A 144179-nucleotide genomic window follows, 5' to 3' on the forward strand; every position below is an offset into this window, starting at 1 on the left:
TGAGTTAGGAGAATTAAAAATCAAACTAAAATTGTACTCAATGACATCGATAAAGCCATGCACACAAAAGTCATCTATAAGGGTAGTGCAACAGATCCTATTGCATGCAAAGTTATGAGAAAACCAGGGCGAAATCCAAACACATTTTACTTTTCTCAAGGTCTCATTCCTCTGGAAATCACATCTGTCCAAGTCGGGATGCATCCTTTTGCTGCACACTGTCCGGCGGATATCAACATCAAGTCTGTATTTCAGTCCTTTAACTACCTGGAAAAAGCAGTTGCCATATCACTAAACAGTGCACAGAAAGGACAATGTGGAAAGAACAGAGGAAGCTTATTATATACTTGAGGCCAGGGACAGATTTTTTTTTTCCAAAGGGCAGTATGATAGATCTATTAGTGCCTGTAATGTGGATACTCAAACCCACTGTTATCTCTGTTCAAAGGTTGTGTAAGAAGTGGGTGGGTGGGAAATCCTGTAAAACCTGTTTGACAGTGATATGTTTGACCATAGACTACACTGGGATAAAAGAAATTAGGGTGTTCGCCATGGACAATGATGGTTTAGCCTAGTGATGCAGCTAGGAGGCCCCCAAAAGACCACCAGGCAGGTGATGGAGGCAGCAGCAAACAGGCTTGGAATGGGTCAGCAGCATCATCCATCTTCTTTAAGAGAGAGAGAGAGAGAGAGAGAGAGAGAGAGAGAGAGAGAGAGAGAGAGAGAGAGTCAGGGCAGTAAGGCAGACACATACATGGTTACACTCATTTTATTCTTATTTTAAAAAAATATATTATTCTTTACTACAACAAAATAGTGCTTATTCCCAAGTAAACATGTTTAGCATCAGGGCAGCAAAAGCAATCTCCATTTTATGCCTGTAGTTGTGATGGTGCTATGATTAAAGTAAGTTTGAACTGTGAAACTGCACATGGCCAGAGTATTTATTTTTCTTTACCATGACGTAAATGCGCAGATTCACATTTCAAGGCACATGATGCAGCCGCCCATTCGTCGCAGCACCGGGTTTTTAACATAATAATGTGCATATTTGTAGTTGTGATTTACCGTGACTTTTGTATCAACAAAAGTTTGCACAGCATTAGAGTTATGTGTTCTTGGGGGAGTTAAATCGCATTTTGACATGTGGGCGTAACTTTGTGGGCAGGACAAAGTGATTGGTCGATTTCCCGCCTTCCCACCTATCATGTCCTCTGGCTGCCTCATTCCTTCCCGCCATTTTCATGTTGAATTATATGAATCTGCGGAGGTCCGCAGATGGAGCTTTTAAAATGAAAACAAAGAGGGGGGAATGGGCAGCGAGAGGGAGGAGACGTGTTCAGTCCCCCTCTAGCATCCTCCTCTGCTGCCTTGTTCCTTTCCACCCTCAGTTTTCATCTTGTATGAATCTGCGGAGCTCCGAAGATAAAATTTATAGCTTCGCTCGTTTATACTCCATAGCATCATATGTGCGCATGTGCACATGAATAACTGCACTACAAAAATAAATCAGGAGATAAATCACTGTTGCTGCTGCAGTGTGATGCTCTTTGCGTAGATTTGAATCAATGAAAAATGGAGGTTTATATTCAATGAGGAGCAATCCCGTTGTCGTATAGACGGGGGCTGGCAAACAGGGATTTGTTTTCGTTAACAAGTCAGGACTGTAGAAGCAGTTGTGAAGAAGCATGGAATGGCAGTGTGAGGAGGCCAAGAGAAATGGGAATTGTGAACTGAAATATTATACATGACTATCTAAACACGCACATAATAAGACTGCAATAAGGCCGGTAAGTCCAGGGTCTAAATTACCTAACCACATCACTATCATACCACCTTTAATTTTCTGGAAAACTATCGTCTGTCTGCAGCCAGATATTACAAAGCTTTGGAACAAACTTCCAGTTTCACATTTGGCTGAAGCGATTCCTGTAGAAATGTGTGGCTTCCACACGGGCTGTTTAGCCATAAACAGAGCTGCAGCAACAGCTGAATCAAAATGTAAACAATGTCTTAATTTGCCATTCTGGACATCAGAAGACCTAGAATAATACAACCGGAGATTTCGTTCTGGTATATGTACTGATCTAGTTCCCCACTTGCGAGTTCTTAATGTATGTTAACATGATTTTTATCTTTATATTCCAATTGTGATCATTATTTTAATTTTACTTTATATTATCCATTTTTAACCTATTTAACGTATTTATTTTAGCTTATCTTTTTACTTGTTTTTATTATGTCGAATTGTGATGGCTTATCACTTTTCGCAATAAAGATTTCATTCATTAATTTCAATACAACTGGAGGTTGCAATATGAGCTGTCGTCGTGGGAATGTACCATCTTGCATTGGCACAAAAAAAGAGCAGTTGATGCTTTGCTTATTTTGTCAGTAAAGATTATTTACTGCACACTTTGTTGCTATAACATCTAGACAGTTCTTACCTGTAACGTAGCTTTGTTTATGTGAGATTCTTTGAATAGAAATATGTCATTTGAACTGTTGTTGTATCTGTAAACACCAAATCTGGCAGCTTTCCGAACCCCTGGGTCATTGGTCTTGACAGAGATAGGAAATCCAGGTTTAATAACTGAACCAGACAACTGTCTATTTGTACCTGTACAAGGATAACAATTTACAAATGGAATTGTTAAAAACTTTGGCTTGTGAAGAAATGTGCTACATCACACGTTTATTTCCTTGAGTAGAAGTCACTTCTTTATAGTGTTCCCACGTGACTCTTGTTATTTCTATAGAGAGAGGTTTAGGAGCAGTGTGATCTGGGATTGGGATGCCATAAGTCCCACCCACCCATTCAAGTCTACCACACTTTCTCTCAGCTCCACCCACCCAAAGGTCTTTCTCTTTGCTCCACCCAAGCTCCATAGAAGCCTCTATTAGCCACAATATCCAGAAAGGAAGTTCAAAGGCAGTATACCTCCACAAATATAAGGTGCCAGAAATAAATTACAGGAATATGCCCTCCTTGTAAGCTTCCTAGAGGCATGTGGCTGGTCAGGGTTTGGAACAGAGGATCAAACTAGAAATCACATTAAATGCATCTTTGACTTGAACGTGCAGGTTTTGTTTTTCTGCACTAATCAGGGATTTCTTCCCAAAGTAAATAACTGCTTCAGAGGAGGGATTTTCCTCAGGAGAACTGGCAGAATAGGAAAGGATTAAATTTCCCCTGTAGTATTTGCTGCAGTCACAGTAATTATTAATCCCCCAGCTGGTGCTGTTTGCAATTTTTAAAACCTGCATGTTAAATATAGAACGTTTCTACATTAAGGGAAATCGCATTGTTAACCCAGGGCTTTTGTACTTCCTGGCTCTTTGGCGTGATTGAATTGAATACTTCCCCTCCATTTAGATCCATTGAGTTCTATAGAGACAATGCCATCTAGTGGTGGATAATCCTGCTGTTTCCTGGCTATGACCACTTTAAAAGTGGTGTTTTTTTTAACCCCGGGTTTCCGGAGGATTCAGCAAGAGACATCCTGGGTGTTGACATCATGAAATTGATCTGAAATCTTCTGTGAGTGGCTAATCACAAGCGTGCAATAAATTGCTCATTTAGAGGAGCCTGTAGGGTTGGGTAGCCAGATTTATGCTGAATCAACTGTGCTGGCGGAAGTGAGCTATTCTGTCCCCTCCTTCCCACAGCAGCCCCTTCATCCCCCTGAAAACACTATTGAGTCAGGAGACCTTGCAGAATGGGGAGAGCTGTAGTGGAGGGGATCCCCAAAAATCGGGTGGGGGGACCTTCCACGAGCAGAACCATTTCTCTTGCAGATAGTACTTTCGTCTTGTGGGAGGTAGATCCTGGATCAAACCTACAGTTTTGTCCTGAATGCTGACTAGACGAAGACAAGTGATGCCAAAATAAGTAGAAATCAGAGGTGAAATCGGACATATTAACTTCAGAGCGCTAATCTGACTGAATATTTTTCAGCTGCAACATAAATTTTACAGAATGCAAACAAGTGCAGCTGGAAGACAACTGGCTTGCCCAAAGCGAAATACTCACAAGGGGGAGGTGGGTCTAAGCTCTAAAAGATCAACCAAACCAAGATTTCCCATCAGTTAACTCCCCCAAATATTTCCCCCCCAAATCCTGTCAAAATTAATTTCTGCCCCTAGATTCTCTCTTCATAAAGTGCACCTCCCCATACTCCCCCAATTAAAAGAAAAGAAATGGCCAACTTCAGTTGTACCTAAGACCACTCTCTTCTTTAGACAGTGGTTTAGGGACCAGAAATATATTTTGTCCTATAGTCTGAACCCTCATGGGTGGTCAAGGTATATCACAAAGTTGGTGCCACTTACCAGTAAGTGCTTAATGTTTATGGAGCTCATGCTTTGACATGCTCAGCATATTACAAACAATTCCAAAGAGCAATGCAGCATCCAGGTAGGGAATGTTCCTTTCACTCCTACTTTTGAAAACCAGCTTGTTTCTCTTATTAATGATGTCGTGGAGCAAATTTCACCACAATATCATTAACATTTAGTCTAGCCCAGTCTTCCCCAAATAGATGTGTTGGGCTGCCCTAGCTAGCTGAGAGCCAGACAAAATTGTTTTATGAGAGTGCTGGCTAGCTTGCCATTGCTTTGAAATAGTCCTGCTACAAATGTCACTTATTGCCTGTCTATAGTGCTAAATTTACCAAACAGATTAGACAGCCGGCTGCTTGGTGAATTTAGAATGAACCAGTAGCTTCTTCCTGTCTTGCACAATTGCACATTCTGTTGTTTAATGTCATTCTGAAAAAGCCCAGCACTGTTGAAATTGCAAATTTGCATATAGCTTGAAATGGCAATGCCTTTAAACAATGTGTCAGATGTAACCTGACTTGTACAACCTGGGCAACCACGCAGCAGCCCATAAAGTCCTGGACTCCTGATTACATACATCGTTAAAAAGCAACGGTCTAGCTAAATTCATGGTACAAAAGGAATGCACTCGTTGACACTTAAACACTATGGCCTGGTTCATACATTCCTATTCATCAGTTGATGGCGAAAAGTAGCTAGGTCAAGGCTAGAGAAGTCATGTGATGCACATGCAAGTCTGAACCAGTCCCAAGGAATACTCCCACATAACTCACACTCTGCATTTCATTTTCGATTTCTCATGCTTTTACTGCCCTACAGGCATAGGCGTGTGCAAGGGCTGTGCAGGGTTTGCCCAGACACACCCTGATATCTCAAGCAATAATATCACTCTGTCGGAAGTCGTATTTCAAAGAGGCCAGGAAGAGGGCCCCCCGAAGGATAATATTGCCTCATAAGTTGTTCCTCCAGCCAGTGTCACCACAAAGCCCTCCCAATGCAGGGGCTTGAGGTGTGTCTCCTCATTCCCTCCCGTCTCCCCTGCAACGGCTGCCCCCGGTCAGGCAAGCTGAACACCGAGTAGGGCATCAGTGTCTATGGTGTTTAATAAATGAATAAAAATAATGTCCCATAGGATTGAGTACTCAATAAATGCTCACCTTTAAAAAAAAATCCCCTGGGTGCACATCCTAATGAAATGTGCTACGCATGCCTATGCCTACAAATACTGAAACGGTTGTGTAACCTCAAGCTAGTACAAATAGCAAGCCGGGACAGACAGAGTTGAAACAGAGCGGAGAGAGTTGGGCCTAATATTTCTTTTTATCTACATGATTGTACGGCAACCAGATAAATGAGAAATTTAAAAATTCTGGATTGTTGTGAATGAACCAGCATGCGATTTCCCAGTTTGATTGCTTTTACTTGGCTCCTCCTGCTAACTGAAGACTAAACAACACTCTGTCCCTGGGTTGTTTATCATGAGGACAAGCCAGAGGGGAGACAAGCCAGAGTTCTAGGTTCGGATATCATGATTAAATAAATAAATAAATAAAAAACTGGGTTGCCGAGCCTCACCTGGGCTGTTATTGTGTGTGAATCAGACCACTCGGTATGCGATGGAAGTGGTTTGAACACTTCTCTGCCCTGAGAACAAAATTCTTTGTCATGCTGTGAGTTCATGTTCAAACCACTTCCCGTAGAACCCCTTAGAATGTATGTACGTATGTCTTCACTCATAATGGCTGTTGGGAGACAATTGTCTTACCAGCTGCTGATACATGTTCTTCTCCTTCTTTGCAAATCTTAAATTCCAAATTCTAAATGGCATAGTGGGCCGTGCTTCAATTGTCAAACATCACCCGTTTGGTGGACATCTCACTCTAAGTATTAACATAAAATCAGCATATGCTGATTTAATTTTTTGTGAGCCGCCCAGAGAGCTTCAGCTATTGGGTGGTATATAAATGAAATACATTTATATACATACATACATACTTTAGTGTCGCTTCCCACAGAAAAAAAAAATACCTGCATATTTATTTTAAATATGCCCTTTTAACATCTAAAACAATACCAATGCCAAATCTTATTTTTAATTCCCCTCAACGCCTTCACTACTCTAAACAGAGACCGCAATGGAAAGAGATATCAATTCATCTAGCAGCAGGCAATTTTCGAGCCTGACACATTTGCTTTTTGTGTTCATTCTCATCCGAATAAAGAGAAAATCGGAAAACGTTTTCTGTTCTGCTCCTGCACTTTTAAGAGCAGCCTGAGAGAGTTATTTAACAGGTGAAGCTTTTCCTTGCATGGAGATATGGTGGGAAGAGGCTCCATCCTTTCAACTTCTATGTCTAGGGGTGCAAATGAAGGCAGAAGAACAGAGGTGGTAAGTAGGCTAACCATATGAAAAGGAGGACAGGGCTCCTGTATCTTTAACAGTTGTATTGAAAAGGGAATTTCTGCAGGTGTCATTTGTATATATGGAGAACCTGGTGAAATTTCCTCTTCATCACAATAGTTAAAGTTGCAGGTGCCCTGCCCTCTTTTAAATCTGGTTACTCTAGTATAGCTCCTGCAGCTTTAACTGTTGTGATGAAGAGGGAATTTCACCAGGTTCTCCATATATACAAATGACACCTGCTGAAATTCCCTTTTCTACGCAACTGTTAAAGATACAGGAGCCCTGTCCTCCTTTCCATAGGGTCACCCTAGGTAAGAACAGGTGTTCTAATGCTGTTTTCAAAGAAAACACTTGCAAAACCCAAGTTTATTTATTTATTTATATTTATTTATTTAGAGTATTTTTATCCCGCACCTCAGCCAAAAGGCTCTCGGAGCGGCTTACAATGTATCAATAAAGAAGACAGTCCCTACCCTCAGGCTTACATTCCAAAAAAAAGACATGACACACAAGGAAAAGTGGATGGGGAGGGAAGAGGGAGAAAATAAAAAGAAATTAAGGAGACTGTTTAGGCTGGTGGGAAGGCCCTGCTCCGTCCTCTCATCTCCCAATAGAGGGGCAAACCAACAGCTCCTTCTTCCCCACAAGGTGAAGATGTTAGCCCTGTGAGGGGGGGGGTCCAACTGAGCAGGCTGTGATGGTGCCTGCCTGCTCCAGTCTCCCTCGCATCTTCTTCCCCACAAGGTGAAGATGGCAGTTAGCCCTGGGGAGGGGGGTCCAATTGAAGCAGGCTCTGATGGTCCCTGCCTGCTCCAGTCTCTCTCGTATCTAACCTAACTTTTACCTGGAAATCTTGCAATAGCCTCTCTTTCATAAAGGAACTACAGTACTTCAATTCTTGAAGTTAAAACACAACATGCCAAACAACATCCTGGACTTCATAAAAACAAAAGTATTGCTGACGCCTGAACTTGCTTAACTCACACATATGCAAATACTGTAGAAGACTACTAAAGTTGGTTCCTGATCTTACCAGTTGAAGTCCTGGCCACATCGCATAGAAGCAGAGAGCAAAAAATTGTCACTTTCCATCCAAAGAACATTGTGGCTACTTTACTGCAAAAGAGCAAAGCACTTGCTTCGTACACCCTACAGAGGAAGTGGGGTCACCACTGCTTGATCAGGAAATCTCATTGGTCAGGAAGAGCATATATCAAAAGAAAATCTAGCATTTATGTCCTGTTCTGTTTATTTATCCTTGCAAAATCTATGTTCTTAAAAAGCTTATATCTGAATGATGGTGGATTAACGTTGAGTACAAAGCATTGAGTACAAGTGAAAGACTTTGCATGCTCCCACCCACCCCTGGCACCCAATTCTAAAACATTGAAAGACTTCTCTGAAGGGTTAAAGCTTCATCACACCAGCGATTTGCCGTACATTCACCACACGTGGCATGCGAATTTTCATTGCGATACTTACATGACGTTGTCCCTGTCCTGAAGTCATTGCGCCTCTTCCCCCGCTTTATCCGTTCTTTTTGGTAGCAGGGAAAGTCTGTTTTCCCCCTCAATGTGAAATAAAAGCGCTCCTCAGGTATTGTTGTTCAGCGGATCATCTGATTATTGGTTGTGGGCATGTGTGGAGGGGTAGCCTCGCTGATGGCGGAGGGCGGTCTTGTTGATGGAAGCAGGGGGCGGGATTGCTGCCTACTCCTCAGCCCTCCTGTTTTTGTCCCTCCCTATTCCTCGAAACAGCCTGCCGTGCAATCTCCCCGTCTTTCTGTCTGGTGTGCCCTGTCAGTATTCCCTTGTGGGTGTCCCTTTCCACGTGGCAGTAGCCAGTGAGAACCACCATTCTGTGAAACAGCCCACCCAGCTGACCTCCCAGACTTCCTGGCACAAGATTCCATTTAATAAAAAGGTCCCCTTTATACCTGAGGCGTTGTGCGTTGTTTACCCACACATGCACACTTGCGCAGTTTCAGCTGGCCGTGATTGCACACTATTATTATATTTATATCAGGAGAAATTACAAATAAAAATAAATTAAACTACTGGTTTCTGGCCACCAGGAGCAAGTTTGCGCAGGTCAAATCCTGGAAGGGGGGCACGTCCATCACAGCGCAAACAATATGTCCTTGCCTGCAAGCAACCAATGAACAGAAGGGGGGAGGACAAGGGAGAATGCGGGGCGGCCGCAATAGCGGCAGAGAAAAGAAATGAGAGGCGATTCTGCTGGAATAGCCTTGATGCAAACCTGCAATAGTGAAATCTACCATAAAGCATATTTGACAGATGGCTATCCAGCTGCCTCTTGAATGACTCTAGTGTGGGAGAGCCCACGACCTCCCTAGGTAATTGGTCGTATTGCTGTAACAGTCAGGATTATTTTTTTTTCTGATGTCCAGCCGGAATCTGGCTTCCTGTAACTTGAGCCCATTATTCCGTGTCCTGCACTCTGGGGGTATCAAGAAGAGATCCTGGCCTTCATTTGTATTCATTTCCTCAATGAAAGGAATAGACTAGAGCAGCGTGGGCAACCTGTGGCCCTCCTGATGCTTTGGCCTACAAATTCTTTCATTCCTAACCAGTATCGCCAATGACAAGGGGTGATGGGAGTTAAGACACAACATCTGGAAGGCCACAGGTAGCCCACTCTTGGAGCAGAACTGGTTCCCATACACGAGAAGCGCGTTAAAAGTGAACCAACATTATAGACAAGCACAAGTCAGCTGGGACAAGCGCAGCCCAACAGGGGGCGCCATTACCCTTTCCAAACAGCTTGCTGTGAGACCCATCCTGTTGAATCACTCTTTCATACTAGGCTTGGGAGCAACACAGACATTGAAGTATGTAATAAAGAGCTGTTCACTTGCGCGTTTCAGGTGCCCCACACATGAAATTCAGCCGAAGCTCTCTGGGCAGCTCACAAACTATAAAACAACAGTATAAAACCATAATATAAAAGACGAAGGTGAAAGAAGAAAGTGAAAAAGCTGGGTTGCAGTTAAACCTCAAAAAAACCAAGATTATGGCAACCAGCTTGATTGATAACTGGCAAATAGAGGGAGAAAACGTGGAGGCAGTGACAGACTTTGTATTTCTGGGCGCAAAGATTACTGCAGACGCTGACTGCAGCCAGGCAATCAGAAGACGTTTACTTCTTGGGAGGAGAGCAATGACAAATCTTGATAAAATAGTTAAGAGCAGAGACACCACACTGACAACAAAGGTCCGCATAGTTAAAGCAATGGTATTCCCCGTAGTAACCTATGGCTGCGAGAGCTGGACCATAAGGAAAGCTGAGCGAAGGAAGATAGAAGCTTTTGAACGGTGGTGTTGGAGGAAAATTCTGAGAGTGCCTTGGACTGCAAGAAGATCAAACCAGTCCATACTCCAGGAAATCAAGCCAGACTGCTCACTTGAGGGAATGGTGTTAAAGGCAAAACTGAAGTACTTTGGCCACATAATGAGAAGACAGGATACCCTGGAGAAGAGGCTGATGCTAGGGAAAGTGGAAGGCAAAAGGAAGAGGGGCCGACCAAGGGCAAGATGGATGGAGGATATTCTGGAGGAGATAGACTTGACCTTGGGGGAGCTAGGGGTGGCAACGGCCGACAGAAAGCTCTGGCGTGGGCTGGTCCATGAAGTCACGAAGAGTCGGAAACGACTGAACGAATAAACAACAAAAAATTAATACCTAGGTGTATTAAGATTTAACACTTTTTCACAGCCACACATCCAAATCAAATCGCATCCTAATGCCTGTTCCAGATCATGCACTGTTTGGCATACCAAACATGCATCCTGTCCTAGGCATTGTCTTCATGGAGGTTTTCCTGCAGCTTGGGTACATTGTCAGGACAGATGACATCGTGGCCAGCGTGCACCTAACTAGCCGCTTCTGCTTCAAAAAGTCACAATATCACAGAGTCGTTTTACTGCATTCCTGGTGCATCTGAATCTACACCACCTATGGTTCTCCCCACCCTTAGAATGTCAAACATTGCTCTGTGATATAGAGTAAACTCAAGTGAAAAAGTTTGCAACCCCAAGGCAAACTCTCTGGAGTTTAGCAGCATGTTAATTCTTTATCTAGGGTTGCCAACTCCCCCCGCCTCAGCAGACCTCTTGTGCCTTTAATAATACTGTTGTTGCTTTTTAAATGTTTTATGCTTTTGTTTAGTTATCTATATTAAATTTTTACAAGCTTTACCTTGAGGAAGCTTTGCCTCAAAAGATGATATAAAGTAATTAAATTAAAACAAATTAACAGCTATCTGGCAGGCAGAAATTAAGTTAGTGGAGCTTTTACCTGCATGAAATAGGTGGGAAATACTTTGCTTTCGAATTACCATAGCTGTTAAACACAGCAGGGTGAACAGAAATGAGGTGGTAATGCCAGGGCCAGTGCTAGACTATTTTGCACCCTAGGCAGGTGAGCTGCTTTCACCCACCCACCCCCACCGCAGCGTACCTGGGCGCGGGGTGCCATCTCGCCCGCCCAGCCGAAGTGAAGCCAGGACACTGGGGCGGGGGGGGGGCGGGGGGCGGCTTTGGAATGGCACACCCGGCCGGAAGCCGCTCTGGGAGAACAACTTCCGGGCGCGCCGTTCCAAAGCCGCCCGCCCACCCACCTACCCCAGCATTCTGGCTTCGCTTCAGTGCCCACCCAGCCGAAGTGAAGCCAGGATGCTGGAGTGGGGGGTGGGCGTGGCTTCGCTTTGGCTGGGTGGGCGCCCAGCCGAAGTGAAGCCAGGAACAGCGCGCCCGGAAGCCGCCCTCTCAGAGCTGCTGTGGGAGAGCGGCTTCCGGGTGCGGCATTCGGTGCCCCCTTACTTTGGCGCTCTAGGCGGCCGCCTGAGTGGCCTCTATGGTAGCACTGGCCCTGGGTAATGCCATCTATATCTGAAATGATAAGAAAACAAGTCATCCCTGAGTTTCGTTTCCACTAGGAGCAGGTGGACCTAATTACTCTTATAGCCAATTAAGATATATTTGCAAAGGTCTGTTTCAGGTATGGAGGCTATTTATGGCTAGTAAACTCTAGAGACTTTGGGTATATTTTTCCAGCCTGGAACAATTAAACACTGCAAAGGAAGCAATAGCCAGCAAGCTCATTGTTTGTCTTTGTATAAAAGGATTTGGAAGCTCTGGAGGGGAATCTTTTTGTGATTTTTTTGCTCGTCTCAAACTCTTAAGTATTCAAAGAAGTTCACATGAATTCCTGTGTTGCATTGGAGTCCATTAAGTTCAACAAAGGAGCTGCAGTAAAGTGGCCAGGTGTACCCTTTAAGTACATCAATATTGCCCTTCACATTGCAGTGCTGTAGTAAAGGTGTGGATGGCGGAGAACTACACCTGGATACAATTTGTCTGTCTGTTCAACATAGGGTGGCCATTTATGTATTGACAAAGAAGAAGAAATGCATTACCAAAAAAAGATGGCAGAAGAAAGCACAGGACTGCATAACATTTGCACATGCCAATGCATATGTACAGATCCAAATGTAGAAATAATCACTATAATTTAAATAGAAGTACAACGCACCTGAACATAGGAGCAGGTTGCACAAATAATTCCTCATGGGTAAATGCAGCAACACATGACTGAAACCATAGGATATTCCATAGTTTATAGCAAATATTTATCTCTGGTCCTGCCCCAGTTCTTTAAGTGTGTGTGTGTGCTGATGTCTTCAGCCCCAAGGGAAGAAGAGACAGGCACCATAGTAATATGGATTATGTTTGCACCATCTAAAGTAAAATGTGCTTCTAAAACCCGCTCTGTGAATATTCAGGGTGATTATGAGGCTTGATCTTTGGGGTCCCTCAATAACTGTTCTGCTGCGTTAAGTCAGCCCTATTAAGAGCTGGCCCAATGCCTTACTTAAAGCCTAGAGCTGGCAGTAAACAAGGGAGGTTTTATGTGGCTTTGTCCTTCCGAAGCCATCTTTATTCTACAAAGAACATGGAACAATTTCTTTGCTATCAGCGCTTTCTTAGTTAAAGAGCATTGTTTCATAGAATATTTTGTAAGTAGGTTGAGGACATTACCACCCAGCCACCCCAGTATCACCAACCCGTCAGAGAAGGGCTCCTACCCAAGGCTTCAAATAGCCTGAGCAGAAACCCTGCAGGCCTTGTAGAGGAAGGAGTAGTTTTAGGATGGGGAAAGTGATTTTTTTTTCTTTCCCACCCCCACTCTGGCCATTTTGTTGTGCAATAAAGTGCTAGAGGGCTTGCAGCCCAGAATATTATTTTATCGCTACGTTGTGTGTGGCAGCAGGGAGGGTGGGGAAAGAAGTCCTCTGGAGAGCAGGAAAGGTTGTCCTATCCCTTCGTGCCTCATGAATATCCCTGTATAATGCGGTATGGGGTGTGTTTAAACTCTGCAGTATATATCCCTCCAATCCTTACCCTTCCTCCAGGATAGACATTCACTAAGCCATAGGCTTGAGCAAGCTAACTTTTTCCCTTCCCACCTCCATTCCACTCTCCTCTCCCCTTTCAACAGATACCCTAATTTTCATATCTCAGCTGTTGCCAACCATAAACCTACTAGTAGATTTGCACATTTCGCTTGAGTTCTGGTTCCTTTATAGTGCAATCCTATATGTTGTTTCCTCTGACTGAAGGTTCTTACCCAGTGAATGTTCAAGATCACCTGCCTGCAATAAGAGTGCTAGGTGTGATCTGATGAAGATATGAAACAGCTATACATTTCTGGAGTAACTGCTATACTGTTGTGTACACCAACTTTACCGTTTGGCATTTATCATTGTATTTCTATATTCACACCATTGTGTCAAATATATTTATTATGTGTCACAATAGTTATTTTGTGTATGATTGATTCCTTTGTTCTGGTTCGTGATGGCCTTATAGGCCCTTTCCAACTCTTACTATTCTATGATTCTTCTCCTTTTTCTTGGTTTTTGGTATAGGATTGTAGCCAATTCTTTAAAAGAGCTTTAAGGTTTTGGGTTCAGAATGCTTGCTAAAACAATTCCTATTTGCCCTTGCTTATTTTAGGTTGTCCAACCGTTCTTTTGGTAAACATGGTATGTGTGTATCTTGTGACACTTTAAAACAGAGCTGCAGCACAATCCTATGTATGTCTATTCAGAAGTAAGCTCCACTGAGATCAATCAAACTTACTCTGAGGTAAATGTGCATAGGATGCAGCCTGAAAACAAAGAGAGGATGAAAAAAAGACAGGAGAAAAAGAATTGTAGAAATAGAATAGCAAGGTAATTGTGGGATATTTAACCATATTTAAAGACAATAAGTACAGTAAAAGTAGTGCTCCTCTACTTCAGTCCCAATCAAATAATTACAACAGTGTAGTACAGCTTATTTGTTAATTTAAAAAATACAGTTTACTTCAGTTTTCATTTATTTTGTTTGTTAGATGAATGAAAAAAAAAGTCCTTTATTACTGTATATTCAATCAATTTTTACCTTAAAAAAAATTCCCTGGCCGAACCACCTAATGAAATGTGATGCACACACCTATGCAACCCTATGGGTGCTAGACATTGTCCACCCACCCCCGAGGTTGGAGAAAGCGCTCCAACCTCAGAAGAGAAGTTGAAGATCTGACCCACTCTTCCCTGCTCTCACCGCCAGTCTGGAAAGAACGCCAGCTAGCCTCCAAGGTCAGAAAACCAAAGCACTGTTGCTAAGCAAGCTAAAAAGCCCATCGAGCAAAATCTGCAGGACAGGAGGACACGGAGCGCAAAGATGTTGGGCCTCACTCAATAGGTTTGCAACCTTAGAATTCTTAACAAAATAATACTTCTAAATAGACAGTGTGGTGTAGTGGCTAAAGTGTCAGACTGGGAGTCGGGAGATCCGGGTTCTAGTCCCCACTCAGCCACGGAAACCCACTGGGTGACTTTGGGCCAGTCACACTCTCAGCCCAACCCACAGGGTTGTTGTTGTGAGGATAAAGTGGAGAGGAGGATTATGTACACCGCCTTGGGTTCCTTGGAGGAAAAAAGGCAGGAAATAAAAGCAATAAAAGTAAATAAATAAATAGAATGATTATTCTTTTCTTAAGAAAAGACTACGTATCTTCAGATTTGAAGCACAGGGCAGAGAACAAGGGAGCCAAACATTAGTATCAGTTCCTTAAACTAAATGGAGTATGTTTAAGGAACTAAATGGAGTAAATGGAGTATGTTGCTGTTGTCAAGCGGATGGTGGAGAAATTAATTTGGTCTTCATTTTAAACCAAAATTCTGTGAGCTTCTACAAATTTTGCAATGGAGTTCTCCATTCAAAAAAGTGAACAAAAATTCATATATTGGGGGAAAGTATGCCCACAAATGTATATCTTAGTGAAAATAACTTTCAAAACAGATTATGCTAGGGAGGCATGCTTGCAAAGATGTGAATATTAGCCAAAACTGCACACAATTTGTGTGTATTAGGAGAAATGTGCACAAAAATGTGTATGCATTTTTGTGCAAACTTTTTTTATAAAAGTTCTTAAATGGATGTGGAAATGTGAAAACCCAAATTTAAGAAAGGAGAACTGTTCACAGATGCTCTTTTCTTGCTTTTTAGTTTTACTTCCAGCCCAGTTGACGATGGTCAGCAACTGTAAGCCAAATCTCTATTTCTTCTCCACAGAGCTTTCCCCCCCCACCACCTAAGGGGTGAAGCTGGAGAAAGTTGCCAAAGCCGTTTCAGAAACAGAGATCGTTCCCCCCAATATAAGAATGCACACTTTTCCATGCTGAAATGGATACTGCAGTCACCATGCAATAAAGTAAAAAAGACATAATACAACGCTGTAAAATACGGGACTATAGAGGCAGAAATCGTGGAAGGGCTACTTCTGGATGAGTGCAGAGCACGCTGCGCTCCTGAGCCAGACGTTGTGGAGATTAGCCCACTTGGATATACTGCTGGAATTATACTTAAGAACATAAGAAGAGCCCTGCTGGATCAGACCAAGGGTCCATCTAGTCCAGCACTCTGTTCACCCAGTGGCCAACCAGCCATCGGCCAAGGATGAATAAGCGGGACATGGTGCAACAGCACCCTCCCGCCCATGTTCCCCTGCAACTGGGGCACACAGGCTTACTGCCTTGAATACTGGAGATAGCACACAAGCATCAGGGCTAGTAGCCATGGATAGCCTTCGCCTCCAGGAATTTATCCAACCCCCTTTTAAAGCCATCCAAATTGGTGGCCATCACTACATCTTGTGGTAGTGAGTTCCATAATTTAACTATGCGCTGTGTGAAGAAGTCCTTCCTTTTATCTGTTCTGGATCTCCCACCAATCAGCTTCATGGGATGACCCCATTGGGTTCCAGTATTTTGAGAGAGGGAGAAAAATGTCTCCCTATCCATATTCTCCATACCATGCATAATTTTGTACACCTCTATCACGTCTCCTCTTGGCCTCCTTTTCTCCAAGCTAAACAATCCCAGTTGATGTAACCTTCCCTCATAGAGGTGGTGCTCCAGCCCCTTAAACATTTTAGTTGCCCTTTTCTGCACCTTTTCCAGCTCTATAATACCCTATTTTCATTGCTGTACAATTCTCGCTTTGCTTGCAAGGCCAGTCCCCAACCAATTTGCATCCAGAATTATTACCCCTCAACTGGTTGCTGTCTCAGAAGGCATAAAAATATGCTTCCGTCATGCTTTGCATATCTCCACTACTGATAAGGGAGGAACCCTTCTTTATTTGTAACCTCCCTATTCTCACTAAGTATGAGAACCCCATATATATTCCATGACACAATGCTGAAGGCTCTTTTCTGCCTGCTCTTCCCGTACTGATTCACTCTGAAATAGGCTGCTCTGTGCCCTGGCTTCTGATGCATCATCCACAATTAGCATATATTCCAATTGTCCTCACTTTGCCAGCCCACTCACAGATTTAATTTTAGAGGCCCAGGAAAGGAGACTAAAATCTGGAGAACTCTACTGTACATGTGTACACACTAACAATGTTTTTTTAAAAAAAGAAGTATCCACCAAAGGCAAAATAGGGACAAGACAGAGACCATGATTTCAGGAACAGATATTATAGAATCATAGAATAGCAGAGTTGAAAGGGTCCTACAAGGCCATCAAGTCCAACCCCCTGCTCAATGCAGGAATCCACCCTAAAGCATCCCTGACAAATGGTTGTCCAGCTGCCTCTTGAATGCCTCTAGTGTGGGAGAGCCCACAACCTCCCTAGGTAACTGATTCCATTGTCGTACTGCTCTAACAGTCAGGAAGTTTTCCCTGATGTCCAGCTGGAATTTGGCTTCCTTTAACTTGAGCCCGTTATTCCATGTCCTGCACTCTGGGAGGATTGAGAAGAGATCCTGGCCCTCCTCTGTGTGACAACCTTTTAAGTATTTGAAGAGTGCTCTCATGTCTCCCCTTAGACAATACTCTACTTAGAAACAATACATGAGTGATGTAAGTTACAATTCTATCACCCTTACCACTGAACTCAATGCGACTTACTTCAGAGTAGACACATATCGGAGCACTGCACTGATAAATTTGTCTTATTAGATTACTATTTGTCATAATAGTATTATTTTAATGGCACAAGTTGTGGAAAGGTGGCTGGGTGTACATTTTGCGCGAGCCTTATGTGGTGTGGTTGGCTAGGTGTGTATTTGTGTGTCTTCTGTATGGGTATGGTGGGCGAAGTGTGTGTTTGTGGACTACAATGCTGGCTGGTGGGACAGAGGACAGGTCACCAGAGATGCAGCAGTCTTCTGAATCCACAGCACCCCATACCACCAGCCCTGGATTAACCTTTAAGCAATATAAGCACGCGTTTAGAACACCAAGGGAATGGAGGCACCACCCAAATTGAAAAATATGCTCTCGAGATCACATAACTTCAGTAGAGATAATATCAGATCTTATTTTATCTTATAATCTTTTGGTGGGTGATTAAAATCATTTTCAATAAATTTTTGCATTTGCATTTTTCCCTTATAATAGTTTTATTAAAAAATGCATAAAACAGTGATGAAAATTTGTGTTTTTTTTCTGTTGCCCTAGTTATAAGTAATTGGCTTATATTGCTTGCTGCTGTTTAGTGTTAAATAAATATAACAAAAAGTTTATATTTAATATATTTGTGTGTTCTGGCATGGGGGATGGCCTTGAAGAAAACAGAGTTTTTAAAGTCTTACTTCACCTTCAGCACTTAGGCCGTTGCTAGATGAGGGTTTAGCCCGGTGCGAGGCCCGGGCTCCCTGCTGCGCGTGCAAATGACGCACAGGGGATCCCGGGGTCAGGCTGGGCTAAACCCTCCCTTGACCCAGAACATCAACACCCAACGGATACCTGGCAGAGACTTTCAAACTCTGTGAACAACCGAGAGCTCTGCCAAAAGCAACCAGGTACTGAACATTCATCAAGTAGAGATTGACAGAGAGCAGACCTCGCTAGAGCTCACTTGAAGATACTTTCATGGAACATCTCTGGATGGAAGGGAAAAGTGGCAGATCCTTCCTTCTTAAAATTTATAAAAAAGCATGATATAATTTTGCTGCAAGAGACATGGGCCATGGATGTTATTGCGTTGGACGGCTTTGCAGCATATCTACTAGATGCAGAACTAAGCAAAAAAGGGGGTCGGCCTAAAGGGGGTCTCTTACTTTTGGTAAATTTAAGTATTGAAGCGAAGTTTATCACTCTTGATCCTCTCCCTGGGCTTGCAAACGCCCTGATTGTAAAAGCTAAGTGGGCAAGTTTATTTATTATAAATGTGTATCTTCCCCCTCAGCGTCAAAAGAAATTGGTAAAGGAAACCTGGAGCAGATTAGAAGAATATATGTCAACTAATATTGCTCTGTATCCTGAAGCCTCCATTTTAATGGCAGGCGATTTAAATGCTAGAACGGGACAAAGTGAGGAGGCTATATATTCGTATTTTCATATACCCCCGCCTATAAGCGAAGAGATTTTAAAATTCCCAGTTAGACACTCCAAAGACAAGGGATGCAACTTCGCGGGGTTATGCCTCATGCAAGTGCTAAATAGGCTAGATTTGTATATTGTTAATGGGAGGGCGCATGGTGACAAAAATGGAGAATTTACTTTTCTATCAGGCTTAGGAGCTTCTACAATTGACTATTTCATTGTTTCCTCTGATCTATTTCGGGCAGTGACCAAGTGTGTAGTGAAAAGATGCATAGAAAGTGATCACCTACCCCTGGTCCTATTTTTAAACTATGGCAACCAAAGAATCCATGCAGAACAAAACCTCATGCAAATCGGGGACTTTGAAATAAGAGCTTCCCGTGTTAGATGGACATCTAGGCTTGAGAAAGAGATGAAGGAATTACTATACTCTGAAATCTCTCTAAATTATCGTAACACACTGTTAACAGCAAACTCTGTGGACTCCATGCATGAAGCCTATAAGGGTTTGATCTTGACCCTTCAAAACCTTTTAACGCAAAAGCCCCCACCAAAACCATCTTTCTCCCAGTGTACTTCTAAGCGTTGGTTTGATAAGGAATGTGTAATTATGAAAAAATCCTTGGTCAAAAAGTACAAAGAATATAGGGAAATGAATTTGACAGCAATTCCCCATGAATGGTTTGAGCTAAAAAGGGGATATAAAAAACTAATAAAGGCAAAAAAGGCCAAAGCACAAAGGGAGGCATGGAGTGACTTAATAACAGCATCCAGGGAAAAGGATACAACCACTTTCTGGAGGCTGGTTGCAAGGGGATATCCAAATGCTCCTATAAACATTGAGTCCCATATCCCCCCCGACATCTGGGAGCACCACTTTTACAATCTAGTGGGAGCTCACCAGTCCTGCCGTCAGATTAAGCAGATACATATTAATAATTTTCCAGAATGGCCACCCGTATCTGTCCTGGAAATAAAGTGCCTTATAAACAGACTCAAAGTGGGTAAAGCCCCGGGCAGTGATAACCTCCCACCGGAAATATTTAAATCTAACATAAACTGGTGGGCACCTGCGCTAGCAGCCCTTTTTACAAATATTGACCAATCAGCACGAATTCCAGATGACTGGGGCTTGGCTACCATTATCCCAATTTACAAAAAAGGGAGAAGAGAAGACCCTGGGAATTATAGACCTATTAGCCTCCTAAGTGTTATAAGCAAGTTGTATGCTAGCCATTTACTGGAAAAGTTGAGTGATTGGCTGGAACAGGAAAATATAATAAAGAGTGAACAGGCTGGGTTTAGGGGTGGGCGCTCCACGGCAGATCAGGGACTTATTCTTCAGCATTTAGTAGGCAAATACTCAACTCCCCCGGGGGGTGCACTTTATACTGCCTTTATTGATTTTAGATCTGCATTCGATCTGATATCTAGGGACAGACTGTGGGAAAAGTTAGAGGGTACTAACATTGACCGTCGACTGCTGATTCTTATTCGCAGTCTATATGAAAACACTAGGCTCCAGGTGAGATGTAACAGTGCTGGTCTTATGTCCCGGTCTATCACTACCACGATGGGTGTGAAACAGGGCTGTGTATTAGCTCCCACTCTGTTTAATTTTTACATTAATTCCCTGGTAGAATGTCTAGCGGAGCAAAGAGCACAACCACCTAGTATATCAAATAGACCCTTATCGATTTTGCTCTATGCGGACGATGCGGTACTGTTGTCATTGACCAAGTCAGGTTTGAGGAGATTGCTGAGGGCCTTGAAGAGTTACTGTGAAAGTGAACTACTGCAGATCAATTATGATAAAACATTCTCATAAGAGCTTTAACTTCACTTCTCTTGTTCTGCAGTTTAGCTATCTGAGAAACAAAGCATGCTTGGAGCGTAATAAAAGCAAATAGCATATAGCAAATAACTTCTCTGTAAGAAAACTTCTTTTTCTCTGTGTACTGAGAAACTTCTTAGATTAGTTATCAAAGAGCTGTAGAAGTTGTGTATGTAATGCACTTGGAGTAGCAAATAGACGAAAAAACATACCTTTCTTCTGGGTTTGGATAGTCAAATAAGGTCTTTTTGTCTACATATGATTGGACAATGGATTCATTTAGGAAAGGTATTTTCCACTTATGAAAACACTTTTAATGAAATACACAGAATTCTATGTCTTAGATATAAGTTCAAACTCTAGCTGGTTTTGGTGACAATACAAATGCTTTCATGTATATCTATAAGCAATTACTCTTTGGATGGTCTTTTGTTCAGGTAACTTGGCAGGGAAACACTCTGATTCATTCGGGCTCACTATCACTTAGGAGTCTCACTGATTGTTAGGGTAAACAGGTGGTATATGAACTGGTGCTTGAGTAGTCACAAGTGTTTGAAGAACGTTTGCAGGTGGTGTTTCTGGTAATGTAACTAAGACATACTCTCACCTGATATGACTATAGAACACTTCTGTCAACTTAAAAAGTTATAGAATACTTATGTGATTCTACTTTAGGTTACAATGCAAGGGCATGTACTCTGAAAATTAACACACATTTCATTTTCACAATTTAAAAAACTACAGAAATTAAAAACACACATGAGAGTAAATGTACACAAAGTTGTTGCAATGGCGTTGTTCTTAGCTGTCTTCTTGCTGAACGGCGCATAGCCCGCGTTGTGAGGATTATTATGCCTCGTTATCTCAGTAATATTTCTGATCTGAGATTATAAGGACAGCGATGCTGATTGACTAGATGTCGTTCCATGGAGGGGGGCTCCTGCTCTGTTTGGCTTCTGCACACTCTCTCCACTGGACACCTGTCCTTGGTGCTTGCAGGGGGCTTTCCAGCTTCCTCCTGGCAGATTGCTACGTCCTTTAACCTCTTGATCAGATCTGGACAACTCTCAGTCTCCAGTACAGATGGGTCATCTGGATCACTCTCATGGCATCCAAGGTTCAGCTTTTCACATGTGCTGCTTGGATTTTTAGGTTTGGGCCAACAGTCTGTGTAGGCTTAGAACACAACAGATTATTTCTTCACTGGTGGAGACAGTCTCACAGCCATAGACTCTCTAAACACTTTCTATATTTGTTGGACAGTCAAATACTTGCCAGTTGTTATGCTTCTACTCATGTGCTAGAACAATCACAGTGGTCAGTCAGGAACAAGGGTCCAAACTCTTGCTTACAGCTTATGGCTTCTGTTGTCTTAGTTTGGCAGCAGGCAGCAGACCTGTGAAAAACTGTTCTTGCCAAAAGTTAATTATGCAATAGTCTTTGATCTGTTCACCATGTGACAGCAAGGCTGTATATGCATTAGCCTGCTCACTTGATTTGAGCTGATGAATTTCTTCTCTAGGTCTGGTGCTGCGAAGAACCTGTGAAGAAACTTTCTTGCACACTCATTAGTTTGGGGTTTCTTATCAAGCAATTTCATGGTTTCAATTGTGAATTACTCTGTCTTCTATTCGGTCTATTTCTAAGAGGCATTAATACTCAGGGAAGAAATAAGACTAGTTCCCTAGATTCAAGGTGGTACTAAAGATGTGGAATTCCATTCTAATTCTTAGCAAGGTAGCTAAGGTAACTGCTTCTCTCTTTAGACATTTTACATTAGACTCTGCAGTCGCAGGCTATTGCAGGCCTTATAGGAAATGCATTTCACTAAAGGTGTATGCAACAATCAGGTAGCATTTAAATCTCTCTATAGCCTTAGTAAATTCAATGAAACCAACTTGCAACTTTAGGTTTTCTTAATGTTTTTAAAAAATCTATACATGTTACACAATTCTTATCTAAGTCTCAGGGTGCAATTGGCTTAGCATCATAAGATATCCATACTTTATTTTTCAACTTCCCCATCTTTTCTTTGACAGAAAAGTTAAGTTCTTACATCAAAACAGGGTGGGCACAGACAAAACAGCCCATTTACACATTTCCTTGACAGATTCCCGTTCTCCTGATCCAGCAACAACGTTCATTACACAGAGAATCAACTAACTTTAAAGATCATAATTGCAAAAAGTGGTGGGGTGGGGGGTCCACACCACCACACAAAATAGTAATAGCAATGATCCATTGCTAATGAGGATACAGAGAAAGCACGCCTGCGAAGCTGAGTGTGCAGAGGATGGGATAATAAGTAATTATAATATTCTCAAAGCCACACAGAAAAGCAGGCTTTGGAACCCAGAAGCAAGTTCTGAGAGCATCCACAACCCCCCCCCTCATTTGCATGCCCACCTCTTGGCTCGCCGCTCTGACCATGTTACTCCGCTTCTGAAATCTCTTCATTGGCTTCCAATTCACTTCAGAATCCAATATAAACTTCTCCTGTTAACCTTCAAAGCTTTTCACGGTCTAGCTCCTTCCTATCTCTCCTCTCTCATCTCACACTATTGACCCGCTCGTGCTCTTCGCTCCTCTGATGCCATGTTTCTCGCCTGCCCAAGGGCCTCTACTTCCCTTGCTCGGCTCCGTCCATTTTCTTCTGCTGCCCCTTACGCCTGGAACGCTCTTCCAGAACATCTGAGATCCACAAGTTCAATCGCAGCTTTTAAAGCTCAACTAAAAACTTTTCTTTTTCCTAAAGCTTTTAAAACTTGATGTTGTGCAGACTTTATACTGTTAGTTTTACCCTACCCTGTGCCTGCTTACCCTACCCTGTGCCTGTTTGCATTCTCTTCCCCTCCTTATTGTTTCATTATGATTTTATTAGAATGTAAGCCTATGCGGCAGAGTCTTGCTATTTACTGTTTTACTCTGTACAGCACCATGTACATTGATGGTGCTATATAAATAAATAATAATAATAATAATAATAATAATAATAATAATAATAATAATAATAATAACCTTTCCATAAACTCTGTCCCCAGCTGGCCCTGAGCTCTTAATCTACCACAACACTCTCACCTAGCCCTCACTCTTCTTCTGTCCTTCCCTGCACAATGGCATTCCAGCTTGAGGAAACTTTTTATTACAGAAATTCTTCTGTGTGCAATGCTCCTTGGCCATAATTTAGTTCACTGGTGGGTAAAATGTGCTTTCTTTTGATTTATGCATTCTGAAGGTACACTACCCCACCCAACCTCACTTTCTTTGCAGCAAATTAGGAACTGGTGGGGAATCCAAACCGGCTGGTCACTCAACTCTCGTGCACCAATTATGCGTTATTTCAAAGAGTCATGTCATCCTGGAAAATGAAGTGTGGCTGTTTAAAAAACTGTGTTTACCTCACCATCTATTTTTGTGAATTCTGGGAACATTTTAAGATGAGTAATTCTCCTTCTCGAATTTCAACTGTAGCAAAAGCCTGCTTTTTTTGAAAGAAAATAGAACTGCATTAAGCATTTGGAACGGAACACACAATCCACATTGCTGTCCTCTGGGGAAAATATGGCGCAGCTGATCTGGGATTCTCCTATGTACTGCCAAGAAGTCCTCAGGCTACTTTATAGCAAAATACCCTAAAATAACAATTGGTTTTAAAATCCTTCAACCAGAGGCCTCCCATGTAAGGGCCTCAGGAGCATTTGGGAGCTGCTATCGGACTAAGAAGTGGGCATCACTCTCAGAGGTGCCATGTGTAAGAATGGGTATCTCCAAATAGAGGCAATATATGTGTTTCCTACAAATTCACAATAGCAGTTTGATCCCAGAAGGTCTTGCTATTTTATTGTTTTACTCTGTACAGCACCATGTACATTGATGGCGCTGTATAAATAATAATAATAATAATAATAATAATAATAATATAATCCCCTAGCCATGGGTCCTATGCATTCTTGAATCACTCACACAGAAGTCGCTGTAAATTTCAACTGGCTCAAAGTGTTATCAGTCAACAAGTCTAGCCTGCTAGTGAACTGCCCAGCAGTATAAAACTGTAATAAATAAATTTTAATGAACAATGACACTAATCTTTACCTAAAAGCCTATTATGGAAAATGCACAAAGCCATACCTACCTGCAAGATCATTGCTTAAAGCAGCCTTCCTCAACCTGGGGCGCTCCAGATGTGTTGGACTGCATCTCCCAGAATGCCCCAGCCAGCTGGCTGGGGCATTCTGGGAGTTGTAGTCCAATACATCTGGAGCGCCCCAGGTTGAGGAAGGCTGGCTTAAAGGAAGCGTATGTACAAAACCAGCACTGAATTCTGCAGCACCTTAAGGATTAACAGGTTTACTCTAGCATAAACGATAATGTGGACTAGATTTCACTTTAGATGCAAGTTCTCTTCAGTTGGCAGGTGTATACATACATAAATATATAGAGAGGAAAAGGGTAAACAGTGGGGAGGAATTTCTATAAAATGCAAAAAGTCCAGTATGTGACAATTCTATGTAAAGCTTAGGATAAGCAAACTGACCATTCACAACAGCATTAATTGGTCCTAGCTTTGCTATGTTAATTAAAACCTGCAGCTGGAGAAGAAACCATTGTCTCAATCCAGACCTAAATGAATAGAATAAACTTTTTAGGTAAGTTATAATTCAGCTGTTTCACACTAGAGTCTTCCTTTGCAATTCCTGTTAGTATCAGTGTCCTGGGAGACTAAAATGTTCTCTCACTGGTTTGTAAATGTTGCTATTTTTTTAATGTTTTATTATCTTGTGCAGAAGGGCATTGTTGGCGGATAGCATACAGCACATTGTGGGATAGGCAGGTGAATGAACTCCGGATATCATGTCCTGTAATCAAAACAGGTCACATGACAGAGACACAAACACAAAGACCATATTGCTCAATTTGCACTTCCTCCTTCTCCCAGAACTGCAGAGTTGAGAGTTTCTGTTTTGACATTTTATTTTAGGATAAGTTAAAGCTGACTGCCTAAGAGCTTCAACTGGTCTAAACTTCCTCCAGTACAATGGCCTTTGCTGCACTGGAGTCACCATGTTCCACTTGTGCAAGGGGAAGTGGTTCCGATCCCATCTGCAGGATGGGCTTGCACCATTAATTCTGACACAGGCATACATCACAATTCCCTCTAATGGTGAATTTGGGTGGTTGAGTGCCGATCAGTTTGGAAGGAAAACAGGGCCACACAAAAATAAAACAGAGGTTTCTACATATTTAGGGGACTCTCTGTGTATACAGAAGCACATACCTTTCAAAATAAAAATGCACATACCTTTCATGTAAAAGCCCAAAAAACATACTGACAAAAATCTGAGAGCCTCCAAGGCTTGCAGAATATTGAGGTGTCAACTGGGAGAGGGAGAAGGAAATTGGAGGCAGTGGGAGGAAGAAGGAATTGGCCCATAACACTTTAAAGTCAGCTACCTGGAGTGGGGCACTGGGGTTTAGGGGGGGAGGAAACTCCCCCCCTGTGCCATGTAGAGATTATGCAGGAGGCGCCAGGAATACAATGCAATATTTTGTTGCAGGTCCCATTTGTACTTCTGAATTCAAAGTGCTGTGGGCAAAGAATGGAGCCTAGAATGCTAGATTAGTTGGACCTTTTGTCTGATAAGAACATAAGAAGAGCCCTGATGCTGGATCAGACCAAGGGTCCATCTAGTCCAGCACTCTGTTCACACAGTGGCCAAGCAGCTGTTGGCCAGGGACCAACAAGGCAGGACATGGTACAACAGCACCCTCCCACCCATGTTCCCCAGCAACTGGGGCACACAGGCTTATTGCCTCGAATACTGGAGATAGCACCCAACCATCAAGGCTAGTAGCCATTGATAGCCTTTGCCTCCAGGAATTTATCCAACCCCCTTTTAAAGCCATCCAAACTGGTGGCTATCACTTATGTTCTTAGTTTGGCCAAAGAAGGAGGTTCTTTGGGATTCCTACGAAGCCAGTTTGAATTTTTATTACAATAAATTAACGAACAAAATCAATAAGGTATCTACTCATGAGAATGCAAAAATGCCATCAAATATAAAGTTTGAAAAGAAAAGGTTATGTTCCATAAGGATATAGAAGGAAATGGGCAATTTCAAGTAACTATAGAAGACTATAGAAGATGTCTATTTCCATTCAAAAGCATTTTGTTTCTTGTAGGCCCTACAGCATAGGGCGATACATGAACATTCGATCTGCAGTATTTAAATTATAATAACTGAGATGTAGAATGGAAGGGTGGGCTGAGTTGGTGCCACTTCTGAATTCTGGTGGAGGGGATCATATTTTTGAAGGCCCCTATTTTTAAAAGCGCATTGCCTGTAGAAAACTAGCAGACCAGGGAGAAAGATTGGGCATAGTCTTCTCACTAATGTGGTAGTTTATTACAAGCAGAGAGCGCTTTTTTTTTTACTTAGGATAGCATTCAAAAATATTACAGGCACCTTCCGTAGGAAAAGTAAACATTTCACGGCCTCAGGGTGCAATCCTAAGCAGGTCTACTCAGAAGTTAGTGCCGTTGAGTTCTCAGGAAAGTGGGCATGGAATTGCAGGCCCGAGGTTACCCACCTCATTCCGCCCAGTTTGTACATCAGCTCTCATGCACGCATGCCAGCAAGCAAGGCGCCGGTTGCCGCTCCAGGCGGCCAACAAGGAGGGCGCGTGGGGCAAATCGCCGCCCGGCCGCCCGCGTCCTGGTACCTAAGGCAGGCAAGGGCCACGCGCCCAGCTCCGTTGCGCCTCAAAGCGCGAAACCTGGGCTACCGCTTTGAGCGCGGGCTTGTGAGGGGGCTCCAGCTTGGGGTTGCCCACCCTACCTCCGGCAGGAGGAGCTGAGCAGCAGCCACAGGGGGAAGGAGGAGCCCCGGCCTGACATCACAATTCCCCTCCCTCCCCTTCCCCGGCGGCAGCTGGTGAGCGCCTCCGCGCGTTGCCAGCGCTCCCGCAGCTTGCCCGGCCCGCCGCCCAAGAGCGCAGCGAGGATGCGCCCTCCGCCGCCCCGCTCGGCGCACTGAACCTCGGCGCAGGATGAAGGAGCTGCCCGGCGCCTCGCTGCAGAAGGCTTGCCGCCTCCTCGTGTGCTTCTGCGTCCTCCACCTCTTGGCCGTGGTCTTCTACTACCTGGCGGGCAGCACGCTCAGCTTCCAGGGGAGCCCGGAGCCGCCGCCCCGAAGCCTGGCGCCCTCCCGGCGGGAGCCCGCGACGCGGCCGGCTGACCTCTCCAAGCCCGACGTCGACTGCCCCGACCCCTCCCCTTTGCTGGGTAAGCGCCTGACTCCGCCGGCCTCCCGCGCTCCACGCCGTCTCCAAGCGGCCGGTGCGCTCCGGCGTGCGCCCTGGTTGCCTGCGCCTTCCCCATCGCCAGTGTCCCTGGACCCCACGCGGTGGCCCGGATCCCCCCCGACCCCCTTGCCGCCCTGAGCCCCGGCGTTCCTGTCGCCCTCCTCTGCCTCCCTCCTCCTCGCTCCGGTGCCCACTTTCTTCCTCCACCCTTTCCTCTTCCTGTCTCCCCCGCCAGCCCGTCTTGCTCTCGAAAGCCGCTAACCCAAGCAGGGCACCCCCGGCCCCTCCTCGAGTCGTTTCCTTTCGCCTCCACTTTCTCTGACTTCCCAGCTCTTCCTTTGTATAAAACGTAGCGGGACTCTTTCCAATGATCGACACGGGCAGCGCGCGTTTCTTCGACGGACTTGGGGGCGGATTTCCACGCAGGCGTCAGATCAAATACCTCTTTCCGTTTTCTGTTCCTTGCGATATAGAAAGGGGAAATGCGCAGATTCTACTTGCAAACGCACCAATCCTACGCACATTTAGTTGGAAGAGGGATCCGCTGAACAAAGTGGGTTTTCTTCTGAGTAAACGTGCACAGGATCGGTCTGCAGAGTTGCTAGCCCACTGCGCACTTTCCTGGGAGTAAACCCCATTGAGTTCGGCTGGATCCTGTCTGCAATCCTGGGAGGTAGTCCCATTGAGCTAAATGGGGCTTACATCTAAGTAGACAGGTAGAGGAGTGTATTGTTTTTAGTAAAAGTGTTCTTCCTTTTCTATTACAACCACCTCCTTTCTAGCGCAAAAGTTCCCCCAACCCTTTTCCGGAGTGGTTTTTATAGTTGTAAATCTGAATAACTAAAGTGCTTTTGACAATGTAGTATAAAGGAGAGGAATTACATGTGCCACGTTGCTGAAGAGGCCCTTGGCAACCTTTTCTTCACATGCATATACTTGCTCTTTCAAACCCAAGGGGTGTGTGTGATGAGTCCTGAGTTGCCCTTTTTGAGTTTTTCATAAGGAGGACTTTCATCAACAGCCATAGAACACTGTGAACAAGAGGTGAAGAGTTTATGCATTTTTATATTTTGAATCTATTCCGTGAGAGAATCTTTATGGCAAAAGGGCCAAAACTGGTCTGGAGTATGGGATATTGCCACAATAGTGTGCACTATCGTAATATTCTCCTGCACTCATACAGGACTGCAGGCCAAGCACCCCCACGACATGTGACAATTGAAATCTACCCTTTGTTATTTATGCATTTAGCTTTTGTGCATTTTCTTTCATTGCACCATTGTGGACATTAAAAAAAAAGTTTGCTTGACTTTCCTTAGAAGCCAAAGAACTCCTTAAGGGCAGATGACTTGCACTACCTCAGTGGACTTTTTTGTTTGAATGTAGGAAAGTTTTGAAGGAAAAACGTCTAAAAGTTACCTTGGTTGCTGGAATTAGAGATTCTTAGATATATATCAAGCAGTTATTGTACTTTTAAAGCTTGTTCCATTCTAGTATCTTTAAGATCTACACTGTTTCTCTTTTATTGTCTTCTATTTCACCTTTTCTCTTGTTATTGTGTATATGTCCATAGTTTTTCCCTTCAGCCAATAGTTTTTAAAGTTCTCAAATGTCATCTATGTGGAAATACATTTTTCAGAATTTTCCTTGAAATTGGTTTCCCATCAGAGTATTTACCTATATTGATTTCTTTCTTAAAGCGTAATCCCATACATGCCTACTCAGAAGGAAGTCCCATTGAATTCAATGAGACTTACTCTCAGGGAAGTAGCTATAGGATTGCAGCCTTAGAGATACTACTTTATCTCTCCATATTCTTAATATTCCATTAATAGATACAGTGTAACGGCAGTGTCATTGGGATAGATCGTCTGTAAAAAAAAAAAAAAAAATTAAGAAGAAATTATATACTTAAAAAAAAAGTCCTGTCTAGCTCCCATGTCATATCACAATCTGTTCTGGCATGTCTTGTCAGATTGGGACTACATGTTGCTTGCAAATGTATGTAACAAAATTTTGGCTGCTTTTTGTAGGGGACAGTGCAGCACTCTTAGTACTTTCCTGCTCATTATTTTCCTGTCCTTACTTCTTCTCCTTAGTCACTTCTCCCCCCCCCCCCCCCAAGTTAGAAAAAAGCTTGGAGATGAATTTTTAGGGGAAAAGAAATGGGCGTCAGCTCTCTTCCGGAGATTTTTCCCTAGTAGAAGTAGTTGACAGAGTTTTGTTCCACATTTCTGCAAGCCTTTTCACTATCCAAGGACCAAGGAGAAGAAACCAAATGCTGCAGTTGTGGCTTTTAAAACTTTTCTTGAATCGGACACCCCACCCCTGTTGCTGTGGGATTTTATGCTTCTACTCTTTTATTTGTTGAAACCTGATTTTATTCTTTCAATTGTGTGTGTGTGTGTGTGTATGTGTGTTTTGTCAGCCACTCTGGGAGAAGCAGTGGTACGGCACTTATTCAGCTGCTAGAGATTTTGGATAGTTGTTTATACGTATCCTCTTTGTTTATTTTATTCCCTATTCTGTTATTTTTGTTCGGTCCTTCTTTCTACTACTACTAATCAAGCATCAAGGAAAGTACTTATTACATGCATCTTCTGGTCTTCTTTTTAGAAATGTACGTTGTACTCTTTTCGGTGCCAGGTAAAGACCTCATTATTTTCCTAGGCATTTTAGTTTTCTGTTTCTGTTGTTTTAAATCTGTTATGACATTTTAAATCTCTGCGTTGCTGCTAGGTTTTATTTTGGTTTTACTTTTACACTGTAGATGTAAACTTTTACATTTTACATTGTATTTTATGCTGTATTTTGTGGTTTTAATGTGAACTGCACAGAGAGCTTTGGCTATTGGGCGGTATTGAAATGTAATAAATAAATAAATAAATAGAACTCAGACTGCAATTCTGTACCCATTCACTGAACTCATTTCTTCTGAGAAGACATGCATAGGCTTGCACAGGGCCGGTGCCAGGCTTTTTTGCGCCCTAGGCAAGGTGAGCTGCTTTCACACACCCCACACCGTATCCCCCCCACCCCAGGTAGATAGAGACAGGTTACCTGTCCCTTGACTGAAGTCCTCCTGGCTTGGCGGGACGCTGCAGTGGGGTGGGCGGGCAGCTCCAATTCTATCCGTTCGCCGCCCCCCCCCCCCCAGCATCCCGGCTTGTCTTTGGCTGGGAGCCCCTAGCCGAAACCAAGCCAGGAAGCTGGGAGAGGGCAGTCAGACGGCTCCACGTTCTGACTTTCGGCACGCGCCAGAAGTCAGAACGTGGAGCTGTTCCTTCCCCCTGCCCCGCATCCCAGCTTGTGTGGCTGGGAGCCCTCAGCCGAAGCCAAGCCGGGAAGCTGGGGGAGGGCAGTCAAACGGCTCCATGTTCTGACGTCCGGTGCACGCCGGAAGTCAGAACGTGGAGCCATTCCTTCCCTGCCCCCCGTGTCCCGGGTTGGCTTCGGCTGCTGGGTGGGCGCCCAGCTGAAGCCAAGCCAGGGACGCTGGGGAGCAGGGCGGAAGGCTGGGAGGGCGACTTCCGGGGGCGCTTACCTTGGCGCTCTAGGCGGCCGTCTAACTGGCCTCTATGGAAGCGCCAGCCCTGGGCTTGCACTGTCAGAGTGATGGTGTTACTAGTGGTTGCTGATGGCTCTCCAGCACTTACTGGGTCCATGCCCATTTCAACAGTGCGGAAGCATTGGGTGTTTCCAGTCTATACTTCAGGAAGTTTTTTTCCCCCTTACAGCAGTTCTCTAAAGAATAAATTCTAGAGATTGTCATGAATAAAAGGGGACCATAGCTCAGTGGTGCAGCTAGGGTCCACATACAACTATTCAGAGAGTATCAGGTGATGTGTATCTGGGGCCTTACTTCTCATGTTTAAAACATTTTTAGTTTGGGGGTGGCTGGACACAGGCATGTACATGGTTATAGATACACATCTTATTAGGAGTTTTAAATACATTTTGTAAACTGCCCTGGTACCATAACTTCAAAGGTAATATAGAAATATCTAAATTTCATTTTATTATTTTGCTTTAAATATATATTGTACTTCTTTACAACAAAATAGTATATATTCCCAACTAAATGTGTTTCGCATCAGGGAAGCAGAAGCAAACTCGACTTTATTCCTGTAGACATGATAGCACTATGATTTAAGTGACTCTAAAATGCAAAACTGCAGATGGGGTTGGACTTGATGGCCTTATAGGCCCCTTCCAACTCTACTATTCTATGATTCATGCTCAATATGTGTGTGCGTGTGTGTGTATCAGGGATGGCATATAGAGTTTTTTTTGTTTGGTTTTGTCTTTGCTCTAAGATTCCAGGAATGTAGAAGCAATTGTAAAGCATGGATTGATGTAGGGTGGGGAGGAGAGAAATGTTGTGTGTTTCAGAATGGAAGATCTCCCTCTCTACAAGACCATTAAGTCCAAGAGTCTAAAATAACTCAGCTGCACCACTGTCAGTGGTGGAAGACATGCTTTGCATGCAGAAGGTCCTAGGCTGAATAATCCCTGGTATCCCCAGTTAAACGGCCTCGGATAGCAGGCCTGGGAAATATCTTTTCCTGTAGCCTTGAAGAGCTGCTGCCAGGAAGTTTAAGCCATATTAGACTAGATGGTCTGATGGTATAAAGCAGCTTCATATTTTATATAAGAAGGTAAAGATGACGTCCAAACTGAATATAGCAAAAATAGCATTATGACATTAATCTTTCCCATTTCTTTTTGTGTAAAGAAAATGTTGTACACTTAGTCCCTATATACTTAGCTTTCGTCGTTTAAATCCTTGAGTCAACAATAACAACAAAAAACGCTTTCAAGATCAGTGCTTCTGCCTCCAGCATTTATGGTGCTATGACCCGTGAAATTTGATTTTGATTTTCATTTGATTTCTTTGAAGTTGGAACAACTTATCTCTTGCCCAAGAAACGCTCTGTACCAAATACCTTGCTGCACAAAATACCAGGAACAGTGTATGGAGGATTGCTCCATTTATTGGTAGCTTATGCCCCCATTCCTTCATCTTTATACCCGTTTACTAGTTTCTGTTACCTTAGTGTGAGAGAACGTTCGGAAATAGCAATAAACTAGGGGAAACTGCAACAAAATATTGCAGTGCGTCCTCACCCTATAATAGAATTACTCCTCTTGAGGGTGGCAGCCAGGCATGTCCTTTTTCCAGGATGCTGTAGGCTGTGAGGGACTTAAGCTAGCCAGTTCACTCTACCAACATTCTGTGTCTCCTGGCGACCACTGACCACGCTCAGTCTTCACTGGGCTCTTTTGCTTGTTTGTCCCCCCGCCTCACCGCCACATCACTTGACTTCTGCCTACCTGGAAATTCCTTGGACTATGTAGAAGCAACTATCTTTTTTATAAGTGGCACTGTTTACTTCCAAATTGATAGGTACTCGACCCCCTGAGTTCGCTGTTAGTATAGACAAGTGGGATTCAAAGCAAAACGTTGCAGTGTGGAGTGCTCCTGATCGGTGTCCAAGCCAGCCATGCCTTCTTCTAGGGCACTCCATTCCAAATCCCCTCCCATTTTCCATCTCTTTCCATCAAGACACTCTGAATTTTATGGCTGTTGAGCATGCTCAGTCCTCATTGGCATGGTCAGAAGGCACACGAGGCAGCCACCTTGCTGAAGCTAAGCAGTTTTGGGTCTAGCCAGTGCTTGGAGGGGAGACCACCTAGGAACCACATGTAGCCATCTTGAGATCCAAAATGGAAGAAAGGTGGGCTATAAATATAATAAATAATAACTCAGATTGTATTGGGGGGGTTGTTTTGGGTTTTTTGCTCTTTTAGATCCCCCTCCCATTTTTCCTACTGCAAACCCTAGATTTTCCCTCAGCATGTTGATGATGATGATGATGATGATAATGATGATAATAATAATAATAATAATAATAATAATAATAATAATAATAATATATTTCTTACCCATCTCCCCGATTGGATCGAGGCAGGGAACAACAGCAATCATAAAATACAAAAAAAAAAAATATGCCTCCCTTTTGTTTTTCATTAACTCAGTTTGGACTACTTAGTCATAATAACTCAGCATCTGAGATCGATGTCTATCTACGTATAATATGAATGATAAATGCGTGCAGTGTACAGCTTATAGACCTCATTCAATTGCATACAATGAAATCCAGTGAAGTCTTGCTTGATTTACTTCTTTTTCATGCCATGCTGGTATGGGCATCCTAACCTTGCAAACATGCAGCTGGCTGAAGGATGAAGTTGTGTGCAGTTGCCATGTATGGAATTAAATGTCTACCCACAATTACCTTAGTTGTGTCTCTTTTATTCCATGTGGAAACTAGTGACTTCGCTCTTTGTCTTTTTGAGAGGCTGCAAGAAGTTCTTCTTTGTTTTCTGATACGTTTCTGATCTCTGCTTTAAATATGCGACAGCCGTGTTCACTTTTCCCGTATAACTTCCAGTCAGTTTGGTTCCCCCTTCCTGCCCTTCTCATCATTTGATGACATGACCAAAAGAGCCTTCCAGGTGTTTTGGATTTTAATTTCCATTGGCCTGATGAGAAATTCTGGGAGTTGTAGTCCAAAACATCTGGAAGGCACCCAATTGTAGATCACTGGATTAGACCAAGAACAACCTTCTCCAGCATTCTGTTTCCCAGAACAGGAAGGCAGATGACTCTGGCAGGGCGTGAGATCATAGAATCATAGAATAGCAGAGTTGGAAGGGGCCTACAAGGCCATCGAGTCCAACCCCCTGCTCAATGCAGGAATCCACCCTAAAGCATCCTTGACAGATGGTTGTCCAGCTGCCTCTTGAATGCCTCTAGTGTGGGAGAGGCCACAACCTCCCTAGATAACTGGTTCCATTGTCGTACTGCTCTAACAGTCAGGAAGTTTTTCCTGATGTCCAGCCGGAATCTGGCTTCCTGTAACTTCAGCCCGTTATTCCGTGTCCTGCACTCTGGGAGGATCGAGAAGGGATCCTGGCCCTCCTCTGTGTGACAACCTTTCAAGTATTTGAAGAGTGCTATCATGTCTCCCCTAAATCTTCTCTTCTCCAGGCTAAACATGCCCAGTTGTTTCAGTCTGGGCTGTTCCCTGTTGTTCATCTTCAGAGGTATACTGCCTCTGTTCATGGATGTTCTATTTAACTAGCACAGCTAATAGCCGGTGTTAGTCTCATCCTCCACAAATCAGTCTAAGCCATTAAAAAAAAAGCCATCTAAGCCACATCCCTGCCACGTCTTGTTAAGGAATTGACTGAACTAGCTGTCCAATGAAACTTAAAAGTTCTGGTTTCAAAGGTGATACACCTCCGAGGTTTCAGTACTGTATTACTTTTGTGTGTGTATCCAGTCTGTTTATGATGTAGTTTTTAGAGCTGTTACATTTCAGAAACAAATATTTGTGTTGTGGAGGTTATGAAGAAATATCCAGTGGTAAGGTTGGGCATTTGAGGGGTCAAAAATATTTGATCAATTGACCATTAAAATAATTAATGTATTTTATTTAATGTATTTTGGAGTGTGATCTTATGCATGTCCACTAAGAACTAAGCCTCACTGAGTTCAGTGAGACTTACTCCTGCATAATTATGCATAGGATTGCAGCATTACCATGAAGTCTTTTGCATGTGTACTCAAAAGTAAGTCCCATCAATTTCAATGATGTTTACACGAAAGTAAGTGGGCATAGGGAGTAGCATAAGTAGACCTGCATAGAATTGTTCTGCTAAACATCAACACACCTGATAGTTACCTAGCTTGTTTTTATTCAGGGTCTGACTTTCATGACAGGATATTATAACAAAAATAAAACAGTGTCATTAAAGCAAAGAAATAAACCCACAGTCAGTTTTTAAATGCCCTTGTGCTAAGGATGCAGCCAGTCAATTCTTCAAGCTGCCTTGGAATATTGGACCACAGTTCATTGACAATATTTGATCAGTTGACCAGTTTGCCAAAATTTCCGTACACTGTCAGTTGCTATGTTTACTAGCTTTATGACATCTGCTATGTCATAAAGCTAGTTGGCTCAATGTTGCAGGATGGGGACTTGCTATGCTTTGTTATATCAGGCCTGTTTGTTTCAAAGGACCTTAAAACACCACTGTTGAAATTATTCATTTTTAAGGCAGTGTAAGTTTCTGTGCCTCTTAGCGATCTGTGTAAACTGCTTGTCCCTTGTTGGTGAGTTGTTGCTAGTTGAGCCTGATAGCATTGTAACTGAAATACAGCCCTGGAACTTGTTGTTTTGACCTTGTGTTATTGGAGAGACTAAATATAGCTGTTGACTGATAAGCACACACAGTATGGAAATTTAGGCAGAGACTGCGTGGGCCTGTACGCCATGTGTCCCACCAAGCCAAGCACAGCCCACAATTTGTGAACTGGGGATTGCCAAGGTTTGCCCTCCCCTTGCTGTGGCCTCTTTCTAGCAACGGCTGTTCAGAGGCACGATGCTTCCAAACTTGGGGAGGTCCCACCTTGCTATTGTGGCCATTAGCCATTGGTAGACCAGTCCTCTACGAACGTGGGTCACCCTCTGTTAAAACTATTGTGTGCCATCGTCACAACTTGTGGTAGCAAATTCCATAAATTAATTATGCAGCGTTATGTGAAGGAGAATGCTGGCTGAGGAGTGCTGGAAGTTGTAGGACTTTTTTTTTCTGACTAGGGCAGCATGCTTAATATATTTATTGGTAACCGATTTCTGCACTCTGATGAACTCTGACTGCACTGTGCTTCACTTTCCTACATTTATATGCCCTTTAGTTAGATGCATTTTTTGTAGTGACCATAACCAATGTTGGTTTTATAGGGTTATTCCTTCTGTATATTGTTCTTGGGAAATGACAGGGGAGGGTGTGGCATTGGGAGTTGGACTAGCTAGTTGAAGGGAAGAGTGGTGAGACATTGAACCTCATCCATGATTTGATTGTGCATAAAAAGGCTGACTTGTGGTGTGTCACCAAGACCTGGGCGGTTGACCTGGATGGCATTGGCCTGCTCTAGCTCTGTCCATCTGGGTGCATAGTCCACCACCATTATTGGCTGGAGGGCTGTGTGTACATGTGGCAGGTGTTGCTTTTATCAAAAAGGAATCCATCTCCTTCATCAGGAGACCAATCAGCTCAAGTACCTGATGTTGGGCCAGAGTAAGGATTCTGCTGGTGTATTGACCACCCTGCTGTCCAGCGGTATCTCTGGCTCAAGTTGACTAAGGTGGTTTCTGCTGTGGTGTTGGCAAACCCCAGTACAATAGTTCTGGGGACTTTAGCATTCATGTGGAGGCTCTTTTAGGGGGACTGGCTCAGGACTTCATGGCTGCCCTGATAGCCTGAATGCTCTTGGGGAATTTCTGGTTGACATGGCTGGTGCTCCTGTCAAAAGCTCTGGTCTCTATGGAATGAGCTATTGACACGATCATTCCCCAATGTCATCATCTCCAGCACCATCAAGTCCTGCCAGCCCCGTGGTTACTGGGGTACTGTGGGCTGTGAAATAGACTGCACAATGAGAACATAGATGGCATAAAATCTCACGATGAATATGACCAAGCACAAGTGAGAGCACAGTGTTTTGCCTACTTTGTGACAGTGGCAGCAGCGATGCAGTCATATTCTTTACTTCTCTTGCATCCTCGAGAAGTCATCCAGGAATGCTTTGCCGGTTGGTGAATTGGCTGTTAAAATCTGGCCCTACTGTGGTAGCAGTGGACCCCTTGGAGACCCGTTGTAACAAACTTCCAAGGCACTTTGAGAACAAAGTTGTTCATAAAGTTGTTGATACAGCTCCTGTGGATATGTGCAGAACACCATCTAGTCCAGCTTTATGGGATCAATTTCACTTGATCCTCACCCTCAGTTGCGGCCTGAGAACAAAGTGCTCGAAGGGTGTCCCAAACCACCTGCGTTCTTGTTCTTTGCCATTGCTAATATCACCTTTTGGGACAAGGTCTTAGAGAAGGCGGTAGAAGCTCAAACTCAAGCGCTTTTTGCTGATGTGGGCAGGGGAGCGTTCAGACCTCTGCTCTAGTTGGGGAATCTGTAATTAGTAGGATACACACCTACAAAGTTTCCCATGTCTCTGCTTACCAGTTTTTCAAGACTCATGGCCTTGGGCATTTGGTTACAAATGAAACCATATTTATAAGATGAGTAAAATTCCTGTTGTGAAACACTTGAGGCTGTTGACCATATGCCTCTTTGGTGATGCCAGGAAGTCTCCTTGATGTAGGAAACCCCTGCTTCTTGTTTTTCCTGTCCCGATACTTCTCAGTGCTCTGTATCGTGACTGATTCTAAGCTGAACTTGATTTGTAGATTATTAATTTGCCCCAGCTGGACGTGAGTAATTATCCCTGCTGAGAGGGGGTGTCCTTTGCCCTTGGGCAGAGTGGGCTTCTGTTCAGTATTCAGTCCGGTGAAAAACCAGAGTGTGTATAAAACAGGGCAACATATACTGCAACTGCTAAGATGGTTCTGCCCCCCCCCCCCAAATCCAGCTTTGAAAGCTAGGTTCTAGACATAATAAAGGAGTGGGAGTCTTGCTTTGGGAAGTGGGCTGGTGGCGGACTGAATGCAGAATGGGATGAGCTTGAAGAAGAGCGAAAACAGCTTAAAGGAGCAATCCTATATGCATATTTAGACAGAAAAGAGCCCTAAACTCCCAGCTTGGCTGTCTGGGGTATATTGAGGGTTGTAGGACTTCCTTTTCTGTCTAAACATGCATAGAAGTGTGCCCTAAACACCCAAAGATGATGGTTCTATTACGGAAGTGGAAGGGTGAAAAATAGCAAAATAAAGAAGAACTGGTCTTTACATGGAGGGATAGTGTTGGGGAGAGAAGTGAGTACCCTTGCCCTAGTTTTTTGAGAACCATATATGTGTTCTGTGTATTTGCATTCCTTTTTTTTTTTTAGTAGTGGAAAAAAATTAAAAATGTAAAAAACAGTTGCATAACTATTGCAGGAAGAAGTGTATTGCGTAGCTCTGGTAACTACTTCATTGCTGGTTGTTCTTGATTTATATAGCACCGTCAGTGTACTATAGAAAGTGAACTAAATTAATTAGGAAAAAGAGGTGGATCCCTGCCCCAAGGAGCAAGATATTTAGTGTTTGTACTGTATCATGTATTATTTTAATCATACTTGGTCACCACCCTTGTATTTGCAAGGATGAAGGGGTGGTTTAAAATGTTTTCACTATACAATCACGGCTGGTCTCACCTTGGTTTTATCAGGAGGGTGGATAAAAATCAATGATTTTTTTTTATTTAAATCTGATTTTTTTTAATAAAATGCTTTTTGAGGAAAAATCTATCTAAAGATAGTTTTCTATTTAAGCTACATTATAGTCCAAAGGTTATTCATCATGAAATAAGGATTAGTTTTTAATTATGTAGTATGAGGCTGTTTAAATTTTTTAGTAAATGAATTCCATTAATCCATTCACAATGCCATGCTCTTCCAGAGGTTTCTGCAAGATTATTTTTCTCCTTCCAATAAAGTACAGCAGAAAAGTTGTCCAATTATGAATGATTAACCTATTAAACTGGAGATATTTCACCTTGCAATAATTTCAGAATTATCTATCTACGATGTGTTTCTAATAGTATAACCAAATCAGTGTTTTTTTGATATAACTGTAAAACTAATCTGAAAAGTTGCTATTCTAAAAATGAAACCTTCATCTGGTTGTAAAGATTAAGATTATATCAGCAAGAATGAGTCTTTGATAACTCTGAGTTGTGTAAAATATAGCAAGGAAGAGTGAACTTTTTTGGGGGGGAGTTACATGATTAAATCGAGTCTTTTTGAGTAGTGAATTAAATCGTGATTTAAATCATGATTGATTTAAATCAAATCCACCCTGTATATCAGCATATGAAGATATGGGGAAACCAAAAAAAGGGAGGATTGGGTCTCCCAAATATAAAATTATACTATGTAGCAAATAGGTTAAGACATATTGTAGAAGCAATTATAGGAGTAGGAGATTTAGATTGGATGGAGGATAAAATTACTTGTAATGTAGAGATGAGTTTGGAAAATGTTTTTTTTAAGGAAGGAGGGAGAAAGTGGGTTGAAAGTATAGATAATCCACTCCTGAGGTCTCAATGGGAAATTTGGAGTAAATAAAGGGAAGCTGCTTCCGAGCAACTTTCCCTTGTCACCGGTAATAATGTTAAAGAATTTCCCAGAGGAACTGAAGGGTAGATTAAGTAAAATATTAAAAGAGAAAAATAAAATGAAATTAAAGGATTGGTTGAGAGATATAAACACAAGAGAAGATATGGAAGAGCTGTTAAAGGAGAAAAAATTATCTTGGTTAGAGTATAGGCAATTAGAACAGTGGAATAAAAAGTGGATTAAAGAAAATAGAGTTTGTAGAGAAATGATGAAGTTTGAGGAGTTAATAGTTAAAAAGGAAAAGGTAAAGGAGGAAGTTTAGTTTTAAAAGGGTTAATGAGCGAAATATATAAAATATTGTTAGAAAAAGGGCTAATGGATAGTTCAGGAAAAATGGTATGGGAGACAGATTTGAAGGTACAAATAGGGCGACAGAGCTGGGAGGGACTGTGGAAACAAAGAGTGTTGAGAAGTATGTCAGTGAGAATAAAAGAGAATTACTATAAAATTTTGTGGAGGTGATACCTAACCCCGATTAGATTGAATAAGATAAATAATCAGCATTCAGCAAATTGTTGGAGAGGTTGTGGGGAAAAAGGAACGTATTTACATATGTGGTGGGAATGCAAATATGTACAAAGATTATGGAAGATGGTGTTTTTTGAAATTGAAGAAATAGTGGGAATGAAAATAGAACAAACACCAAAAATTGCATTACTGTCACTATTTGAAGATTTAAAATGTGGAAAAGAAATTAAAGAATTGATATCGAGTTTGCTGACAGCAGCACGATTGATGGTAGCTAGGAACTGGAAGATTCAGGGGGAATATTCTATTGAAGAATGGTATAGAGAAGTTTGGGATATAGCTATTAATGATAAATTGACTTGTAATATTAAGTGGAAGAAAGGTATAACTAAAATAAATGAGTTTGAAGGAATTTGGAAACAGTTCCTAATATTTGTGTTTTCTAAGGGAAGTGGGAAACCGCCAGCGGAAGAAAGCATGAGATTTTGGAAGCAGGAATAGATCCCGAGGTGGGGGGTGCACTTATATGTTAAGAATGATTATATTGTATGATAGGATAGGTTATAGATAATATTTACTCAATATATACGTATTCAACATTTATTCAAAATGTATGTAGTATGTTGTGTTGTTTTCTTTTTTGTAAGATGTTTTAATTTGTAAAAAAAAAAATTTTTTTTAAAAAGAAGATATGGGGAAAGACTCTTGGGCAGACAAGATAAGAAGATTATCTCTGAGCTGGGCTTTTTGCAAACATACCTTCTAGCAAGGGGGTACGATAAGGCCAGGGAGGAGATCTTTAGAAGGTTAAAGATGGATGTTGACATCCAGACAGCAATGGCCATCGTTGCTAGGAGTCATTCCAACATGATCTATAAAAGTATTATTACCTTCCCAGGGAAGGTCTCCCATACTTAAATTCTGTCACCTCATATGAACTGAGATGGCTTATGACTTGGTGTAGACTGAATTCACTCCATCTGATGGAGGTCCCACCACAGTGTAAAAGCAGATTGCCCAGCCGGCTGTCTTAAGTCAGAGGACATGGTACACTTCCTAGCAGAGTGCCCATTGTACGCAGAGCTGAGGAAACAATATCTTGAGCCCTTAATTGTTCCCCAACTTTGTGCCTTCCAGATGGATTACAAATTGCAGCGTTCCCAATCAGCCTGAGTGGCTGGGAGTTGTGGGCTAACAGACCTGGAGGGCACCAGCTTGGGGAAGCTGATATAAAAGAATGGGGATACTGCATTGCAACCTCTTCCATTATGAAGATGGGAGCAAGAAACTGCTTTGTTATAATTAAATTTGTTGATAGATTCTATTGCTAGAGGCTTGAATCAGGATGAAATTCATATCTTCCATTTCTCTCCACCTCCATTTCCCTCCATTTGTATGTTTCTTAAAGAAGAATTGCAAAAAATAATAATATTAAAACACAAAACACTAATGGTAAAGCCACATTGTGATGGCAAATGTAATATCTTTCTCAAAAGTGATCTCGCTTTGCTAGATTTTTCCTCAAGAACTTGAAGACTGAACGCCATCTCTCTCTCTCTGGAAAGACAAACAAATGCTAATTTGTTAACACAGCCAGAGTTATCGTTCTTGGGTTAAGAGCAACTGACTGATAAAGCTAACATGCTTTAGTATATGTAAACTGTTCTTCATTTAAATTTTTGTTAGAATATTTGTGCCTGAAGAAATGAAATTAAAAGGCTCCAGATCTTTAAATGCTTAGAGATGATCCCAATATATTCATAGTACTTCATTTGGAAAACAAGAGTACAGAGACTTATACCTGCTTTTAAACTGTTAGCCTGTGCTGTAACTAGTCATTTCTGTGTTAGAGTTTGGATGACCTTGAATGAGCCTTTCACACACAGCCGCTTCACTCCTTCCTTCATGGTGGAAGCGAATAAATAAGGAAATCTTTTATTAAACTATAACTTACTGTTTCATCTGAACTGGGAAACTATGGTTAATAACTTTGGAACAAACCAGGATATTAAATCATGATTTGCAGTTGGTTTAATATCTTGGCCTGTCCCAGAGTTGATAACCGTAGCTTCTTGATTCAGACAAAAGCCTTCCCCAACCTGATAACCTTGTGATGTTTTGGACCAACTCCCATTATCTCTGACCATTGGCCATGCTGGAAGGAAGGGGGAAAAGCCATGCTGTGACTGGAGCTAATGGGAACGTAGTGCAAAACATCTGGAGAGCCCCAGGTTGCAATGGTTGGTTCAAACATGTGAAGGGACTATGTGTACGGTCAAAAGGGCCATTCATATCTCTGCTTATTTAGTCAAGATATGATTGTCTGATCAAAGAACTGGCATCCAGGTAATTGAGAATAGCTGTGAATCATAAGAACATAAGAAGTGCCTTGCTGGATCAGACCAAAGGTCCATCGTCCAGCGCTCTGTTCATAGTGGCCAAGCTGCCATCAGCCAGGAATGAACAAGCAGGACATGGTGCAACAGCACACTCCCACCAGTGAGGGAGGAAGCAGCAGCCAGGCACCTCTCCACCATGCCTGGGTCCAGCTCCAGCTGAGAGTCCCCTCCCTCCTGCTGTCACCTGTAACTGCTGAACTTTTCAACTAAGATTGACTTGAATTTGCTTTCCTTTTCCCCCTCCTCCTCCTCCCTCCCAATCCCCTTTCCTTTTGTGTCATGTCTTTTAAATTGTAAGCCTGTGGGCAGGGACTGTCAAGAAATACTTTTGTAAGCCGCTGTGAGAGCCTTTTTTGGCTGAATGGCGGCATAAAAATCCTTAAAATAAATAATAAATAAAATGTTCCCCAGCAACTGGTGCACACAGGCTTATTGCCTCAAATACTGGAGATAGCACCCAACCATTAGGGCTAGTAGCCAATAATAGCCTTTGCCTCAAGGAATTTATCCAACCCCCTTTTGAAGCCATCCGGATTGGTGGCCCATCACTACATCTTGTGGTAGTGAGTTCCATAATTTAACTCTGCGCTGTGTGAAGAAGTACTTCCTTTTATTTGTCCTGGATCTCCCACCAATTAGTTTCATGGGATGACCCCGGGTTTTAGTATTTTGAGAGGGAGAATCTTTAAGGATACTTTTCCTCTGATTTTCTTCATCAGCATTTAATGGCTGAATGTACTTTATTGCATCTGGTTTTTCTGTTTCCAGATGAAGAGAAAGTGCTGGGGATTGCTCCATGATATGGAGAGACTGCTACTCTACACATGCTCAAATGCAATATCCTCCTTTATTCCTACACTTGTTTACTCTTGTGTTGAAAATGGCTACTAGAGATTTGTCATGGTGAACTCTAGTATCAATTTTAAATCCTGTAGTACAGCCATCATTTTATGTATTGGGACCAGGACCACCCAAAAAGTATGCTCCATGTCTTAAAAATCTTCTGTTTTAGCAGCTTGTTGCTCTTTTGTTACATTTGACCTAAATTAACAACTACTCGAACCTCTTTTGTCACAACTTTACTCTCTGCTTTGATGTGTGACACACTTTGTAGGCCGTCCCGTTCAATGGAGGAAATTCCAGCAAAGCTTTTCGTGTATCGTTTTACATTTAGCTTTGTTAGCTTGGATTGTGGATCAGCTTTTAGATAAAACCAACGAGCTTCTCTCTGTCTCTTTCCCCTTTCCCTTTTAAATATCATGGTCAATTTATAGCTTTTCCCTTTGTGAAACGCATTATAAAAAATATAGATTATTACAAATGAAGACTTCATTGCTGGAATTACCACTGGAAATTTGATTAGTGACGCTGGAGTCTCCCTTCACTGTTGGTGCTTAATTTGGAGCTAAACCGTCACCGGAAAATTTAGCAGTAGCTCTCCTTCCCCCTCCCCTGGGAAAACATCACAATGGTATGTGTAATTTTGATCCTCCTGGTCAGAAATAGTTGGGTAGAGCCCCCCTTTCAGATTTCACAACCTCCAGGATCCCTTCCCCAGCATTAAGGAATATGAAGTAATCATCACCAGGTGGGGGAAATCAAGGAACAGCAGTAGTTGAATCCCATGTCAAGCAGGTGGTGTTTGAGAAGTATGGAACAGAAGTACTTTACTACCAAAGTTAATGGTTGGTGCATGAGTGCAAAAGTGATACTTGTATTGGAGTTGTGGTCAAATTAGTTTTTCAAAGATGTTTCACTCTGACCTGAGTCAATGATGAAGTTATTGCAATGTTATGTTTTTTGTGAACAAATGTGGATGGTGTGCAGCAAGTACTAGTTTCTCCAGAAAGTAATAGATGCATGATCTTTTGACTCTAAAGATGTTTTACACCCTGGTCATTAGTACAACACATGATAGGCCTTAGCTAGACCTAAGGTTTATCCCGGGATCGTCCCGGGGTCATCCCTGTTCATGTAAATGACACACAGGATATCCCAGGAGCAGGCAGGGACGACCCTGGGATAAACCTTAGGTCTAGCTAAGGCCGAAGAAAGTAGTGATTTCGCTAGGATTTGCTTCCACGTAGTGACCGAGATCTGGCATCCTGAATGTTCATGGGGATTTCCAGTCCTGGTTATGGCATGTGATGCTCTCGCTATGACAGATGTGTTAATTGTCTTGCTATTTACTGTTTTACTCTGTACAGCACCATGTACATTGATGGTGCTATATAAATAAATAATAATAATAATAATAATAATAATTGGCTTACCAAGTGCCAGCATTCTGTGAATCCAATTTTCAGAGTTCGCAGTGAGGAAGCCCCACTTGCTCACATGTTACTACTTTGCTAGATTATGGCCAACATGTATTAAACTGAGCTGATAATGGGCAGGGCCACCCACTGATTTTAACTTAAAGGGATCTAAATGCACATCCTGAGGATTATGCCAGGGAGTGGCTTGTGGTTACGCCTCATTCCTGTTTGCTTATTCAGGCAAGTGTCAATCGCACACTTCACAGGGAAATGTTTGTGTGATTATGGCCTTCAGACTTTGCTTCTGTAATGTTCCACACTTCTGTGAGTTTGTCCTCTTGCACCGCTTTACTGGTTGGCACATCAGCCTCCCAGGACGCTTTACTGGTTGGCACATCAGCCTCCCAGGACACCTATCACAGCATGGTGGACGAAGAAATTTCAAAGCGAGATTAGGAGCAAGAAACTGTTTAGTTAGAATTAAATTTGTTGATGGATTCTATTGCTAGAGGCTTGAATCAGGATAATGGATTTTTATTATACTACATGCGTTAATTGGCTAGTATCAGCAATACCTGCTCTGTAAATTGTTGCTGCATTTATTTTCCTTTTGACCTCATTGTATAGGATCCCTTCCCTTCTCCCTACCATATGTACAAAAGTCTGAAACTTTCTATAACAAGTGAGCCATGAAAGCTTATGCCATCATCAAGTTGTTAGTCTTTGAAGTGCCACAAGACTCTTAAGTTATTTTGCCCATATTTATGTACTTGTGTTAGCACCTGACTATGTATTAAGAGGAAAATGTGGAGTTCTCAGCCCCACATTTCTTCTTGTAACACTAGTGGGACTTTTTGTCATTTGCATGGGAGAGTCGGCAGAAAGGGGGGTACCTAATCCTACCTTTGCCTGCCGTTCTGTCCAGCAAATGCTCTACCAGGGACTCCAAAACAGGAAGTGAGCCCAGTTTGGTGTGGGGAGATGAATATGAAGGGGGGAATCTGCAGGTTCAGAAGAGCTGAAGTGTCCCTCCTCCTCCTCATCTTCCCCTGTAAGTACATTCATCTCAACATTTCACATTATCCTGACAAATGTGGGCCCTTATTTTGACCCTTAGAGGAGCAGGAAAGTAGAGTTGATGGCAAATATTTTGCAGTTCATCTGAGTTTAACTGAATTTATTTTGCGATAAATTAAAATGAGAGTTTTTAATTAAAATAGTGGCTAATGTTGCCAAAAAGAATGAAATAAGGGGTATTGAATTATTCAGGGGGGATTTTCCTTTCTTTTCTCCAAATAATAGCTATGTGAACAGGCGATGTAGGCAAAAGGCTTCTCTCCCCACCCCGCCAAATCAACTAGGCTTGCTTTTAAAAGAACAAATCCCCTTGGATTACATATATTTGATTACCATGACCTTTAAACTAAAACTCAATAGCCCCACTGAGCAGTGTGACTTGTTTAATGACATGATGATTCTGTAGTAAAGGTAGCATTCTTTAACACAGGGTCTGAGACAACTTCAGTGCATAATGGGGTCCAGGGAAGTCAGAGAATGTTCTAGAATAAACCCAGCCTTTTTCTGATATAAATACTATTCTATGTAAACAGCAAAATTATGGCTATTTAAAATAAGAGACTCTGTTTTAGCAATTAGGTATGAAATTGGGAGGGAAGGGGAAGTCCTAATATCAACGTGCTCCATGACTTCTTGGAAAATGGGGGGGAACCCAGTCAGTTTTTCAGTTGTGAACCTAATATAAGAATGGAGAACCTCCTTTAGATCTCCATGAATCAGTTATATCTGTGCAATAGTGTGTTTGGCTCCAGTATTAGCCATCCTTAGAGTAGATTTATTGAAAACAATTGGACTAACTTAAGTCCCAGTAAATTCAATGGGTCTACTTTAAGTATAGCTATGACTGGAGCCAAACAGCTATCTGTAACAAAATCTTAAAGACTAACACTTTTATTATGGCATCAGCTTTTGTGGACACTGTCCACTCCTGCAGATGCTACAGATAGTAGGTTCTGAGAGATCTCAGTTGCAGATATTACTTTCTACCTAGAAATAGCAGGGTGAGAAGTGGAAATCTGAGAGAGATTCCCTCTTATACCAGCTTCAGAAATCAACATTTAGCCAGGACATGAAAGAAGGCATGGTATGGAGAATGTGGACAGGGAGATATTTTTCTCCCTCTCAAAATACTAGAACCCAGGATCATCCCATGAAACTGATTGGTGGGAGATCCAGGACAAATAAAAGGAAGTACTTCTTCACACAGGACATATTTAAATTATGGAACTCACTACCACAAGATGTAGTGATGGCCACCAATCTGGATGGCTTCAAAGGGGGTTGGATGAATTCCTGGAGGCAAAGGCTATCCATGGCTACTAGCCCTGATGGTTGTGTGCTATCTCCAGTATTCGAGGCAATAAGCCTGTGTGCACCAGTTGCTGGGGAACATGGGTGGGAGGGTGCTGTTGCACCATGTCCCGCTTATTCATCCCTGGCCGATGGCTGGTTGGCCGCAGTGTGAACAGAGTGCTGGACTAGATGGACCCTTGGTCTGATCCAGCATCAGGGCTCTTCTTACGTTCTTAAGCAATGAACTCCCTGTTGGATAGCAATAAATGTGATTAGTGCCAATTTAGACATAACGTGCTTCTTGAAGGTTATATTATTTATAAACCCTTTTGTTCACTATACCAGTGAACTAGCAGAATAGCAGCGGTTCTTAACTATGAAAGTCAGCAAAGACCAAATTAACTTCAAGACAGAGTCTGTTTTGTTTGGTACAAAAATAAAGTATTTTACTGATAGAAAATAACACAGTTTATGGCAATACAAATTTACACCAACATACTCACACACTTGGTCATACAGATTACAGCAGGGCTCACAGCAGTAGAGAGGGAATATTTTAATCTGGTTACAAAGCTCCAAAACTCTCTTTATATACACTTCCCTGAACAAATGATGAAACCACTAATTGGCAATGGCAAGACAATTAGACTTTTGCATCATCCCAATAATTCAATAAAGTCCACCTGCAAACTTGACCTTTAAGCTGATTGACTGATGCTGAGTCTTCAGTTTCTTCCAGGATTTGCAGGCTTGTACAAAGATATGGAAATCACAAAAAACCAGTCCTAATTCAGGACTCCAACACCCCTTCTTTTTTGGGTTTTCCACTATTTCACCACGTTACAACATTTGTACAGTTAATCACATTTTTAGCCCTCCCTGAAACCTAACGTTTCACAAATCTCCCAATGTTTGATGGCTCCTAACGGTTTTGTAAAGACGTCTGCCAACTTATTCTGGGACTCACAGTAGACTATGTGTTTTAAACTTTAACAGTCACTGGCTTCACCACTGGGACCTTAAAGTCCTTTATTGCTGGATCAGTCAAGTAACTTTACCACTCACCAGCACCATACTTAGCCTTTTTGTAAATCGCCACACAACTCTTGCTTCTTGGAACTTCCATGATTTTGGCTTACTTCCAAACATCAACATTCCAACGTTGCTTTTCTATCATTTGCACAGCCAATGCCAATTTGAATCAAAATAGCACAAAAATTCTCATCTGACCTCTGCAGAAAAATTTCTCCAGTGCTCCAAGGTTCGAGATACCTTAAGATTCCCTTAGACACTCCAGGCTGAATTTGTTTTACTACATAGAATAAGCACAAAGAGTAAAGCATATGATTTCACAGTAGAGAAAATGACGTTAAAGTCCCTCCCTATCCTGACTAAATTCCTTGGCAACTAGTTTCTAAGAAACTCTGTTTACAAGCGGCTTGCTGTTAAAAAACTTCTCCTCAGTGGCAAGTTAAAGACTTCTGTCCCGGAGGCAAAACAACTTCTCCTCCAAAAACCTTGTTGACTCGAAGACTAAGAATTAGGCTCACAGCTCATATTTCAAGCATGTATTCCAAGCCTATTGTCTTTGAGACCTGCGGGGGATATGCACCTCCTCCTCCTCCTCCTGTTGCTCTCTGTCTTCTGGCTCGGTCTGAGTTGCTACAGGCGTTTGCCTGCTAGAAGAATCTAAATCTAGTAAAACTGACGGATTATCTCTTGAAGAAATATCTCCTTCTCCACCTTGGCTCCTGTCCAGGATAAACAAACCGTTTTTTAAACTGGCAGTCCCCTTCAGTTCTCCATGCCTGGAAATAAAACATTTCCCCTCCTCAAAGGAGACAGAGAACTTTTTCTCCATTAGATTTGACACACCTAAAAGAGAATGACTTAAGTTGGGAACAAAAATAGCATTAGCAAAGCTTTCGTTAAGGACAGGAATATGGCAAATTCCTTCTCCCTTCACTTCCTGCTTTGAGCCGTCAGCAAGGAAAATAAATCTGTTAGACGTGACTCTGAAGTCCAGGAAGCTTTCCATTCTAGTAGAAATAACGGAATTACAAGCTGAGTCTATCAGCCAAATAGGTGAGCTTCCGTTTCCTTCCTCCTTCGACATCTTGCTCACTCCGGCTGTAACGAGCTGTGCTGACTTCTTTGAACAAGAAGCATTTTTCCAGCGATGCTCAGAAACTTTCTCAGGTTGTAATCTCACTTTACAGTCAATATTCTTATGTCCAATTTTGCCACATTTCCAGTCAAACAATTGTTTTTTGTGGCTTGTGCTTTTTAGAAACTGAATAAGCAGATTCAGTCTCCTCCTTTTTCACAGTCCCGGTCTTAACCCCTTCAGAACCAGACCATTGTTGAAATGAGTCTGCCTTGCCGTTTGAGCTCACGGCTTCTCTCTTGGAATGTCTTTTCTGTTGTTCTTCTAATAATTTTCCGCACACATAATTCAGGGTTAAATTACGGACGGTCACTCCCTCTAGGGTAGTCACCAACACGTCCCAAGACGTTGGTAAGCTAGACAAAATAATATAAGACTTCATTTCTTCTGAAAGAGTCAAGCCAGCCGATGCTAAACTTTGGAATATTTCTCTCAGCTCCTGCAAATGTTTGCCAATATCTCCAGATTCTTTTAGCATCGTCCTATACATTCTGCGTGTTAAATTTATTCGAGAACCTGCTGTATCTCTTACATATACTTCACGCAATTTTGTCCAGATCACATGAACAGCATCCTCTCTATTAACATAGAATAGCTGATCATTCCTCATACAGAGGATTATGTTGGTTTTTGCTTTCTCTGCATTTCGATTCCACTCTCTCAAATCAGCTGCACTTAAATCTTCATCGGGTGGGTCTGTAACCACTTCCCACAGCCCTTGGTTTCTTAAACTCATTTCAATCTTAAATGACCAAGTAATATAATTTGTGTCTGTGAGTTGTTCCATTTGTGTATTCATTCCTATTTGAAGTGCCATAACTGCTAATTGGTTGTTTTTTCAACCCTTTTGTTATTTGAATTTCCTTTTTGGGAACTGACCGGCTTAACAACCTCAGAATCCCTTTTCAAATTCAAAAATAGCCTTCTATCAGACACCGTGTGACTTTGCAAGACAAAAAGCTTTACAAAAAAGCCTCTTCCTTTGTCTAAATCCCAACGTTCTTTAGAAAAAGCAACGCTCCAGGGCAATTAGTCAACGCACGGCTTCTCTGTCTTATCAGGTCCTACTGTTTCTCTGTTAAGAACTAGAATTATGTCCAGACTGTTACTGGGTTTCTGGGTTACTGGGCCCATAACCTCTTGAAGGTTATATTATTTATAAACCCTTTTGTTCACTATACCAGTGAACTAGCAGAATAGCAGCGGTTCTTAACTATGAAAGTCAGCAAAGACCAAATTAACTTCAAGACAGAGTCTGTTTTGTTTGGTACAAAAATAAAGTATTTTACTGATAGAAAATAACACAGTTTATGGCAATACAAATTTACACCAACATACTCACACACTTGGTCATACAGATTACAGCAGGGCTCACAGCAGTAGAGAGGGAATATTTTAATCTGGTTACAAAGCTCCAAAACTCTCTTTATATACACTTCCCTGAACAAATGATGAAACCACTAATTGGCAATGGCAAGACAATTAGACTTTTGCATCATCCCAATAATTCAATAAAGTCCACCTGCAAACTTGACCTTTAAGCTGATTGACTGATGCTGAGTCTTCAGTTTCTTCCAGGTTTTGCAGGCTTGTACAAAGATATGGAAATCACAAAAAACCAGTCCTAATTCAGGACTCCAACAGTGCTGGCATGGTGAAAGCAAACTGCAGAAGGAAGTGAAAAACTTGCATGGGAAAAGAGAAGGGGCTGGGAATTTGTGAACTCAATTCCCCAACCATGATTAGATTAGGAATGTTACATCTTCCCCAGGTTGGCTGGCTTGCTTATATATTTTATATACTTAGAAGTCCGTTTCCTAAGAGGATTATTCAAACTGACATATAATAAAATACTAAATCAACCATTAGAGGACAATAACAAAACAAACAAAATGGAACTGTGAAGTAAGATAACAAAAATAAAAAACGTGAAAATAAAATCCAGCAGGAAAGCTCTCTGGCAAGCACATCATCAGAGATATAAGAGAACATCCAACACCTTGCCAAATTCACAGAGCCTGAATAACATCTGGAAGGATTTGTGGAAACTGTTTCCTTCTGTTGGTTATTAGTAACAGGCATAAGAAGATGATGTGAGCATTTTTACATTAGATTTGGGTTGAGGGGGGAGTTTTCTGTTCTTGTATGTCAGGTCTCAACCCAGTGTCCTCCAAATATGTTGGACTATAACTATGTATGTTGTTGTAATTTATGCATGCTACAGATGTGTAACCTGCCACAGGCTCTTGAATAGGCCGGGTTAATGGTTCTAATTAATAATTATATGGATAGCTTCATTGCCAGTTGTTCACTTCCAGCCACTGAATGTGGACAAAAAGCCGTATGAATAAGAGAAGGATATTCATATCTGGAAGTTTGTTCCTGGTATTTTCGTAATGCCTGAGTGCTTGATGCTGCAAATCAAACAGTCTTTTAGTGTATGTTCTATGTACCTCAGCCATGATTACTATGATTCATAATGCAGTCAGTGACCCTGTACAGACAATATGCTAAGCCACAGTGATTAATCATTTTAAACTAAACATTGTGGCATAGCATGTGATGTGAACCATGACTTAGTGTGTTGTGTGAACCATTCCTAACCACGGTGGCTACATAACCATGGTTTAAGCATGCTCGCTAACCGTTTGCTGCAAAAGGGTTAGTGGCCTAACCAGGGTTTAGCATGTGAACTTAACAGGCCCAATGAGAGTTCTGTACTATATGTGGGGAAAGTAAATTTATATTTTGTTCCTGGCAGAGAACACAGTTACTGAAAGTCTGTCATGACCCATCTGAGTTTATCAACAAGCCAATATTTTACTGGTCCAACTTGTAAAACCTTGTTCTGTCAGATAATCAGGACTTGAGTCTGAAAAACCAATTAAGCTGCAATCCACTTACCTAGGAGTAAGTCCCATTGACCTCAGGGGAGCATAGATATGAGTACCACCAAATCAAGGGACCCACAATTGTAGCAAAAAGCAGATGAAACTCAGCATAAGAATATGTTTTATATACTAATATGTAGATATATGTACACCAAACTAAATTTGCCGTGGCAAGTGAAAGCACAAAGTCTCAAGTAGGACCATTCATGTCTTGAAAGCACAACTGAGTGTGGTAACAGCCAGTACAATTAAATGCAAGAAAGTCTATGTAACAAGGATAGACAGAACATAAATCTCTGTGCTGCAAACACAGAGTCTCAAATGAAAATATGCAATTAGCTATGTTCAGGAATGTGAAATGGTGTTCCATCTACCATACAGAAATGAGTACAGGTCAAAAATGTGTCATTTTAACAAATAATAATGATAGTCAATGTAAGTAATTTATGTCTACCTCACAAGTATAATTACAATTTTAAAATGTCTATTAGTGATAATGGTTAACAATAGGAAATATGCTCATACAAGAATGGATTCAGTTCATAAATAACACTTTTGAATAAATGGTAATAATAGCGAACTAATAGTAAGATATCGGACGACAACTCCAGAATTGAATGCTATTTCTCTGCTTCATCAGGAGAATGAGACTATGGCTTATGTGTAATTATAGACACCATACCCAGTTCTGAAGGAACAAGATAAGAAGGCAAAGATAACTTTCATTAAAACCCTAATGCAAATATTATTAATAAAAGTGCTTTTACTGCCCTGCTCCATGGCCTTTATCTAATATACATAATTTAAAAATAGCAAGAAAAGGGCCAGAAGCCAGGGCTTAATGTGGACCATGCCAAGTTCATGTTCAAATTCTCTATGTGTGCTGCAAAGTAAGTATCAAACCTTATCTGTGTTTCTATGCACCATCCTCTGAGGGCCCCCAGTTTGTCTGTCTGTCTGCATAGAGTGCTTGAGCAATCAAATTGCACCCAAAGCAGTGATGTGGCACGGTGGAGTCTGGGTGGAAGGAAGCAACAACAGAGCAATAGAACATGCAGAGATGATGGCAGTCTTCTCTACAAATGGGTTTTCTGCTTTAGCCAAATGCATTGTTGTGTGCTGTCCCTTAAGGTCCTCATTAGATGTGATGGAGGCACACTTCAGTATATTTAAACATGGATCTACCACACATAGACCTGGTTCACATGATCACCATGGCTTAAACAATAGCCCCATGGATTATTTGAGGGTTGTTTTCCTTTCCAACAAACCATGCCACCTGGGTTTGGATGATACGACAAACTGCGCCTGGAGGGGTGTTTAGGCAAATTGCACCCGGCATGTGCTGTTGCTTAAACAAACCGCCATGGCTTGTTTACATTGCAGTGATCATGCAAACTGGGCCATAGAATGTAATGCAGTAGTTCATACTAGATGTCTGCAAAGGGAGTGGCTGCGTTTAGACCACACAATAGTCAGTGGTGGGGTAATAATCAACTCGACAGTTGTTTATCTAGGGCTACTCCCCACACAACATAATAATCATCTGTGATGTGGATTAGCATCAGTGTTGAGTTGACTATTAGTCCATGCTGAATTGACTCACTCATCCCCTGCCCTCTCTCCCTCCTTAAGTCCTCCTGCTAGTATCCCATCAGCCATTGCTGCTAAAAATTTATCCTGCCAGCTGGACTAGAGCAGCTGCCACCACTTTGACCACTCTTGTCTTGTGGTTCTATGGCTGCCGAAATAACCAACAATGGCTGAGGAAATAAGCAGTGGTGCCCTCTACACAACACGATAACCAATGATGGCTCAAATAGCCTACTTTGCACAATGTTGGTTATTTGCGTTGGTTATTTTGCCCAAATAACAAACCATTGGTTAAAGAACTCCCATCACACAACATAACCATAGCCTTAAACCACCGTTGGTTTTCGTGTTGTCTGAATCCAGTCAGCCTCTCTCCCCCTGCCATTTTTATATGATTGTTGGAGCAAGTCCATGTTTAAACAAAAATCTACCCCTTCCCCCACCAGTGTCTAATTTTCCTTAAGAAATTAGGCATGTTGCTCCTTCTCAGACTTTCTGGTGCCTCCTGCTACATGAGTCTGTTCCAAGTATTCTGGACTGCTAATGCTATTTGGTATGTGTGCTAAAATGTCTGAAACTTGGCAGATGTGGGGCCAGCTGTAGTGTAGGTGCTTTTGTTTCAGAATTCTGATGCAGAAGTTTTAGGAGGTGCATAGTTTCAGTGGCTGAGCTAAACCGAAAAGAGGTTTTTGTTTTGCATGTGGTTGGTACCTACAGATTTAAAAAAAAACACCCCAAATAACCCCAAGCAAAATCAAAATCTAGAAGTGGCAGTTATCAAGGTGGTTTAAGAACTATTGTAATAAATTCTCACGTTGTATGTTAAAACAGCTGTGGGTTGGTTGCTTGACTAAGGTTTGTGAAAGACAGGACAAGTTATGCCAAGATTACTTTTATTTATATATTTATTAACATCCCCCTCCCTTTTTTTTCATGAAGGAACGTGAGGTAGGGTGACCCTATGAAAAGGAGGACAGGGCTCCTGTATCTTTAACAGTTGTATTGAAAAGGGAATTTCAGCAGGTGTCATTTGTATATATGGAGAACCTGCTGAAACTCCCTCTTTATCACAACAGTTAAAGCTGCAGGAGCTATACTAGAGTAACCAGATTTAAAAGAGGGCAGGGCACCTGAAGCTTTAACTGGTGTGATGAAGAGGAAATTTCACCAGGTTCTCCATATCTACAAATAACACCTGCTGAAATTTCCTTTTCAATACAACTGTTAAAGATACAGGAGCCCTGTCCTCCTTTCCATATGGTCACCCTACGTGAGGCAACATATCTGCATTAGTCATTTGTGGTACATCAACCCGTAAAAGAGGGGAGAGGGGGAAATGCCTCAAATTCTGATAAAGGAAAGCTTCTTGTTTGGAAGAGATGTGAGGTGCTATTTACAAGACTGACTGAGGCTTATGGAATATGAAGGGTTGATGCAGGTGTCACAGGGTCAGCTGTTTCTGCCCCTAGCAAGGTTGATAAAAAAAAACACCACAATGATTTCTTTTAAAATAAAATATAGATTTTTAAAAAATTTAATTAGTTTTCAAAATTTTCTTAAAATGATTACTAATTATATAGCTTTTAATTATATTCTGTGAATATTGTACAACTTCTAATTACATTCTATGGATATGTTAACAGCAGTTTATGGAGATGGGAGATAACCTGATCAGTCCTATTCTGCACTGCTGGTATAGAAGTGCAAAGGTCAACGAAGAGAGAATTTGAGGAGATGGGGTAGATCTGAACAAAGAGAAGGAGTCTGGATATAAATGCTAAGGGAGCATTCCATTGTCACGTATGGGACATTTATACTCAAGTTCAGGACAAAGAATCTTTTGCATATACTACTAATCTTTAAAGTGAAACGATTTATTTTGCAGCATATGAATACAATGGTCATTACTAGCAGAACAGGGTTAGTAACTTTAAATTCAGCAAGAAACAATTATCTTAGATACTATTAATATTGTGTCACGTATGGGACACAAGAATTTCCATCTTCGTGCACATGGTTATCTTCAATTAAATATTTCTGTGAACTGTGAACTTGAAACTAATTCAACTTTTTTCTGATAATTCCTGAGATATCACCTCACATTTATATCCACGTTAGACTCAATTTTTACATTTTAGCTCAGTCAAAAAAATGTTTTTTTTGATGTCACGTATGGGACATTCTCTGTCATGTATGGGACACTGTCTGCAATACAATATAAAAAACTCACTTAGGACTACTAAATATGAATTACTAAGGCCACAGCTAGACCTAAGGTTTATCATGGGATCATCCAGGGTTCACCCTTGCCTGAGCACTGGATCCCCTGTGTGTCACCTAGATGAACAGGTTTGACCCCTGGACAATCCAGGGATAAACCTTAGGTCTAGCTATGGCCTAAATTAATTTAAGACACTAGCATCAACAAATAATGTAGTTAGAGCATTTAAGCATTGATATTTGAAAAGTTCCTTTACATTAGAATAATTCTGAAAATGTATACATGGTGCAGCAACGAGAGTTCAAAGCCACAGTTGGTGGGTCCTTAAAGGAGTATATAATACAATCAGGAGTGTGGGCCACTTATAATGATGTTTGTTGGCAGGAACCATTACACTCACTTTAACTCCATCCATGCCACAGACTTCCATAACACTGCCTGGGTAGGCCACCTTATTATAACTAAAGAAGCACCAAGCACCTATATTGAGTTTCACATTTGAAGTAGGCCTAGTAACAGGAACAGATTCTTCACTCTCCAGGGCATGGTGTTTGAAGGAAATTAGACCCTTTGGTTTAGCCTGCACAATATGATATGATGCTATCCCAGGCACAGTGATAGTTCCTTCCCAAGGCTTGTCTTTCTCTACTTGGGAATGTATTTCACTCTGGGAAATGTACAGAGTGCATGTTGAGGGAGCAAGTTAATTTGCTAACTGTGCAAACTCCACTGCATTCTGTACGACACTGACATTGCCTTGGCTCATGGTCTTTTGTCGTACAAGCCTTTTCACATTGCCTCCCACACCATCAACTATTCCTTTGCCATGTGAGGTGGCAAATATTTCCAACTGAACTTTCTTTGGTATTTTTTTGCTAGAAGCTTCAGCACGTGCACCATGTATTTGTTCTTGAACTCGAATGCAGGTCCATCGCTCCAATTGATGTCCTGAGTAACACCAGTTTCTTCACTCATTATCTCTTAGAGTTTCTTCAGCATTACATACACAGTGTGTTTGTCCTTCTGTGTTATATTTGAGCACAAGAGGAAGGTTCTACAAGATCCATTTAAGAAGACAGCTGCAGTGAAAAGCGTTACACTTGCTTGAGACCAAAGGGCACTCTGAATCTCATTCCGATACTCACAGCTATAAGACATAGCAAAATCAATTTGCAGCAGTCTTACATTTTCCAGTTTTTGATCACTTAAGAAAGCATTTGCTTGTATTCTTTTTATGTGAACATGACCCAGAAAGTTTTCATAACTTGAAACAATATCTTCGTGTAATTCACCAGCACAACCATCTTTCATGCTTAACACTAGTCTTCCATCAGCATCCTTTTCCCACTGCTTCCATGTGACGTGCTTTGCTGGCTCTTCAGGAAATGGAATATTTTTTCCACTGGAACATTTTTCACATGTATTTAGTTTTTTCTTGTGTGCTCTCTGCAACCTCTTTCGAACTCTTTCATACGTCTTCCTCTGCAACTTCTTTCTGCTACTCATAGACATATTTTTCTTTCTTCTCGGTTCTTTTAACCTTTCATTTTCCTTTTTTTGAAATTCTGGATCCTCCATCTTCTTCTTTAGTCTCATTTTCTTCATTCTTTCAGCACTAGTGCTCTTTTTATTTTCATTTGACACATTCATTGTGCATTAACTGCATAATAAGTGTCACGTATGGGACAATAAATAAACGGACGTATAAACTGTTTAAAATACAAAATTAACATTAAGAAAGTATTTCATTGTGGACAACATTATCTTTGTTTTAAATCTGCTTTACTACATTTAAAATGCTACAAATAACATATGTAACCTAAAAAGTGCACTTTTTCATGTCACGTATGGGACAGCAAAACTATATGCATAATTAGCTATATATCTGCTAATAAACACACAGTTTCTAATGTTTTAACATGTAGGCTGCTACTTTAGGACCTTACCTTTGCTATCAGAATGAAAACAACACTTAATTCACTGTACAATACAATGCTAACACTTAATCAAATGTAACCTCATTTAGCATGTGACTGATCTTGACAATGGTAGCCATTTTGAAAACCAGGTAATGCAATAATAATAGCAAAAAAAATATCTTTCATCATCAAAAAACCCTCTTTCCACTATATATAACTAATACAATACAAAATATTAACTAATTTTTCATTTTGAAATTTCATGTGTTTTGTCCCTGTTTCAGTGGAATGCTCCTAAGGATAGCGGAGAGGAATAGAAAATGAAACCAACAGAACATATTCTTGCAGTCCTGACTTCTGAGGAAATGTCTGTTACGTGTATATCCTCCACCGTAGAAGGGTGGAGGATGGCAGCATGGCAGCAGAGAGCCCATTGGGGAATATTTTGTTTCAGTACCTACTGTGTGGTTTAAATCCCTGGGGAAAGTTCACTTAATCTGGAGTATTTTGATCATCAGTATTATCCTGTCAAGTGGTAAGAAGAATTCTACAACATGTCAGCTGCAGTTGGATTTCAAGCCTTTCATAAGGGTGTAAGCTGGACATTAGAAGGAAATTGCATGTTTGTAGTAAAACATATTTACAATCTACAAATTATATTGCTACGATCAGGGTCGGGCAAAGCTGGTAATAGGCCCAGGCCAGATGGGGAATGTAGGCCCCATTTCAAACTGCTCATTAAGGTTTTTTAATCAGTTCTAAATACATATGAACTAGAATGATTTATTTAAAAAGGTCATGGCAAGCACTTTTATTCAAGATGTATATAAGACATCACTTCTTCACATTCAGAAATGCTTTACGTGCTTATTTATTTATTTATATTTATTTATTATTTATTAATTACATTTTTATACCACCCAATAGCCGAAGCTCTCTGGGCGGTTCACAAAAATTAAAACCACAATAAAACAACCAACAGGTTAAAAGCACAATTACAAAATACAGTATAAAAAGCTTGTCTTTGGGCAAAGTCTATTAGGAACTGAATCGCTTGATCTAGCCTTTTGTGATTGCTCTCAGCCTCATTCATGTGCTTTTGTCTCACCCCTGCTGGAGATGGGAGGTGAAGACACCTTGGCTTTTTGGCTGTCTCAAAATGGAGTCAGTACTGCTCACTCACAGGAGAGCTACTTTGTAACAAATCTTTACCAAAGGGTCCCCCTTGGCCTCTACCAGGGGGACTCAGAGTAGGCCCCCTCAAAATTGTAGGCCCATGCCAACTGGCCCCACTGCCACCCACCCTGCCCAGCCCTGGCTACAAAGTTAGCTTCTGCCCTTCAATGTCTTATTCTAACATTTACCCAAGAAAGTGTTGACTATGTTAATATTTATCCACAGAGTTGGAGAGGTAGGTACGCTTAGAAATAGTTCAAAGATATGTATTTTTAACTGATCTGTGACAAAGTGCCCAACTGTAGCAGGGTAGGCCCGCGACATTTCTCCTTGACCCTTTCTACACCTAAGGATTATCCCAGGGAAATGGAGGGATCGTCCCTGCCTGCTCCTGGGATCCCCTGTGCGTCATTTGCATGCACAGGGATGATCCCGGGACGATCCCTGGAAAAAAGGCATGTGTAGAAACGGCCGTTTAGTTCTGTGTGTGTGACAGGAATAGGTAAATGAGGGGAACTCCCAAGATTTACTGGGTTGTTGTTTTTACCTTAAAGGGGGAAACTACTTCGCTAACTCCCCAGTCACCGCTGGGTGAGTTCAGTGTGTTTATTCTTGCCTTCCCTTGGACAAAGCATAGAGCAGGAATGAGCAATCTGGGATGCAGGGGGAATAATCCTTGGATGTTAAAAAGTATACAAACTCCAAGTTCCAAGTTAAGATGCTTTATTAAGATTAAGGATAAGGAATGAGGGTGATGTTGGATAAGCAACACTGAAAAGAATTTAAACAGTTTGCTCTATGTAGCCTATACTAGCCAATCTTAAAGAGGTATTCCAAAAATTTAATTGTACATAGTAAAGATCACCCAAGACCTTCTCAGTTGACAGAAAGATGACACATTTCATAAGGCAAGAAGTCCCATTTGTATCCCTGTAGAATCAGAAGAGACAGTGGTGGTGGTGGGTAAAAAACTTCCCCTGTTGATGTGCTCAGCACATAGGCAAAGAACACCTGATGGGCTATTAATGCTTTTCAGCCAAAGAAGGTCGGCAAAACAGATGTGAAATGGGAGTTATTGTCTTTATTTCTGATAGACAGGATCCATTAGGGAAGAAACTGCAGGATCCATTAGGGAAGATACATGAGATCTGACAGGACAGCTACTCTGTAATTGAGCATGGGGAGTTTTGAGGTCATGGGGAGTTTTAAAGAGACAAGCATTTTAATCTTGGGCCTTTTTCCAGACAGTCAGCCTGGTAATGCTCAGATATGTGCAGTGCAGTTTTATAATCCAACAGAGATTATAAAACCTTTCTTGCCAATGTTACAATTTTACCAGGGGTGTCGTTGCAAGAAAAATGAAGAAAGGGAGAATGAACTGTAAAATAAAATGCTTTGTGCTGGAAAAAAAAGTCAGGTGCAGCTGTGTGTTAACATTTGCATTAAAACATTTGGTTGTATTCACTTATTGCTAGGATGTGAGACCTTTGTGACCCCAAGATGCCATTTCTGAATCATCAAATGAAAGCTCCTCAAACAGTGCTCTCCATAAATGTATCCATAGTAAAATTCTTGGCTCCTGCTACGGTTCTTAGGAGAGTTTTCCAGAATGTAACACTTCTTAACAAGGCACCATCAGTCCCACATAATTGTTTTTAATATACTATCTTGTGTTCTTCTTCCTCCCAGTTGGTCCATTGCGTGTGGAGTTTTCACAGTCTATAAATTTGAAGAATGTGGAGAACGACAACCCAGAAGTCAGGGATGGGGGCCGCTACACCCCAAAGGACTGCAAAGCACTTCAGAAAGTAGCAATTATTATCCCATTCAGAAATCGAGATGAACACTTAAAATACTGGCTGTATTATCTCCATCCAATCCTTCAAAGACAACAGCTTGATTATGGTATATATGTAATTAACCAGGTAAGAGATCATAATTGCCTACTGCAGGTGTGAATGGGGAATATGCATGTTGTCAGTTTCTTTCAGACATGTATTTGACTTTTTGTTCGGTAAATAGATAAGCAATATAGCACTAAATAATGGTGAAATGAGAAGTTTCTGTAAATTTATGTAAAAGAGCCTTGTTTTGCATGCTATTTAATTTGGGTAACCATATGAAAAGGAGGACAGGGCTCCTGTATCTTTAACAGTTGTATTGGAAGGGGAATTTCAGCAGATGTCATTTGTATGCATGCAGCACCTGCTGAAATTCCCCTTTCAGCACATCTGTTAAAGGTACAGGAGCCCTGTCCTCCTTTTCATATAGTCACCCTAGTTTAATAAAACCAGTAATGTTTGCTTTATTACTTTTTATTTCTAAAATGTATATAATACAGTATTAAAAAAATTCAGTTTCAAACTTTCAACCAAGATCCATAAAATAAACCAAATCAGATTAAAATTCACACACACTCTCTCTCTGTTCACCAATCCAAATGCTATTCTAAAGTTGGTACCAACCTTCTAAAAACCAGAAGTCAGCTGACTAGGCAGGATGTTTTTGGGCAGAGTGCTCTAAATTGTCTTCCGCTGTGGTGCCTTCTTTGCTGATCTGTTTTTCACCATTTGAACGTCCAGTAATAGGGCACAACGCAGCATAATGGTGGAGACATTCCTTCCTTTAACCAGTTTGCATTCTTAATTTTATAACAATACTTCATCTGATAAGCTGGCTGTAATTCTTGTGAATTTATGATCAATAACTCGATAGATGAATAAACACAAATTCTACTTTGCATAAGAACTTGAACCGATGACTCTCCTGTAAAGTTCAGAAGACAAAGGGCAATGTGTCTTACATGTCCGGAACAGTTATATAAACAAATTCTGAAGAAAAAATTAAAAGGACAGCTTTGTTTCCCATAGATTTGGGCTGTAATCATATTTAATTCTATCTGAAACAGGAGAGAGCTATAGAATTGTATTACTGTATTAAACTATGGAAAGTTTAATTCCTGTAGCAAGATTATAATGTGGTGAAATGCTAGCAAAGAATGCCATTGGCTGATGCGTGTTCCTTTGTGTAATAAATTCATTTATAATATTTATTTCTGGTTATGGCATCCATTTCCAGAATATATCTCTTTGGATTCTTATTTTTATTTTCCTGATTGCTACATCTGCTGAGGTGTTTAGTTTCATCAGGTTGATAGATCATCAACCTGGAAGCAGACTAAAGGAGGCAGACTAAAGGCCAGTGGTCTAGTGGAGCCATTGACTCAAGGATGATTACAGATCTAGGAGGTTTATATCTGGCTATGGTATGGGATTAGCTCTCTGGTATCACCTGCTGCCCCTGGCCCAAAGAATGTGGGGATTTTGTGCATGCTTGAACTGCTTGCAGTTCCCTTCTTTGATCAACAGCCCTAACTGTGCAGGTAATTAGTGCCTGATCTCCTGGGTACCTTGTCCAAGTCCTGTGGCACCTGATAATTGGCTTGTATTATAACAGAGTAGACTACAGTTAGTTCTGTGGCACTGACTGAACAGCTGTAACATATAGCATATTGTTAGAAGTTGTAATAATTATGTTAAAGTTGGTCCATCTTTTTGGGGCGGATGCATTTACGCAACATATTGAAAATTTTGGCTGTGTCCTCTAGTTTATACAGTGTCTGTGGCACCAAGAGCCACTGTGTACTTGCAGATTTTGGTTGCCTGTATGTAGTTGTCTGCTCATGTTTTCCAGAGCCTTGTAAAGGCAAATGCCCCTTGCAGAGACAGGAATGGTAAGAAGCAGAATAAATCTCTACTGTAAGCTTTCTTTAAAAAATCATGAGCCATAAAGAGGATGATGTCATGTGCCAGTTTCGTAGGCCATGTACACCTGCATAATGTAACACTCTCAAGCTTAGTAATATCTGCTTCCCGTGGAGGAACTATTAATTCTAAATTCTGTACCTTAGCTGATTAGACAGCCTTGTTTTGAATGTGATTTCAGTCAGGAATTTCTGGAATTATTTTGCTGAACTGCGGCACAGCTTTTTTCCTTGATTAAAATTAAGAGGTACACTTCACCCTTACATTTAGAAAGATTGTGTACATTTTCAAAGTTGGCTTCCAGAACTACAGGCAGGAATCCTCCTGGCAAATGCAGAATAGCCCATTTAATGCTGCTTCCTGGCATCCCACTTTTCCTTTTGCTTAGTTAGTCTGAGCTCAGGGATGAGACATGCCTTCTTGGCAATGGTGATGCTTCTGAGATTGCTGGGAACCTGTCTGGTCCAGCACTGACTCTGTCTGAGAACCCTAATTACCTTTGCTCCTTTCCTTGGGATGATGTCACTGCTTCATCTTTTGGCAGAATGCTGTGTGGACTTCTCTGTACAGGGACATTAAGTAGTGGATACATCCATATGGTGACTTAATTTTTCAAGGCTGCTTCAGTCCATCCAGATTTGTAATCAAATATCTGCTTCTTGGATGTGGTATTGCTCCTCGCCATCTGGTACCACTTGAGAAGCCACTGACAACTTCATCTCTGAGTGGGCTTTGCTAATGGTTCCTTCTAATCATGTCTCAACAAAATGGCAAATGCTTAGTGGGGTCTGTGGAATTAAAGTTCTATCTTGTCCTTTTTAAAAGTTCTATCTTGTCCTTTGCTGCAATTTCCTTAAACAGCATAGGCTGGCGTTTATGGGCACTTAACTGTGTCCTTCTCTGGCTGCAAAATAGGTTTCCGGTTCTTTTCCGATGGAGTTGTTTATATACAATAAATATTTTCATTAAAATAATGGCATCCTGATCCAAAATATGCTTTATTTTGAAATAAGTTCTATTGACCAACAGTGCTTATTTTAATGTTTTGGATTCAGGGCCCTCATGGGATGTTTGGGGGGGGGGAAAGTGAAGTGTATACAGAACATAATTGTGCATTTGCTTGTCCTTCCTGGTGCAAAGGTCATATAAAAGTTATCCAATGTCATGACCCACTTCGTCAATGAAGCATTCAGCTGGGTTAATTTCATTACAGCAGGATGTGGGGTGTGTGTGTGGGTGTGTGTGGGTGTGGGCATGTTTTTAGAGCTCTGGGCATTATTGATTTGACCAGTTAAGTATGCAACATCTCAGCAATGACCCTAAATTATCCACATGGTGTTTTTCTTGGAAGGATTGTATGTGAGGAGTTGTTAAAGCCTGCTGAGAAAACGTTCTTATTTCTTTGCTTTCTTGACAGTTGATTTTCTCTTTGCCCCCCTTGTCTATCCTTCCTTTGCATCCATTTTTCCTTCTTTTTTTTCTCTTCTTCTTCCTTCTAGGGGGGAAATCTTACCTTTTTCTTGTTAAACCTGTTCTATAGCAAAGCAATCACTGAAGCAAGGAGAGTTTCTATGTGAGGGATTCTTACTCCACCTGCGTCCTTCTATACATCTCATAGGAAAAAAAAGACAGGAAGGAATACTGACCGTCCTACTGCTTCAATGGTAATGTCCCATCTCTTAACTTTCAGTGCAATGCAAATTCACGCATGAATCCATTGCATTTTCACCATTGACATTTGGAGCCTTTGAAATGCGTCCGACTGAACACTGTACTGAAATGTGGATGGGGAACAAAATTAGAATATGTAGTGGCTGCCTCTGGGTTGGTTGGAATGGGGGGGGGAACTGGATGTAAATGGTCCTTTCTTTGTAGAATACAAGCTGGCACACTCATTTTAAACCATCTACAGCAGGGATAGGCAATCTGCTGTCTATGGACACCAGTCACACAGACATGTTCCTTGTCCCCCCGAGTTGTCCTACACCTCCTATTTATTTTTTTAGTTGACACACATTCTTACTGCCAGCTGAGATCACCTCAAGGCAAAATGAAGGCCTGAAGCTAGTGCCACCTTTATTTCCCATGAATCCCTCTGAGTCACATGTAAAGGCTCAGAGATGTTCTTAGGTTATGAAGATGGCAAGGGCTGCAGTGTCCCCAGCCACCGAGTAAAAGAAGGGGAGAAGAAAAAGGGATAGCTGTCACTTCTGAGGGGAAGCTGAAGAGAGCAGTGGGAGGGGCTAGGAAGGGAAGCAGTTAGCTAGCTTTGGGAGGGGCAGGGAAGTCAAGAGGAAGCCAGTGGGGCAGCGGGAGCCAGCTGGGACCAACCGGGGTGGGGCGGGGTTGGGGAGAGAGAAAGGGTTTGTAGGGGTAAGGGATTAGAGGGATTCTAAAAGAAGTGTGGTTTTCATCTGCTTGCAGTGAGGCGAAGGGAGGGATATGTGTCTGCATGTATGTTGGTAAGTATGCATGGATATGTGAGGTGCTTGTGTGTGAATGGATGGAGGATGGATGGTTGAGGGCATGTGTGAGAGAGCAGGAAGAGAGAGAGAGCATGTCTATGGGTGGTAATTCAGAGTGAGAGAAAAAAGAGATGGGAAGAAGTTGACTAGCAGAGGGAGAGAAAAAAGAGTTTGTCTTCTGTTAAATTAGTTTCTGGAGCACTGAAAGTGTTGGTTCTCAAAGGAGTTGTTTACTGTGTTGGGCCTCGGAGCCCAGCTCTTTCTGGTACTCAGTCTTTTGGGCAGGTTACTTGTCCTTTGAGACTAGCCATGCTTCCCATGGCAGCCATTTTGTGGTGGTGCCCACGACACCTTATCAAATTACCAAATGTGCCCAAGGGTCCAAAAAGGTTGCCTATCCCTGATCTACAATTACTTCCTCTGTACTCACCTTTCCATTGTTCATCTGTTCTGTGCTTTTGAACACAATGATGATTGCTCAGTGGACAACTGATGGCTTTTGGGTTCCAGCCAGCTACATCAATGGTTTTTTAAGTTTCTATGTTGAGGTGGGGGCCCTTTTTCACAACTTGTCTGCCAAGGAACCCCTGCAACTCTGCAAGAAAGGAATGTAATAGGCCTTTCACTAGGCACACCGGGGACATCACAAATCTGCATGCATTGAATGTGTTCTTCAGTAAACCCAACATGCCTTTGCAGCTATGCATTGCTAGAGACAATCAGTAGTAGTGCATGACCTGTCTTTCCAGAGACCTCTTCCATAACTATTGCTTCTTATTAGACAGCCTCTGATAAGTTTTTGACACCTGCAAACTTCCCTGGAAGGCAGAGTGAAAACCACTGTGCTGCATTTATAGAAATAAGAGAAGTTATGTTCAGTGGTCTCATTAAGAAATCTTCATCTGCTGTCACAACTTCCTAATCTGATCATATTTAAAAGATTTAATTAACAAGGACATGAACTCTCTTCTGCAAAACAGGGCAGGGTGGGAAATCTCTTAATGCATGTGCTCTGTCAAGCACAAGGAAGTAGCTACGTCCAAGTCTGATTTGAACTAACTAAGCTAGCAATGCCAATTGTATGCTCTTAATTCTTCTTAGATAATATTTGTGCCAGATAATTAATGAGTGCCAGCTGTTTGACATGTTGCAACTCTGGAGAAGAATGCTGTGTATGGGCTTGGCTGACCCTCAACAGGGCTCCCCCCGCCCGGCCAGACTTGACAGAAACCTACAGCTGGTGCTTAAGGCAGGAGTCCAGCTGGCTCTCTGAACCAAATAGTAATTAGTTTGAAGCTGCCTCCTTGAGGAACAGCATGGAGAAGACGCTTTGAATGTCCTCAAATTGTGTCAATACCGTAATTGCTGTAAATCTTGCTGTTTCATACAGTCGTGAAGAACTAGGAATGGGACGTCTTTCTTTGGAGACATTGTATAAATGTGAATGTTTTGAAATATTTGAAGCCAGAAGGGTTGGGGTGGGGGAATAGAGAGTGGTATCTGGTCCTTGTTTTCTAGAATAAAATGATGTTTGGATGGAAGTGGTGGTGAGGAAATAGTGCAATACTTCTCCTAAATTTTATTTACTACTTTAAGAACATGAAATGGATCCAAAAATGACCAAACGAAGGAAATCTTGGATCCATCCTCTTATGCATAACTTGGCAGCTAATATGTAAAATACTACTATTTAGTATGTTTATGAAGCACTGGTAAGTTTACGAAGCAAAAGTATATTTTTTTCCTTTTTATTCCAAGCAAATTACAAATACAGTCTGATGGAGCTGCAAAGTGCTGCACTTTAAAATAGCTAAGCATATGTTTTTGTAAGACTGTTTATTGTTTTAATTATTTATAAAAGTATCTATATCCTACTTTGGGGCCCTAAAAGGAAAGCTGAAAATATAAACAATTTCCTTGTTAAACGTGAAGGAAGTTTATTTGAGATTAGAAATAGTGTTTTGACAGGAGTTTAGAAATTACCTAATTAGGCATAATTCCATGGATTGTTCTGAAAGAGAATATTTCGTAAGAGTTTCCTTCACAAATTCACAATGGTATGTGTGTGTGTTCCATATTAAGACTGAGGTAAAAGAAGAAAAATCCTTTTTTTGGGTTACTGTTCCCTTCCCTGGTCCTTCACCTCTCTAGGCAAGTGGTTTTTACCATGGGGACAATGAGCTGTATGAATGGCACACTTGCTACATAGTACTAGATATCACTGTACTATCGTGTTTTCCAGAACTGCCAGTTAGGCCATAGCTAGACCTAAGGTTTATCCCTGGATCGTCCAGGGGTCAAACCTGTTCATCTAGGTGACACACAGGGCATCCAGTGCTCAGGCAGGGGCGAACCCTGGATGATCCCAGGATAAACCTTAGGTCTAGTTGTAGCCTTAGTCTGCCACTTCTTGCTAGGCTAGAGCTTCTGCACATTGGTTCCAAATGAACCATTCTTCTCCAAGGAGACAGGTGTCACCATATTCTTTAAGTGACAGCCAAACTAGTCATTTTGTGGAGACCAGGATTTGGGAACTGGATCTTGGCCAAACATTTGAAGAGCAGCTGGGACTGCAATTTGGAGGGAATGAATGGTAAATGGGGGAGAGACATGCTTGACTTTCCATCCATCCATTTACCACTTTTCCCTTGCACTTCCCTCCTCCAATTGCTCTTCTTCCAGCTGGGATTCCCAGGCATGTGTTTGCTGTGGCTGGCAGAGTGGCCAGGGGAGGGAAGTGTAGGGGAGGGAAGTGGAGGTAAAGGAAGGGTTAAGCATCCTTCCCAAGCTCCTTGCTGCTACCTTCTAAACTGCACTCCTCAACACTGTGTAGATGTTCAGCAGAGTCCTAGGTTCACAGACCCTACCTTGGCCCTTAAAGTAGAGACTCATCATCCTGCAACTCTGAGATTGGCTGTGTGCAGAAGACACCTTAAACCACGGCTTTAACCACGGCAACTAAGGCAAAAAGCTTTATTCACCATGGTTAAAGCCATGGTTTAAGGTGTCTTCTGAACACTGCCAATTGTCTACAAAGAAGCAAAAAAACCTAGCCTGACCCCTTGAGAGTAAAACGATGAACTAGGGAAAAGGGGTGGAAAAACTGGTAATCTTTCCACTTTCAATAGTCATGTAAATGTAAGTGGAATACTTAAGATGTCTTTAATATACTATGTAACAAAAGTGTTCAATATAGTTCAAATAAATCTGAACTGTATGGTATTACGTAAAACCATCAAAAAACATAATACAAGCCTTAAGCAATAAAAACACAATAAACAATAAAACCAAAACCAAGAGCGTTTCCACCCTATATGGTCTTCTTCAGTGGTATACTAAAATTTACATACGCATAAAGTACAAAGAATTGTTTTTGAATAGTCTGGTCAGGAGGAGGGGTGAGCCCGCACTACAGCTAGCACGGGCTGTCGCCCCAGTCTATACGTCAGATGCGACAGGCTAAAGGAAAGCCCCGTCGCGTCTGCCATTTTTTTCATTTTTAAAGGGCCGAGTGCGCAGGAGAGCACGATCGACAAAAGTAAAGGGTGTTTTTTTTTTTTAAAAAAAAAAGGTTTCCCCACTCCCCCTGGCCCCGATTCCCCGCCCCCCGGCCGTGATCTCCCCCTCTAGCCGCAATCTCTTCCCCTGCCCCGTGCTCGGCTTCTCCCGGCTACACATGAGTAAGCTGCGTAGCTGGGAAAAGCCGCGGAATGGGCTAGACCTTCCATGGTCCCAGGCTCAGCCTGGGACTGCGGAAATACCGGGCTACAAGTGGAGCCCATTACCCCAGGGCAAGGGAGGGTTGACCCCTGCCTAAACCTGGGATCCCCTGTGCGTCATCTGGATGGACAGGGGTGATCCCGGGTATCAGCCTGGGCTAACCCCTCGTCTAGCAAAGCCCTATATGTCCTCCTGTTCCACCTGGTAAGGTGGTTTTGGAATGACTAGGAGTTATTTTCTAGAATTAAATACAAACAAATAACATATTTAGGGATTTGATGCCAATTGTCTAACAGTTTCATTGGTGCAAAAGAGAATGCAACAACAGCTGCTCCAGTAGTCATCCAGCTCCCACTCTCCCGTTATGGACCATTATGTGAAACCCGTTAGCTCCAGCTGGTGAGGGTGGGCAACAGGATGGAAGTAGGGTGGAGAAGCCTAAAGTTTTCAGTTATCTGGTTCCCATATAACGCCAATTCATGGGGCTGTGCCAGAGTGAGCAAACATGCTGCCTCTCGCATGTTGCTGCTTCTGCTTTGAACCCATGGTTGTTGTTGGGTTAAAACGCTGGGTTATTTGACCTTCAGCAACCCAGAGTTCTAGGTTTGGATGTCGCAAAAAACAACCCAGGAATGGGGCATTGCTGCCATGTGGCCCTGACAACTGTGATTATTGTTACATGTGAATCAGGCCATTGTCACTTGCAGTGATGGGCGTGTTGAATACACAGATGCACTCTCCAGATTACACTAGAGGCCCTTGCCTTTTGCCACTGCTTTTTCCAAGCTATGTAGGCTAGCTAGCACAGTAGCTTTCAAATGGTGCTTTAGGAAACCCTCCAGGCCACAATGAACTTGGAGTTCCTTAGGAGCTTATTCCGGGTCCTGCACTCCTCCCAGAATGCAAGACACCAAATAATGGGGAGTTCAAGTTACAAGAAATCAGATTCCGGCTGGACAGCAGGAAAAATTTCCTGACTGTTAGAGCAGTACGACAATAGAACCAGTAACCTAGGGAGGTTGTGGGCTCTCCCACACTAGAGGCAGTCAAGAGGCAGCTGGGCAGCCATATGTCAGGTATGCTTTAAGGTAGATTCCTGCATTGAGCAGGGGGTTGGACTCGATGGCCTTATAGGCCCTTCCAACTCTACTATTCTATGATTCTAAGAAAGCCAGCAATGGCAATTCAATCTTCCCTGAGAAAACGCTTGTTCACCAACTGTTGAGCTTCTCCTACAAGGTAGCTTCAGGGAGTAGTTGGGTTTGTTCTGCACCCCTAGATCTTCTGCAATGCAGAGGAGTTCCACACTGACATGCAGGGGATTCCTTGGCAAATGGGTCAATTTATTTATTTATTTATTTATTTATTACATTTCTATACCGCCCAATAGCCGGAGCTCTCTTAAGAAAGGGTTCCTTGAAGACAAGACATCTGAAAGCCACTGGCCTAGTAGAATCTGCTTTAAAAAGCTGGCACAGCTGCAACCATTGCAGTGTGCTGCAAAAGAGTAGCAGGTCATGAAACTGAAACAAAGATTTACATATGTAAATACATTTTGGCTCAATTGATTTACGGCTCCCAGAACCAATTCCAAGAGTTCACTTTGTGTGTGTGTTGTTTACAGGGCTGATGGATCCGCTGACGCAATATGTATCTGAGCCATCTCAGATTGATTTCCAGGTCCAGATATGTGTTGCAGTTAGGTCATGACGCAGATGTATGTGATCCTGCAACATAAAGCAGGAGCTGGGTCTGTTGTACAAACCATCAGGGGCTCTGTTGCCTCTCCACAGAGTAGACGAGTTTAATGCAAAGTTAAATTTGGATATTTTTTGAATGCTTTTCCAACCTAAGCAGGCCAGTGTGAGAAACAGGAGCCTTAACAGGAGCCTGTTTGCTGCTCTGAGATCCTAGTGATATAGGGCAGGCTACAAATGTTTTAAATAAATAAATAAATCTCTTAGAAATGGTTTAGGAAAATGTTTGCTTTCTCCTTATTATCTTTTAATCAAGCTCCTGGTTACAGTCCTGTGACAGTCCCCGTATCTTTATTTCTGCTTGCTTTTAAACCAAGTGAGGGTTCTATTTCTATTTTTTTGTGTGTGTTATACCGTGCCTGAAGCTGGATGGGGTGCATGACACAAAAAAGCTGCAAGGAAGTTCTCCAGCAGCTCCCAACAGTCTAAGTCAAAGTTGTGGGTACTCTGTACTTTAATTTAAAAGAACTGAGTTCAGAGAATTTAAATTGTCTACCAAGACAAACTAAACGCTGCAATCTTTATATATTATGCAAATCTGCCCAGTTTGCATAATTTAAATGCACTTATTCTATTTCTTTTTTATTTATTAAAGTAGAAAATTGCAACCATATGTGCAAAGAGGGAAAGCACTAAGAAGAAAATTATATAATTGGGAGGAACAACAAGATATTGAAACGCAATCTTGAAATGTATTCAAAATATTACAACTGCATTTCAATGAATGTTTATTTGCCATTCAGTATGTTTCCTTGTTTACAGTGCAATCCTATGCATGTTTACTCAGAACCCAATCCTCTTGGGTTCAGTGGGGCTTACTCCCAAGCAATGCTTCAGATCCTTATAGAATCATAGAATAGCAGAGTTGGAAGGGACCTACAAGGCCATCGAGTCCAACCCCCTGCTCAATGCAGGAATCCACCCTAAAGCATCCCTGACAGATGGTTGTCCAGCTGCCTCTTGAAGGCCTCTAGTGTGGGAGAGCCCACAACCTCCCTAGGGAACTGATTCCATTGTCGTACTGCTCTAACAGTCAGGAAGTTTTTCCTGCTGTCCAGCTGGAATCTGGCTTCCTTTAACTTGAGCCCGTTATTCCGTGTCCTGCACTCTGGGAGGAACGAGAAGAGATCCTGGCCCTCCTCTGTGTGACAACCTTTTAAGTATTTGAAGAGTGCTATCATGTCTCCTCTCAATCTTCTCTTCTCCAGGCTAAACAGTTGCCCTCCTCTGAACTCTGATACTGGAAGTGCCACTACTTTTTTCCAGTTGCAAAAGCAGTACTGACTCTAATTCAGTATCTTGAGAATTCCTCGCACGACCACTTCAGAAACTTAAAGGTGCAATCCTATGCACTGCTGGCTTGGGGCAGGCTGAGAGTTGTATGCCTTTTTTCTGTCTAAACATGCATATTCATAATCAGTTCTGTTCAAGTAGAGTTCTCCAAAAGCCTTGTAGATTAGAACACATTGAATTTGTGTGTTTAAAATCTACATATGTCTCTATAGATGTCCTGCATGAAAACAAATATCTTACATCAGATTATAAATACAACAATTTCTGGGGTGTCAAATAGCACTGGTATTGAATATTAATGGGTTTGTTTTTAAAGTTAGCAGAAATTTAATCTACAAGATCAATTACTCCAGATCCTTTCTTACTCTATTAGTTGGTATTAGTGTACCAATTCCCTTTCCTGTTTCTTCAAAAAACTGCAAAATTATTTATTTTTAACAAGAGTTTATACAACTTGCTTATTGGGTATTTTGTATTATTTGTACCACTAGCAATTCAGAAGGGATCTTTTCCGTTGGACAGCTAGATTTACTGAGAAACTCGAAGAATATGTCTGTCTGGAAAAATTGTTGGTCTTATATCCTGCGCTACAGTTATTGTCTCATTGTGTGACTGTTTTGTGTCCCCCATTATTCAAAAATGTGTCTCTGATTTGTAGACCAAATTCTTTCCATAATGAAACATTATCCATTGTATTTATCAAATAAACTGACCGCTATACAAAAAATCAAGATGCATAAACTGGATTGAGTTTGTACCATTCAGAGAGACTTGAGAAAACTAGAATGATCTTAATTTTGTTACGTTAGCCCTGTCCAAGTGTTCACTGCATTCACACACAAACACCCCAATTAGTATAGTTGGGTCCTGCCCTCTTGGTTGCGATTCCATCTCTCAGCTTCATCCACCATGTATTGGAGGGGTAACATCTGCAGTGGGGACCCTGCTGTACTTGTGTGGGTTCCCTGTGCGATTTAGGCCATGGCTAGACGAGGGGGTTGTACGGCGACAATCTCGTGATTTTATGATTGTGAGATCGTTGCCCTGGTCTACATGCGGCGTGTGACATTGTGGCCATTTTTTAAAAAAACGAAAAGGAGCGCACAAGTGCTCCTGTGCAAACCAGTGAGGTTTTTTTTAAAAAAAAATCCCTTGCCCTCCCCCCAAACCCCCCCAATGGGCACAGAGCTCCTGAGGAGGAGCTCTGTGCCCCGTGCCCGGGTCCCAGCTCCTCGCAGTTATGCGCAAGGAGCCAGAACAAACCGCAATGCCCGGCCATGCGTTGGCCATGCCCGGCCATGCAGATCATCCCGAGACCGTGGCAAAGGGTAGGGCGATATCCCGGGGAAAGTGAGGGATCCTCCCTCCGGGACGATCCTGCAGCAATCCCCAGGATATCCCCCCATCTAGCTATGCCCTTAGAATGTATGGAGGAGGATGGACCTGAGCAATGAGTTCCAATTTTCCCCTCACACAGCTTTAATCAGGGAATGGGGATAGGATGCCTGAACAGAGCTATTTTGCATAGCTTTTTTCTGGTTTTGCTAATCATGAGGACGAGTCAAAGAATTATGCTGGGCAGTGTCCTCTTCACTGGCCACCACAGACATATTTAGCTATACCTGTGGTTTCTGAGATTCCAGAAGGCGTCATCCATGCCATTTCCAGAAAAAACTTTGCCAATAAGTCTATATAGAAATGCAAGTTCCTGGAATCAGTCTAGCATAATCCAGAAATTTATTCTGGGGCCAATGCTGTTCTCAGTGGCTCCCATTGAATACTATGGGACAAATTAAAGCTGTGATTCTGTGTGTTGTTATTTGGGAGTAAGCCCCATTGAGCACAGAGGGACTTGCTTCTGAGTGTGCCAATTTGGGACATTGCTAAAGGTGGGGGAAGAAACGGTGACCCAGACATTGGGCCACCAGGAACAGTTGACTGGAAGCTGAGAGGGAGAGAAATCAGGTTCCTGAGGTAAGAGGCAGAGAGTAAGTAAGTTCTGGAAAGGCAGCTAAGAAAGGCCACCTTTTAAATATATATTTCAGCTATTTCATGGGCATCCAATTCATAATTAATTATGCCACCCCCATCCACCCCGGACTTACTCAAGCCTTTTCTTTGGAGAGAATTTAGTGTTGTGGCTTTGTCAGTTGGGCTTAAATAGATGAGAAAACCTCAGAGTTTCATAATCTAGGCATGGAAGAGGCTGAAAGTGAAATCATGCTATCTTTGGTTAGCTATTTTCTTTATAAACATGCATGTAGAAAGAGGGAGGATGTACATGAAAAGCTTTTATACCATAATTCTTGGCCTGAGGCACTTGGTTTGCCGTTCCTTCCTGCTATTTTTCCTGTGTATTTATTCCACTAGGAGGAAATTGAAACAAACATATTTCATTTAAAGAGGTGTTTAGCAACTAGAAAAAGATGTCTGGGAACCCACTGGACAATCTTGGCTTGTCATGCTTAAATCTTCCTAAAAAGTAATAGGGAGGCACAGTCAGTAATGATAAGCATTTAAAATGCCACATTTCAAATATGCAGAGCACTTCATATACATTACTTCAGGTACAGATGAGCAGCTATGGCTTCATTAAGTCGTGCCTGAGGTGAGTTGAAGTGAGTTCATGCCTGTGGTAAGATTTGAGCTGAGGACTTCCCAGCTCACCATCTTAGCCATTTCACTACCCAGCTTTGAGGAAGATTTAAGCATAACAAGCCAAGATTGTCTAGTGGGTTCCCTGACATCTTTTTCTAGTTGCTAAACCCCACTTTAAATGAAAACCTACTGTAGAACTTTTTATGTAGTAACACTGCTCCGGCACTATGTAAAAAGCAGTAAACAGGCAGAAGGGTAGCACTTTCCAAAAATGCCTCCACCATTTCTGAATTTTTACAAAAAAAATCTGTGCTGCATATTTAGCTAGTTTTTTAAAGATGTGGTTGGTAGTATGACTACTCTCCTTGCCTAATATGCCATGGGATGGAGAGGTTTGTAACTGAAAACATCTTGCAGGATTGTTACACAAAGGCTAAAATGAGAAAGTGGCATCTCTAGTCCCTCCAGGCTTTTTATTATATATATATATATATATATAAAATATTTATTTGTATCCCGCCTTTTGCCCAATGCTGGGCCTCAAGGCGGCCTTACAAAGTTTAAAACATACATGGGGGAGGGGGAACAAAACCATAAACGTTTAAAATACACAACAAAATTATAAGACATTGACATAGATGGAGGGCCAGATTATTCTCCAAAGGCCTGCTGGAACAAAAAAGTTTTAGCCTGCTTCAAAAAGCCTATCAAGGAGGGAGCCAGCCTAGCTTCCCTGGGAAGAGAGTTCCAGAGCACTGGAGCAGCCACCGAGAAGGCCCTCTCCCATGTTCCCACCAAGCACGCCTGTGAAGGTGGTGGGACTGAAAGAAGGGCTTCTCCAGAAGGTCTTAAAGCACGGTTAGGCTCATAAGGGAGAATACAGTCTTTCAAATAACCTGGAGAATCCTTCTCTCTTGCAGCATGGCAATTTCAGTACCAAATTATTAGCTAAACTTGAGTGTTAGCATGAATTGTGCATTTTTATTTTTGCTTGGAACAGATGAGCCACCAAACTGCAGGATATGAAAAATGCATATTGATTTTTCTGCAAATGATTTGGATCCCATGGTGAGCTTAGCACATGATTTTGAAGTCGTGAGAATGCACTAGAAGTAACTGGGATGGCTGTATTTGTTTTATTGCTGGGATATTGATTGGAGTGATGGAGTTGAGATAGATATCATAGGACTCGGCTTGTGGGCTCATTAGTATGAAACGTTCTGTCAGTACGGGCAGGCTCAGTGCTACACCACATTAACTAAATTGAGAATATAGCTTGCATGTATCTGGATTCAAGCCATACTCCTGGCAAACTGGTTCCCAGCAAGTTTTCACTTGGTTCAGGTTATATAATTCACTATCTGTCTTTTCCCTTTCCAAGAACTTGAGTTAGTTACAATAATTTCAGAGGGGAATATAGAATTTTCAAGTAATACTAATATTAAAACTAATAATAAAATAGCAGTTATAGGGAAGTGTGTGAGAGATACACTATGTTAAAGTGGATAGAACGTTGGGCTGAGAAGTTTTGAATTCTGAATTCCCACTTGAATCTTACAGCTTACTGTGTGGCCTTGGGCAATTTATTCTTTGCCTAGCCTACCTCAAAGGGGTTGTTGTGGAGCTAAAATGAGATGTCCCCATGTAACCACATTCAGCTCCTTGCAGGAAGGGTGAGATAAAAACATAGTAAATAAATAATCCCTGTCTCCTTAACCCCGGTAATTGAATGCTAGTCTTGCACAACTTCCGAAAGCTATTCTGGTTACTGGATTTCTTAAGGGAAGAGAATTTTGAACTACTGTCTCAACTGTACATTAAAGCATGTTCAACCCCTAATAACCCTTTTGCCATTTTAAAGTAGCTGCTCAAGACAACATTCTCTCAATGGGCATCACATTTTAATTTTCCTCTGTTCTCACTGCTTGGTCATATATTGCTCCATACTCACTGAGAAGGGTTTGCCCGAAGGGTTAATCAAAATAAGAGGAATGAGTGGTTTTATCCATGTTTTCTGTCCTGCTGAAATTGGCAAGAACCCTTTTTACTTGTTGTGTTGCTTTTAGGATTGTGTAATTCTTGCCACAGTTATAAACAGCTTCATTATATTTCAACCTTGGCAAAAGTAGAGCTAAGATTACAGTTTAGGAACTTTGAAAACAGTTGGCAGTCCATTATTTCTAGTAACCATTTACTTATCTAGTAACCATTTACTTATTAAAATAACTACAAGAACAAGGCAGCTTTAGATTGTGGCTAAGGTTCCCTTCAGATACTTTTTACTCTTTTTAGTGTTGAAAACTGCCGTAAATTACATGAAGATTATGCAGCCCCCAACACTCTGCACCACCTTCTATCCTAAGGTTTATCCCGGGATCGTCCCAGGGTCATCCCTGCCTGCTCCCGGGATCCCGTGTGTCATTTACATGAACAGGGATGACCCCGGGACGATCCCGGGATAAACCTTAGGTCTAGCTAAGGCCTAAGAAAGCAAACTTTTCTTTGCATTTCCTATTATCAGACTTCTGCTAGCCTTCTTGCTTATTACTTCACCAATAATGAAGTAAGCTCCCAGGGTGAGATTGGGAGCTCACATGCTTCCTCCCCCAGAAGCAAACCAAATAATTCCATGTTTGTTTGAACATGGTATCTGTTGAAACTCCATCATGCAGCTAGTCTTAAACCCTAGGACTTGGTGGACATCAGGAAAGGATTTACCACTGTGTGAAAGTCACTCATTAGAACTTAAACTAAGAAAAGCAAATAATCCATCAACTCTGAGGCAGCAGTCCAATTAATTTCATTTATGGTGCTCCCCAGCTGAAGAAACTATTTTGCAGAGCTACAACCGCCTAGCAGGTTCAATATTGTTCTCCAGAGAGCTCCTTCAATATCTCACCCCCAGCTTCAGAACTAAACCCTTTCATAGGGTTTAGGCACCACCTATCAGCTGCCGCTTCCTAAAAGGAAGTAGGTCACTCACACTTTCTGTAACTCAGCCAGTGCCACAACAAGCTCTCCTCTTGGCAAGTGCAACGCTAGCTCCACTGTGCCTTATCATCACCTAATTTTGGCCAAAGGAGAGAACTATGGCTAAAGCAGGTCAGGTTATATTCCCAGGCACTATACAAGCCTCCAGGTCAAGCGTGTTCACTGGATAACAAACATGGAAAATCCACTTGTACAAGTTTGTGTTACTCACTGTAACAGAATTTGTTCTTTACCTCTTATGGGGAAGGTCACAGTGCAGTCCAAGGCCATAGCTAGACGGGGTGATATCCCGGGATCATCCCTGTGCATCCACATGATGCACAGGGGATCCCAGAAGCAGGGAGGCATGATCCCTCCCTTTCCCCGGGATATGGCCCTACAGTTGTAGCCCGCTTTTTCCACAGTCTTGAAATGATACCGAGACCGCAGAACGTGTGGGCGGGCGTCGCGGTTTGTTCCAGCTCCTTGCAGGTACTCACGAGGAGCTGGGAACCGTGCACAGGGCACAGAGCTCCTCAGGAACTCTGCACCTATCGGGGTGGGGTGGGGTGAGTGGGGAAAATTGTTTTAAATTTTAAAAAACCCTACAATTTGCGTACGAGCGCTCCTGCGTTCGTCTCCTTTAAGAAACAAACAAACAAAATGGCGGGTGCGACATCCTGTTCCTCCGAGGTCGTCGCATGCCGCGTGTAAACAGAAGGGGTGACCTTGTGATAACAATATCACGAGATCCTCACCCCTCCTCCATAGCGCTAGACCCGTAGGTCTAGCAGAGGCCCAAGCCTTTAATATAGACCGTAGTTTCTGAAGGACGTATTTAAAAGCATTTAATAAATCCTTGGTTCATTCTGAAGCTGATTTGCCCCCCCCCTCCCCCGCCTGTAAATGAGGCTAGGATTTCACTATAATCATTTGAATGGTTTATTATTTTCTTTCAGCATCATTGGGATGTGCTGAAATTAAGTGCTTTGTAGGCATGGAAGTTGTTCCACATCTGACAAAGTCCTGTCTACAAATTCTGAAACATTCATGTGGTTGAGTAGCATGAAGAAGCAGGACTTTACACAAGGTCATTGAGGGGGAAAGCAAAAGCAAAGTGAGATTCTTATTATTTAGGGTGCAATCCTATGCATGTTTAGACAGAAAGAAGTCCTATAACTCTCAGCATTCCTCAGCCAGCCATGCTGCCCGTGGAATGCTAGAAACTGTAGGAGTTTTTTCTTTCTAAACATGCATAGAATTGCACCCTAATTTATTTATTTGATTTGTACCCTACCAGGGCCGGTGCTACCATTAGGCCAACTAGGCAGCCACCTAGGGCGCAGACCTCAGAGGGGTGCAGTACTGCCCTTTAAGGGTCACAGTTTCATACAAATTAGCTGTTTTAAGAAAAAACATAATAAAAGGAAAATATAATAGTTCAGAAACTGTTCTTGAACAGCTGAATCGAAGTTGGTAATTTTCGGGGGAGGGATGGTACAAGTAGGTCGCCTGGCCTAGGTCGCAAAATAGTCTGGCACCGGCCCTGTACCCTACCTTTCTACCAAGAAAAATGGCACTCTTGGTGGCTTTCAATCATCTGTTTTTGTGAACCGCCCAGAGAGCTCCGGCTATTGGGCGGTATAGAAATTAAATAAATAAATAAATAAATAAATCCTGGTTAAAACAGCAGTACAACAATGTATTTAAAAACACAGCAGTAACAGAAGAAAAGCAGCATCCAACCTAACAGATCCACTTACATGCCAAAGGCCTGTTTGAATAAAACCGGCTTTGCCTGCCGGTGCAAGGACAGCGATAAAGACTTGATGCGTATGCTTTCAGCCTCCACAAGGTCTCAAGGGTGGTCTGTGTAGAAGGCAAAATAAGCAGGTGTGCTTATCACAAACCCATGCTGCCTTCAGGTTAAACCAATCCTAATGTTAAGCTAAACTGAACGGGGCGGGTGGGCGGAATTCGTGAGTGGCAGCCTTGTGAGAGATTTCCCAAGTGCGTGTGTGTTGCTGCTTGTGAACTGCCTTTATTTCGGGTGTGTGACAGCTCCTCTTTTTCTTACCATAGGGTGGAGAAGAAACATTTAATCGTGCAAAGCTTCTGAACATAGGCTTCACAGAAGCTTTGAAAGAATATGATTATGACTGCTTTGTATTTAGCGATGTCGACCTAATCCCTATGGATGACAGAAACATCTACAAGTGTTACAGTCAACCCAGGCACCTCTCCGTGTCTATGGATAAGTTTGGATTTCGGTAAGAGCTCAGTTGCTATGGTTATGTGAAACTAGCACAAAATCATGTAAGGTAGTAAGTAGTCTTTTCCAGCCATTCTTTCTAATTGTATGTAAGTTCTTCCCACAAGAAGAAAAATGGGGTTGAGTGTGCTAGCTCCTCCCTCTTACCCCCAGCCATCATTTTTGTTAACCTCTGTACACAGAGGGTGACGAAGGGGAGGGGAGAGCTTCCTCTATGCATGGCGGTTCCACTGATGGTGAGGGCTGTCCCCTGCACACAGTTGCCCTTCACATGCCATGGGCTACGAGGAGGACAAGCGAGGCAGGGAGTGGGGAGGGCTACTGTGTCTTTTAATATCATAGAATCATAGAATAGTAGAGTTGGAAGGGGCCTATAAGGCCATAGAGTCCAACCTCCTGCTCAATGCAGGAATCCACCTGAAAGCATCCCTGACAGATGGTTGTCCAGCTGCTTCTTGAATGCTTCCAGTGTGGGAGAGCCCACCACCTCCCTAGGTAATTGGTTCCATTGTCATACTGTTCTAACAGTCAGGCTTTTTGTCCTGATGTCCAGCCAGAATCCAGTTTCCTGTAACTTGAGCCCCTTATTCCATGTCCTGCGCTCTGGGATGATCGAGAAGAGATCCTGGGTTGATAAATAATAGGAGCATGTAAACAGGAGAGCCTGACGCACATCAGTTCTGATGTAGTCTCCTTTAAATTGTAACTTTTCTCTTATGTCTTTTTGCATGTTGCTTTGGAAAGGCATGACCCAAAAAGTGACTTTAATTACTTGAATAAATAACAATATACTTTTGTTTCTTAAATAGAAGGCACATCATGTGTAGCTGGAAAGCATGGTTTCTGGTTACAACTGAGCTGGGCCTGAGAGTGTTTGCAAGTTATGCAACTTCTACAAGAACAAGTTTGGGGAAAGCCAATTGGCTGTTACTATGGTGGGGAGATTATTATCTGAAAAAGGGAAATTTTAAGATGTTAGAATTGCTAAGAAAAAAACCAAAACAAAACCCAATAATTTCCCAGTTCTTATGTTCTTCTATATTTCTGATAGGGAAAAATGAGAACTGTTAGTGTGTACTGAAGCAGATTTATATGACAGTCCTGATGTTACATTTTGCATAGTCTTTCCGGTGCTATTATTATTATTTTATTAAAAAATGCTAGTAGAGGTGCAATCCAAACTTCTCAATGATAGTGAAAACGTATTAATGACTTGCCTTTCTCTCTTCCAGCTTACCTTATAATCAGTATTTTGGAGGCGTGTCTGCTTTAAGCAAGGAGCAATTCCAAAAAATAAATGGGTTTCCCAATAATTATTGGGGCTGGGGTGGTGAAGACGATGACATTTATAACAGGTAAGGCCCTTGTGCTTCATTTGATACAGATGTCTTTTACTGTTTAGGGGAACTTATTTTGGGAGGTAATGGCCTGAAAGGTATTTGAGTTTCAGGGCTCCATGTGACAGTGAATGATGCAGAATCTTCCTCCATGTTGCCTGGTGAGGTGAGCTTCTATAGTATTTGCTGCTGTAACAATGGCCCCATTCAGAAGACGCCTTGAACCATGGCTTTAACCATGGTGGTTAAGCCAGAAAGCGAAGCTGTGTTCAGAAGTCACCTTAAACTATGGCCTCATCTACACCAATCAGGATATTGCAGTATGAAAGTGGTATATAAAAGGCAGGAGCCACACCAAGAAGGATATTGCACTATGAAAGTGGTATGTGGTCTGTGTCAATGGGCCCCAACAGTTGTCAGTGCACTTCAATACCCCTGTAAAGCAATAGTGTGGCTCCTGCCTTTTATAGACTGCTTTCATACCACTTTCATACTGTAATATCCTGCTTGGTGTAGATGCTCATCTATTTATTTATTTATTTATTTATTACATGTCTATACCGCCCAATAGCCGGACCTCTCTGGGTGGTTCACAAAAATTTAAAACATTCAAAGTATAAAACAACAGTATAAAACCATAATATAAAATACAATATAAAAGCTCAACCAGATAAAAACAGCAGCAATGCAAAATTACAAATTTAAAACACCAAGTTAAAATTTATTTATAGACTGTTAAAATGCTGGGAGAATAAAAAGGTCTTCACCTGGCGTCTAAAAGCATATAACATAGGTGCCAGCAAACCTCCTTAGGGGGTTCATTCCACAGCTGGAGTGCCACAGCACATTACACCCAAGCAGGATATTCCACTATGAAAGCGGTATATAAAAGGCATTGAAGTGCACTGCAGGATTTACACTGCTGCTTTATAGTGGTATTGAAGTGCACTGACAACTGTTGGGGCCCATGACCATCTACACCAAGCAGGATATAACACTATGAAAGTGGTATGAAAGCGGTATATGGAATGTGTCATGGGCCCCAACAGTTATCAGTGCACTTCAATACCGCTACTCCTGCCTCTTATATACTGCTCTCATATCTTTCTATGATCTCTATGAACATGACTTTCATATCACGTTCATAGTGGAATATCCTATGAATATAGATGAGCCCATATTCTGACCATGTGCTGTGGGAAAAAGTACTTCCTTTAGTCAGTCCTGAATCTCCCACTGCTCAGCTTCATTAGATGATCCTGGGTTCTGATATTATTAGACAGGAAGGAAAACGTCTCCCTGTCCACATTCTATACACAAGTGCATAATTTTATACACCTCCTGGCTGCCTATCTGTGAATAAATGTCAGCTAGGCTATCACACCTTTTCCCTTCCTTTTTTGCTCGCCCAGGGTGTCACTTGCAAAGAGCTCCTGGCTTGGATTTATCTACAAGCTCAACTGTCAATTTAGCCTGCAGTGGCCTGCATCCAAAGAGGGCCAGGGAATGTGGCTCATGCATTGTTTCCCCTTTCTTGCTGGCTTGCAGTCAAAGCAAGCTGGCAGAAGATCCAGGGATGGCGTCTGATGCTTTGCATTGTGCAGGGGTCACTGCTCTCCTTGTCTCTCAGCGCTACTCTCCCAAGTCGGAGGCGAAACCAGAGTCAGGGTCAAGCCTTTGGCAGCAGAGCTCTTCCATTCAGCCACCCTATCAACCCTTTCCCCCCATCGGCACTTACTCCTAGGGATGCTTTGCACCTTGTGTTTGGAAGCCAGGTGGTTTTTCCATAATGCCAGGATGCTCAGATCTTTGAGACAATTTGGGGAAAGTGAGAGGTTTGGAGTACAGGTATAGGATTTTGCAGTGGTAGAAGAATGCTGTCATAAGTCTTAAGTGAATCAAAAAGGTTTTTAGATGGTGTTCTTAGAATACTGTCAGGAGAAAGCAATGAATTTGTTTTGTTTTCTAAAAAGAGATACCAGGGCTGTGGCCTACATGGGAGCCTTGCCATGTACCTTACTGCTTAATTCCAAAAACATTGAGGACAAGTTGTCATTCAGTAATAAGGGAAAGAACGCTGAGCATGGTCAGATATACTCTTTATCACACAGCTTCACTTTTTTTCACTAAAGAAGGTAGTCCAGATGAGGTCTGAAGAATGGAGAATACAGTGGACCTATTACTTCTTTTGAGCAGGCAGCAATGGCTCTATTAATGCAGCCTAAAATCACAGTAGCCTTTTTTTGCTGGTTTCCAAAGCGCTGGAGCAACTGATGTTATAGGCCCTACTCCTAGGCACAGCGGTTCTGTTTCCCATATGGAGCAGAAACATGAAGCAAGGCTTTAATATTTGATTGGCCTGCTTTACGGAGATGTTGCATGACTTACTGAGATAATGACCGTGTGAAGCCCTTTGAACACTTCAAATGTGCTATATAAAAATTAATAGTAGTAATAGTATTACACTCTCCCAAATATCAGTTTGTTAGGCCGTTTGCAACTGGATGGTTCTTTTAGACCCATGGATATCTGAGCGTGTATGTGTGACCGACATAGTCTGTATAAACAATAGTTAAATTTATGGAACTCACTACCACAAGATGTAGTGATGGCCACCAATTTGGATGGCTTTAAAAGGGGGTTGGATAAATTCCTGGAGGCGAAGGCTATCAATAGCTACTAGCCCTGATGGTTGGGTGCTACCTCCAGTATTTGAGGCAGTAAGCCTGTGTGCCCCAGTTGCTGGGGAACATAGGCAGGAGGGTGCTGTTGCACCATGTCCTGCTTGTTCATCCCTGGCCAATGGCTCGTTGGCCGCAGTGTGAACAGAGTGCTGGACTAGATGGACCCTTGGTCTGATCCAGCATCAGGGCACTTCTTACGTTTTTATGTTCTTAACATGTCCATTCGTATGCCTTTGCAGGCTGGTTTTTAAAGGCATGGGGATCTCCCGCCCAGATGCTTCAATTGGAAAATGTCGGATGATTCGCCATTCAAGAGACAACAAAAATGAACCTAACCCACAGAGGTAGGTCCTTCGCGTTGCATTCTGTGTACATAGTTTCAAACGGTCATATCCTGTTTCTTTTTGTCCTCATTTCCCTTAAATATCTGATAATGAATGTTTGTTTGTTTGTTTTCTTAAAAATCAAGTATAAGCCTAGAATTGGTCTCTAACATGCAGGGCCCTTTTAAAGTTTTTCCTTCCTAAAAAGAACCCCAAGGCGACTCAAGAAAGCCATAAAATACATTCACAAGCATGCAGCAAACACAGTAAAACAGGAATAGGTAGCTATTAGGCAGCTATACAATGAACCTAGTTAATTTCAGCATTAGATTTGAGCTGGAGGGGAAAGTGTTTTAAGTAGTGGAGGACAAGGTAGTAAGACGGGTGCTTTTTTTCTCTCTGCATCTTCATGCACTTTTTGTGTAATAAAGCAAAATTCACACTACTCTATTTTTAGGTGTGAAAGGGACAGACACATGGACAATGAATGTGGCTGCCCCCGTCATGTCTAGCCTGACTCATAAATGGACGTGTAAGAGCTTATTTATGCTCTCTCCAACTCTGGGTACTAATTTTTACTAATGAAGAGGTTTATGAAATTCGAAAGATTGCCCCTAACTATAAACTACTGGCAGTTTCAATAAAATATTTGATCTCATAGATTCTGACCAGTTTTGCACAATCACTGCAGCCCGCCATGGAGGGTTGTGGCCTGTGCTGGTGATCATTTTGAATATTCAACCCCCAGTGGGGGGTTGTCATGGTTTGTTACAACATTTAAACCTGGGCAGTGGGATTGTTTGAGTCTTAAAATCTCTTCACTGGCTGCCAATTAGTTTCCGGGCAAAGTATAAAGTGTTGGTTATCACCTTTAAAGCCCTACATGGTTTGGGTCCAGGCTACCTGCAGGATCGCCTTCTCCCGTACAATCCGCCCTGCACACTCAGGTCCTCTGGGAAGAATTTACTCCAGCCAACAGAAACAAGGCTGACAACTATTACCCAGAGGACCTTTTCTTCTGCCACTCCCAGTTTGTGGAATGGCTTACCGGGAGAGATTCGTCAACTTAACAGTCTTCCGGAATTTAAGAAAGCCATAAAGACTATCTCCTCCAGCAAGCCTACCCAGTTGAATTTTAAGATGCCTTTTTTTAATGGTGTGCTGCTTTTAATTATGCACTGGTTTTAGAAGTTTGAATTACTGTATTTCTTCAATTCTAAGACGCCATTGATTGTAAGACGCACACTAATTTCAGTACCACCAACAGAAAAAAAGCTTTGATTCTAAGAAATAATAAACGCACCCGCGATTCTAAGACGCACCCCGTTTTTAGAGATGTTTATATGGGGGGGAAAGTGCATCTTAGAATCGAAGAAATATGGTAGTTGTATGTATTTTATGGTGTTTTTATTTGTGTTGTACCCTGCCTCGATCCAGAGGGAGAGGCGGGTAACAAATAAATATATTATTATTATTGTTGTTGTTGTTGTTGTTGTTGTTGTTATTAAACAACCCTCAAGCAACACCTATTGCCCAGGTTCAGATGACATGACAAGCCATGAGAAACCACCCCCCTCAACCAGGGTGCATGCCACAACTACCGTTTGAACATTTGACCATAAAGCATTTTAGTTTTATTCTTATGAAAAGCAATTAACTAAAATTCACTTGGCAAGATGCTAGTTCTAAGCGGGTATTTCCCAACAACTAATCTCTCTTGTTTTTACAGGTTTAACAAAATTGCTCACACGAGGGAGACAATGAAGTCTGATGGGTTAAACACTCTGACCTACACTGTAGTAAAAACTGATAAATTTCGATTGTATACAAAAATCACAGTGGACATTGGATCACCAAAAAGCTAGTGTGGCAGATGGCAGAGGCGGCGAAATAGAAGACTTGGAGGACTTAGCCAGGGACTACTTATCCTGTCAACATTTTATACCTGCTGTTTTTTATTACAATCATCATGGAAAAAAGAATACCTTCTTTTGCCATTCCAAGGCCTTTCAATTGGCTGGACTAATGAGAATTTTAATCCCAAACTTTGCTGTACACTTTTTTTTAGGTTTAGAAAAGAGGCATAGAAATTAGGAAATATGTCCATTTTCAGGGAATGGTGGAGACAGATATGCTCAATCCACCAGCACGAAAAAGAAAAGAAAAGAATGGAAGCTATGCAAAAGTGCTACCATACTTTCGTGAGGCTTTCATCTGTCTCAGTGGGGCTTGGACAAGAGTTGTTCCTAGTAAATAGTGAAGGGGGGAAAGCCAAGGCAAGGAATGGAACCAAAGTTATATCTTAGAAAATATTTATTGTTTTTGCCAATACGTTTCGGACTTTTGAAGTCCTTCTTCAGGGCAATTCAAATAAGAGTATAATGATCTCCTCCTATGTGTGGCCATTTTGAGATCATTTTCCTCTAGAGAAAATTGAAATTATAATCTTATTTGATTTGCCCTGAAGGACTTCAAAAGTCTGAAACGCATTGGCAAAAACAATAAATATTTTCTAAGATATATCTTTGGTTCCACTCCTTGCTTTGGCTTTTTCCCCCTTGCTATTTGGGGTTTCCTTCTTTTTGGGGGCTCCTGGTAAATAGTGCCCTATTTGTTTACTGCAGCGCTCTCCACTTTAAGTAATAGTTGCACACAATTTGGGAAAGATTGCTTTCACCATGTATTCTGCAATTATGGCACATTCCCCTTTCTCCTTCCCACCTGCTCCCACCCCCCAATTTGATTTTAAAATTAGGCAACATTTATAAAAAAAAATAATCACTGCTGTGGTTACAGTATGAAGGACTGGAAAATGCTGCTAAAAGTTGTACGAGTTTACATGTTTTTATATATATCTCCCCTTCATGTAGATAGAATCGTTCATTCTTGTCTAATAGCAATTGAAATAACTTCTCTTGAAAAAAGAAAGAAAAGGAATATGAATGTCAAAATGAAAAAAATGGCCTTAAATTCTGTTCTGCGGGCAGAGGGGATTTTAATCATTCAGGCCTCTTTGCTGAAAAATAGTTTTGTATAGCAAAACTATTTACACTCCGTGCTTAAATGCAAGGTGTTGTTCACTTGGTTCAGTCTGGGAGTACTCTCAACCCATTAATAATCTTGGGCTTATGTGCACCCTGGGAAGAAAGCGTGGAGTGAAGAGTTGTACCATATTTATTTGGAATGCAGTATGATCTCTCCAGCCTCGCAATTGGATTTGGATCACTGAATAAACAAAAAGGTTAAAATAATATATACGATATAACCCAGACCATGCACTGCCTTTTCTCTATGGTGAGTGGAAGGGCTGCTCGCAAGCCTGAGACCAAAACATACCTGATACAGCTCGTGGGCACAAGGGGAATGTTCCATTGTATTTTAAATCCAGGGTGGGGAATGTGGATTCCTCTAGGTGTTGTTGGACTGCAGCTCCCATCAGCCCTAGCTAGCGTAGCCAGTGGTGAGGGATGATGGGAATTGCAGTCCAAGAACAACACATTCCACACCCCTGTTTTAAATGGATTTACTACATGGGTCAGCCCATCTGTCTGTAGGGTTAGCATGCCAGCAGCACATAAGCTCAGGCTACCAATCGCTGGCAGCATGAATGGGCCAACCCACATGCTAAGCATATTTAAATATGACAAGGAATATGCTGTACAGGTGGCCTGCATCACATCTGTTTTGGAATAGAGCTGTATGTTACGTTCTACTCAGATGCCAAGTTGTTCTGCTGTGCTTCTACGGAACACTTGAAGTGTGCTCCCTTCCCAAGCTGTTGCCTTCAGCAGCAAATTTTCCCTGGCTATTTTGAGGAATAGGAGCAAGGAAAATTAGATGTTAAAGATAACAACAGGGAGAGTGAGAAACCCAGCCAGACCACATCACCTTCTATCTACCAAGAAGCTGCACTGCTGAGAAGAAGTCTGATGTGGCACCTGCCTTCCTAGGAGCACCAGGATGGGGGACCCGTGCTTCAAGCCATCCCTATCTGTACGAAACAGCGTGTAGAGGGAGTGTTGTAGACAAACACAGCAGAGCTCCTTGCCATGGGAGTAATATGTTAAGCTCACTCTCCTACAAGGCTGGAAATTCTCCCAGAAACACAATGAGTGAACAGGACCCAGGTATAGTGGAACCATTTATTGCCTGAAGCAGTGCTCTGCCAAGACTGAGCACTGTCTGGCATACTGGAATGTAAAGTGACCTTTGCCCAAGACTTTCCCTATGCTCCTAGTTTACAGTTTTAGACGCACATGGAAGCAGCCCCTAAGAAAAGCGTGTGTGACGTGGCCAAGGATTTCATGAGCCATCAGTGCCTATTTCTACTGGTAGACAATGACGGACTTCGGACCATACACCAGGGCCCGTCGTGAGTGATTTAACCAACGATAAGCCGCAGTGCCCACAGACACTAGGTTGCATATGCAACCCCCACTCAGGGATTGTTCTGTCGTGCAAACCTGGCAAGCATGGATTATGCAAGGGTTTGATCGTCACACAGCCCTACAACCCACAAGTGGGGGTTGCATTTTCAAGATGGGGGCTGCATTCACTGCAGCCTCACCATAGGTTAAATAACCCATGGTGGACTGTTGGGTTGTACAAACAGCCCCAATGGCACCCTTGCACAGCCCGCAAGTGTGCGAGGTTTAAGGGCAGGCACCAGAAACATTTTGAGTGCACTGAATAAACAAACGTAGACCCTGTATGGAAGCACCTTATTGAGTAGGAGTCCACCCTCTTCCCCTTTCTTCTTTTTCTTGTTCTTCTGCTTCACCTTGCAGCCTGAGCCCATAATGCTGCCTCTGCAGACTGTAGCAGAGAAGGTAAGCCAGCAACCAGTACTGTATCCCTATAGTCAACAGAACTATAAAGTCTAATTGTTCAATGAAGCCCCCTTAGTTCTTGGCATTGCAAAAAACAAAACAAAAAACAAACAAAAAACCATGACTAGCATAAGTACTATTTCTGAATTGCCTTATGTGTGAATGTAGACCCTAAAAGCCAAATGAGATTTTGAACATTGTAGTGTTTCATTTTGGTTTTTTGCTGTTACAATGCAATCTCTTTCTTACTATGGAATGGCAAACAGTTTGCAATTCAGGGCTCATAAAGTGGCCTCTTTGTTTTTAAAATGTCTTGTCAGATACGTTTACTGTTGCAAAGGCCTAAATATTGTACACAAAATTGTTTTTCTTGCAGTGTGGTGTGTGTAAAACTTGAAATTTGCTCTTTTGTTTTATTGTGGCAACATGTTATTGTGGGGGGAAAGTATATAAAATCTAATTGCACCATAAAGCAGCACATATATTGACACTGTTAATATAAGCTGCAGGCAAAACCAGACTTCATTTTCTTATAAACCATCCTTGCAAGGTTGCCTGTTCAGTCTTTTAATTGGCTGACACTTATATGGCGGCAAAGACATATGTTGTTGTTTTTATATATTATATCATCTGTGTCTGCAGGATTAGATGTGGAAATGTTGCCTTAAAGTATTTTTGTAAACTTAAGTGTCTCTGAAACTACGGGCCTGTTTGGACGTTGTCTTTCCTCCCATCCCACCCTGGGGAAGGAGCACGGCATTGCTAGATTATCAATTGGAACCCTCATCGTCAAAAAATCCTTGACTTTTCCCCCTGAGAATTCTTTTTTCAAAACATATTTATTATTATATATCCTGGTTTTATATGAGATTCCGTGTGATCTCCCATTCAAGGCACTGGTCCACACCGAGCAGTGCTTATAGCATCGAACCATTTACTGTGCCCTGCTCAGAACCCATGTACAGGAGTGGGGACTTCAGCTTTAGCCTTCTCCTGTGCACAATATTTCTCTCCTGTTGCCACTTTCATCTCAAGAAAGTGCCTTGGAGGAACATAGCTCCCATGTTCCTCAACCATCTGCCCTTCTCACTTCAGGCAGCAGTGACCCCAGCAATGCCCACCACCTACCCTCATTTTAAAAAGGAGTGGATTCATTGCCTTTTCCTGCTCTCTTGGAGCCCACTCCACCATCCTTAAGGCTCTTCCGCACACCCAACGCCACTGCCAAAGGGAAGCCGCCCCCAATTCAGCTAGGCAAACTGAGACGAAAGGATGTTGCTGTAGGAAGGGAAGAAAACACGCGTGTCAAATTCTGTTTGGCACAGCCAATTTCTTCTTAATTGGAGCAATAACAGCAGTGGAACAAAAAGAACGTGCTCCCTCCAATCTTGCACACTCTTCTGCTCGACCTCTTTCTTGCTAATTGTTATCATGGCTAGCAGCTGGCACCAAAGTTGTGCTGTAGTCAATATCCCTGGCTTTTTGTATTTCTTCATTCAACAGTACAAGAGGCCTTGCATGGAGGCAGTTCTCATATATGAGGATTCTCATATATCTGATTCTGGGCTCCCACCCTCCTTCTTTGTCACCATTGCTCTCTCATTCCCTTTACCACAAGGTGAATGTCCAAACTAGGCAACCACGCCTTTATTTGAATGTGATATTTCCCTGATGCAATGCGAAGAAAACCTCTGAAGATTGAACTTCTCTGGTGGGATCACTTGAGTAGTCACTAATGTTTCCTCACAGTGAGAAGAGTTGAGGGAGGGTGCGATCTATTCTGGGGGGCAAAACTGTTCAACCAGGCCCTGGGTTTCCCAAATCGAAGATCTGTCTTGTGTGACGTATTCTAATTTGACAGAATGAAGCGGAAAAGGCATGCAAAGGATTGTGTCACAATTTAGTTTTTGTTATGTGTGTGTGATTGTAAATCTTTCTTTCATGCATATTGGATTTACGACTTTTATTTATTTAAATGTACTGAGCCAGATGCTTAGCCTTTCACTACTGGGTGTAGAAACCAGTGTCTGCAATTGGAGGTGCATTTGTTCTTCTCATTTTAAAATGTAATCACATCTGTTTGGAAACCAAGGCAATAACTCTGGAATGTACCTTCCTTCAGAGGTCAGTGGAGATATTTTTTTTGTTCGGGCTAATTAAAATGGTCTTTTCCTAAGCCAGCACCGTCCAGACATGTTGGACTACAACTCTTATCATTGGCCTTCCTACTTGGGATGCTGTAGTCCAATACATCTGGGAGCCACCGGGTTGGGGAAGGCTTCATTAAATGTTAGTTGAGAACTAGGGACCTGTTCAAATATTATTTCCGGTGGACAAATCTTGACCCAGCAATTATTTTGATCTGTACTCCATTCCCCTCAGTGTTTGGAGAAAGTCCAGGCTGTACTGTCTCTATTTGAATGCAGTTTTTTCCCCTGAACCTCAATTCCACCTCACTTTTTCTAGGGTTGCTCAATTATGGAAGCAGGAGATACCATGTTCAAATACATATAGTACAGTAGAAACTTCAGGGACCAATTTCCAGCCCCTGGGGACCCCAGTCCTGCTGCTACATTGCTTGTAGCAGTCCAAACAAACAAAAACACAGTGGTTTGTTGCCAAAATCTAGTGGCAAACCACTATAGAGGCTCAAAAGGGCACTTCTGAGTCTCCATAGTGGTTTGGCAGCAAATTTCGACAGGAAACCACCTATGTTTTGCTGTTGCACTACCAAATATCAGCAGTGCAGGCACAGTAGCAGAGGTGGCAGGACCAACACTCAAGGATGTGTGTGTGGGGGGGTGCATTTTGCCCATCCCTGCGCTATAGTCTAGGTCAGACATACTTCTTCCTTGCAGCGGTGTAGTGGTGCAGTACACCCAAGACCCTACTACCTGGAGGAAATCTCAACTGAATAAGCAACATGTGAACAGGATTTCGAACTCTTGTTCCTATTTGCCATAATATTTTATTGCATCCAGTACTTATGGAACCCTCCCCACCGCACGGTTAATCTGTTGCTGAAACTATCACCTCCAGATAGAAAATTAGTCCTTCTAGAAATTAAGTTAGTTGGTTTTCTACATGAAAGGCAAGTATGTAGGTTACAGAGCAAAATACAGGTTGAAGCCCTATGACATTTAAAGACGTTCAGAGAGACAAATAAGTTTAAAGCTATTCAAAAGAGGCTTCCCATTGCGCATATGCAACATTGCTTTGGTCCTGCTATCACCTCTTGCCAAATAGGTTTTGTTGGGGTTTGGATGCAATACAACCCCATCCCAAAGCCCCCAACCCTTGAAAAAAAATTACCATCTGTTTCTAGGCTCGATGGACTTTGGGAGGCATTTAATATCCCGGCCAAATTGGGCCAAACACTGGCTTATCTCCAGTTGTGGGACCTTGGTCATTCTGAGCCTAGTGTAAACTGAGCTCTGAACAGAACAATATTCTTTATATCCTACAGACATTCTATGCAAGCAACTTTTAAGTTGTACATCATAAATAGCTTTCCTGTATGCATACGTATATGTGTGTGCACGCATGCAAAGATCAGGGAAAAACTGCCATAGAAACCGTATTTGATTATCTGAGAATACGTTTTAGCTCTCAGCTTCAAAGGTTTTTGACAAAAGTGCCTTAAAGTATGTTCATGGGTGGGGGTGGGGAGGAGATAAGGGTGTCTCCTCCACAGAGCAGCATTTGATACGTTGCTTTATTGTTGATGTGAGATGGTTTTTGTCTTTACACCATTGAAGACTTAAATAATAAATGTTGATATTTAAGAAAACAAAACGTATTTGCTTTTCTTTTTTAATCCCCTGATGCTTGCCCTCCATGTTCCCACCCCCACAAAGAATTGACTCAGAATTCAGTTTAAACTGTGAAACTTTGGGGTACATGTACTCCAAAGGAGGGAAAGTTTCTTCAGCCATTGTTACTCAGAAGTTAATGACTGGGTTCACACAACATGCTAACCCACCATGTGTTGTCTGAATTCAGCACATTTTCCACAGGGGAAGGGGTTAATGTGTTGTCTGAACACCAGTATGTTTTCCGCAGGATGGGTTTATCATGTTGTCTGAAGGCAGCACGTTTTCCACAGAGTGGCTTGTTAACCATGCAGTATGGTTTATTTTCCTCAAACAAGCCACCTTGAGAATCCATGACTTGTTGTTGGGGTTGTTCAGGGTGGTTAACAAGCCACACTACATGTTAATGAGCAATCCCATGGAAAACGTGCTGTGTTCAGTCAACACGATCACCCACCCTGAGGAAAGTGCACTGCATTCAGACAACATAATCCACCCTGTGGGTGTGTTCAGACAACATGATAACCTGTGATTCAACAGCAGCCCACACTGGGTGGGTTAGCATGTTGTATGAACCCAGTCATTGTCAGGTGGGAAATAAATGTTTCTCATTCTCAGATTGTCAGTTCCAGAGGAAATTAGGGCTCCTTCCGAAATTACCTTCCATTGTGGTATGGCTCTTTCCTGCACAACCTGATAATCTCAGAAGCCCAAGGTCATGAGGGAGGCAGCTTCTTGGCCTCTTCCATTTTGGGTTTATTTAAGGGTGGGGAGATGAGGCGCAAAGGTCCACTCTTCAAATTCTTGAGATTACAATTGCAAATTTAAAAACGTATAGTGTAAGACATTCTTTCCCAACGTGGTGCCATCCAAATACATTGGACTGCAACTCCCATAATTCCCAGCAATGGCCATGATGGCTGAGAATTAAGGGAGTTGCAGTCCAAGATATCTGGAGGGTACTAGGTTTGGGAAGGCTGGTGTAAGCATTGCTTGTGATTGTATTTTTACACCTTTAAAAAAAAAAATGATTTGTAATACATGGTGCACTCTCCCCCCACCCTGAGCTGAGTGTGTGATGCCTTTTATAAGCATAACTATGGTTAGTCCACTCTTTAATTTCACGTGCCATGCCCAACCATTCCACAAATGCAGCACAGAATAGGGAGGGAAACATGTAAGAAGGGCGGGGGGTTGATTCCCTCACCTAAAATGGAACAGTCCGTTATCCTACCTCATTCTGTTGCATGTCTTAATCTAGGTTTACGTAGAACATCTGCCCTATCTGGAAAAATGAATAATTTGGGCCTTCCTCTGATCTACAGGGGTTTCCACATATGTGCCTTGCTCACAAGCCACAGTGTTCACAATCAGATAGTGTTCTCCAGAAGATGCCATTCATGTGAATCACTGCATTCACCATGTGATGTTCATCTTGAATACAACCTCACCAGTAAGCTCTGAAAGGTTACTAGCCCCCTAAGACTTTTAACAGCTACACACATGCCTCTTGTGGCAGATACAAGTGGAAAAAAACAAGCATTTCTCTGCCTGATTGCTGGGAAGTGATTCTTTACAATCACGTCTTCTAAATTCTAGCCTACAGCTATTGTTGATTATTGGCTTTGTATCTGCAGCCTTTCATCTCTAAATTGCACTTCTTCTGCCAAGCCCCTTCTATCTCCTGCGCCTGTTTTATCTGTCATTCAAAATTATTATGTCACCATTTTTTGAAAAGTGGCTTCATGAAAACCTTCCATGGGCAGGGCGAGTGACATTAGAATGCTGACATTTTCAAGTCTGTATATGGGCTGGGCGTACTGGTTTCCTCAAAGTCAATTACAATCTTTAGTACCCTGATCTTCAGCCGCTGGGTTGGGTCCCACAAGAGGGTCATAACAGTGGCATCTCCATCATGTTCTTTTTGGGTAAAACAACAACAACAACCCAATAACAAAAAGGTAGGAGAAGGAAGAGAGAGCAGGAAACCAAGAGAAAAAGAGAGAAGACATCTACAGGAAAAAGTTTAAGGGTATACCATCATGCAGGTTAGTGTCTGAAAAGGTTGACGGTTGTTGCTTTAGTGGTTGTTAGAATGCTTCACCTGCACTTCCAAGGTGGTTATAACTTTTGATCACCCAGCTGTGATGGGTCAGCTCCAGCTTCGTAAGATTAATGAATTAAGACCACTTGACATCTCTGCATTTCTAATATAATTAAGAACATTCAGCAAGCCCCAAAGGTTATATAGTTGCAGTGCTGGTTATTTCAGTGTATTTGATTGACAGGGAAATCTGAAAATACCCCATTAAAACCCCTTGTCTGTTGTGGAAAAGTGCTCAAGTACCCAAAAATACTCTGATGCCTTTCCCCCCTCCCGTCCTCGCTTTTGAATTTGGAGACACAGAAAGCCTCTTTGCCAGCTGCTCAAGACTGTCCTGATCTCCTGGCTCCTTCTCTACCATGGTCACATGTTGTTTTTCCTCAAACACGTCTACTTTGTGTTTAGGAACCAGGATAGACATGAAGGCTCATCGCTTCATCACTTAAGTCCCCTGACTGGGCATTTTGGAAGGGTCAGGGTAGACTCTGGACTCTCAATTTCTCCTTGGGATGCTTATCAAAGAACAGAATGCAACTTTTTGAAGTGGTCATAGGCTGCCAAAATATGGCATTGTTTATGTAAGAACAGTTTTCTGTTTATGGAACATGTATGGGACTTCTGATCAGTCACGGGAGGGAGGAGGGAAAAGTATGACTTCATCAGAGCAACTTTGATGAGCATAAAAGTATGCTGACGTGAATGATGTCAGGGATGCTTTAGGGTGGATTCCTGCTTTGAGCAGTGGGTTGGACTCGATGGCCTTGTAGGCCCCTTCCAACTCTGCTATTCTATGATTCTATGATGGGTAGAGAGTTCAGCCTTCGGCTCGCTGGAGGTGAGCTGTTCTCCTACGTACGTAGTAAAATAAAGCCTCTGCATCTGGGCCGGTCTGGAGTCATTCCTTCCCTACTGGGTTTGGGGAAATTTCCCTAACATGATATTGTAATGATACAGAATACTTAAGACTTTTTGGAGGAAGGATGTTACAGGTCATTGCCTCTGCTAAGATCCTTAGCATTTTCAGTCAGTTATCAAGAAGAGACCACTGTGGAAACAGTTACCACCAGCACCTTCTTCTTTCGTTTGCGGCAGGCAAAGATAATTATGTGAATCGACCCAAAGACTACATTTGTGTAGGAAATCTTGCAGTGGTGGTGAATCCAACCTCCATGACAAGGAAAGAAAAATTTGGCTATTGGTATAACTTATACAACTTCACATGACGCTTCTTTATTATTCATTCTGCAACCTTTGTATTTTGTATCAGTTATTCTCAGGGCCAGTGCCAGGCTTTTTTGCGCCCTAGGCAAGGTGAGCTGCTTTCACACACACCCCACCGTATCCCCCCCACCCCAGGTAGGCGGAGACAGGTTACCTGTCCCTCACCTGATGTCCTCCTGGCTTGGCGGGATGCTGCGGTGGGGTGGGCGGGCAGCTCCAATTCCGTCTGTTCGCCGCCGCTGCCCCCAGCGTCCGGCTTGTCTTTGGCTGGGAGCCCCCAGCCGAAACCAAGCCGGGAAGCTGGGGGAGGGCAGTCAGATGGCTCCACGTTCTGACTTTCGGCACGCGCCGGAAGTCAGAACGTGGAGCCGTTCCTTCCCTCCCCCCAGCGTCCCGGCTTGGGTTTGGCTGGGAGCCCTCAGCCGAAGCCAAGCCAGGAAGCTGGGGGAGGGTGGTCAGACGGCTCCACGTTCTGATGTCCGGCGTGCGCTGGAAGTCAGAATGTGGAGCCGTTCCTCCCCACCCACCCCCAGCGTCCCAGCTTGGGTTTGGCTGGGAGCCCCCAGCCGAAGCCAAGCCGGGAGGCTGGGGGAGGGCGGTCAGATGGCTCCATGTTCTGACGTCCGGCGCGCGCCAGAAGTCAGAACATGGAGCCGTTCCTTCCCCGCCCCCCAGTGTCCCAGGTTGGCTTCAGCTGCTGGGCGGGCGCCCAGCTGAAGCCAAGGCAGGGACGCAGGGGAGCAGGGCGGAAGGCTTCGGAACGGCGCGCCCGGAAGCCGCCCTCACTCGGCCAGAGCAGCTGTGGGAGTGGAAGGGCGACTTCCAGGTGCACCGTTCGGCGCCCCCTTACCTTGGCGCTCTAGGCGGCCGCCTAACTGGCCTCTATGGAAGTGCTGGCCCTGGTTATTCTGCATAATGTAGTCATGTGGAGGACTATTCTTGTAGGATATTTGAAGACCTATCCCTGACTCCTGGAACTCTTATTCAGCCTCCGGCTTCTAAGGATTTCACTACACATTGCCCACATATCTTTTTTGGGGGGACGGGCAATCCCTAGGGCTAGAAACTTTAAAAAAAGGAGGAGGAGGAGGAGGAGAAAGTTAAGTTTCTGTGAAAGTGGAATTCTTCAACCAATGCCACCTTTGGCAACTTTTGTGCCCTTGTGCAGAATTGCAGCATTCATGCAGACCAGCTGTCCCCTACCCATAAGTCAAAGGCAACATGGGAGAGTGTTGGTGGAGAAAAAGGATGAATTTTAGGGGTGCATTTTTCATAGGTGCAAATCTTAGTTGATCACAGAACTATAGAGCAAAAAATGGACCTCAAAATCTTCAATTCAGCTTCCAACACTTGAAGGCACAGAATTGTCTGTTCTCAAGCATTGTTAGCCCATATTTTTCAGATTATGGAAACCACAAACCCAGAGTAACGGAGAATCTGGATATCCTGTTCCAGAAGTGCTGGTAGAACAAAGAATAAATTTTGAAAACTGACCATAGGCATGTCCACTGTGCTACATTGCTAGAGGCGAGAGCAAAAGCCTCCCACAGTCTCCAGCTGGTCTGTCCTGAGGGGGAAATTCTTTTCAACCTGATTTCAGATATAGCAAGTAGTTAAAATTCTGAGGATGAAAGCGAGTGGGATGTAGCCTGGAGCTGCGTATTCGTTACTGTGCATATATATTACAGAATTAGCAGGAAAAGCAGGGAAATATGTGAACACATTTTTCCTCTTCAAAGTTTTCCACCCCGTTGAATGGTATTTTGGAGTTCAGCCTTCTTGCTCATAACATAGAGACTGGTAAGAAATAAATTTATTATTGTTCTTGTTATTATTATTAGAAAAGGCTTGCTGGGTATTAGACCAAATGGTCTATCTAACCCAGCATTTTATGGACAGCCAGAAGATTTTGGGAAGTTCACAAACAAAACATGGCCACAACAGCACTCCTCTGTTTTTCCACGAATACAGACTCTGAACATGGAGTCTTCATTTAACTGGCTAATCATAGGGATGAATCTTAAAAGGCTTAATTCTGGTTTTAATTCACCTGAGCTGCAGGGGGTTTGCTTCCTTTCTCCTTGTCAGAAAAATCATTTATAAAAATATTGTAACTAAGAACTAATACCTGGGTTTGTTTGTTTTTCCTCCTCCTTCCCAATTCCATTTCCTTTTGTGCTGTGTATATCAGATTCTACATCTGAGGGCAAGGACAGCCTTATGGAACTTTGTAAGCCACTCCGGAAGCCCTTTTCAGCTAAGGAACAGGGTAAAGATGCTGTAAATAAATAAATGTTAAAATCAGCACATGATCTTGGGCCCAGAAGCTAACTGCCAACCAGTGCACTGCCACACTACTCAGTGAATGAACAGGATCCTGCCTTCCTACACCTATGAAGAGGTGAGTGGCAGCATTCTGCACTACACAGGTTCAGAACAGTCTTTGAGGGCAGCTCCACATGCAGTAACCAGTGGCGATCACATAGTCACAGCTGTTACTGCTTGTGCATGGGATGTACATTCACTGAGAAGCTCTGGTCACTTGCAAGTTCCCAGTTTGGGTGCAGGAGTGAAATAGTCTTCAATGTTGTTGTGTCCACTAGACAAAATATGCCAAATAGGTTATGGAATAAGTTGTGCTGTCAGGCAATTAAAGGGATTTTCTTGATAAATTACTTGCCTTTTACGAGACTGATTGCATTTGAATGACTGTGCATATGCTTCATAAAGGAAATAAATAAAAATAGCAAAACTTCAGTTGTGTATCTTTTTAGAAAGAATGTGAGATAAATATTAAATACATTGTAAGTTATTTTATCGAAACATATTTCTATAGGGATATTAATTTTAAAAGTAGGATATTTAATAAAGAAAATGTAATAATAAAGCAAAGCTAATATTTGTTAAAAGGCCATCTTTAATACTTTTTTTCTCTTTCCCTTTTACAGTAGCACACTAGAAACAAAATGGCCCCATTCAAGTAAAGTGTTTCATCCCAACTTATTTAAATTTACCATCACTAGACTCAAGCATCAACTCACATTTCTCTATCAATGAGACCCATTACAGCTTGCAACTCTAGGAATGAGCACATGTGGTTCTTGAAAGGCAACATGGACACTGAGTGGTGAAAGACGATGAATGAGGCAAGAGCCCTGGAATAGTCTGTGCAAACAAGAAAAGCATTTGTCTAATTGCACACAATGTTTGCAAATGTTGGGAGCTGTCACCTGTGGACTTGACTTACAATGAGAACACATGGAGCAAAGTATGGGCAATAAATAATAGTTGCTTGCTGTGCAACTAGGCAGAAAAGCGTTAGGATTCTTGCCAGTCATTTATATACCTCAAGGTGTTTGGCAAACACAAATGGACCAAGATCCAAGAAGCAAACCACAGCACATTACAGGCGAATCAAAGCACATTTCTGGTTGTTTGTGGCATACTCAGACAGAGATCCTTGTACAGAATATCAAAGTATGTATCTTATTCTGTCGATGGTAGTCTGTATGCAGCAAATCTTCTAAATATTGTCTTTAGAAAACACTGCAAAATTAAATACGTTTTTCAGTATCAACAGCCAGATTTAAACGATGAGATTACAAAGGATGATCAGTCTGTGATAGGCAGACATTTAGCCTGTCCACACTGAGAGTGTATTGGTCATAAATTTATTATTATTTTAGTTGGATTTTCTTCTGTTTCGGAAAATCAACAACATTTGAAACGTGCTGTGTCACATGCCCATCGACATCAGACATTGCATTCAAGATGGCAGCCACCCTCTGTGGAATGGAACCAGCTTGGCTACCATCAAAAAGTGCTGCCATCCACCACATTAGCAAATCTGGGGTCGGGGGGCAAGGTTGACTAATGGTAGTGGTAGATGCAGCAGCACGTGGAGCAACAGCAATGCCAGTCAGAATCAATACCAGAAGGCCAATGGATAGCATTATAAAACCTTTCCCACTTAAGTCCAACACGATCTGCTATACCACATGGGTTCACAGTGGTTCACAAACTACTTAACTGTGGTTGGATCATGTTCAGTCTGTACAACAACCACACATGGCCTTGGCACTAGCCCACTACATTCAAGTTCCACCAATGGCCTTCTAGGCACTTGATTTAGTTCTGAAATCATCCAATATTTCAGATGAAGGCAGGGACACTCATATTTACTTTTAAACCTTATTCTCAGATTAAAGGTCAGTGTCTCTGCCTCCCTACACTTGTACTTTGCTCTTCTCTGCCCTTCTGTCCACTCTATTAATTAACTTTGCACTGGCTTCTAAAGCAATTGTGTTCATAAATGTACTGTAACGTTACAGTTGACCTGGTTTACCTCAAATTCTTTATGTTAAGCGTGGGATTCCTTTACTGATACCTGGCAAATGTTTTCAACAATTTAATGCTTTGTTTCATAAATTTTTCTGGGGTTCTTCTCCACCTCGAGTATCTCTGAAACGGATGTAGCTTCCAATTAAAGAAGGTGGGTTTGGTTTTCCAGACCTAGCTTTGTACCATCGTGCTTACCTATTGTCTTGTATTAAGTTCTGGTCATCTTCTGCTCCTTCAGAAATGCCACCATGGTCAGTTCTGGAAGCCTTATGGTTAGAACCTCTTCCCAAATGGACAGCACTCAGTTCTCGTTATATCAGAATAAGTAACCCCGCTCCTACAATTTTGGCTGCTAGAGAAACATGGCATGTAATATCACGTCAATTACAGTTTGATCCATTCTCTCATGCTAAATTGACTATATGAAGAAACCCAGATTTAAAAATTGGAAAGAAAACATTTCTGTGAAGGACATGGACAGATAAGACGATTTTTACTTTGGATCAATTAATATGCTCAGGCAGTGTGTTTTTGTCCTTTTCAGATTTGTCTGTTAAATATAATTTACCTGCTACAGCTCAATACTTGCAATTGCAACACTTGCTGGAATCTAGGTTTGGCCCATCTGCTTTTACAGCTTCAGAGCCTCCAGCATTGTTAGAAACACTTTCAACAGCTGAACTGACATGTCAATCCACGACCCATATATATATTTAATAGCAGCAAGTACATATTTACCCATAGTTTAACACTAGATTGGAATAGAGAATTGTAGTGTCCTATCTTGCCTAACCAATGGACAGTTGCTTTAGCATCTGTATCTGAAGCTTCTATGGATCTTAGGTTACGTCTTATTCAGCAAAAAAAATTGTTTCGGGTCTATTGGACTCCACAACACCTTTTCAATAAAGGTTTGTATAACTTGCATAGTTGTTGGAGATGGAATGCATCTAATGCTTCTTTAACTCTTATGTTTTGGCAATGCCCCATAGTTGCCACTTTGGGGAGGAGGTTATAATAAGGATGAACTTTGTACTGAAACAACCTATAATATGGAACAATGTGCATGTCCCTCCTAAATTACCTACCGTCTTCTTGAAAGTTAACACATGCTCAGTGCAGGTGGATCTTCAGAGCCCTTATGACAGCCAAAAGACTTATACTATCCCATTGGAAGGACAAATTCACACCTCCCATAATGTAATGGATCGAGGACCTAATAACATTATAAATTTTTGAACGAGTGTTGTAAATGGATAAATATAAGTGGATAAATATATGGATATTTGGTCTGCTTTTCTTGAAACCTTTGTATAACTCTCTCCCTTTTCTTTTTTTGAAGGGTTCATATGATGGAAATGATAATTTTATATACACATATGGGTTCCCCCCACTCGTTTTCACAATGTCTTTTCTGTTTTGTTAGTTGATATTCACAAATTAAAAAAAAAAAAGGAAAAAAGGAAGAAAAAAACCCAGTTGACCTGGTTGGATTTATTAGCTAAACTCTATTCTCACTAGCAGTGATTCCCCAAGGTCTGAGGAAGTGATCTATCTTCCCGAGATCCTTTCAGTTGGAGGTGCCTGGGGTTCAGCCAGGACATGCAAAGCATATGCTTTACCACTGGAAGCAAAACCCTATGAAGAAAGACTGAAAGAACTGGGCATGTTTAGCCTTGAGAAGAGAAGACTGAGAGGAGACAGCATTCGTCAAGTACTTGAAAGGTTGTCACACAGAGGAGGGCCAGGATCTCTTCTCGATCCTCCCAGAGTGCAGGACACGGAATAATGGGCTCGTTACAGGAAACCAGATTCCAGCTGGACATCAGGAAAAACTTCCCGGCTGTTAGAGCAGTACGACAATGGAACCAATTACCTAGGGAGGTGGTGGGCTCTCCCATACTAGAGGCATTTAGGATGCAGCTGGACAGCCATTTTTCAGGTATGCTTTAAGGTGGATTCCTGCATTCAGCAGGGGTCAGACTCAACGGCCTTGTAGGCCCCTTCCAACTCTACTATTCTATGCTTCTATGAGTTATGGCCTTCCCTTAACCCACAGGTAGGGAACATGTGGCCTGCCAGATGCTGTTGGACTCTAGTTCTCATCCAGTAGTCATGGATAATGGGAGTTGTAGTCCAACAACATGCTGTAGGTTCCCCATCCCTGACTCAAGCCCAGGCAAGTACCAGAAAATATTCCCTAGAAATGTAGGGATTATTGGTTGACACTCACAGATACCATTTCTGATTAAAACAGGGAAACCAGGAAGAAAACTCAAAACGCAGCCAAAAGATTGATTCTGAGGGTGCTTCTGGACAGATGCCTCCTAGCAGTACCAAATAATAAACACTCTGCAGCTATTCTGACTTTTAACAGATTTTTTATGTAAAGAAAAAAGACATAAGACATGGATGGGAATACGCGAGAATGTTAAAAGTGGAAGATTTCATCTGGACCATGAATGATAAAAGGTGATTGCGTAATAAAAAGCCTCACCTTGAAGCACCCTGCAGAGACAACTTCCTCATCGTAAATGAACAAATGAACTCTGGCCATCATGCCCCATCTGAACAAAGACTCGCAGCAATTTTCTGCAACTCTAGTAAAGAGCTAAATAAATACCAGGAACTAGGGGACAAACTGAACTTTACAGGGAGAGGACACTTTGAAGCAGAGGGAGGTTTATGCAAGTATAACTGAGCATACTTGATTCAGTGGTATTAAAATTAAGAGATACTGGAGACACACACCTAATCCTGGCTGCTGAGACTGAAGCCAATGGCAAAACTCCCAAATGACTTACCTCAGTGAGAAACCTTACATTTGACAGGAGGGTAATTAAAATGAGATTAACATGGGCTGTGTAATATCAACTAAATTCAAGTTTTGCTTCAAAGAAATTCAAACTCTGTGGCTTGCTAGTTAAGTTATATTAATTGAGCATATTTGCATGGGTTTGCTTGACATACTTGGCGCAATCCTATGCACGTTTAGAGAGAGAAAAGACCTTCAACTTCCAGCATTTCCCAGCCAGCAGACTTTTTTTTTTAATGTCTAAACATGCATAGGATTGCACCCTTAATTCTGTTTCCAAACTTTTAGCTTTCAAAGAAGGGCTGCACCGCTGTCCCATCATTCCTAGTTTGCCAGTCTTAGGGGCTATCCTCTGGAACTAGCTCTAATTGCCAAATCATTCCTTAAATCTTGGAACATTAAAATTTTGGAAGTACAATAAGGTAGGTAAAAGTATACTTATGCAAATATGCTGAATTGGCCTACCTAAACTGCCAAACCACAGAGTTTGTGTTTCCTTGGAGCAGAATCTGAATTTGGATCATATCATCACTGTTCTCGCCTGGCCAAATAATATGGTTGCCAACACAAGCTTCCAAAAATGCCTGGCTGAAGGAGCCAAAGATGAGTCAGAGGCTGAAGACAGGGACAGGTTTTGACTGGTTGTCATGGGCTTGACCCTAGTGAGTGGTTTTCTGTCATGGGGTAGACCCTACTGTCTATTTGAGTAGGCCAGGGACTGGTGGATTTGGGTTGGTCTGGAATAGGCAGATCAAGATGAATAATAATAATAAGAAGTCCTCTGGTACAAAATAAAATATGTGTTAGTCCAATAAATACCTTATACTGAACCGGTGTCTGGCAACCCTAGCAAAGACCTGGCCTGCACATAACGAGAAGCCACCATGGGTGAATTTCCCCATGGGGCTTCTTGTCACAGCAGCGGCCACCATTTTGAATATTTAAGCCATGGCAGGGGCGTACTGTAGCTTGCCATTATGTGTGAATCTGGCGAGAGTGGGTTATTGGGTAGGTTAACAAACATGAAAAAAGGGGGAGAAATGGCAAAAAAGTGGGGGGTGAGGGAACTCCAAATGCCACTAGCAAAATAGTATTCACAAATGCTGTGGCACCATGGCTCAAGTGTTCAAAATAGTGGCTGTTGCTGCCAAAACAAACCCATCAGGGAAATTCACCAAAATTCAAACTAAAAGTGTCTACAACCAAACAAGCAGCCCACGCAAGCCCTGCAGTTGCTGCACCAGCCCTCCCTCCTGTCCGCAGCCTCCTGGTTGAATGTGATTTTGCAATGCAGTGAACACAGGAATTCAGCACCCATCTAAAGCACCACTATTGCGCCTGGCTTAGGACAGACACTATGTAAAACCACTGCGCTCCATGTAAGGGATAGCAACAGCTTGGATCAGAAGCAGCAGTCCCTGCTCCCCTGAAATAGATCTCCTCAACCGGGTACTTTCCAGATGTGTTGGATTACAGCTCCCATCAATCCCTGAGAGAATGTTGTCTGGGGACGAGATCTCAAAACTCACCCGCTTTTTTTCTGGTTTCATAAAGAACTGTAACGAGATCTGCATGGGGAAGTGGGGGGGGGAGTTGTTCTCTTCTTGTATTTAACCCTCTAGCTAGCAATTAATTTTTAACAGGGGTCATATTTTGAATATGGCAAGGTTGAATGACGAGTAAAATTTACTCTGCCCACTGACTCACTCCAACTGTGAGGTCGAGCACATTAGCACGCAGTGAGAGAACTGCAAATGTCACGTAAAAAGCAATCAACCAATTAGTTCTAAAAGGAGGCTGTGCAGGGCATGATTTACTGCTTTGGCCTGCCCTCCGTTGAATCAGTCTCTGTTAGCAGCAGGCCAATTCTGCTGCAAGTGTACATGGGTGCGAGTGCACGGGCATTCAAACATTGCCAATGCAAAGATGCTGCAGAATTCCATGTCCTCCAAAAAAACCTGGCTTGTCGCTAGTGAGCTGAGCAAGTACCCAGAATATGGGCTCTTTTAAGAACAGATAATTCTTACTTTTGCATACTCTAAAAGGAAATCTTTTGGGGTGTAAGGGTAACATGTGCCTCCAATTTTAATTTGGGGGGAAATGTGTCCTCAGCTGTCAGATGTCTGGGAAACACTGCTGTAAAGTAAGTACGTTGATACCTTATCAAAAGTAAAGTATTGAAATAGTTGCCCGTCACCTCCTCTTCACCAAACCTGACTGGTTCTGTAACTTGTAGGGCTCTAAGGCTGAAATTCTATACTTGGGAGGAAAGCCCATTAAACTCAGTAAGACTTACTTCAGACTTACTTCCTAACACACACACCTTATGGCCCCTAGTAGCAGGAGCAACTCCAGAAAAGAAAATGGTTTGGGAAAAGATCTTTATTAAGGGAACAAAGATTTAATCCATATATGTAGGACTTCAGTATACTGTGACTGAAACCTGGGGGGAATGAATGAGGTAGTGGGACATTTCAGAGCAGCACTCACTACCCATTGGAAGGGTGGTCTCACTTTTTTATTGGCCTTGCTCCTGAGCCTTCAACAGCACCATGATGTGCAGAAATTAAGCAGGTGAAACTTTTTCCTGCCACTTATTTCCATGACGGAGAAAGTGTCTGTGATGCCACCCTCTTTGGTTCTCTTTTATTTCTCACTATAAATCAAGGAATCCCAACCCTGGGGCAAGTCATCAGACGGCAGCTCACTGACTCTGTGACTCACTGGCCCTTTTGGGCCTCACATTAGCCAACCCAGGACTCTTTATAACTCCTTTCCTTCACCGCTGCCACCATAGAACACTGTACCCTACCTGAGGTACCTTACGAGTCGAATCCAGTTTTATAAAAACAGAATAACTTTTATTTAACAAAAGAATGTTTATGCAGTTTACAAAGCTTATGGTTTCATCAGTTTCAATACTTATTGGTTTCAATACAGTTTCATATGTAACCCTGCCTTCGCTACCCCCTAGACTACACTCTCTCCTCCCAGTCATTCTGTTCCCAAAATAATAAAAGATGTTGTTCCTACTCTTTCTTTAGACCCTCTCACAGACAAACCCAAAACTTCACTCACTCTCTTCACATGCAACTCTACTACTTTCCTGAACTCCTCCCCCCTCACTGCTGTCAATCCAAACCTTTGAACCACCAGCCAATCAGCATTCACTTCACATTCTATTCACTCGCTCCCCCTCCCACCAGAATTAATCACTTACCAGCCTTGTATTTGAAGTCCACACAGCACTTACATCCTAAATGGCAGTATCATTAAACATTATTTATTGTTGCATTTATAGCCTCTGAGCTATAAATTTTTTCCTCTGAGGAATCCAAGGCGCCGTACATAATCCTCATCCTCTCCATTTTATTCTCACAACAACAAACCTGTGAGGTAGGCTGGGCTGAGAGTCTGTGACTGGCCCAAAGTCACCCATTACAAACACTTACATTATATAACTGGCAATGAACAGTAAAACATCACAGTGTCCACTGCCAAATGTCAGTGTGTCAGGCTGCCCAGGAGCAGAGTAAGTCCAAAAGTTGGTGACCCAACAGCCTGAAGGTTATTTATTTAGTCACTGCTTAACAAACAGAGAGACCTCTTACCTCAGGGTAGCAGAACCTCTTACAGCCTAAGGGCTGAATTCCATTTTAGAGAAGCTCTCGGGTGGACAAGGCCAAAGGCAAAGAGGCCAGAGTCAGAGGAAATAGAAAATACAAAACAATACTGGCATATTTTAGCTTAAAGCTCTTACTGCCAGTGACGGTGAGCTTCTCTACATGAGCAATTTATTACATGCTTGTGATTGGCCACCCACAGAAGTTTGCAGTTCCTTTACACAACACTGTCAGCTTCCAGGACATCTCTCATACTTTCCCCCAGAAATCTAATGTGTGTGTTTTTGTTTTTTTGTTTTTAAACACCCTGAGATAATGAAGTATTTAAAATAATTGCAGGTTGTTGCCAGCATGTAAAGCTGGTGTAGAGTTATAATTCTGCCACTAGAGGGCACTGTTTCATTGAAATTAATAGAATTCGCAGTGGGGGGGAGTTTCAGCACCTTGAATGGCTCCTTTACAGTTCTGGCTGATTCTGAGTGAAACCTAGAACGGATTCATAGCCCCACCAAAACCGGAGCCACCAGCCTCCACTGGGTGTAACTGCAGAAATCCAGGGAACAACCAAACAACCAGTGGAGGGGAGGATGGGGGCAGCAGAATGGAGTGTGGCCATCCAGGGAACCCTGGAGGGCTGGAGTGGGACCCCAGGAAGGCCGGATCTGGTCCTCAAGCCTGAGTTTCTGCACCATTGCCTTAGGTTAATGAGCTATACCTGGGGAATGCATAATTCTGTGGAGAAACAATTGGAAAGGGCTATTGCCCTCATGTCCAACTTAGGGACTTTCCAGAGGCAACTGGCTGGCTACTGTGCGAAACAGGTTTCTAGATTGGTATGATCTGCAAGGTTCTTCTTCTATTCTTATCTGCATTAAATATGGAACCGGGAGATTTAGTGCCAGTGTTATGTGAAATACAGTAATCCTATAATTATGTCATTCAATAAATCATACAGCATATAAACTGGCAAGAAAAGAGGTATTTCTTGGCATACAGTATGTGAGAGTACAAAGTCAAAGTTAACAGAAAAACTCCTCTCATATTAGCGTCATGATGAACAAGGAAATACAAGGAAATAAAGCAGCAACAGACTAGAAAAGAAACTCAGTTTCCAAAGGACAACAGCTATTGGGGTAATAAACGAAAGTGGATAAGAAATTGAACCAGTTAATAAATGTTGAGCAGAGAGATAAAGAAATAAGGTTGTGTGTGCTCTGCTCTACAGGGTGGGGGGAAATGTGATAATTAAATAAAGGCAACGTATATAATCCACCACCTCTCCATTTCATCTTCATAACAACCCTGGGAGAGATTAGCCCAAGTCAGAGCTTTACTACACAAGGCTGTTAAGCCGCTGTAAGTACTTTCAGTTCCACCACAGAACTGAGATCCAAGCACTACATGAGGAACGTTTCCTTTTCTGCTTTTCCACTACATAACCTCTAGGTGGCACTCTGGTATAGTGGAATAGAACAAATACACCAAAGGCAATAGCACTTTCTTTCTCTTCCACAATTAAATGCCACATTTTCCCTGCTCTAAAAAAAACTCACCAAAAGAGGTTGGTTAGATACAGAAGCAAAAGTCACAATGTCATCTAAAGTACTTGTAAACAATGATGAGTAGGGAATGAAGAGGGCAAGATAAATGCATCAGTGACTGGCCCAAAGCCACCCAGTTAGCTTCTTCAACAAATGGGACTTGAACCCAGGTCTCTCCAGTTCAATGTTCTAACCACTACACACAATGGCACTTTCCCTGCTGAATATGGCATCCAATGTACATAATGCAAATCACATTAAATTGCATTATGTTTCTTTTTTTTTGTATGATTTATGATTTTTTATTTAAGATTTACTTAAAATTTGAAATCCTTTAAGGATAAGGGTATGCATTTTGTTTGTGTTTTAACATCTTTTAGTCATGTTCTGCTAGTCACAGGTGGATGCAAGGCATGGAAGTCTCACACACTCACCAGCATATCTTTGTACCTACATTTGTCTCCATAATCCTCCAAATAAAAGGACTAAACCTGAATGCAAGTGGTAACTTTTCATGATTGATATTTAATATTGCTTTTATTGCTCTATTTTTTTGTTCAAGTTATTGTTATTTTTATTTATTTATTATATTTCTATACCGGTTTACATAAGATTGCAAGGTAACTTTAGACATGGTAGCATAAAACCATTATCTATTTATCTATCTGATTTGTAACCTAACTTTCTACCAAGGCAGAAGACTGTGACCAGAAGAGCTATGAGCGTGCCTAGTCTACTCTCCAGGTATTGTTGATGGGAAACTTCCTTCTCATGAGTCTTTCACTTTAAACCGGACTTGGACTGGACATTCCTTCAAATAGAAGATTGTCCTCTAGCACCCCTTCAAATAGAGGACTGACCTCTGTAAAGTAGGATAACTAGCCATTCTAGCTCTTGATCCAGAGTGTGCCCTACCCATTTGCTTTTTCTATTTTTTTAAAAAAGCATGAATAGAACATGTAGTTCAGTGCCAGCTCCACGGTATATATTTATTTTATTTTATTTTATTTATTACATTTCTATACCGCCCAATAGCCGAAGCTCTCTGGGCGGTTCATATATATATTTCTTACCTGCCTCTCCCTTTGGATCGAGGCAGGGAACAACATTAATACAACCAATCAACACATCTTAAAAATTCTTGATTTCACATTCATCTGTGTAGGCCTGTCAGAAGAGGCTAGACTTTATAGCTGTCTTAAACTCAGAGAGTTAAGTTAATGAATCTCCTCCAGCAGGCATTCCACAGTCTGGGGGCAACAGAAGAAAAGGTCCTCTGGGCAACAGTTGCCAGCCTAGTTTTGGCTGAATGGAGTAAACCCTTCCCAGAGGACCTGAGTGTGTGGGGTGGATTGTACGGGAGAAGGCGATCCCGCAGGTAACCTGGACCCAAACCATTTAGGGCTTTAAAGGTGATGACCAACACTTTGTACTTTGCCCGGAAACTAATTGGCAGCCAGTGGAATGATTTTAATGTTGAGGTAATATGCTCACCCCTAGGTGTACTGGTGACCAACTTGGCTGCCATATTTTTAACTAGTGGAAGTTTCCGAACTAGGTACAATGGTAGCCCTATGTACAATGCATTGCAATGTTTTGAGGGGCTCTTGGGCAAGAAAGAGCCTTGTGTGGTGCAGAGTGGTAAGCGGCAGTTACTGCAGCGGAAACTCTCCCCACGGCCTGAGTTCGATCCCAGCAGAAGCTGGTTCTCAGGAGCCGGCTCAGGTCGACTCAGCCTTCCATCCTTCCGAGGTTGGTAAAATGAGCACCCAGCTAGCTGGGGGAAAGGTAACTACGACTGGGGAAGGCAACGGCAAACCACCCCGCTACAAAGTCTGCCAAGAAAACGTCAGCGAAAGCAGGCGTCCCTCTAGGAGTCAGCAATGACTCAAGTGCTTGCACGAGAGCTTCCTTTCCTTCTTTCCTGGGCAAGACACCCCCAACGGGTCCCTCCCTCAATGAGTCGACCTTTTCAACACCACTGTCACCAGCTGCTCTTGCTCCTCATCTTCATTCTCAGAAATGCAGGTTGCTTACCTGTAACTGTAGTTCTTCGAGTGGTCATCTATGCATTCACACATATGGGCTTTGCGCCTGCGCAGAGACCAGACCAGAACCTTCTATAGCTGAGTGGAACGTTTTTGGCGGGAACCCCTCCCCCACGCTACCGTGCATGTCCATGGGGTTCCCGCCCTTACCTCAGTTTACAGGAGTCCGACATTGTGCCCCCATAAACATGAGTGTAAATAAAATACAAGTACATTCCACATATAACTGTGTCATTTATAAGTCTCACACCACCAAGTGGGGATGGTGGGTGGGTTGTGTGAATGCATAGATGACCACTCGAAGAACTACAGTTACAGGTAAGCAACCTGCATTTCTTCTTCGTGGTCTCTATGCATCACACATATGGGCGAGTAGCAAGCTGACATATATTTGGAGGTGGGTTGGTGCATCATCTGAAGATCTCCAAGAGCACTGTCCTTCAAATGAGCAGTCCTGCCTCGCACGGGTGCCCAAACTGTAGTGCCTAACAAACGTGGATGGAGTGGACCACGTTACAGCTCTACAGACTTCTGTCAAAGGAACACCTTTGCCGAAAACCACAGATGTTGTGACGGCTCTGGTAGAATGAGCTGTCACAGGTTTCACCAGTTCTAGTTTAGAGATAGAGTAGGCAAGTTCAATTGTCTCTACAATCCAGCGTGACACACGCCGGCATGAAACAGGGAGTCCCTTATAAGGCTCCCCATAACAAATAAACAATTGCTTTGTTTTTCTAAAATTCCCTGTCCTAGCCTTGTAAAAGGCAAGAGTTCTTCTTCGTGGTCTCTATGCATCACACATATGGGCTTTGCGCCTGCGCAGAGACCAGACCGGAACCTTCTATAGCTGAGTGGAACGTTTTTGGCGGGAACCCCTCCGCCACGCTACTGTGCATGTCCATGGGGTTCCCGCCCTTACCTCAGTTCTTCGTCGTCCGCCATTGTGCACAGACCTGTTTAACCGAACCTCTAGCGTTTTTCTTATTAACTTTATTTTCTCTTTTACGATCTTCTTCGTTTTTCGATCTTTTTCTAAGACTCTTCTTACTACTTTTCTTATATTAAAAAAAAAAAAATTATTGTAGATAGTTTTCCTCAGCGACTTCGGTCGCGTGAGGCCTGTATGGCAGTTGAAGCCCCGTTTACGAAGTGTGTGAAGTGTGGGGCCAAGCTTCCACCTATTGACGGACACTCCCTCTGTGTCCTTTGTTTGTGCTAAGGCCATATCGTTGAGGCCTGCCATCATTGCATGTCGTTTACAAAACAAACGAGGAAAAGCAGAGCTGACGACCTCCCTCCATCTTGGGGGGAAAAAGCTCTCAGAGCCACGGAGGCTCCTACTATGGATAAAACGGCAGTCAGTAAGTCCGTTACCGACAAAACAGCAGCGAGTAAGTCCGTTACCGACAAAACGGCAGCCAGTAAGACCGTTGATGACCGTTGCACTGAGGTGCCTGAATATTCCAGAGCGGCTAATAGGGCTCAGATACCCCTAACGCCTGGACGGTCACTGGCGAGTTCCGCGGCCAGGAAAATCTTCAAAAGGGCCCGGACTCCCAAATCTTCGATGATGGACAAAACGGCAGCCAGTAAGTCCGTTGATGACCATTGCACTGAGGTGCCTGAATATTCCAGAGCGGCTAATAGGGCTCAGATACCCCTAACGCCTGGACGGTCACTGGCGAGTCCCGCGGCCAGGAAAATCTCCAAAAAAGGCCCGGACTCCCAAATCTTCTTCGGAAATGGAGCGGCGGAACCGGCTAGGAGTCACTCTACTCCTCCTGCCATACCGACCGCTTCGATACCGAGGCCTCCCTCGGTATCGAGATTCCAGCCGCTACCGATGGCTACGGTACCGACGCACCCTCCCAGTCTATCGGAGGGCGAGTTGCGGGATTCGGTTTCAGCGGCCTCTTTCCGAGAGCCTACCAGGCCGTGAGAGGTTCAGGGACTAATCCCTCTACCGCCTTCGGAATGGGATCGATATCGCCCACTTCCAGGGTGACCACCAGTACCCTCAAGAAGAGTATTATGCGCACCCTTCGCTTACATCGAGGGTGTGTCATCTACCGCTGCCTCCACCGCCCGCCCACCAATGTCCACAGTGTCGACGCCTCGACACCGTACACAGCCATCGGCATCGGCTGCCGCGGTTACCAGATACCGACGGAGCATGTAGACCTCCAGGTGGTTACAGTATCCTTGCCTGAAGAAAATTATTCATCGGATTCTGAATTGGGGTTGTCGGCTACTCCATCGATGCCTTCACCATAAGATGAGGTTCATGACAACGACCCTTCTTCCCCTTCCGACGATATGGTCAGATCTTCTGACCATATGCTTAGAATGGCTCAGGCATTAGGACTGGTGATCCAGCACCACATGCTTTAAAGCAAATGGCTCAATTATTCTGGAAAACACCGGCTATGTCTCAAGCCACATCGTAAAGGCTAGAGACCCTCTATCGAGTCTAACAAGAAAATGTACAGTTTCTGGTCCAACATCCCAAACCTAATTCGATCGTAGGGAGTCGGCTCAAGGCCGCTCACAGAAGGCACATTCTGCACCCGTGGACAGAGAGGGCAGAAAGTTGGACCTTACGGGCCGGAGGATTTACTCCTCTGCTTCTTTGGGCATCAGCCTACGAGGCTACCATGGCACGATACCAGCTCTTCCTCTCGGAGAAAATAGGATCACTAGGTGAACATCTCCCAGAGGACAAAAAAGAGCGGGCACGAGTCTTCCAAAGTGAAGCTTCAGCCATAGCCAGGCAGCAAGTGTCGACAGCGCGACACCAAGTTGACTGCCATTCCAAGTCGATGATGGGACCCGTGTCCTTGAGGAGACATGCTTGGCTCCGCTCCGCTAATCTGGCTCATGACACCAAAGCCAGGATTGAGAACATGCCTTACGATGGCGAGGGCTTGTTTAATAGCAAGACGGACAAGACCTTGGACTCTATATACAAGGCTTGCACAACAGCCAAGAAAATAAGTTTCTCTGCTCAGCCTGCCCAATACAAGCTGAGACGGTGAACAAGACCGCCTGCTCAACAACAACAGCAGCGGCCCTACTATCAAAGCCAACAGAGGCAGCAACAACAACAACTCCAGAGTAAGCGGCCATATCAGTCTACATTTCAACAAGACAAGCGTCAGCCTGACTTCACCAAGAAGCAGCGACTTTGACTTCTTTGTCCCACGTCCACCTCCCTTTGCGAACCGCCTAGCACCCCATTACCATCAATGGGAGTCAATGACATCAGACTCCTGCGTGCTCACTATCATCAACTCGGGGTATGCCATCGAGCTCGATGTCCTTCCTCCTTCTTCGGGGGTGAAAGTAACGGCGCCATCCCTTCCTCTGCTTCCGGAGGTACAGACCTCTGCTATCGAAGAGAGCCATCTCTCCCGTACCCGCAGAGGAACTCAACCAGGGTTTTTTCTCGCGCTACTTCACGGTCCCGAAGAAATATGAGGTCTTCGGCCGATCATGGACTTAAAGCAGTTAAACAAATTCATCATTCCAAGGAAGTTCCGTATGACAACGGTTACTTTTATTCTGCAGCTCCTACACTTGGACGATTGGCTTCTGGTAGCGGACAGCAGTTGCACGCTCCAGAAGGACATTTCAACCACCTTCAACCTGTTGGACTTGTTGGGTTTGTGGGTCAACGAGGAGAAATCCATCTTGACCCCACATCAGAAGCTCGACTTTATAGGGGTAACTCTGTCGTCTCGAGATGTGAGAGCATACTTACCGTCGACCAGAGCGAACACCTTACAGCAGTTAGCCATCGATACCGAGAGCCGCCAAAAAGTTTCGGCATGGACAATTCAGAGACTATTAGGCTTGATGCAGTCATCAGGTTTGCAAGACTCAGAATGAGAATATTGCAAGCCTGGGTTTTAAGAACTTTCGATCTTCGAAACACTCCTTCGGTAACGATCACAACGGATGCATCGTTGATCGGATGGGGAGCACACTGCGACTCCCTCACAACTCAGGGCCGTTGGCCTCCTTCACAGAGGGAACATCATATCTATCACCTAGAACTGCTAGCGGTGGAGAATGCAATAAGAACTTTTTCACAATTGATCGAGGGCTGAATCGTTCTGATCGCAACGGACAACACCACAGTATTGGCGTACATCAACAGACAAGGTGGGACAAGGTCTCATCCTCTGAATCGATCGGCACTCAGGATTTGGAACTGGTGCATAAAGAGAAATACTCACCTGACGGCGACCCATGTAGCGGGCAATGAAAACATCATCGCGGACGCCCTCAGCAGGTCTTTCCACGTCGACCACGAATGGGAGCTCGATACCGAAGTAAGAGATGTTCTCTTTCGGTACTGGAGCCTCCCTGCTGTCGATGTCTTCGCTACCGAAGAAAACGCAGCTTGTTCCAGGTTCTGCAGCAGAGCAGGAAGAGGAAAGCACTCGCTAGGAGATGCTTTCACCAGAACCTGGAAAGGAAATCTTCTTTACATCTTTCCTCTGTTTCCACTGTTGACGAAGGTGCTGGCCAAAATCCAGTCGGACAGCTCGGACTGCATCCTTATCACACCGTGGTGGCCTCGACAGACGTGGTTCTCCACGCCCTTCGACTGTCGGACGGGAATTACATCAGACTCCCGCCGATACCGACACTGTTGTCTCGACACCAGGGCAGGGTTCGACACGCAAACCCGTCGACCCTCAAGATGATGGCATGGAGAATATCATCCACTCCTCCTCTCGTATCAAAGATTTATCTGTAGACCATATATTTTTGGCATCACTAAAGCCTTCAACAAGAAAATCTTTTGCGGCAAAGTGGCAAAGATTTCAAACTTTTGCCTTGGAAAACGATCAAGCACCTGAATCTTGCCCTTCAGCATTAATCCTCAAATACCTACTGACACTTTATCAGCAGGGACTCGAACTCACTTCCATCAGAGTTCACTTAGCAGCTATTACGTCTTTCATCGAGGCATGATTGGTTTTACACCTTTTGTGCATCCAACATCGAGGAAATTTTTAAAAGGGCTTAAAAATATGATACCGACAGTAAAGAGTATCGTTCCACCATGGAGCCTATCAGTGGTGTTACAGGCATTGACAAAGAAGCCCTTCGAGCCCATGGCCTTATCTGACCTTAGGCTTCTAACATTCAATACTGTCTTTTTAGTAGCCATCACTTTTGCTAGACGTGCAAGTGAGCTTAGAGCTTTCAAGATAGTTGCTCCTTACACTATCTTTCACAAAGATAAGGTTGTGTTACGCACAGACCCTGCCTTCTTGCCTAAGGTAGTGTCAACCTTTCATCTGTCCCAATATATCACTCTACCAGCTTTCTTTCCGAATCCTACATCACCTGTAGAGTCTGCTTTACATACACTTGATGTAAGGAGAACTCTTGCCTTTTACAAGGCTAGGACAGGGAATTTTAGAAAAAAAAAGCAATTGTTTATTTGTTATGGAGAGCCTTATAAGGGACTCCCTGTTTCATGCCGGCGTCTGTCACGCTGGATTGTAGAGACAATTGAACTTGCCTACTCTATCTCTAAACTAGAACTGGTGAAACCTGTGACAGCTCATTCTACCAGAGCCGTCACAACATCTGTGGTTTTCGGCAAAGGTGTTCCTTTGACAGAAGTCTGTAGAGCTGCAACGTGGTCCACTCCATCCACGTTTGTTAGGCACTACAGTTTGGGCACCCGTGCGAGGCAGGACTGCTCATTTGAAGGACAGTGCTCTCGGAGATCTTCAGATGATGCACCAACCCACCTCCAAATATATGTCAGCTTGCTACTCGCCCATATGTGTGATGCATAGAGACCACGAAGAAGAAATGCAGGTTGCTTACCTGTAACTGTAGTTCTTCGAGTGGTCATCTATGCATTCACACAACCCATCCACCATCCCCACTTGGTGGTGTGAGACTTATAAATGACACAGTTATATGTGGAATGTACTTGTATTTTATTTACACTCATGTTTATGGGGGCACAATGTCGGACTCCTGTAAACTGAGGTAAGGGCGGGAACCCCATGGACATGCACAGTAGCGTGGGGGAGGGGTTCCCGCCAAAAACGTTCCACTCAGCTATAGAAGGTTCCGGTCTGGTCTCTGCGCAGGCGCAAAGCCCATATGTGTGAATGCATAGATGACCACTCGAAGAACTACAGTTACAGGTAAGCAACCTGCATTTCTCCTTACATCAAGTGTATGTAAAGCAGACTCTACAGGTGATGTAGGATTCGGAAAGAAAGCTGGTAGAGTGATATATTGGGACAGATGAAAGGTTGACACTACTTTAGGCAAGAAGGCAGGGTCTGTGCGTAACACAACCTTATCTTTGTGAAAGATAGTGTAAGGAGCAACTATCTTGAGAGCTCTAAGCTCACTTGCACGTCTAGCAAAAGTGATGGCTACTAAAAAGACAGTATTGAATGTTAGAAGCCTAAGGTCAGATAAGGCCATGGGCTCGAAGGGCTTCTTTGTCAATGCCTGTAACACCACTGATAGGCTCCATGGTGGAACAATACTCTTTACTGTCGGTATCATATTTTTAAGCCCTTTTAAAAATTTCCTCGATGTTGGATGCACAAAAGGTGTAAAACCAATCATGCCTCGATGAAAGACGTAATAGCTGCTAAGTGAACTCTGATGGAAGTGAGTTCGAGTCCCTGCTGATAAAGTGTCAGTAGGTATTTGAGGATTAACGCTAAAGGGCAAGATTCAGGTGCTTGATCGTTTTCCAAGGCAAAAGTTTGAAATCTTTGCCACTTTGCTGCATAAGATTTTCTTGTTGAAGGCTTTAGTGATGCCAAAAATATATGATCTACAGATAAATCTTTGATACGAGAGGAGGAGTGGATGATATCCTCCATGCCATCATCTTGAGGGTCGACGGGTTTGCGTGTCGAACCCTGCCCTGGTGTCGAGACAACAGTGTCGGTATCGGCGGGAGTCTGATGTAATTCCCGTCCGACAGTCGAAGGGCGTGGAGAACCACGTCTGTCGAGGCCACCACGGTGTGATAAGGATGCAGTCCGAGCTGTCCGACTGGATTTTGGCCAGCACCTTCGTCAACAGTGGAAACAGAGGAAAGATGTAAAGAAGATTTCCTTTCCAGGTTCTGGTGAAAGCATCTCCTAGCGAGTACTTTCCTCTTCCTGCTCTGCTGCAGAACCTGGAACAAGCTGCGTTTTCTTCGGTAGCGAAGACATCGACAGCAGGGAGGCTCCAGTACCGAAAGAGAACGTCTCTTACTTCGGTATCGAGCTCCCATTCGTGGTCGACGTGGAAAGACCTGCTGAGGGCGTCCGCGATGATGTTTTCATTGCCCGCTACATGGGTCGCCGTCAGGTGAGTATTTCTCTTTATGCACCAGTTCCAAATCCTGAGTGCCGATCGATTCAGAGGATGAGACCTTGTCCCACCTTGTCTGTTGATGTACGCCACTACTGTGGTGTTGTCCGTTGCGATCAGGACGATTCAGCACTCGATCAATTGTGAAAAAGTTCTTATTGCATTCTCCACCGCTAGCAGTTCTAGGTGGTAGATATGATGTTCCCTCTGGGAAGGAGGCCAACGGCCCTGAGTTGTGAGGGAGTCGCAGTGTGCTCCCCATCCGATCAACGATGCATCCGTCGTGATCGTTACCGAAGGAGTGTTTCGAAGATCGAAAGTTCTTAAAACCCAGGCTTGCAATATTCTTATTCTGAGTCTTGCAAACCTGATGACTGCATCAAGCCTAATAGTCTCTGAATTGTCCATGCCGAAACTTTTTGGCGGCTCTCGGTATCGATGGCTAACTGCTGTAAGGTGTTCGCTCTGGTCGACGGTAAGTATGCTCTCACATCTCGAGACGACAGAGTTACCCCTATAAAGTCGAGCTTCTGATGTGGGGTCAAGATGGATTTCTCCTCGTTGACCCACAAACCCAACAAGTCCAACAGGTTGAGGGTGGTTGAAATGTCCTTCTGGAGCGTGCAACTGCTGTCCGCTACCAGAAGCCAATCGTCCAAGTGTAGGAGCTGCAGAATAAAAGTAACCGTTGTCATACGGAACTTCCTTGGAATGATGAATTTGTTTAACTGCTTTAAGTCCATGATCGGCCGAAGACCTCATATTTCTTCGGGACCGTGAAGTAGCGCGAGAAAAAACCCTGGTTGAGTTCCTCTGCGGGTACGGGAGAGATGGCTCTCTTCGATAGCAGAGGTCTGTACCTCCGGAAGCAGAGGAAGGGATGGCGCCGTTACTTTCACCCCCGAAGAAGGAGGAAGGACATCGAGCTCGATGGCATACCCCGAGCTGATGATAGTGAGCACGCAGGAGTCTGATGTCATTGACTCCCATTGATGGTAATGGGGTGCTAGGCGGTTCGCAAAGGGAGGTGGACGTGGGACAAAGAAGTCAAAGTCGCTGCTTCTTGGTGAAGTCAGGCTGACGCTTGTCTTGTTGAAATGTAGACTGATATGGCCGCTTACTCTGGAGTTGTTGTTGTTGTTGCTGCCTCTGTTGGCTTTGATAGTAGGGCCGCTGCTGTTGTTGTTGAGCAGGCGGTCTTGTTCACCGTCTCAGCTTGTATTGGGCAGGCTGAGCAGAGAAACTTATTTTCTTGGCTGTTGTGCAAGCCTTGTATATAGAGTCCAAGGTCTTGTCCGTCTTGCTATTAAACAAGCCCTCGCCATCGTAAGGCATGTTCTCAATCCTGGCTTTGGTGTCATGAGCCAGATTAGCGGAGCGGAGCCAAGCATGTCTCCTCAAGGACACGGGTCCCATCATCGACTTGGAATGGCAGTCAACTTGGTGTCGCGCTGTCGACACTTGTTGCCTGGCTATGGCTGAAGCTTCACTTTGGAAGACTCGTGCCCGCTCTTTTTTGTCCTCTGGGAGATGTTCACCTAGTGATCCTATTTTCTCCGAGAGGAAGAGCTGGTATCGTGCCATGGTAGCCTCGTAGGCTGATGCCCAAAGAAGCAGAGGAGTAAATCCTCCGGCCCGTAAGGTCCAACTTTCTGCCCTCTCTGTCCACGGGTGCAGAATGTGCCTTCTGTGAGCGGCCTTGAGCCGACTCCCTACGATCGAATTAGGTTTGGGATGTTGGACCAGAAACTGTACATTTTCTTGTTAGACTCGATAGAGGGTCTCTAGCCTTTACGATGTGGCTTGAGACATAGCCGGTGTTTTCCAGAATAATTGAGCCATTTGCTTTAAAGCATGTGGTGCTGGATCACCAGTCCTAATGCCTGAGCCATTCTAAGCATATGGTCAGAAGATCTGACCATATCGTCGGAAGGGGAAGAAGGGTCGTTGTCATGAACCTCATCTTATGGTGAAGGCATCGATGGAGTAGCCGACAACCCCAATTCAGAATCCGATGAATAATTTTCTTCAGGCAAGGATACTGTAACCACCTGGAGGTATACATGCTCCGTCGGTACCGTGGTAACCGCGGCAGTCGATGCCGATGGCTGTGTACGGTGTCGAGGCGTCGACACCGTGGACATTGGTGGGCGGGCGGTGGAGGCAGCGGTAGATGACACATGCTCCGTCGGTATCGTGGTAACCGCGGCAGTCGATGCCGATGGCTGTGTACGGTGTCGAGGCGTCGACACCGTGGACATTGGTGGGCGGGCGGTGGAGGCAGCGGTAGATGACACATGCTCCGTCGGTATCGTGGTAACCGCGGCAGTCGATGCCGATGGCTGGGTACGGTGTCGAGGCGTCGACACCGTGGACATTGGTGGGCGGGCGGTGGAGGCAGCGGTAGATGACACACCCTCGATGTAAGCGAAGGGTGCGCATAATACTCTTCTTGAGGGTACTGGTGGTCACCCTGGAAGTGGGCGATATCGATCCCATTCCGAAGGCGGTAGAGGGATTAGTCCCTGAACCTCTCATGGCCTGGTAGTCTCTCGGAAAGAGGCCGCTGAAACCGAATCCCGCAACTCGCCCTCCGATAGACTGGGAGGGTGCGTCGGTACCGTAGCCATCGGTAGCGGCTGGAATCTCGATACGGAGGGAGGCCTCGGTATCGAAGCGGTCGGTATGGCAGGAGGAGTAGAGTGACTCCTAGCCGGTTCTGCCGCTCCATTTCCGAAGAAGATTTGGGAGTCCGGGCCTTTTTTGGAGATTTTCCTGGCCGCGGGACTCGCCAGTGACCGTCCAGGCATTAGGGGTATCTGAGCCCTATTAGCCGCTCTGGAATATTCAGGCACCTCAGTGCAACGGTCATCAACGGACTTACTGGCTGCCGTTTTGTCGATCGTCGAAGATTTGGGAGCCCGGGCCTTTTTTGGAGATTTTCCTGGCCGTGGAACTCGCCAGTGACCGTCCAGGCGTTAGGGGTATCTGAGCCCTATTAGCCGCTCTGGAATATTCAGGCACCTCAGTGCAACGGTCATCAACGGACTTACTGGCTGCCGTTTTGTCCATCATCGAAGATTTGGGAGTCCGGGCCCTTTTGGAGATTTTCCTGGCCGCGGAACTCACCAGTGACCGTCCAGGCGTTAGGGGTATCTGAGCCCTATTAGCCGCTCTGGAATTCTCAGGCACCTCAGTGCAACGGTCATCAACGGTCTTACTGGCTGCCGTTTTGTCGGTAACGGACTTACTCGCTGCTGTTTTGTCGGTAACGGACTTACTGACTGCCGTTTTATCCATAGTAGGAGCCTCCGTGGCTCTGAGAGCTTTTTCCCCCCAAGATGGAGGGAGGTCGTCAGCTCTGCTTTTCCTCGTTTGTTTTGTAAACGACATGCAATGATGGCAGGCCTCAACGATATGGCCTTAGCACAAACAAAGGACACAGAGGGAGTGTCCGTCAATAGGTGGAAGCTTGGCCCCACACTTCACACACTTTGTAAACGGGGCTTCAACTGCCATACAGGCCTCACGCGACCGAAGTCGCTGAGGAAAACTATCTACATTTTTTTTAAAAAATATAAGAAAAGTAGTAAGAAGAGTCTTAGAAAAAGATCGAAAAACGAAGAAGATTGTAAAAGAGAAAATAAAGTTAATAAGAAAAACGCTAGAGATTCAGTTAAACAGGTCTGTGCACAATGGCGGACGACGAAGAACTGAGGTAAGGGCGGGAACCCCATGGACATGCACGGTAGCGTGGGGGAGGGGTTCCCGCCAAAAACGTTCCACTCAGCTATAGAAGGTTCCGGTCTGGTCTCTGCGCAGGCGCAAAGCCCATATGTGTGATGCATAGAGACCACGAAGAAGAACTACTACCACTTGCTTGCTCAGCAGGCAGGGAGCCAATAAGCCAATAGCCAGTGGCATCGACTATTACTTCTCACCATTACTAGTCCAGAATGAGAGACAGGTGAACAGGCCAGGTTGCCATGGTGAAGAGGAGGAGCAAGTCCGGGGGGAGGGGTTCTTGTCAGTGGGCCCCTCCTGGGGTGTGGGCCCTTGACAGGGGCCCAATCATGCCCGCCCTGATGGACTTTGGCCTAGGCTTGTAAATTTAGTACTAGATTTTAATACAAAAGAATTGTGTATTGAATTTTCATTGCTGCATGAGCTATTTGGAAGGCCTTTTTTTTTTTGCCTGTAAAGCAGGATATAAATATAGTCACTAACTAAACTAAGAACAGGGGAGGGAGGAGAGGAATTATGTGGAACAAAAGGCAGAGGGAGAAAATCAAGTACAGGGCAGGAATTTCAATGGCCACATCAAAGAAAACTGCCCAGTGATGTCAAGATGGCTTCATTCATATTTGTGATAAGCACACTTGAAAATCAGCAAACTACCTCCTGAAACTATTTATTCATTCCACACCAATAAATCACAAACAGGAAATCTGTCAAGTTCTTATCGTTAGGTTTACAGCCTGTTAAGATTTATTTTTCTGACTCATGATGACAAGTCTCGCTTTCTTTCCAAATACCTATTGCAGCTTCTACACTGGCCTTTTTCTCTTGAACAGACAACTTTCATAGTTAAGGAGACTCCAAATGACATCTTTGCAAAACAATTGCCTCCAATGTTGTCCTCCTGTCTTTTTTTTATTATTATTATTTATTTTGCTATTACAGAGGAAACTCCCAGAAGAAAAACAAAAGAATACATTTTATCATTGATTCATAAATACAAATGATAACAAAGAAGAGTTATAAATATAACCAAACTCTTGCTAAATTGCCTCTAACAGTAAATAAGGTTGTACTAAGTCCAATAGAAAATAGATTCTATTTTTGTATTTAAAAAATCTTGCTGATCGCTCCTCTCTGACTCTAATCATATTACTTAATTTCATCATCAAGGCCATATCCCAAACCCTCATACACCAATCATCAATTGTTGGGAGGAGTAAGTCTCTTCCACTCATTGCCATTTGGGCAGCCATCAGTAACTGAATAGTCATTTCCACATCATAAAATTGGAACTATATCTTTAACATATCCAAATAAAAATATCAGTGAGTCTAAAGAGAGCTCAACGCCTATAATTTTCATAATTTCATCCTTTGCCATCCTCCAAAAAATGTTACTATTTTGGGCAAGGACCAGAAAACATGGTCCTGTTTAAAAAAGAAAAGAAAAGTGGGCTAGCAAAGCTATACTGGTGTAACTGGCAGGAGGAAGGAGGTGGTTGGTGATGCAGCTGTGGATTAGCGTTTTATTGCACGCTCATTACTGGGCACTCACGGAGTTTGATCAGGTCCCTCCCATGACATCGTTTGCCTCCCGCGCCCCTTCCGGCCTTCCTTGCGCCTGATATAAATACTAGTTAACTAACAGTTCTCTATTAGAAGATAAACAGTAAGGCAAACATGCAGCCTAAGCAAAGAGACCACGTATACAGTTGAGGTCAAGAGGTAAGCGCGTTATCTGGAAAGACCCGCCTTGCTTAATCAACAGATAATACACAATTCTGCTAAGGGTAGTGGCTGCAATGCTATGAGCTTCTTGTGGAAATATACCCAAGCATGACACTGTATGATCTAATATGTAACTTGTATGCCACACAGTATAAAAGTCCTGGATGAGAAGCATTCAGGACTGCTGTTGCTCCTAAATTTGAAGCAGGCAGTCTTTTCGCTGCGGAAATAAAGCCAAGGCTTTGATCTTACCCCGTGTCTATTTGTTATTTGGTTCCGGCGGCTAGACATGATCCTAGAGAGAGAGCTCACCAGATGGCCGACACCGAAATCAGATTGACTACATCCTTTGCAGCCAAAGGTGGCGGACATCTATAAAGACAGTAAAACAAGACCTGGAGCTGACTGTAGTTCAGATCACGAACTTCTTATTGCACAATTTAGAATCAAACTAAAGAGAATAGGGAAGACCCACAGATCAGTTAGATATGAGCTCACTAATATTCCTAATGAATATGCAGTGGAAGTGAAGAATAGATTTAAGGGACTAGATTTAGTAGATAGGGTCCCGGAAGAACTATGGACAGAAGTTCGCAACATTGTCCAAGAGGTGGCAACAGAAAACGTCCCAAAGAAAAAGAAAACCAAGAAGGCAAGATGGCTGTCTGCTGAGACACTGGAAGTAGCCCAAGAAAGAAGGAAAGCAAAAGGCAACAGTGATAGGGGGAGATATGCCCAATTAAATGCAAAATTCCAGAGGTTAGCCAGAAGAGATAAGGAATTATTTTTAAACAAGCAATGGAATAGGAAGGACAAGAGACCTCTTCCAGAAAATTAGAAACATCAGAGGTAAATTCCAGGCAAAAATGGGTATGATCAAAAACAAAGATGGCAAGGACCTAACAGAAACAGAAGAGATCAAGAAAAGGTGGCAAGAATATACGGAAGATCTGTATAGGAAGGATAATAATATCGGGGATAGCTCAGACGTTGTGGTCAGTGAGTTAGAGCCAGTCATCCTGAAGAGTGAGGTTGAATGGGCCTTAAGAAGCATTGCTAATAACAAGGCAGCAAGAGACAACGGTATCCCAGCTGAACTGTTTAAAATATTGCAAGATGATGCTGTCAAGGTGATGCATGCCATATGCCAGCAAATTTGGAAAACACAAGAATGGCCATCAGACTGGAAAAAATCAACTTATATCCCCATACCAAAAAAGGGAAACACTAAAGAATGTTCAAACTATCGGACAGTCACACTTATTTCACATGCCAGCAAGGTAATGCTCAAGATCCTGCAAGGTAGACTCCAGCAATTCATGAAGCGAGAATTGTCAGATGTACAAGCTGGGTTTAGAAAAGGCAGAGGAACTAGAGACCAAATTGCCAATATCCGCTGGATAATGGAGAAAGCCAGGGAGTTCCAGAAAAACATCTATTTCTGTTTTATTGACTATTCTAAAGCTTTTGACTGTGTGGATCATAACAAACTGTGGCAAGTTCTTGGTGGTATGGGGATACCAAGTCATCTTGTCCGCCTCCTGAGGAATCTGTATAACGAACAAGTAGCAACGGTAAGAACAGACCACGGAACAACGGACTGGTTTAAGATTGGGAAAGGAGTACGGCAGGGCTGTATACTCTCACCTTATCTATTTAACTTGTATGCAGAACACATCATGTGACGTGCTGGGCTTGACGAATCCAAGGCTGGAGTTAAAATCGCAGGAAGAAACATTAACAATCTCAGATATGCAGATGATACCACTTTGATGGCTGAAAGCGAGGAGGAGCTGAGGAGCCTTATGACAAAGGTGAAAGAAGAAAGTGCAAAAGCTGGGTTGCAGTTAAACCTCAAAAAAACCAAGATTATGGCAACCAGCTTGATTGATAACTGGCAAATAGAGGGAGAAAACGTGGAGGCAGTGACAGACTTTGTATTTCTGGGCGCAAAGATTACTGCAGACGCTGACTGCAGCCAGGCAATCAGAAGACGTTTACTTCTTGGGAGGAGAGCAATGACAAATCTTGATAAAATAGTTAAGAGCAGAGACAGCACACTGACAACAAAGGTCCGCATAGTTAAAGCAATGGTATTCCCCGTAGTAACCTATGGCTGCGAGAGCTGGACCATAAGGAAAGCTGAGCGAAGGAAGATAGATGCTTTTGAACTGTGGTGTTGGAGGAAAATTCTGAGAGTGCCTTGGACTGCAAGAAGATCAAACCAGTCCATACTCCAGGAAATAAAGCCAGACTGCTCACTTGAGGGAATGGTATTAAAGGCAAAACTGAAGTACTTTGGCCACATAATGAGAAGACAGGATACCCTGGAGAAGAGGCTGATGCTAGGGAAAGTGGAAGGCAAAAGGAAGAGGGGCCGACCAAGGGCAAGACGGAGGGATGATATTCTGGAGGTGACAGACTTGACCTTGGGGGAGCTAGGGGTAGCAACGGCCGACAGAAAGCTCTGGCGTGGGCTGGTCCATGAAGTCACGAAGAGTCGGAAATGACTGAACGAATAAACAACATACCACATGCCACACAAGAAAAACCTCTTTAAGTCTGATGTTTTTAAGAACTCAGAACTGCTGCTCTCTCCTGCTGTGTGCAGGAGAAGCTGCGCCATTAAAACAGCGGACTCAATGGGCCACATGCTCGTTGGGTACTTCCTCTTCTTGAAAGAGGAAGTAACTTGAGGAAGGAAAACACGGGCGGAGAAGCGAAGGTAGTAAGCGTGTTAACCCCCGGTGTGATGGAGCTTTCAGTCTTCATTGTTTGCCTTGTCATTTCCTGGTTGTAATATGGTGGTCTCTTCTTCCATTACTTTTAAGCAGCTGGCGTTTAGAAGTCCCTTGGTTGGCTTCGTTGCAAGCACATAATGAGATTTTTTTTTTTCATTTCCATTGGTACGTTGTTTATATTTATCCTTACAAAATATTTATCCCTACAACATGGGAGGAAGTGAGCAATTGGAGTTCCAATGGACCAAGCTGGCTGGGGGCGGCTGGTGCTGTAGGCCCACACATCTGGAGGGTACCAGGTTGGGGAAGGCTTGGGTTTGAAGAGAGTAAAGAGAAGGAAGGAGGTAGGCAATAGTTGCTGCCAAAGAATGAAAGCTGAAATGCAAACGTCTTCCAGCAGCCGGGATCAGATTCTGGGGTGGCTCTTCAAGGTTCCTCTGGTCCAGCCAAATAAAAGGAGGAGGTAAAGAAGTAGCAGCCAGCCCAGGAGCGGGAGCAGTGTTCAGGCAGCTATTCGGCAGGGCTAGGCATACAGGGATGGGAGAGCCTGGAAAGGTCAGAGCTGTTCAGTTTTCAACAGGAGTGGTGTAATTATTTGCTGAAGCCTCTTGTACAGATTAACTCTTAGCCAAACACTGCTCAGCCATGTCTCCCCACCCCACCCCCTCCTTTAAAGCTATGACAGAAACTGACATTCAAAGACTGTTTGGGGATGCAAAATCACACTTGTTCTAACAGCAAGCACCTCCCATATAGGACTCCCCCACCAAATGCCCAATAAATAAATTTTCGTACTTTGAAGTAAGTCCTGTTGATGCAAATTATTATTATTTGGGATTAAAAAATACTTAAGGTCTTGTTTCACAGCTGGAATCGTAGGTCAGTATGCCTGCCCACTTTTGCCTTTGCTGTGGAGCTAGGTCAGATTTGTATGGGGAGTGTCAATTTTGTACGTTGAACACCATTTTTATTCTGATTCCAGCTGATTACGAAGAGCAATACTTCCACAGCACTGCTCTGGTCTGGAAGCAATGTATGACCAACTTGATACAGCTCCTTCTCCTTGTTCTCGTCAATGATTGAACAGTTAGAGAGCTCAGATGAACAGGCAAAACCAGTGAGGGGTGGGAATGTTAGGGCACTCCGTTAGGTCCCTGCTGGTATGTGGGCCTAAGCAAGTACCCAACGATACCGACTCCCAATGCCAGCGCTGGAATCATGCAAAACTAACTGCAAGTAACAGCTGTTGGGTCTTTTCCTAATACTCTCTCTTTCCTTCTCCACCACCCAGCAGAGTAATAACAACACGTAACATTTAGCTGCCTCTAGAGTATGCAAAACAGTTCACATACATTGATTGAGATTGGACAACAACATGCCATGGCTCATTATGGGTTATTTTATCCATGATGAAGGGGAGCTAGATTAAATATAAAAACCCCACTTGGGGGGTTGTCGGGTCACGTGCACCCAGTGAACATGGTTCATGCAAGGCTTAAACCCTAGCACTGCATATTCAAAATGGCGGCTGCACATATCCCGCAGTCTCAGAGGGTTAAACAACTCATGGTGGGCTGTCATGTTGTGCAAACAGCCTGATTATTCCTTATGACGATGTTATACTCCATGAAGGGGGAAATGGTAGAAGAATGGTACAATGCCCTCCTCCTGACTCTTAGCACAAGGAGCGCTTGGTCTGGAAGGGTCAAAAGTAGCTGTGGCGTTACACCCCACAAGTCAATTCCAAATGTATGTCTGCGGTTTGTAAGTCTGTGGTTTGTAGAATATTGGCCTGAGTGGGCAGAGTTAGAATGTCTTGGGAGGGGGGAGGAGTGATATATATATATAAGGGAATGACTGAGGGGATTGGAAATTCTTTTCAAGGTTCTTGTTCAGGAAAGCTTTTCAGGGAGACTTGTTAGGTACTCTTAGAGTCTGTAGTGCTCTCTGTATTTATGGTACTTAAGTTCTGGGAAATTTGAGGGTCAGTGTAGTGCGTGGTGTCTTTAGGGTGTGGTGTGCACGTAGTGGAAATATATTAATCAATACTGATAATAAAGAAAGTTCAAGAGTGATTGTGTGAGAAAAAGGAAAGCACAAATGTGAATGACTGACCGGATTGTATGAAAGGTTTCAAAAAGGTTTTTAAATGTTGTTATTTGAAACAAAGCTTATGAACTTTTAAAAATAAATTTTGATTGTTTTGTTTTTAAACTACCACAAAAGTCCCACGTGTCTGTTTGGCATTTATCATCTTAAGTTTACACATTCAGCACCCACTCTGACAAACATTCACCTAAGCAGATATAACTCACAGCGCATTATATATATTAAAATCCTTCTCCATTTTAAACCCCTTTCTCCACATAGTTTGGAGGAAGGTGGGTTTTATCCCTTGCCTCAGGCGTATCAAGAGGTGGTGCTTCGCTTGAGCAGGGAGTAGCCTCGGCCGGGTCTGGTGTTCAGAGCCTGTGTCGCCCCATAATAAGTGGTGGCAGATGTGAGGTCTGGTGTTCAGAGCCTGTGTCATGGCAGTAGCCTCCAACCTTTCAGCACTGCCCAGCAGCAATCAATTCCTCCATTTACGACTCCATTTTATATGTAAGGGGAAAGCAAACTCTTAAAACTTCCTGTCCTTGAGTGCTAACGACTAAAGCATAACATTAAAGAAATTAAAGGAGGTGGAAAGCCCCAATCACAGTTCCTCACCTGTTTTACAAGTCCTGCTCCTGCACCTTTAACAACACCCTGAAATTTAGCAGGTAATCTTGTACGGGTGAGCAATTTGTTGCCCTCCAGATACTGTTGGACTGCAGCTCTAGCCAGCTAAGCCAATGGTGAGGGATGATGGGAGTTGTAGGCCAAAACCTTTGGCAAGCCACAAGTTGCCAACGCCTGCTTTATCTCCATGCCAGGAAAAGCACCACCCACTAATTTTCTTTGTGTCAGGCTGCTGTTAAAGTCGTAGGAGCAGAGACAGTAAAATTAAGAAGACAACCGTAGCTGGTTCTGTATTTCAGAAATTATTTGGAAAGACTGAAGGAAGTATTTCTTCACACAATTCATAAATTAATATAGGAAATTTAGTCCCACAAGATGTGAAAGGGGCTACTAGCTTGGAAGGTTTCTAACCAGGGTTAGACAAATTAATGTGAAGATAAGGATTGACAAGGACTATTAGCCAAGATAACTTAATGGAACCTCCATGTCTGGAAGCAATATACCACAGAACAGCAAAGGCTGGGGACAGCGAAGAAGGGCTTTTACTTCAAGCCTGTTTGTGAGTTTGCTAGAGGCACCCATCTGTTGGAACCAGATGGACCTTTGGTGTGATGCAGCTGGGTTTTTCTTGTATTATTAAGAATGTCAAATTGTTTCTTTGCTTTCATGCTGAAGTTATGTTAGACTAAAGTTGCCAACTGCTCTGGTGCTTTGCATCAGCTGTATGTCTGCACAACAGGCAGAATGTAAGGAGTTCCCCATCACTCCTCCATATTAGGAAAACCTTTGCCTATTAGATTTCTGCCTGTTGTGCAGCTGTTAAAGTATGAGGAGCCCTGCCAGAACAAGGAAGGAGCAGTGGCCTTAGCTAGACAGGGTGAAATCCAGGGGCGATCCCTGGGATCGTCTCTGTGTGTTCACATGACGCATAGGGGAACCTGGGATCAGGGAGGGATGATCCCTCTCTTGCCCTGGGATCTCGTCCTACACTTTAGGCCCGCTTTTTCCAGTCTCAGGCTGAACGTGTGTGCAGGCCTCGTGGTTTGTCCCAGTTCCTCACGGTACCTCACAAGGAGCTGGGACCCGCGCAAAGGGGTTGGGTGGAGGAAGCGAAGAATTAAAAAACAAACAAAAAACCTTAGCTTTTGCGCACGAGTGCTCGTGCACATCTTCTGTTTCTTTAAAAAAAATGGCGGGCACGACGTCCTCTCCTTCAGAGGCTGTCGCATGCCAAGTGTAAACAGAGGGGGGAATCTCACGATAAAAACACTGCGAGATCTTCACCCCTCCGTTGCACAATAACAGGTAGGTCTAGCTAAGGCCCTTATCTCTAATTTGTCTAACAAAAACTTTAGATACTCTATGGGTAAGGACCATTGCTCTTTAGTATTTGACATCAAAGTAAACCCACTTGGAGGAAAATTTTAGTGCTGCATGTTTGAGGACATACTGTGCTAGAGGATCTGCTAATGCACCAGGAATGTGGACTGTTCCTGCTATCAAGAGCTCTCATCTGCACCATTCAGGCTTCCTGTAACATTCAAAATGTACCCATTCTGCATAATCAATCACGGGCTTGTTTTTATGGCTTGTTCATCCTGACTTAAATGCGTATATTCGCATTTCAGGGCACATGACGCAGCTATCCATTTGGGCTTTTTAAGCGATAATGCGCATATTCGCATTCGCAATTTACCCCTCGCTCCCGGTTTCTGTGTTATTTGAATCTGCGGACCTCCGCATATAAAATTTATAGTTTTCATCATCTGTACTCTAGCATCATATATGCGCATTTATAACTACACTATAAAAAAATCAGGAAATAAATCGCTGTTGCTGCTGCAGTGTGATGCTCTTTACCTAAATTCAAATCAACGAAAATTCAGGTTTATATTTAATGAAGAGCAGTCCCATTGTCATATAGAAGGGGGCCAGGTTACAAAGACTGGTTTAAACCCCCACTCCACCACCACCTTCGGTTAATGTTGTGGCAGGTGCAGGAAATATATATTTTTATGAATCACCAGGCACGAGGGGAATGCTGAACTCTTACCATGCTCACCAATTATCTCCTGCAGTTTGTCCCCTTCCCACCTGTTTTTAGTTTATATTTTTCCCACCGCTGAGGCTGGTGAATCAGGAGGGAATGGCCATGGTGGAGGACAACTGATGGGCCCAGTAATGGAGAAGCACTTTCGATTTCCACCCACCCATTTCCCCCTACAAATGCCTGCCATCTTCCCCCACTCCAGTATGGTGTAGTGATTAGTGTTGGACTGTGACTCAGGAGATCCTAGACCCATTCCAGTCTTCACTCAGGCCGTGTAGCTCACTGGATAACCTTGGGCCAATCACTGGTTTTCAGCCTAACCTACCTTACAGGATTGTTGTGTGGATACAATGGAGAGGAGGAGGATCATGTGAGCCACCTTGGGTTCCTTGCAAAAGGGGGGAAAGGTGGAATGTACATGTGACAAGGAAATCTGAAAGCACCCCTTTGAAACCCTGCAATTTGATGTGAATAAATTGCTCAAGCATGTTTCAAACACACTTCTGACACTTTCTAGCCCCCACCTTCGTGCCTCTAAAAACAAACAAACAAACACAGACAGCCTCAAGGCTGTCCTGATCTCTTGGCTCCTTATCTGCCATGGTCACGTGTTACTTTTTCCTTAAACACGTCTGCTTGTGATTAGGAACCAGGCTGAGGAACACAGACTTAGAGGCACACTGTGTCATCCATTTATCATCTAAAGCCCTCTCACTAGGCATTTCTGAAGGGTCAGAGCATACTCTGGACTTCCTGGTTCTCCCTGAGGTGCTTATCAAAGAACAGAATGCAATGTTTTGTACCGGTCATAGGCTGCCAAAATATGGCATTGTTTCTGTAAAAATGGGTTTCTGTTTATGGAACATGTATGAGACTTGTGATCAGTCTCGGGAGGGAGTAGAGAAAAGTCTGACTTCATCAGAGCAACTTTGATGAGTATAAAAGTATGCTGGTGGGGATGATGGGTGGAGAGTTTTCACCATCAGTTTGTACGGGGTGAACCTTTCTCCTACACGCATAGTAAATATTTGAAGTCGTTCCTTCCCTATCAGGTTAGGGGAAATCTCCCCTCATCATTGTATTTGCATTACTGTGATTAACATGGTTTTGAATATGTTTGCCAAGGAAATTTGTTGCTGCAGGCTTAGTTCAGCTTGCGGGGAAAGATTTTCTATCCCTGAAATCTAACACTGATTTAAATTTATTGTCATCATTGACTTAAATCTCATATCATGCACAACTTTGAAATCAATAATTACACGGAACGCACTGACTATAAACCACAGCCATTCTTTCTTGAGAAGTGTTATACATAAATCAAAGTATATTTCATCTTACAGGTGTCTGAAATATCTTTCCATAATAGATGCACCGAGATACAGGCTATGAGGTAAAAACAACAACAAAACTCAAGAACATTAATAAAGAGCAGGGATGCACAAATGAGCAATTTTTAAGTTTGTCAAAGCTTTCCTTTTCCCACCGTGCTTGTTTTGTTCTCACTCACAAACAGGAAATGTGTATATTTTTGAACAGGAAAAACACATGCATTTCCAGGTGCACACCCAAATGTGGCCTCCCCCCACTCCACCGACTAAAGCATGAAAAGGTGTCCTATTTGAAAAATCCACACTTTAAAGTGCATATTTTCCAGAAAGTCCGCATTTTGTTAATGCAATCGCAAGCTCAAGAATGTGCAAGCTTTCCCTAAAAGTTGCGATCCTGTTTTTGCTTGCATTTGGGGTTGCAAGCGGGGCATTTTCGTCATTTCCCCAAGTATCAACGAAATTCTTGCACTTCCCTAAAAACGTTCTTTAAAAGCAATATTAGGACATTGATGCCACTTAGTGGCAAGAACCATAACAGCAAGTATTTCTATGGCCATAGCTAGACATAAGGTTTATTCCTGGATCGTCCAGGGGTCAAACCTGTTCATCTAGGTGACACACAGGGGATCCAGTGCTCAGGCAGGGGCAAACCCTGGATGATCCCAGGATAAACCTTAGGTCTAGCTGTGGCCTATGTCAGAAAAGCAGGTCCAGCCAGGCCAGGGTATTTTGCTGCCTGAGGCGAAGGACAAAATGGTGCCTCCCACCTCACATATGGAAGCCAACCTGGGGGCTGCCTAGACAGTGCCAGGTTGCTATCGTGTTTAAAGAAACCCCGTGTTTTCTCTGCTGCAGGGTGGTGGAGGCTAATCCTGATGTAGAGAAAGCACAGGGTTTCCAGTGACCATTTATGACTCCATCCGACAAGCATTTTATTGCACGCTCGTGACTGAGCACTCACGGATTCCTCGGAGGTAGCTCACATGTCATCTGCCTCCCGCGCGCCTTCCGCCCCTTCTGGCCTTCCTTGCGCCGCAAGAAAAACCAGAAAAACTCAAAATATTTTAAAACCAAAGTTGCTGCTTTCCCCTGCTGTGTGTGGGAGAAGCAGCGTGTTCACAACGAGAGACTGAATGGCCCTCGTGCACCTTGTTTACTTCCTGTTTGAAAACAGGAAGTAACTGAGTGTCCACGGAGAAGCGACAGTAGCCAGCATTTCTTCCAAGGTGCAGGGCTGGGCAAAGCTGGTAATAGGCCCAGGCCAGATGGGAAATGTAGGCCCCATTTCAAACTGCTCGTTAAGTATTTTTAAATCAGTTCTAAATACATATGAACTAGAACGATTTACAAAAAAAAGGTAATGGCAAGCAGTTTTATTCAAGATGTATATAAGACATCACTTCTTCACATTCAGAAATGCTTTACGTGCTTTTCTTTGGGTAAAGTCTATTAGGAACTGAATCGCTTGATCTAGCCTTTTGTGATTGCTCTCAGACCCAATCATGTGCTTTTGTCTCATCTCTGCTGGAGATGGGGTGGTGGTGAAGACACCTTGGTTTTTTGGCTGTCTCAAAATGGAGTCAGTACTGCTCACTCACAGGAGAGCTACTTTGTAACAAATCTTTACCAAAGGGTCCCCCTTTGCCTCTACCAGGGGGACTCGGAGTAGGCCCCCTCAAAATCGTAGGCCCATGCCAACTGGTCCCACTGCCCCCCCTCTGCCCAGCCCTGCCAAGATGTGATGGACCTTTTAGCCATTGGGCCTGCCCTTGTGGATGGCGACCAATCAGGACTTGCCATGCGCCCGGGAACACCTCTCCCGTGACGTCGTAGCAAGGTTAGACAGCAGATGCACTGTCTTCACCTCACTCCGGCGAACAGTCAGGCCATTAAGCATCACATCTACTTTGACTCCGTAGCTGGACCAGTGGAAAGCAGGGCCAAGGACTTAATTTCCCACCCCTCTTCCCTACCTATTCCTTTTTCCTTGTGTGCTGTGTCTTTTTAGATTGCAAACTTGAGGGCAGCAGGTGTCTTGTTTTCCTGATTATGTATAAGCTGCTCTGGGATTCTTTTTGGCTGAGGGGTGGGATAAAGAATACTTTAAATAAATAAGCTAGCCTGCTGTCCTCAGGTATGGTGGAGAATGATTACTTCAACTGGTGTTAAAATCAGATTTAACTACCAGGGGATGTCTAGATGCTCTGAAAGGCCCACGGTAGGTGCGTGGTGGCGCTGTGTCGGTTAAATGCCGCAGCAGCCACCTTGCAGCCATCACAGGGCTTTTCCACAAAGCTGAGACTTACCCCAACTTTTTTGCCGGGGTGAGGTGACTACGGAGCTATCTGCTATCTAACCTTGCTCTGGCGTCATGGCGGAGGTGATCCTAAGTGGATGTTTGGGAGATGGATAGTTGACTGTTTTGCAGGGGGAATCCCTCTGGGTTGCGAGCCAAGAGATGGGATCAGATTGGAACAGTTGGATTGTCTTTGAACTGTGGAGAGGAAGTAGTCCTGAGTAGACTGAAGCTCCTTTCAGTTTCTGGCTCCATCTTTTGTGGATGAGCACAAGGGCAATTTTCACTTTAGGCCATTTAGAACCCAAAAGAAGTTACCACAACAATTGAATTTAAATACGGCTTTTTTTCTCCTCCCTCCCCTGCACCCCCCAAAAAGACATGCTATCTCCCCCTGGACAGGCTGCAGTTGTTCAGTCTGCGAGGTGAGCCAGATTTAGTAGGGGATACGCCAAAAAAAAAACAAAAAAACACCTTTTTGAAAGTCAAAGAGATGCCAAAGCTGAATTGTTCTTCCCAAAACGGCGAAAACACAGATCCTGGCAGGGTGCCTGATTTTCAAGATCCGCCATTGCTTTCATAAGTAAGAGCAGCTGTGCCATCTGATGCAGTTTCAGGCATGTCAAAAGCTTCACAAGCAGTTTGGCAGTTTTCACTTGTTTCTATTTCATTTAATCTAATTATTCCCTTATGAGAGCATGCATACAGATAATTTCTGCTTTTAATTCCAAACTGAGTAATAACAATAATAATGATTATTTCCTAAGATCTTTTTTTAAAAAGTGAGCTGTTCTGTTGTATAAAAACATAGAATTAAGGCTGCAATCTTATACCCACTTACCTGGAAATAAGTCCCCTCGTATCAATGAGAATTACTTCTGAGTAAACATGTATAGGATTTGTACAGTAACACAAGAAAAAGAAACAACAGACGCTTACCTGTAGATTTACAATCTGAACAAACAGACATGAGAAACACTGAATGAGAAACATCTTATCATTCAGGAGGAAAAAACGGACGTGGAAATAGGCGTTTCCAAATTCCAAAGATAAGTTGCTGACAAAGAATAAGATAGAGGTGTAAGTCAATGCAGATGTTGCCTGGACTAAAATATTGATTTTGAAATGAATATAATGAGGGCAGAAGAGAAAACATTTTCAGATAGCATCAAGGAAATGCTCTTTTTCTTGGCCTTCCTTAATGCCATCTAAAATTATTGGTACCTATTCTTCTGCCCTAGGTCTTCTCTTTTTTTGCCCACAAATATTGCCATATTTCTCCTCTTCTTTTTCTCTTTGCACTGGCTCATCTGCCCTTACTATATTCGTGTTAAAATCATGTAAATATTTGCTCTCTGTTGCTTCTATGTGTGTCTCTTCTTTCATTTCCATTCATTCTCCTTCAGCCACATTCCTCTGGTGCCAATCTTTTAGTCTAGAAGAGAGTTTTCATCTGTACTGATTGTTGAAACAACGGACCATGCTGAGCACCCAGGAGGCTGGACAGTTGCCTCAGCTGCCAGTAGCCTATCTCTCATATGGGAGCAGTGATTTCCTTCCCCTGAGCCATGTTTCTTCATCAGCCCTGTTAATGTGACAGACATCGGTGCCAAGGTGTATTCCTAGTGTCGGAAGACCTAAAGACAGTAGTGCGCGTGCTGGTAACTTTGAGGCTCGACTTCTGCATTGTGCTCTCATAGGGCTACCTTTGTGCCTAGTCTGGAAACTTCAACTAGTTCAAAATATGGCAGCCAGGTTGGTCACCGGTACACCTAGGGGTGACCACATTACACCAGTTTTAAAATCTCTTCACTGGCTGCCGATTAGTTTCCGGGCGAAGTATAAACCGTTGGTTATCACCTTTAAAGCCCTACATGGTTTGGGTCCAGGCTACCTGCGGGATCGCCTTCTCCCGTACAATCCACCCCGCACACTCAAGTCCTCTGGGAAGAACTTCCTTCAGCCAGCCAAAACTAGGCTGACAGGTATTACCCAGAGGACCTTCTCTTCTGCTGCTCCCAGACTATGGAATGGCCTGCCGGAGGAGATTCATCAACTTAACAGTCTTTTAGCATTTAAGAAAGCCATAAAGACTGATCTCTTCCGGCAGGCCTATCAAGTGGAATTTTAGGATGCTTTTAGTATGCCTTTAGGATGTTTTAACAATGTATACTAAGTTTTAATCAGTATTTTATATATTTTATACTTACTGCTTTTCCCCGCCTCGATCAAAATGGAGAGGCGGGTAATAAATGTTGTTGTTGTTATATTATTTTAGTCATGTATGCAGATTAAGCTCAGGGAGTTCTTACAAAAAGCACTATCCATTTCTTATGTGATGGACTGGGTCCTGTAGGGAGGGTCATAAATCCCTATTAGTTTTCAGTGCTAGGAGATGGATCTGGCAAGGCCACACCGTTGGAGGATGTGCAAGGCTCTTATGAAGGTCATACAGATCTTGAGCAAAATCACATTTGATGCGATTCCGGCAGCAATACTGTGCATAACTTGGAATGCTGCCTGCTTATTCACCACAGAGCCACTGAGTCAATAAACAAGGCATTTGACATCAGCGAATAAACAGGTGATAAAGACCAGATTGGGCAGCGTTTACACTATTGCACTAAAGCTGCTGCAATAATGCATGAGTCAGGAACTGACGAAGTTGCATAATCTAATAAGGAATTAAAACTGTTTAGCAAGATGTAGGGTTGGCCGAATATTTTCCGCAACGTCTGCTAATGTAAGCACACTTCCTTGGAAGTAAATCTAGCTGAGTAGATGCATTTAGGATTGGATTGCAAGTGGTGTTAAAAGAAGAAACAGCAGAGTTGCTGAACCTCACAAATGTCATTTAGAGTGGATGAAACGGTGTCTTACCTCTACCCCCACATTTCAGTCAGTGTGGTTATTGTGAAGTATAAAGAAAGCAATTGTTAGGCCCTCTGAGGAGTTGCTGGGGATGGACTCAGAGGAGGAGGAAACAGAACCTGTGCAGGCAGAGGCTAGTGTCACGGCTGCTGAACTGGTGCCAGCTGGGAGTGGGGCCAACTCAGAGAATGAAGGGGAAGCAGAGCCAAGTACCAGTGTGCCGGTGATTAAACCAGCAGGGAGCTTGGCCAATTCAGAAGACACAGAGGGAGAAACAACAAACTTACCTGCACAGTTGTTTAGACATCATAGGGCGGAAAAGGAGGCCCGGCGCAGATCTCTGCGTATTTATACTAGACGCCAACTCAATAGGGAACACCTGTAGCTGCCAGGGAGGGGTATTTAGAGAGCTGGGAAGCAACAAGAACTTGCCAGAGATTAACTGAGCATCCTGGCGAAAGCTCTTGCTTCCTGTTTCGGCTTGTGTTGACCTTGTATCCTGATTGAACTTTGGACCGGCTTGGAATTCGTGACCTGCTCCTATCCCTGGACCTCTGGACTGCTTTTTGGACTCTCTCTACCTCTCGTAAGCCCTTGACTTTTGGAACTGAACTGGACTTTGCTTATGTTTAAAACGTTTTACATTAAAGAGTGAACTGTGTTATTTCATAGCACAGATAAAGACAAATTCCAGCGTGTGTTGCTGAGTTTGTGGCTGAATTCTTGGAGTTTGTCTGGGCACGCTGCCCACGTCTGTATCTCCGTTCAATTAGCTGGTCTATTGGCAGCTTTCCCGGACAGATTAATCTCTGGCCAAACGGACCGGCAGTTGGACATGGAGGGTTTCTTAGAACAACAAAAACAGCTAGCAGAGCAGGTGGCACACCTGACGCAATTAGTTACAACGCTCCACGCCCAAGTTGCTCAAACAGCCAGCAGGCCTCCTCCTCCTCTTCCTCCACGAAAGAGTAAATGTTTTGCTGCATTACCAGAGAAATTTGCTGGTGACAGGGGCATGCTGGACAGTTTCATTGCCAATTGCAAATTGCATTTTAAGATCAGGCCGGAGGATTTTGTGAATGATTCCCTAAAGGTAGCTTTTATGGTTTCCTTATTGTCTGGGTCTGCTAGCAAATGGGTGACGCCGTATTTGAATCAGGATAGCCCCCTGCTGGACAATTTGGACAATTTCATAAAAGAGATGACAGCTACCTGGGGAGATCCCGTCAAGGCTGAGACAGCGGAGCAGCGCATTCGAGACCTGCGTCAGGGGAAGGGATCTGTGGCAGAGTACGCCACGAATTTTCGGCTCATAGCTCAAGACTTGCAGTGGAATGACAGTGCGCTCCAGTCACAATTCCGCTATGGGTTGTCAGATGGGGTGTTGGATGAGTTGGCCCGATCAGCACCTCCGGAATTGCTTGCCCTACTCATCGAACAGGCGACCAGGATGGACGCTCGGCTGACGGCACGTCGTCAGGCCCGGAGAGGAGTGTCTCTGGGGAGTGGGGAACCGGTTCCAGTAGCAACATCAACATCTTCGGCAGGTTTTTCTCCTGGCATGGGGGAGGAGCCCATGCAGCTTGGAGGCGCCCGGGCCCGCTTGTCAATGATGGAGAAGCAACGCAGGAGAGCGGAGGGTTTGTGTTTGTACTGTGGACTTGGGGGGCATTTTGCTCGTTCTTGCCCGGCCAAGGGACGAAAGGCTTCCCCGTCGGAAAACGGGTCATCCCAGGCATAGAAGGGTTCGCTAGTCTGGGAGAAGGCGGGACAGGTGCTTCCTCGTCTCCATCGGAACCCCGTAAGGACCCGTTGCTGGTGCCTGCCACACTTGGGGTGGATCATGCCCAGGTGTTTTTCGTGGGAGCCATGATTGATTCTGGTGCGTCTAGCAACTTTATGGACTCAGATTTTGCTCGCCAGCAGCAGATTTCGTTACAACCATTGGCGGAGCCAAGGTCGGTGGAAACTATTGATGGGCGGCTTTTGAAGTCTGGTCCAGTGACGCACCAGACAGTTTTACTTACGCTGGAAATCCAAGGGCATGTGGAACGGTTGCGGTTCTATGTGACGGCAGTTCCGCACTTTCCAGTAGTTTTGGGAATGCCGTGGTTAACCCAGCATGATCCGCATATTTCTTGGGGGAGGCGGGAAGTGCTTTTTGCTTCCCCATATTGCCAAGATCACTGCTGGCCGGAGCGGGTGCCGGCTGCCGTGGTCAAAGACTCCGCAACAGATTGTGTAACCCTTCCCGCGAAATACAGTGAGTTCGCAGACGTGTTTGATGAGAAGGAAGCCGATAGACTCCCACCACATAGGGTGTATGACTGCGCTATTGATTTAGTACCTGGGGCCTCTATACCGGCGGGGCGTCTCTACTCTCTCTCTGAGCCGGAATTGGCAGTACTGCGGGACTTTTTAGAGAAGAATCTACGGAAAGGCTTTATTCGACCTTCCAAGTCGCCGGCGGGCGCCCCCGTGTTCTTTGTCCGTAAGAAGTCGGGGGAGCTGCGCTTATGCAATGACTATAGAGGGCTAAATCGCATCACAGTGCATAACCGGTATCCCTTACCGCTGATCCCAGAACTGTTAGAGCGCTTGCAGCGGGCCAAGTGTTTCACCAAATTGGATCTCAGGGGGGCGTACAATTTGGTGCGGGTAAGGGAGGGGGACGAATGGAAGACGGCCTTTCTGACCAGATATGGTCATTACGAGTATACCGTCATGTCTTTCGGGCTTTGTAATGCTCCCGCTATTTTTCAGCATTTTGTTAATGATGTTTTCAGAGATTATTTGGACAGATTTGTTATTATTTATTTGGACGATTTTCTTATTTATTCCCCGAATCAGACAGCACATGACGCTCATGTCCGGGCGGTCCTGCAGAGGCTACGAGAGCATAGGCTGTATGCCAAGTTGGACAAGTGTGCCTTTGACTTGCAGGAGGTGGACTTTTTGGGGTATCGTATTTCTGCCAAGGGGGTAGAGATGGATCGGTCCAAGGTAGAGGCGGTTCTTTCTTGGCAACCGCCTCGGAACCGGAAGGAGGTGCAGCGGTTTTTGGGATTTGCTAATTTTTACAGGCGCTTCATTCCGGACTTTGCGGCCCTGGTGACACCCATCACGCAGCTATTGAGGGGCAAGGTCCCATTCCATTGGACTTCCATGGCACAGCAGGCATTTGTGCGGTTGAAGGAGCGGTTTACAGCTGCTCCAATCCTGCAGCATCCAGATCTTCGCACGCCATTTGTGGTGGAGACGGACGCCTCGGACGTCGCGGTCGGGGCCGTGTTACTGCAGGTGGGCAACATGGACTCAGCATTATTGCCATGTGCTTTTTTCTCCAGACAGCTTACAGCTCCAGAGCGAAATTACACGATTTGGGAGAAGGAGCTGTTGGCTGTGAAGGCCGCTTTCGAGGTTTGGCGGCATTTGTTGGAGGGAGCAGCACATCCGGTGGAGGTACGCACTGACCACCGTAATCTGGAGTACCTGCAGACGGCACGGAAGTTGACTCAACGGCAGAAGCGGTGGTCGTTGTTTTTCAGTCGGTTCAATTTTAAGTTGAAATATATACCCCGCGCCCAGAACCGGCAGGCGGATGCTCTCTCTCGTAAGCCGGAATATGCCGCAGAGCCAGAGGGGGAGAGGCGATCCACGATCCTCCGCCCAGAACATTTTGCAGCTGCTTCGTTGCCCCCGACTTTATTGGATCAGATTCGTGTGCTACAGGGGCGGGACGCTTTTGTAGTTGATCACGCGAAGGAGGAGGCTCCAACACCATTCACCATGCGTGAGGGGCTCTTATATCATCGAAGTCGGCTGTACGTACCAGCCGGTTCCTGTCGGGACACGGTGCTACGGTTGTGCCATGATAGTCGGCCAGCAGGACATTTCGGTGTATACAAGACTCTGCATTTGCTCACCAGGGAGTTCTGGTGGCCTAGGGTTCATGCTGATGTTGCACACTATGTGCAGACTTGTCCAGTGTGCCGGCGGGCGAAGGTTGCAAGGGGAAAGCCGGTGGGTTTGTTGCATCCCTTAGCCACTCCTGCGGGGCCCTGGCGTGTGATATCCATGGATTTCATTACGGATCTGCCACTATCTGCGGGGCATACGTCCATTCTTGTGGTGGTTGATCTTTTTTCAAAGATGGCCCATTTTGTTCCATGTGCGGGCTTGCCTACCGCAAAGGAGACGGCTCGCTTATTTGTTCATCAGGTCTTCCGGTTGCATGGGCTTCCGGAGGGGATTGTTTCAGATCGTGGTGCGCAGTTTACAGCCCGTTTTTGGAAGTCGTTGTTGCAAGTTTTGGACATTACAGCACACATGTCGTCAGCGTACCATCCGCAGACGGATGGTCAGACAGAACGCACCAATGCTACCCTGGAGCAATACCTACGGTGTTATACTAATTATCAACAAGATGATTGGGCCGAGTTGCTCCCTGTGGCAGAGTTTGCGTATAACAACTCAGTGCACACCTCAACACAACAGACTCCATTTTTTGCAACAGGGGGATTTCATCCACGGTGGTTTCCAGCAGTGCTGCCCTCTACGGCAGTCCCCGCAGCGGATCAGTGGTTGCGGGAGTTGCAGGCCGCGCAGTCTCTGTTGCAGGAGCAATTGCAGGTGGCCAAGGAAGCTTACAAATTGGGGGCGGATCGAAAGAGACAAGAGGGGCCGGCCCTAAAGGTCGGGGATCAGGTGTGGCTGTCCACCCGGCATCTTCCTCTTCAACGACCATGTCGAAAATTGGACGCCCGTTTTATTGGTCCATACCCAGTCACGGCACAGGTCAATCCTGTGGCGTTTAGGTTGCAGCTGCCTCGAACGTTAAGGATCCATCCTGTATTTCATCGCTCGTTGTTGGTGCCAGCTACAGGGGTCCGACCCGACGCTAGTGCTACTGCTCCTCCTGGTCCTGTCATGGTGGATGGTGAAGAGGAGTTTGAGGTAGCACAGGTGTTGGATTCCCGTCAACATCGGGGTCGACTCCAGTATTTAATTGACTGGCTGGGGTATGGTCCAGAGGAGCGCTCCTGGGAGAATGCGGGGGACGTGCATGCTCCCATCCTCGTCCAGGCCTTTCACAGGCAGTACCCTGCAAAACCGGGTCCTCCTGGTGTGGCGGGAGGAGACTCTAGGGGGGTGTGTGTAGTGTTAGGCCCTCTGAGGAGTTGCTGGGGATGGACTCAGAGGAGGAGGAAACAGAACCTGTGCAGGCAGAGGCTAGTGTCACGGCTGCTGAACTGGTGCCAGCTGGGAGTGGGGCCAACTCAGAGAATGAAGGGGAAGCAGAGCCAAGTACCAGTGTGCCGGTGATTAAACCAGCAGGGAGCTTGGCCAATTCAGAAGACACAGAGGGAGAAACAACAAACTTACCTGCACAGTTGTTTAGACATCATAGGGCGGAAAAGGAGGCCCGGCGCAGATCTCTGCGTATTTATACTAGACGCCAACTCAATAGGGAACACCTGTAGCTGCCAGGGAGGGGTATTTAGAGAGCTGGGAAGCAACAAGAACTTGCCAGAGATTAACTGAGCATCCTGGCGAAAGCTCTTGCTTCCTGTTTCGGCTTGTGTTGACCTTGTATCCTGATTGAACTTTGGACCGGCTTGGAATTCGTGACCTGCTCCTATCCCTGGACCTCTGGACTGCTTTTTGGACTCTCTCTACCTCTCGTAAGCCCTTGACTTTTGGAACTGAACTGGACTTTGCTTATGTTTAAAACGTTTTACATTAAAGAGTGAACTGTGTTATTTCATAGCACAGATAAAGACAAATTCCAGCGTGTGTTGCTGAGTTTGTGGCTGAATTCTTGGAGTTTGTCTGGGCACGCTGCCCACGTCTGTATCTCCGTTCAATTAGCTGGTCTATTGGCAGCTTTCCCGGACAGCAATCTTCAAGAGATGTGTGACCCCAGAGCTCATCTCAAAAATTATTTGGGGTTTTTGATTGCTCCTGTCAAATGCTCAAAAAGCCGTCATGGGTTTCTCAAGCATTTGACAGGAAGTCTTAAAAAAACCCTCCCTTTCCAGTTCCTCCCTCCTCACCAAGCAGCAAAACAATAAACTTTGCAACAGGTGTGTGTGTGTGTGTGTGTGTGTGTGTGTGTGTGTGAGAGAGAGAGAGAGAGAGAGAGAGAGAGAGAGAGAGCACAGTGGGGCTCATTTTCCACTGGCATTCACAAGATATGTCACTTCCTGAACTGAACTGAAAAACAGAAATAATTACAAATCCTATGCTCTTTGCTAAGGTGGTCACTCATGCATTGCCCAAAACAAGACAACAAAGGGCACCGATCTGCATAAAACAGAGAGGTGCTAATTTATATGTGTGGATGCAAATTTAGAACCAATTACTATTAAATAGAAATACAATACATTTTAT

General features: G+C 43.4%; 2 protein-coding genes across 2 annotated transcripts in view; one reads left to right on the top strand and one right to left on the bottom strand.

Moving 5' to 3' along the window:
* The window catches only part of CST7 (cystatin F), an 8765-nt gene extending 884 nt beyond the window's left edge, over window positions 1–7881 (bottom strand). The window contains exons 1-3 of the mRNA XM_063128488.1: window positions 7779–7881; window positions 2448–2620; window positions 151–267 (exon numbers count right to left, since the gene is read on the bottom strand). Coding sequence (XP_062984558.1) covers window positions 151–267; window positions 2448–2620; window positions 7779–7848 — 360 coding nt within the window. The 5' untranslated portion in view covers window positions 7849–7881. The remainder of the gene's footprint in view (window positions 1–150; window positions 268–2447; window positions 2621–7778) is intronic.
* Window positions 7882–27497: 19616 nt separating this feature from the next.
* Window positions 27498–93239, top strand: B4GALT1 (beta-1,4-galactosyltransferase 1). The gene is made up of 6 exons (XM_063129039.1): window positions 27498–27766; window positions 61122–61357; window positions 80082–80269; window positions 81504–81626; window positions 84532–84636; window positions 86345–93239. The coding sequence occupies exons 1-6, from the start codon at window positions 27532–27534 to the stop codon at window positions 86478–86480; spliced, it is 1023 nt and encodes a 340-aa protein (XP_062985109.1). The 5' UTR covers window positions 27498–27531; the 3' UTR covers window positions 86481–93239.
* Window positions 93240–144179: the final 50940 nt, after the last annotated feature.

This window comes from Elgaria multicarinata, chromosome 6 (assembly GCF_023053635.1).
Source record: "Elgaria multicarinata webbii isolate HBS135686 ecotype San Diego chromosome 6, rElgMul1.1.pri, whole genome shotgun sequence".
In the NCBI taxonomy this organism is placed as follows: Eukaryota; Metazoa; Chordata; class Lepidosauria; order Squamata; family Anguidae; genus Elgaria; species Elgaria multicarinata.

Coding starts and splice junctions, on each gene's coding strand:
- B4GALT1 (XM_063129039.1), top strand. CDS start 27,532: ATGAAGGAGCTGCCCGGCGCCTCGCTGCAGAAGGCTTGCCGCCTCCTC. Junction 61,358..80,081: donor GTATATATGTAATTAACCAG/GTAAGAGATCAT, acceptor TTCTTACCATAG/GGTGGAGAAGAAACATTTAA. Junction 81,627..84,531: donor GACGATGACATTTATAACAG/GTAAGGCCCTTG, acceptor ATGCCTTTGCAG/GCTGGTTTTTAAAGGCATGG.